Here is a 144,179-nt window from a genome sequence, read left to right as displayed (position 1 = left end):
AGTCTTGTCTCAGGACTTTCTCCCTCTATTAGAATGTGAAAACCAGAAGGGGGGTAATTTTTGTTTCTTTTATTTATTGTTATAAATCCAGGCCTATAACAATGCTCAGTAAATATTTCTTAAGGGAGGAAGTAAGTAGAACTAAAATGTTGTTCTTTTAATCTGCATTTTAAGTACAATTTATTCATTTATAAATTTTGGGAAAAACCTGTCATGTCATTCATTTCAATTTAAAAGATTTTTAAATAATTGAATCTCTTAATTTAAAACACTTTTATAAAAAGTATTTCTTTTTTGGAAAATTCTGATATACACGCTCCATCCTCACCATTTGGAATAGTCTCCCAGTCCATTTAACTTTAAGCTCAGTACTTTCTTTAGAGTTGTAAATGTAGATATTTATTGAAAAATTAGACTGTATCTTTAGTGCACTAGGTTCAGAATGTTTAGTCATGCATATTAAGAAAATTAGCAAGTTTCTATCACAACCTTGGGTGCAAAACAGTTCAGTATCTGTAGCTTAGCACTGTCAGGGCCTTGCTTAGTTCGTTTGTTTTTGTTTTTGTTTTTGTTTTTGTTTTTTTGGCTTATCAATTTTACCATGAAGTTTTTACATTGTATGTCTATGTGTGTGTTTGAGTGTGTATATGTATCACAAAATTATTTTGCTTTAAACTATTCTAAAATTTGACACTTTGTTTTTTCCTGTTCTTTTAACAAATACTATACTAAGTGAACTTCTAAAAATACTTAGGTTAAATTAGTAGTTTAATTTGAAAATATCAATATACATATTTTGTTTCACTTAACAATTTTAGTAATTTGAAAATAATTATTATAAGCTGTTCTTAAGAAAATAGCACTTGATGAGGAAGAATTGTTTCACAAATTAGGAAGGTAACTCTTTTTAGATCTTGAGAGACCAAAAAAACTTGATAGGGGGCTATATAGAATTTTAGATTTTTAAAAAACATATAATATACATTTCTAAGAAAGAAGTGAATGCTGTCACTGACTTTATGCTAGGCATACACATTTAACATGCAATATTTTTCTACTTTGATGAAAGTATTTTGAAAGTCTGGCACACTGTTTAAATCTCAACTCTGATATATTTCTCCTTTGATTGACTTGAGTTTGGGGAAAAAACCTATTTGTAAGGAATATATGTGTCAATGTGGTGGCTTATATGTGGCTTGCTTCTGATTTTTTCCAGGGGATGTTTCTGGATGCTATTCTCCACTCTCGTGATGATAATGGCATACATCCAGCAATTGGTCAGCAAACGTGTTTAAGCAAAGGAGATACTGCACAGGCAAGGAAGCTGTGCAGATGTCCAGGTATTGCACCATCCAAACTCAGAAACAGAGCTGTGCCTGACTGTGCTCTTCCAGACAAATAAGCCCCAGTTTACTCAGCTGTCTACTTGTCTCCATGCTGGTAAGGGACTGATATATTCAGTTCAAAGTAACTAATCATAAAATGAAATAAGAGAGAACTCTGGAACACTTATAGGGATAATTGAAAATAAATTGCTAGAAATCATATTTCAAGCACAAGGATAGTAAGCTTTATTTATTGTTTTGCTTTAATGAATAAAAGAGCAGAAAGCATGGTCATTTTATACTTGTTATTAAATAGTTGCATGACTTCATAGTCTAATTGTGTTTCCTTGCCAACGTAGAAAAAATATTCTTTATTTCAACTTCAGAATTGAGTCCTGAATGATTTTTCCTTGCAAGTACTGTCATTAATAGTATATAAATTTAAACTTTATTAGGTGGAATTTATAACTTTGTTGCAAAAAAATTAGTTCTAACCAGTGCTAGTGAACTATTTACTGTATGTTTGCTACCAGATAAAGTAGTGAAAAAAGATTAAAGGAAGGTCTTAATAACAATGTTCTGGGGGACACTAATGCTGTACTGGTCCAAGAAAGAAAAGCATCTGCTTCCAAATTGGAAATCCTGCATACTCTGCACACCTCCTGTATACTCAAAATGCTTTGAAATAGCTTGTATCAAAGATACGTGCTTAACTTTGCTTAACACAGCTTTTCCTCCATTTTCTTTTGTTGATGGAGTCCTCTTTTTGCCTGATACTTAATGTGTAGAATTCACTTTTGGAAATGTTGTTCCAGGTACTAAGATCACAAGTGGTAAAATAACTATAAAATTTTAATTGTCTGCTATTCTAATTCAGAGATATGATGGGTATATTAATCACTGAAGTTTTACATAGTTTTTTTATGTCTTTTTTTCACTTTTACTTTTCTTTTTAATGTTAGCAGTCATGGATAATCATTGCTCATATTCATTAACTCATCAGGGGTTGCAAGTGTTCATCTTTTTTTGTTGTTTGTTTGTTTTATGAGAGGGAATTAATTAGGTTTATTTATTTACATTTGGAGGAGGGACTGGGATTGAACCCAGGACCTCATGCATGCTGGGCATGTGCTTTACCACTTGAGCTACATTCTCCCCCCATTTTACATAGATTCTTATGTTTAAAATTTATTTCCATACATTTAATTATTGGTAAGTTATATTAAGTTTACTGGGATTATTGGTATCAGTTCAGGAAACTTTCTTTGTAGGGTACAGGAGAGGGCTAGCTAATTGATTAACAAAAATGTAATATTTGCTCATTGACATATAGTATAAAACACTTTAGTTGAGCAAATTAACACTCAAGTGCAAGCAGAAAAAAAGTGAGTTGGTTGAATAAACTCAGAAAATAACTAGGAAGTTGACAGTTCATTATGGGTGATAACATCTGATTCATCGACCTTTGGTCCAGTCATTGATGGATTACCTAGAAAGAGAGCAAGAGTTTACAAAATAAAGTCTGGTGTATCTCAGTTTTAATACAGAGAGGAGAGGGTTGTACTACTGAATATCCCTTTGGAGTCTGGCTTTTTTCTTTTGTTAGAAATTGCTGGTGAACACAACCAGTTAGAAGTGCCTGGTTACTTTTTACTCCAATATTTTTCTCCTTATTGGTTTATGCTTGAAGCTCTATTAAGATCTAATCTGTCCTTTATAAAGCTATTCCTTAGAACTTAATCTTGAAAGGAGTGCTGACTGGGTTCACACTAAAGTATACAAGGTTGTGTCTTGTCAAGTGGGACCCTGAGTCCCAAAGGGCAAGTTTCTGAAAGGCAGGTAACAAATAGGAGGCAGACTGCAAATACTGTCACTTCTCTTTTGATGATACAGGAAATGTGTGCTTATCAACTGGAAGATGAACAACAATAAAAATGTGTATGTTTTCAATTCCCTTAAAACAATATAAACTATTATCTTTGTGGGACTTTGTAGGTGATAAAGAACTTGTAACCCATTATATTTATCTAGTTATATATGCCAAATATATAGATTGGATTTGTGTGTGAGAACTCAGTTACTTCTTGTGCAGTCAGTGTACATGCATCATGAAAAAGCCCCATACAGAAATAAAAGTTTGTTTTTAAGCTCATGGAATGAGGATAAGTTTCTTTCAGTTTAGAATTGTTTGCATTGCCATTTCTTGCTCTTACTTTTAAAAGCAGGCAAGGGAAGTCTCCCTATGCATTGTGATGTGAAGAAAAGATATGATACTTTACAGCCCTGACACTCTAATGACATAAGACCCAGTCATCCATTGCCAGAACACACACACCCAAAAAGGAACAGGAAGGGAAAAGGAAGGAAGGCTGCTCAACCCTGAGATTGACTAGGTGTCCGGACACTGCTGTCCAAAGGCCAATCCCATGTCCTTCCAAAGGCTCCCATGGCTTTCTAGCATTAAAGGCATCTGAAAGGACACCTGTTAATGTCACTTGCCTTGCATTACAATTCCTTGTATCCCACATTCTGTCAGGACATGAAACATCCACATGGGGCAGAGTATGGTCTTCATCTTTCCTTTATCCCAGTAATCAGGAGTCTGCTGTTGAAAGAGATCCTCTGCAAGGTGTGTGAGTGGTGGTGCACCTTCCTCTCTTCCTGAATGATTCATGTGTTCTATTGTTCTCTCTCTTTTTGGGGACCTTTTTTCCCCCATGTTCTAAATGAATTTGCCTCTACTTTGATCTAATTTTAGGAATGCTTTCCCTTTTTATTTCTCAACTGCTAAAATTGAACTCTTCTGATAAAGTCTCTGCTGTTTATTTGCATTTTTTCTTAATATAGGTTTTCTGTAGTCCTATGACATTTTAGCTTATAACAACCTAACACTTATACCAACTTTCAACCAAAATATTCTCTCAGTAAATCTTCTATAATTGAATGTCAAGTAATATAATAAAATTAGAAAAAATGTAAAGTAAATTGGCATCCAAAAATAAAGGGGCTTCTGAGGATCAGAATTTTCCCTATTATATAAAAGTGCTTATGTGTTCATAGATGAACACACATACAATCTATGTTCATAAATTTAAAAGCATCATTAAACACACAGTACCTGTACAGAGCACCCATGTACACAGAGGCACATCTGTCTGGAGTGTGTAGGGGCAGAAGGCCAGCTTCAGTGTGCGTGGAGTTTGGATACCAGAAACCTTTTAACACTTGTTTCATTAAAGTTACTTTTTAAGACTTTTTTAGATTTTTTTTTTTTTTGATTTTTAAAATAATAAATGCATGTTCTGAGCCCGGAGCACACACTCCGCACTCTCAGCACTTGAAGTTCCTTTTTAAACTAATATAAGGTTCTTTTTAGTTACCTAAAATACTAATCTCTTACTTCCTGCAATAATTCTCTGAGACTCCAACTAGAATATCCTTGCTATATATGCTTGCATATAATTCTTGGCTAAAATATATTGCCAACCTGCACAAAAAAAGAATGTAGCCACTTTCTCCACTTATTCATGGACCTATTTATTCCTCCCATAGACCATCACTTAGTTCAGTTGCCGGTACCACGCACGGGTCATCCAGGAGCCCAAGCAGAACCGTGGAGGGCATTCTAACTTCATTCTCTCTCTGCCTCACTTCCCCCAACCAGTCAGCCTGCTACCTTCTTGGTCTTGGTATCTCACATTGTGGGAATGAATCCCTCATCCAGGGACCCTGGTCTGATGTGGGCTGCTCCAATGCCTGCTCACTAGCCTTTCTCTCCAGTCTTACATCTCTTTAGTTCTCTGGCCACAATGCTATTCAATTGACTTTTTAAATATGGAAATCTTACTCTGCTTATTTTGGGATAAAGGTTAATTTCCTTTTCAACGTCTCCTTCAAGATTCCTCACCACCCTCTCCCCATCTCTTCCCTCATCCTCTTCTCTGGGTATCCCCCTGACAGCCAGCTTCTCACCCCTACTTCATTCAGCCCCTGACCCCACTGTATACTCGCCTTCTGCCTCTTCCTCCAGCCAGAGCACTCATAACTGACTCCTGGCCTAATCCTAATATGTAACCTCTGACTTAAAAACTGTCTGGACTCCCAGGACTCCCACGGTGGTAAATGCCTTGTTCAGTTCTGGCCTTTGTGTCTGACTCCTATAATCATCACGTCATTTATCAGTTCCCACGTTAGAGTATAAGGTTCTTTAGGACTGGAGTTGGGCTTTTTCCTCATGTTTTCTGAATTGGATATAAATTAGATGCTTGAGAGGTAGTTGCTGTCTGAATGAAGTAGCTGCTTTAATGTGTGAAAGGCCCTGCACCAGGTACTGTGGCCACAGAGAAGGAAGCACAGCTCATACACACAAATAGCAGTCACCTGCGGGATCACACAGACAGTGTCACTTAGTGAGGCAGTAAGTCTCTTCAGTAAAGGACGCTGAAGCAGTCCTGAGTGGGGACCTAACGTGACCTGGACCCGGGATGAGGGAGGCTCCTTGGAGTTGGTGTTTGTGCTTCAGCATAAAGGATGATTCAGACTTGGCTAGGCAGTTACTATTGAAATATATTTTAAAATATTTCAGTAATTAATCTCACCTTTATGGCTTAGACAATTTAGGGTTCCTCTTAACATCCTTTCCTTTAAAAATCACTTTAAACCTATATTTTATTTATTACATATAAAAGTTTAAGAGAGCCATGGAAGTAAGAAAAAGTTAATTAGGTAGTGCTAAATTGATGATATATAGTTTTATTTTACCCCTACTTTAGAGTTTATTGAGGTTCTTTGGGAAGAGATTTATTTAGTAGTTTACTGTATGTTTTCTTTAGAGTTAGCAAAATTGTAAGTGTGTTTTTATAGAATATGGATAAAGGATTCTAAACCTTTGATATTTGCTGAATGTTGTAGACATTTGCTGGGGAGAATATTTGTAGGTAGAACTACAATCAGGTGTAAATTTATCCATATTATTAAAAACACAGGAATTTGAAATAATTGCTCGGCCATACACAATCCAAGTAGCATTTATACAATTCAAACACACTTTTCTATCTTGTAAGAAGAAAGATACATGAGAATTATCTGTTGCAAAAGTGAGATGAATCATATGATGAAGTATTTAGAAGTGTAACTCTTTTATTATTAATTATTTTAAAATTTTGGTGAAACACATAACATATGATCTCTCCTATTAACAAAATTTTAATCGCATAATACAATACTGTTAACTATACGTACATTTTATGCAGAAGATCTTTAAGAACTTTTTCATCTTGCGTGACTAACACTGAAACTCTGTCCCTAGTGGATGGTGGCTCCCCACTCCCCTCCTCCCAGTCCTTGGCGGCCACCATTTTACTTTCTCCTATAAATTTGACCACTTTAGAAACCTTATGTAAGTGGAGTCATGTTGTATTTGGCCTTCTGTGTGTGACTGGTGTATTTCACTTAGAATAGTGTCCTCCAGGTTCATTTGTGTTGTAGCAGTGACAGATTTCTTTCTGTTTTAAGGCTGAATGATACTCCTTGTGTGTATGTACCATGTTTTCTTTATTCACTCATCCAATAATGGACACTTAGGTTGTTTCTGTCTCTTGGCTACTCTGAATAATGCTTCAGTGAATATGCGTGTGTATGATTTCTTCAAGATTCTGTTTTCAACTCTTTTGGAACAATAGTCAGAAGTGAAATTGCTGGATCATTTGGTAGCTATATTTATAATTTCTGAGGAAATGCCACACTGTTTTCCACAGTGACTGCACATTTTACATTCCTACCAACAGTGCCAAATGGTTCTAATTTCTCCATATCCTCACCAACACCTGTTCCTTCCTGTGTTTTGGGTTGTTTGTTTGATAATGGCCATCCTAACAGGTATGAAGTGAAATCTTATTGTGGTTTTGGTTTGCATTTCCCTGATAATTAGTAATGTTGAGCATTTTTTCATTATAAATTGGCCATTTGTATATTTTCTTTGAAGAAATATCTATTCAAGTCCTTTGCCCATTTTAAAGTTTGGTTATTCGGGGTTTTTGTTTGTTTTGTTTTTTTGCTTTCGATTCCTATTGAGTTGTAGGAGTTCCTTATATATTGTGGATACTAACCCTTTATGAGATGTACGATTTGCAAATGTTTTCTTCTGTTCTGAAGATTGCTTTTCACTCTATTGATGGTTCCCTTTGCTGCACAGAAGCTTTAGCAGTCGGAGTCCCACTTGTCTATTTTTGCTCTTGTTGCCTGTGCTTTTGCTGTCATATCCAAGAAATCATTGCCGGGACTACAGTTATGAAGCTTTTCACCTATGTTTTTTCTTCTAGGGATTTTACAATTTTGGTTCTTTCTTCTAAGCCTTTAATCCACTTTGAGTTGGCTTTTGTGTATAGTGAAAGATGAGTCTAATTTTATTCTTTTGTAAGTGCATATCTAGTTTCCCCAACACCATTTGTTGAAGAGACTGTCCTTTCCCCACTGTGTAGTCTTGGCCCCCTTGTTGAAGATCCCATTTAACCATTTAGGTGTGGGTTTATTCTGGGGTCCTTATTCAGTCCCACTGGTCTGTAGGTCTATCTTATGTCAGTACCATACTCTTGATTACTGTAGGTGTGTAATATGAAGAAGTATGAGGCTTCCAGCTTTTTTCTCAAGATTGTTTTGGCTATTTAGGGTTTGTGGTTCTGTATGTATTGTAAGACTATTTCCCCCCACTTCTGCAAAAAATGCCATTGGGAATTTGATAGGGATTGCATTGAATCTGTAGATTGCTTTGGGTAGTACAGATAACATTTTAACAATACTAAGTTTTCCAATCCATGAACACATTACTTTGTGTCTTTCTTTAAATTCTTTCAGCAATGTTTTGTAGTTTTCAGTATACATGTCTTCTGCCTCCTTAGTTAAGTTTATTCCTAAATATTTTACTCTTTTTTGTGTTCTTATAAGTGGGATTGTTTTCTTAATTTCCTTTTCATATTGTTTGTTGTTTATAGATATGCAACTGATTTTTGTGTGTTGGTTTGGCATTGTAAAATTTTAGTGAATTTTTTATTACTTCTAACAGTATTTTTGTGTGTGGAATTTTTATGATTTTGTGCATATAGGATCATGCCATCTGCCTGGAGAGATAGAAGTTTAATGTCAAAATTGTTTTTTAGAGCAATTTTGATTAGTAGAGTGATGATAATACTTTGTCTTTGTATACAAAATGCCTTTTTTCTCTCAAATATGACTGAGTTTTGTAGCCCAAAGACACATTCCAACAGTTAAGACCACAGACTTTCTACCTGTGTAACGAGGTATCTGAGGATTAAAAAGGGGACTAAGGACATTACAGTACTTGACTCTCCAAAGCAACTTTATGACATACATGTTAATAAGATAGCCACTTTTCAGAGGAGAAAATTGAAGTTAAACTTTTGAGACTTGCTTGTGTGACATAATTAACAAGGGGGTGATGCCATGACTCAAACTTCAGTTTTCACATGCACATCACTTTCTGAGTAAACAGACAGACTATGCATTTATCTTGGCAGTACCATCTTTTCCTTGCTAATGAAAATTAGCAAGATTCTTTGGTTCTTTTAATAATAAAGTTTAATAATAAAGTTTTCTTTTTATATACGGGCATAAATCAACAAATGGCCAGGAACATTGATGAAAATCTTCTGTAATAAGGATCAAGTAGCCTGGAACGTTCACATGTAGTAAGGAAAATGTACAAATGATTGCCACAAAATGTACAAATGATTGCCACAAATTGATTGCTTGGTGTTTGCACTTCTTGCAGTATAAGTAGGTGCTATATGATAGGTTTATTTAATTTTTGAATTATTTTGGGGGTTTTATTTTTTCATTTTAAAGAGTCTTTTGTTTCATCCTTTTATCAGAATACTATTATTTATTTGCATTTGTGGATTAAATATATTTGATTGTTTTAATTCCACTTTAGGAAATCCAGTACCAGATATTCTATGTGACTTAGTGGAGTTTTCAATCACTATAGAATTTATTTTTAAACTGCTGTGAATTTTTTCATTGAAATGCACTCGACTCCCAAATGACTATTTAGCATCTACACTGATCCTAGTTAGAAGCACATTGTTTGCATTAATAAATCTTGACAAACTTTCATTTTTCTAAGGGTTCTTGTAAGGTCACATTTATCAAGTTCCCTTAGATGTTTCATGGAAAGTGCTGGTTGTATATTTTTTACCTTGAGCATTTTTGTTCCATTCTAATGTTGCTTTTATATGCCTATTCATCAGAATAAGCATTGCTTACTTTAAATTTATTTGTTGTGGAAACATAATATCTGTTATTCTATGTAAATATTTATATCTTATCTGATTATTTTTATAGCTGCACTTTATGTTTTCAAAGTCATCTTTGTATCTTTGTCTCTTACTTTCACTCAAGATATGGAGAACCATTTATAATTTATTGAACTGTTAAGACAAGAGTTCACCTGCTGGTAGCTATGGCTCTATAATGCAGTGCTGTATGAGTTTTTATTTCAGTCTCCTTCAGAAGGAAGGAGCTATGTTTTCAAATTGTTTTATGAAGGTTATAAAGATGGCTGGCTGCAGCAAAGGAATTATTAAATTAAGGACACTAAAACAGTCTAGGTTTATGTGACTCATACCATGTCTTGAAAAAGCAATAAGAAAATCCATTGTAGAATGCTTCTGGCTGCAAACCTTGGCTGAACCAAAGCTAATTGCCATCTGCCTTTTGACTTTGTAGAAATGGCCCTAGAAATATCAATTACATGGATATTGAGGCTGAGCAGCTGATTATTTGCCATTTAAGATGACTGGTAATTATTTCCAAGAAATTAGGCAGGCTTAGTAAGAAGAAAAAAATATAATTGCTTTTCCAGCAATTTCTCCTTATGATCAACAAAAATCAGAGAGTAAATAAATGTCTATATCTTGTTGGAAACTTTTAGTCTCCTATGTTTTTATCTTTCAATTTTTTCCAGCTTATCTTGAGAAAAAATTTCATTGTGTATGACATTTTGGCACTAATATAAGTGGTTATTAGTTATTATTTAAGATTTCCTTTTTTTCAACTTTGATATGGTATATTCATTATTAAAATTAGCCCCACTCTACATCAAATATGTTACTAGGATATAACATGTGGCCTCAGAGACACATCAGCTAGGCATCCACTGGCCTGAATCTGATTATGGGTGATTTATAAGTAGGCTACTGACTTCTTGGGAATGAATGACACAGGTTTCCAAAAGGAAGAACCTTATGAATGCCAGGTTATTTATCTCATAATCTTGTTTTATAGTTAGTGCTAGTGATCCCATTAAGTATACTGAAATTCTGGTAAGAAAGACATAGAAAGAAATTACTTAGAAAGGAAAATCTTTTATAAAATACAAATATATATTCTAACACCTTATCTATCTAATAAAACTCAAGGTTTTATTATGATACCAATGTCTTTCATAAAAATTAAAGAATAATCTTTTTCATCTGTTTAAAAAATCAAAAATGTGTGTTTTTTTCTTTCAGCATGTGGAGAAACCCTACAAGAATCCAATGGCAACCTTTTCTCCTCATTTCCAAATGGCTATCCTTCTTATACACACTGCATCTGAAGAGTTTCAGTGACCCCAGGGAGAAGGCAGTTTATCCCATCAAGAGTTCTTTTTCAGTTTCATATAAGCAAAGATTCATCATTTTTTCAAACATAATTTACTTTAAAAAAATTCTTCTTTGATTTATCAAATAACAGACTAAATAACTCAGAAAGTTTATAATGGAAGTTACTCAAACTCCAGTTTTTTAAACATGTAATTTTAAAAGAAATGTTAAATAGCCTAAAAGGATTGAAATAATACAAATTATGTTTTCAGACACAATGAAATTAAGTTAAAAATCAGTGTTAGAAAGATAACTAGAAAAATCTCACACATTTTAAAATTTAAAAATATACATCAAATATCCAATTCAGTTAAGAAGTTCTAATGAAAATGAGAAATTATTTTCAGTTCTAACAAAAATACTGAGAATACTAAGCCTATAAGATGCACCTAAAGCAGTATTTAGAAGGAAATACATAACCTTAACTGCTCACATTAGGAAATAAAAAATACCCAAAACTAATGACGTAAACATCCTCATAACAAGGCTAGAAAAAGAACAATAAAATAAATAGAAAAGTACATAGAAGAGGAAGTAATAAATAAAAGATAACATTGAAAACATGAAACATGGCACAAAATATGAAGAAAGTTGATACTTTGAAACAACTTAGAAAAATAGAGAAATGGATGAAAAGAGATCAAGAGAGATAAAAGAGAAAGCACAATTATCTAATATTTAGAATAAAAAGATTATTATAACCATAGATGCTTTAGACACCAAAATAAGAATAAAGAATATTTTGAACATTATGACAAAACTTAAAAATGTAAATGAAATGGCAAATTACTATAAAATATTACTTATTAAGTGCTTACTCAAGAAGAAATAAAAAGCCTGAATGCTTCTGAAGCATTAAAGAAATCATATTACTATTTGATTGAATTATTAGTCAGTTTTTCAACAATGACTATCCAGGCTCAGATGGCTTAATCAGTGAGTTCTATCCAACAACTAAATAAGAAATAAGTATAGTCTTATAAAATCTTTTAGGAAATTTTTAAAAGGATACACTCTTCTATTTATATAGGTAGAAAAACTTTGACAGTCATCCTGATGACAAGAACAGTAGAAGAAAGGAAAACTTTAACCCAGACTCACAATTGAATATGTATGTAAAATCCTCCACAAATTACCAAACCAAATGCAGCTATATATGCATCTATATGTATGTATGTATGTATGCATCTGTCTATAAATATATAAATAATACATAAAATATATTAGTGTACATATATTTCAAATACAGATACAGATGCATAGAAATGTGTATATATGTATTATATATTATTTATATATATATATCTGTGTGTATATGTGTGTATATATATATATGCATATATATATGCACCATTAGATGTATCTCAACTAAATCAAGAAAACAATCTATTAATGATTTAACAACAACAAACCCTGAGCAAACTAAGAATAGAAGAATATTTTCTTACTCTTATAAAGAGAATCAACAAAAATTAGTGCAAATGCCATTATTATTGGGGAAATCCTGAAATTATTTATTTGACATAGGTAAAAGGCCAAGAATGTCCACTAGTCCCCTTTTTTTTTTTTTTTTTTTTTTTTACATTTTGGTGGAAATAATAGCACGTTAAGGCAAGAAAGTGAGATTATACACATAAGGGTTAAAAAGGAAGACATAAAATTCACCTTATTATATTGTTTGTTTGATTAGTTATAGAATTTAAAATTACTAAGAAACAAATAAATTTATTAATTTCTGGATTCTGTCTTGAATGCTAACCTTAAGTCTCCCCGGACTGAGACTGTCTTGATGTTAATCTTTGTTTTTCACTAGTTGTTAAATGATTTTTTACTTTTGCAAATTCATCTGGAATGACTCAAATACACTTTGAGTTTTGGTGGGAATGCAAATGCAGCTAAAGAAGGTTTGATCTGATAACTGAGTGTTGTTATGATTACTGTGGGTATGGAGCTGTCCAGGTTGTTGCAATACTTACAATAAAAACTAAATGAAACTCTTGTTACCATAAATAGATTTTACACATAAAAATTTACAACTGACTTGTAATACATTAACACATATGTAATTCTTTATATAGTTATTTTTAATTTAAGAATTATGAGTCTATGTTGTAATATAGTTATAAGTACTGATCAATTTCTGTTTAGATTGTTTGAACCAACCCATGAAAATCATTAAAAAGGTACTGAAGAGAAAGATATAAAAGATGATAAAGCTTCAAAAAAAGTTTAAAACTATACATAACTTTTGAAAATAAAGTCTTATATAATATAGAAAGCTTTGGAACAAGATTAATCAAGTTAAATCAGCTTGTAAGAACAAGATAATATCTGAAAAATGTTTCTCTTATGTAATTGCAATACCTGTGCCATTAGCATTCAGGGCTCATTCACTTTTCTTGTACATAGGATTGCTAATAAAGTGGTATTTTCTAAAGTGTTGCAAAAAGGAAGAAATAAACAAATCCATTAAATTTTCTGTTACATTTTTAACTGTGTACAATGATGAGCAAATAAATTTTATTATTATAAGCGGCCAATGAAAAATATTAACTCATTTTTCATTCTTACATTTTTGCTATTTTCTTTAATATCTTCTCTTCTTTACTTCACTTTTATTTTATTGATGTATAGTTAATTTACAATTTTATATTAGTTTCAAGTATACAGCATAGGGATTCAGTATTTTTACAGATTATACTCCATGAAAAGTTATTGTGTGATAGTGGGTATAATTCTCATGTTGTACAATATATCTTTTTTGTTTATTTATTTTCTACATAGGAATTTTTATTTCTTAATCCCATACTCCTATTTTGCCCCTCCCCCTTCTCTTTCTCCTTTGGTAATCACAAGTTTGTTTTCTATATCTGTGAATCTCCTTCTGTTTTGTGTATACATTTGTTTGTATTATTTTTTAGATTCCACACATAAGTGATTTTATACAGCATTTGTCTTTCTCTGATTTCATTTCACTAAACATAATATCTCTAGATCCATCAATGTTGCTGCAAATGGCAGAATTTCATTCTTTTTTTTTTTTTTATGGCTGAGTAATATCCCAGTGTTTGTGTGTGTGTGTGTGTGTGTGTGTATCACATCTTCTTTATTCACTCATCTGTTGTTTGGAACTTGGGTTTCTTCTATATCCTGGCTATTGTAAATAATGCTGCTATGAACATTGGGGTGTATGTATCCTTTCAAATTAGTTTTTTCATTTTTTCCTAGATATATACCCAAGAATGGAATTATTGGATCATATGTTACTCCTGTTTTAGTTTTTTAAGGAACTTCCACACTGTCTTCCATAGTGGCTGCACCAATTTGCATTCCCACCAACAGTGTACAAGGGTTCCCCTTTCTCTACATTCTTGCCAACAATTTGTTATTGGTAGACTTTTTGATGATATCCATTCTGACAGGTGTGAAGTGATGTCTCATTGTGGTTTTGATTTGTATTTCTCTAATAATTAGAGATGTTGAGCATCTTTTCGTGTACCTGTTAGCCACCTGTATGTCTTTTTTTTGCAAAAATGTTTGTTAAAGTCTTCTGCCTATTTTTTGATTGAATTTTTTTAGTATTGAGTCATAAAAGCTGTTTATACATTTTAGATATTAACTCCTTGTCATCCATATCATTTACAAACATATTCTCCAATTCAGTAGCTTGTCTTTTTGTTTTGTCAATGATTTCCCTTCTTGTGCAAAGTCTTTTAAGTTTAATTAGGTCCATTTTGCTTGTTTTTGCTTTTATTTCTTCTGCCTTAGGAGACAGATCCCCCCCCCAAAATTGCTACTATTTATGTCAAAGAGTGTTCTGCCTATGTTCTCTTTGAAGATTTTACAGTTTCAGGTCTTTCATTTAGGCCTTTAATATATTTTGAGTTTATTTTTATACATGGTGTGAGGAACTGTTGTAATTGCATCCTTTTCCATGTAGCTGTCCAGTTTTCTCAGCACCATTTATTGAAGAGGCTATCTTTTCTCCATTGTATATTCTCACCTCCTTTGTTTTAGATTAATTGACCTTAACATCTGTGTGTGGGCTTATTTCCAGGCCCTGCATTCTGTTCCATTGTTCTACATGCCTGTTTCTGTGCCAATGCCATACTTTTGATTACTGTAGCTTTGTATTATAGTCTGAAGTCTGGAAGTATGATATCTTCAGCTTTCTTCTTTTTTTTTTTTTCAGATTTCCTTGGCAATTTGAGGTCTTTTATGGTTCTGTGTAATTTTAGGATTATTTTTTCTGGTTCTGTGGAAAATATCATGGATATTTTGATAGAGATTGCATTAAATCTGTAGCTTTAATGGGTCTTTTTTACTTTGGGTCTTTTTTACTTCTTCTTTTGCAAGTTTAACTCATTAATTTCAAGTATCTTTTACTTTCCAATACAAGCATTTAAGGCTGTATGTTAACATTTAAGGACTACTGTATCTGAATTTCATCAGCTTGACACATAGTATTTTTGTTATTTTTCAATTCTAATGATCTTCTTTATCTTTTATCATTTCTTCTAAGCCCATGTATTTTTCAGTGACAAATTTTTTATTTGCAAAAACATGTTATTTTTCTAATGTTTCCTTTTTAGTAATTTCTCCTTTAGTCACTTTTTTGGACAGAGACTATAGTCTATATGATGTCAGTGTTTGAAATAACTTGAGTCTGGCAGTGTGACCTTAGAATTGACCAGTATTCATTAAAAAACCATCTTTGCTTTGAAATGTGACTTGTGCAATGGTTGGGTTCAAAGTTTTCTATACATGCATTAGTCTTTTTAATTGTGCTGTTTATGTATTCTCTGTAGTGCTGTTTTTGACTGCTTCATCTATCAAATAGTAGGAAGATATGTTATTAACATATTAAAATATATTTTCCACTTTTTGGTAGATTAATTGCTCTTTATAGGTTTAAGATACTTTTATGCTATGTTATTATATATTGTATAAATATATGTTTATAATGTTGTATCTTCCCAATAAGTTAGACTAGTATCATTCAATAGTGTATCTCTTTATCTCTAGTCATGGTTTAGGTTGAAACAATTTTTTTTTCTGATATTAATAAGTTTAAATTTTCTTTTGATTAATATTAATATTTCTGCCTGGTATATCTTTATCTTCTTTAGACATTTAGCCATTTGAGATTTTGTGTCTCATGTGTATCCCTTTTAGACAGCAAATTATTTGGCTTTATTTTTAATTGACTCTATGATGGCTAGTTTTGTCCTTAACTAAAGGGCTTTTTGCAGTTAACATCTATTATGATTACTGATGTATTACTGCATCCTATTTACATTCTATATGTCCCACTTGGTTTCTTTTGTTCTATGTTTTGCCTTCTAAAGTATTGAATTATGTTTTATTTTCCCTCATTTCATTTTTTTCCTTCTACTGGTTTGAAAATTTTAAGTGTGTATTCTATTTTTTGGTACCCTTTTCTACTAGCTTATTCTCTACATGGAGTCATATGTAGTTAATATCTTTATCCTCCTACCAAACCATAGAAAGAGTCTAAAAAAGATTATGATTCACATCCCTTCATCTTATATGACATTGTTTTGTTTTGTTTTCAAGTTTGTTTTCTCTCTGATACAAATGAGATGCTATTATTGTTTTTTGCACTTGACATTGAACTCCATGCAGATATTCACATAACATTTTTATTGTGATAAAAACATATAAAGTTGCTATCAACCATTTTTAAATACACAATTCAGTGGTGTTAAATGCATGCACACTTTGTGAAACAGATCTGTAGAACTTTTACATCTTGCAAAACTGAAACTCTATATCCATTAAACAATTCTCCATTTTCCTCTTCCTCAGTTCCTGGTAAGCACCATTTACCTTCTGGGGTTTGTTTTGTTTTGTTTTGTTTTGTTTGTTGTTTTTTAATGAATTGACTACTTTAGATACCTTGTATAAGTAGAGTCACACAGTATTTTTTTTTTTTATAAGTGGCTTATCTGTGTATAATGGCCTAAAGGCTTTTCCGTGGTGTAACATGCATAAATTCTTAGGGATTGATGGATCATTTGGCAGTTCTACTTTTAGTTTTTTGAGGAGCTTTCATACCATTTTCTATAGTGGCTGCACTATTCTAGAATCTTTCCAGCAATGCACATGGGGTCCAGTTTCTCCACATCTTCATCAAAATGTGTTATTTTCAAGTCTTTTGATAGTCACCATTATAATGGGTGTGAAGTGATATCTCCTTATGGTTTTGATTTGCATTTCTCTGATGATTATGTTACAGACTCCAAACTCATTCTGTTTGCCAGGGTACAGGGTTAAAGCCAAAGAAATAGATCTAATATGGAGTCAGATTCATTCTTTTCTATTACAACTGTACATGAAAGCTAAGAAAAGCAGGGCTTTGAATCAGTGATTAAATGTATCTTCCCTTCAGTCTGCAGGAAAAAACTTGTTATTTATTTAGTTTAAAAGAATAGGCAAGAATTCCTACTCAAGTCAGAATTCAGGCTTCTTTTATACTAAAATGGGAAGGAGTGTGGTTGGTTGTTACAAACTTCTTGGTGTAGGAATTCTTTGTTCTTGCAGCTGTCCCTGTGTGTCAGATCACAGTGCCCCTGTAAACCTCCAACAAAAGAAATGTTGTTTTCTATTCTGCAACTTGTTATCTTTGTAGGAGTGCAAAAGTGTTAATATCCATAAAGGTCAGAGCTTTGAGAATAGGCTCTCCTGTATATTTCAGGCTACAGGCAACATTGTTTCACAAAAGGTGCAGAGCTAGCAAGACTTAGCCTAGAAACCAGGGCACAGGGTTAAAGGAAAAGGAACAGATTTAATATGGAGTCAGATTTGTTCTTTTCTATTATAATTGTACATAAAAGCTAAGGAGAGTGGGGCTTTGAATCAGTGATTAAAGATATCTTCCCTTCAGCTTGCAGGAAAAGACTTGTTACTCATTTAGTTTAAAAGATGTTTCTTAAAAATGAGCTTAAAGATATTTGGCAAAATGTTCTTTTAGTGAAAGAAATGTATGCCCAGCACGTCACGCACTAGTGACTAGTATCCTGCCTGTGGCACTAGTATTTCTAAGGCAACATTCAAGTTGCAAGAGAACCTAACTTTCTACCAAGGGAAAGGTGTATGTTTCATTCCATCTGAATATCAAAACTTACTTTCAGATTAGATTGGTAAACCTGTTTTGGACAAGCCACATGAAAGAAACTTTAGGCCCAGTGTTCTGTCCATGAAATAACATTAGGTGAAGAGACACATGGCCTGGAGTGGCTTCTTTACCCTGCTGTGGCACAGGTGTTTCCAAAGCTAAAAGGAAGCTGAATAAAGCTCGGATTCTTAACAGGAAGGAAAACGTTATCTACCGCCTGTGCCATCACAGTGTTAAACATGTTCCCACATGAGGTTCGTAACAAGCTTTCTGTCAAGCTCCAGGCAAGAAATCTTGAGCAGTCATACACATGTGAAGAAAACTAACAGACCTGTGATGATACTACCACTAGGGCACCACATCGAGGCTGCTAAAAGATGGATCTTCCTTTCTGTCTGTTTGCAATGGCTTCCTTTCAGATTAGATGTACATACATGTTTCTTACAAGCCACATGAAACACATTTGAGGCCCTCCCTTCTTTCTGTTAGGTAGAGTTATACTCAGGAGCATATGCATGTGGCGAATTGTCCAACAGACCTGTAGGACTGCTGCCTCCAAAGTGCCACTGCGACCTTGGGAAGCCTGTCCTTCTGAAAGCGATGAAACTTATCTTTTCTGCCACCTGCACCTAAAGCCTTGACCTGGCATTATACAAACAAACGTATCTGATGAGCTGCGTGACAGAAACTTTTAACACCATATTCTTACAGTGAAAGAAAGCTGCTCCCAGGGAGTCAGGTGTGTATGGGATTGTGTGAGAGAGCTTTAGCACCAGTGCTTATAAGGATACAGCAAACTGTATGTAAAATGGTTGGCTTCAAAGCCTGAATATATGATTCTTTTTTTAGCCCAAAGAAAAACTGGTTTTCAATCAGGTAAATCTGAACACCTACATGAAAAATTATTCAGGTATAGTGCAATTTTCCCTGAATGGAAGGTAAGCGTTGGGAGTGACACATGTAGGGAACAGTGTAACGTACTCATTTTTAAAGCTACATTGAAAGTGAGAAAAGCCTAGCTTTCTTTCTAGGAAAAAAATGTATCTATCTTTTCTTCTTCATCTAAAGGCTTGCTTTCAGATTTGATGTATGTATATATTCTTAAAAGTAATGTGAAAGATACTCATAGCAGAGAGTAGATTCAGTGACAGAGAGTTCCCTTAGTGATGTGTATGCAGTGAATTTGATAATAGGTCTGTAAAAATACTCCTTCTAAGGCTACACTGAGATTTCAAAAAACATAGCTGTCTTTTGAGAAAAAGATGTATTTTTCTTTCTATATGATATAAATAGCTGTTCTTGCTAGCTATAGGAAAGGAATTTTACACACATGTTCTTACAGTAAATAGTTTCTACTATGCACATTTAATTGATACAGTTGTTAACTATTTCACAGTCCTGTGACACTAGTGTTTTTAAGGCTGCCTAGAAGCTGTGCTAATTAGTTTTCTAACATCGAATATTAGTGAATGCCTTTCCATCTGCATATAAAATCTTCACATATCATATATATATATGTCTGTTATAAGCTTTATCAAAGACAATTTAGATGGTGTTCTTTCAGTTAAATTAAGTTACAGATAATGGGTGATGCATATATTTAATTGTTTAATAGACATAAAACATTAGTGTTTCTAAGGCTACCCAGAAGCTGGGCTAAGACTGTGACCTTGAACAGTAACGAATGCCCTCCGGTCTGCAGGTAAAGACTTATTCACATACAAGATGTATATATATAGATGTTAGTTACAAACAATATGAAAGAGTTTTTTGCAGTTTTCTTATAGAGAAAGTTATACACATGCACATGGTGAAGATGTCACTACTGTAACACTTGTGTTTCTAAGGCACTTAACGGCTGTGCTAAGCTTAATGATCTAACACTGAATGCACATGAGAGTCTCCATGGCTGCATGTAATTAACATCATATTAGATATATGCACATAGATGTTCATTACAAGTTTATGAAAAAAGCTTTTGGCATAGTGTTTTGTCCATGAAAGGAAGTTATATCCAGTGAGTGTTCTATGCAGTAAATTGTTTAACAGACCTGTCGCATGTCTAAGGCTGCTCATGTCCATGGAACACTCATTTTAAAGGAGGAATGCGAGAGTTTGTGCATCATTTAAATTAGCATAGGAAGAAAAAAAACACCACTAAAATGTAACTTAAATAGGTTTTATAATAATGTTCAAATTTAGCATTAAATACATACTGCTTTTCCAAATAAGTAACTGGACCTTGGGAATGAAGCATTAGAGAGATGGGGCCAGTGCACTCTGTGTGTCCCAGCTGTGTCCCTGACACAGTGGAGGTCCCACCACCACTGGACACACAGTCTCCCTTGTGCTTGATGATGGCTGTGTCTCTTGGCCTTGAGAGTTCTGCTGCCCAAAGTTGACTGGGGCACCAGCTAGCAGGGTAGGATGTAGCTACAAGAGAGGGTGGATCCAGTTTGGCTACCAGAAGCCACAATTCAGGAATCACTCATAGTGTCTGGCCAGCAGCTGGAGTCTGGATGCTCCAGTGGTCACCATGCAACAAGGTCTGGGACTGAGCAGGGAGACATGGACTCAGCTCTCTGGATGGGCCAGTGGAGAGAGTTCACCCTGACTTTCTCCTCTCTGGCCTCACTGAGCTGCTCTCTGTCCCAGAACCAGGCACCAAATTGCTCCTCTGGCTGTAGGTTGTAATTTTCTGCTGCCACCTAGAGCAACCTGATTCTGGGTCTTTGCACACATGGGAGCCCTCCTTCCCTGCAATTCTTTCCAGGCCCTACCTGTTTGCAGAGATGCAATAAATAGCCCCTCATCCAGGAATTTTTCCTTGATGCCATCCCCTTTCCTCCACCCATCAGCAGGATGGGTCTCCCACGCCTCTGTTAATCAAACTCTCCCAACAAATGTAAGCTGCAGAGCATGAAGCCAGGCAGTGTTCTGCCCGGTGTCATCTCTGATTTCCTCCTCACACCCATCCCTGTGGGGATGGCCACTGCTGCTCACCTTCTTCTTCTGGTGGTTGATCTCATTCCCCCAGAAGACAAACACACACCAGAAAGAGCCTTTGAGTCATTACCAGTTCTCTATGCCCACCCCTTCTCATGTTGCACCACCCCAAGTTTCACAGAGGGTCCCGGCACGCACAGAAAACAGCACGTGGACCAAGGCCAGGCTCTTGGCCCCAGAGACAGCGGGGTATGAGGACAGAGTCTCACAGACCTTGTAGCACAAGCCTCTCTGATGACAGCCAGGCAGGAAGGGACTGCTTGCTCGCTTATGTGTTACTGGACTTGGAGGGCCCCCCACTTCATTCTTGCCCCTCGGATACCACTTGAGGAAGAAACTCAGTTCATGCAAAACCTCATGCAGCTTTGCAGTCAGGGACCTCTGCTGCTTCACCAGCCTTGGGAACTGGAACCAGTGGAGTCTCCTTTCACTCATTACTAAAAATGGATATGAATTTCCAGCTCACAGGGATGCCGTGAGGCTCTCCTGAGAGGAGGTCTGCCTCGTGCTGACAGTTCAGGGCTCAGTACTGGGGCTCTCCCTTCCCAAGCCTCCATCCTTGTCCCCCCTGCCTGGCCCCCAGGCTCACTGTCCCACAGGTAATCCTCTACCATGGAGCCCAGCAGCATGAGTTCAGTGAGGATTATGCCAAGGAAGGTTGCCATCCGGGTGGGAGTGGGATGAGCCCCTGCTGTCAGGTGCCCCCACAAGCCCTCCTTTGAAAACTCCCCACCCTCCACTCCTGCCCAGGGGTTTCCTCTGGAGCAGCCTAGGGCCTTAATAACTTCCCATCAATTTCCCTCCCTCCACCCTCCAAGAACATTAGACTTGTAGTCACTTTCAAAGGTCTGCATCTGGCAAATCATAGGTTATTTAATCCTTGGCCCCTTCCCGCCCCCAAATCCATCCTGCAGCAGCTCTTCCAGGCCCTCCCCCTGTTCACTTTACAGGAGGATTTCAGGCCACTTGGCAAAAGGCATCAGGGCTGGAGGAACAAGCCCCTTCCTCTCTGAGCTTGGAGGTCTCCAGCTGGGAGGGGGAGACCCTTTCCCCTGACCCTGGGGCCCCTCTTCCACAGGACACTGGCCTTCCTCTGTAGCCTCTTCTGGGCTCCATGGAGGCTCATCATCAGGGTGGTGAATGTGGCAGGCTGCTCCTGCGAGTACTGGGGATGGGGTCATCGAGGCAATACTCCCCTCATCCCATTTCCCCCAATACCCCTGACCTCAGATCCTGGACATCTGACCCAAGTCAGCTGATACTCTGTCCTCCAGCAAGCTCTGATTCTAGGCTAATCCCTGGCCTCCCTGCCCCTGTTTTCTCTTCTGGAAAGTCTGTGCCACACAAGTTCTCGTGAGGACGCGGCGCCATACTGCTGTCCCGCTACCATCACTGCTTCTCCCTCAGCCCTGCAGGTGGAGCAGGGCGCAATGGCTCCCTCTTCCTTTCTTCCCTCTCACCTCATCGGAGCCTTGTGAGGCCTGTACCAGGGGATCATCATCCCTCCATTTCCCAGATGAGGAGACACAGAATCAAAGGGCAGTGAGTTGCTCAGGGCCCCACAGAGGAGAGCTGAGCTTCCTCTTGGCCAGAGGCTCTGTCACAGCTTCCCTCCTCCCATCCCAGCCCCGTCTGTCCTGTGTTCTAATCTCTCATTTGTTCAGGCCCTCATCTGGATAAAGCTGTGGATGGAGAGGGACAGGATGTCTTGGAGGCGTGGTTGAGTTCCCCGCCTGCCCCAGATACACAGGAGTCTCCGAAATCCAGGCTGGAACCAAGGCTACACTGAAACCCTCACCTCCCCAGGATCAGCGCAGGACCCTCCTCTGACCACAGTATCCTCTCATCCACTCAGTAGAGTGATCCCTGAGGGGCCACCTATGACTGACGGGGGAGAGGGTGACAGTCAATCTGCTTCTTTTTGTTAATGAAGCTTCTGAGGGCCATTCAGGAAGGATCCACTAAAAATCCATCAGTTTCCCAGATACTTCTTTTTTTTTTTTTTTTGACAACAACAGAATTTATTTTGAAATTATCCAGCTATTGTTCTTTTCCCTTACTACTGATATTTGATATTTGCACTTATATGATGTTTATAAACAGAAGCACCCTATCTTTGTGGTAAGCAGATTCATTAAATTCCTAGGAGCAATTGCTATTGGGATAAGTGTTAAATCTGGAGTGGGGCTGTGAACAGACCTATGACAGTGTAAGTTCTCTGACGGGCAAAGGGAAGTTAAAAATCTCATCTTTTCTTGTATCCTAAGATTACTTTTTTTGAAAAAAAATAACGACTTCAAAAACAGGAATCATAGCCGTTAGACCTGGAAAATTCTTAGGGAATCCTCTAGTACAAACTCCTTTACAGATGAGGATGGTGAAACTTGAAAAGGCCAGGTAACTGGTCCATGCCGCTTGTTTCTGTGGAAGGGCTGGGCTGGAACTCAGCTCTGACTCTGTCCAGTGTTCTCTCTCTTGATCTCTTTTCTCCTCACTTGAGACATTCCACTGTCATTTTAAAGAATTACTTTCTTGATCATACACTGTAATGACAGAGCTTGCCTCATTTGCTCCTTTTGTGTGTGTCGCAGTGGAAGCCAAGTCACGTGTGCACTGTCTCCCTCTTGGTTCTCCTCTCTTGACAGTCTTCCCCCCTGCCCTTTCCCCCTACCCTTTGCCTGGAACTTGCTCTCCCTTCCTCTTCAAACTCTGTTATTTTTGGAAATATGTGTGTGCATGTCCCAACCTGGCTGGGATCTGCAGCAAGGTGACTCCTGGTTGAATGGAGTCTTTTCCACAGTGCTTGAATTTGTCCAAGGGTTTGGAAGGCTGGACAACCAACAGAAAGTAAAACTGCCATCCTTTGTCCTTTCAGCAGGCTTGTGTTCCATTAACAGAGGAAGAATTAAGAATAAGGAAGAAAAAAAGAAAGAAACTCCACTTGAAGTACTCATCTGTCCCCTGGAAAAGTTCAGGGTTGTTGTTCAGTGTCTGAATGTTTCCCTTGTGATTCGCTTGTAGTCCTTAAAACATCGTCAGACATCTGATCTAGGAAGCATCAGAGGCAAATTTAAAAGTTGGGTATTTGCGTTGAAGTCAGTGTCTTGGCTCATAGAAGTTGGTGGGGGATGTGATTTTTCTCTCTGGGTCTGGGTGTTCAGAATGGGAGTCTTTTCTGGCGCAGGAAGCCTTCCTAGCCGCAGGGGCCACTGCACGGGCTGCGGCACTCTTTGTAATTTCCATTCCTCAGTAGACACTGTGAGGGGCAGGCCTGTTTTCTGCATTCTAGCACCTGCACTCAGAGCCCCCTAAGTACCCAAGAGAACCTTGTTTTTAATCAGAGGTTGAAATGGAACCTCCCCCTGGGTGCACCGGAGAGTTCCTTTGGGGCAGCGCCCCACCTTCCGGAGGGCAGCAACCTGCTGGGGGTGGGGGCCCAGCCTTGATCCCCGGGCACCTCTGTCTCTGGAGACGCCCTGCCAACCGGGTAGGTAGAGGTGAGGCGCTGTCCGCTTTCCACGGCGGCGGGTGCTGAACTTGGAGCGGGATGGTGGGTCTGGAGAGCCGCGGGGCGTAAGCCGGTCAACACGGGTGGGCGTGGCGAACTCATTCACGGGGGTCTCGGGGGAAGTTCGGGCGGGGTCCGTCGGCTCGCTGGCTTTCTTGCTCTAAAATCCATCCTGGGCAGAGCAGCCCCACTTCTCACCCAAACTCGGGGAGACGAGGGATCAGGCCGGTGCGGGGTTCAGCGAGGCAGTTGGGGAAGCGCTCAGCCCCTGCGGCGAGGCCCCTCCAGCGCTCGTCCGCGACCCAGGGCGCCGACCCAACCGCCTCGGCTGCAGCGGGTTCCGCCTGTAGGAGGCCGGTTTTACGAAGAGGGCAGCGGGGGCTCCTGGACTCCAGCCTGGGCCGGTCTCAGGTGGGCCAGTCCGCCAGCCCTCGCCCGCCCTCGCTCGCCCCGCGAGGTGGCGGCCTCTTCCGCCTTTCCGGGGTCCTCCCGACATTGCTTATAAGCCACCCAAGCCACGTGTCCTTGCTGACTAGCACTGAGGCGAGACTCCTGACTGATGGACTGGCAGCGATTGTATAGGGGCTCAGTGCGGAGTCGCAGAATGCACACATACCTGTCTCTGGTCCAACCATTTGGACTCAAGGTTGCACAGTCCATTTGGACACCTGGTCCATGGGACTCCCCTGCAGTGCCCGTCCTTGGGGAAAGAAGGGTGCCCTCCACTTGGGGGTATGGTGAAGGAAAGAAGCAGCAGGGACCTGGGTTTCCTGAGGACAAACTGGACTGGTTGGTTTAGGGAAGAAAGTTACCCCCACCCACCCCATCTATCCAACAGCCTGGAAGAAGCTAAGTGCTAGCCGGATGGACCAGCATGGAAGCCAGAGACCTGCTAATTTTTCTGTCTCAGCACCCCCTCCTGAAAAGCCCAGCCATCATCATTTTACCTCATTACCAGGACCTCCTGCCCCTCACCCTGCCCATAGACAAAACTACCCTCTTCCTGTTAATCCAGAGAAGACTGGAATTTTTCAAAATAACTTTAAGTGAGAAGCTAAAAAAAGCGCATCCTGCCCGCTCCCCTTTCCCATTCCTATCCTTCCACTCTTAACAGACCTCTAGCCTCCACTCTACCAGCTCCCTGCTCAATGAGTTGTCTTTACTACAAACCTTTTTAGATTTTCAGGAGCTCTTCCTGAGCAGAGTGGAAAGAGGGAAGGAGAGGTGAATATATATATATGACGGGCATTAAAGTCCAAATACTTTTTAATTGAGAACATAAAAAAATCAAATTGCCTGGATGAGGGTTTTTCACTGGGCTCCTCTGAACACTAAGGTCCCGCAGGACTGAAGGATGGAGTGCTCAGGTTGGTCACTAGGGGCCGCCATTCCCATTTCTATTGAGAAGCTTTTTTTTTTTTTTTAATTGCTTGAATTCTGTTGTTTTTACTTTGTTTTTTTTCCCATTTTTCAGTTTGATTAGGTAGAATTATTACAGTTCGACTGCACATACACATTATATTGCATGTAGATACATATATATATACAGTACACTGCACTTTTTTTTCGTTTATATGTATGTGCAGATCATTGTTTCTAAGAACAGATCAGAGCTTCAGCTTTTTAGCTTTGGCTTCTCACTAACTCCAAGCTCCAGAAGAGGCAGCTCAGTTCCACTAGAGGGCGTCTTCCACTCATTCTGCTCACCCCTCGGTCTGACTCCCCAGTCAGGCGCGCGTTACCTTGCTGCAGCACAGCCATAGGGTTGGCTTGTTCGTCTTGTACTTTTGTACACTTCAGGTGCCTAATAAATGCTGAGGCTGCTGAGCAGATGAGTGGGTGACCCACGGCCCTGGCCGCACGCAGCGAGCTACCCTTCCCCAAACAATAATAAAAAGCCCTACAGCTTTCTGCCTGTTAGACCTCAATGAATCTGCACAGCCATTCTGTGTGGCAAGTCCTGTCGTTACCCGTCTCAGCCAAGCTTAGGTAGACAGCAGCAGCTTGCAGCTTATGGAGCTTGCTCAGGTCACACAGCTGATAAATAGTGAATCTGGGATTTGGGCCCATTTCATAGGAGGCTGGATCAGGGAAAGGCAGGTTTGGGGCAGCTGACGGCAGAGAGAAGCCCTGCCCCAGCTCTGCCCTGTAAGCCCAGCTACTCATCGCATCTGTCAGAGTCAACTGCCCTGCCACCAGCCTTGCAGAGGAGCTCTGGCGTCAGGCTTCTCCTCACTTGGCCTGCTCTTCTAGGTCACATGCTAGAGGCAGGAGTTCCCTGGGGCTGAAGCTGGCTCTGTCTCTCTTTTTGGAGATGGAGACGGAATTCTCACTGGAGAACGCTGTCCCACTGACTCCAGCTCAGGACCTGCTGGTCAGGCGGAGCAGATGTGGCTTGCTTCACCGCTGGAGGAGCTAGTGGAGGTGACATTGGCTCCCGCACTAGAGATGGTGGTAGAAACAGAGGTGAAGCTATTTCTAGATTCAGGGTTGGCCCTTCTTCTGGCTCGGCCACTGGCATGAGCCTTGAAACTAGTGCTGGAGCAAGAAAAAGTAAGGTTCTGACTTTCTCTTGCCTTTAAAAAATTGTCAAGATTCCACTGCCTGTAAAAAGCTACCCAGCCCATGAACCTCACCCCAACCTGCAGTCCCCCTTCTCCTCTGGCTCTGTCTCAGTGGGATCTAGCAGTCCTGCATTGACCAAGAAAAGGAGATCATGCTGCTTCAGGTCTGACTCACGCCAACTGAATTGCACAGAGGCAACCTTTAGCTTGAGGCAGAGACAGTTCAGGGGCTGCCAGCTTCATTGCACATGTCAACCTGGCCAGGTGCCCCAGATGAGAGAAGGAGCACTGGGGAGAGTCACGTGTGGGGCAGAGTCAGAGGCCTGGCCTTTCATTCCACACTGGGTTCCCAGCACCCTTCTTTGGGTCTGAACCCAGATCATGATCCCAGCCCACTTCCAAACCCTGTTTACCTGTCCTGGCAATGGAAGGCTCAGCCACAGAGCAAGTCTAACCAAGATCCTGTGTGAGTCTGATTTTCCTAATGACACTTCTCCCCAAGGTCCTGGACAGAGCCTACCCCATGGTCCATGCACATGAGCGTCAGGACTGACTTTGACATTTTGGTGAGCAGGCTGCTCCCCATGCCTCCTGTTCTGGGCCCCTGTGTGGTGGTCATAAGGGATGGGTATGGAGAGGGTGAGTCAAATGACATGGGACTGTGGAGAGAATGGGTCTCTCAGGGGTCAGCTGAACCTGCCTCTCCCCTGTTGCTTCCCAGAGAGTCCAGGACCCCATGCACAACTCTCTTTGACTCATTTGCTCCTGCAGGGGAAGGTCCCAGACCTCAGCTCTTCCATGAAAATCAACAGATGTGGGAGGGCCAGGTGCCTGTTGGCTCCTCCTCAGCCCCAGACCCCATACAATCCCTCTCTATTCTGTGAAGATGGGGGCCCTCTTTGTGGGCCCAAAGACCGCTCACAGTTTTAGTAGATTCTGTGCTTCATTAACATAGTCAGAATGTGAGAGGACACATCCATACCTAGAGGAAGCCCTGAGGCATCACATCTAATGTACCATGGGTACCAATGCTTATAATGTCTAGAGTGACTGCCCAGCTGTGCGACTAGAATTTCACCCTAGGGGTTGTGACTACTTCATTCATTAAGTTATTTTACTGTGTAGAAAAATGCCTGCATGTAGCAGGGCCTTAATATATACTACTGAATGAATAAACTACAGTCAGAATCATCCAGTTATCTGAGTAGGCCTGGTGGTCCTATGCCTGCCTCCAGAGATCCCTAATCTGGTCACACCAAGACAAGGACCAGGAATAGCTAGATGGAACCTCAACATTTCTTTGCAAATAGGAAAACAGGCTGCTTTCCATCTGCCTTCTTTCCCCCTTCCACTCCCCTACCCTTACATTGCTCCTCCCCACCTTCTCCCCAGTGGTAACCACTACTTTGTTCTCTTTATCCCGAGTCTGCTGCTTTTTGTTTGATCGTTTGTTTGTCATATTCACTCGTTTGTTGTATTATTTTAGATTCCACATATAAGTGGTATCCTACAGCATTTGTCTTTGTCTGACTTGTTTCACTTAGTGTAATGCCCCTCAAGTCCATCCATGTTGTTGCAAATGGCAAAATTTCATTCTTTTTAATGGCTAATATTCCTATTCCTCTGTGTGTGTGTGTGTGTGTGTGTGTGTGTGTGTGTGTGTGTGTGTGTGTGTGTGTGTGTGTTTACATATATCACATCTTCTTTATCCATTCCTCTGTTGATGGACACTTAGGTTGCTTCCATATCTTGGCAATTCGGCAATTATAAATTATACTGGTGTGAACATTGGGGTGCATGCATCTTTTTGAATTGGTGTTTTTATTTTTCCTTTTGTTTTTGTTTTGGATATATACCCAGGACTGCAATTGCTGGGTCGTATGGTAGTTCTATTTTTAATTTTTTGAGAAACTTCCATACTGTTTTCCACAGTGGTTGCACCCATTTACATTCCCACCAACAGTGTGAGAGGGTTCCCTTTTCTTCACATCCTTGCAACATTTGTTATTTGTGTTCTTTTTGATGGTAGACATTCTGACAGGTGTGAGGTGATAATCTCATTGAGGTTTTCATTTACATTTCCTTGATAATTAGCCGTGATGAGCATCTTTTCATGTGTCTGTTGGTCATCTGCATTTCCTCTTTGGAAAAATGGCTATTCCGTTTTTCTCCCCATTTTTTAATTAAGCTGCTTTTTAAATTTTTGAATTGAATGAGCTATTTATATATGTTTGATATTAATCCCCTATGGTCATATCATTTGCAAATACTTTCTCCCATTAAGTAGGTTGTCTTTTTATTTTTGTTAATGGTTTCCTTTGCTGTGCAAAAGCTTTCAAATTTAATTAGGTCCCATTTGTTTATTTTTGCTTTCATTTATTTACTTTAGGAGATAGACCCAAAAATATTGTGGTAATTTATGTCAAAGAATGTTCTGCCTATGTTTTCTTCTAGGAGTTTTATACTATTTGGTCTTACATTTAGGTCTTTAACCTATTTTGAGTTTATTTTTGTAATGATGTTAGAGAATATTCCAATTTCTATTCTCTTACAGGCAGCTGTCCAGTTTTACCACTTATTGAAGAGACTGCCTTTTCCCCATTGTATATTCTTGCCTCCTTTGTCATAGATTAATTGCACATACATGCATGGGTTTATTTCTGGATTTTCTGTCCTGTTCCATTGATCTATGTGTCTGTTTTTGTGCCAGTGCCATACTGTTTTGATTATTGTAGCTTTGTAGTATAGCCTGAAGTCAGGGAGCCTGATTCCTTCAGCTCTGTTCTTCTTTCTGAAGGTTGTCTTGGCTACTTAATGTCTTTTCTGTATCCAAACAAGTTTTTAGATTATTTCTTCTAGTTCTGAAATGAAAAATGAAAAAAAAATGGTATTTTGATAGGGATTGAATTGAATCATTAGATTGCCTTCAGTAGTACTGTCACTTTTAACAATACTGTTTCTAGAACACAGTATGTCTTTCCATCTGTTTGTGTCATCTTTAATTTCTTTCAATAGCATTGTAGTTTCAGAGTACAGGTCTTTTGCCTCCTTCTCAATCTGTTACCAAAAATTGCAGAAGGAAGAACATTTCTGAACTCATTCTATAAGGCCAGCATCACTCTGATACCAAAACCAGACAAAAATATCACACACAAAAGAAAATTACAGGCCAATAATGCTGATGTACATAGATGCAAAAATCCTCAACAAACTACTAGCCAATCAGCTCCAATAATACATTAAAAGAATCACACATCATGATCAAGAGGGATTTATCCCAGGGATGCATAAAACTTTCAGTATTTGCATATCAATCAATGTGATATCCCACATTAATAAGTTAAAAAATAAAAACTATGTGAGCATCTCAATAAATGCAGAAAAAAGCTTTTGATAAAATTCAACATCTATTTATGATAAAAACTCCATAGAATGGGCATAGAGGGAACATACCTCAACATAACAAAGGCCATATATGACATTCCCACCATTCTCAATGTTGAAAAGCTGGTAGCATTTCCTCTAAGATCAGGAACAAGACAAGGATGCCCACTCTCACCACTTTTCTAACACAGTTTTGGAGGTCCTCCTTAAAGCAAACAGAGAAGAAAAAGAAATAAAAGGAATCCAAATCAGGAAGGAAGAAGTAAACTGTCACTGTTTACATATGACATGATATTATAAACAGAAAACCCTAAAGACACCACCAAAAAATTACTATAGCTCATCAATGAATTTGGTAAATTAGGTGCAAGATATAAAATTAATACACAGAAATTGGTTGCATTTATATACACTAACAATGAAGTATCGAAAAGAGAAATTAAAGAAACAATCCCATTTACCATCACATCCAAAAGGGTAAAATATCTGAGAATAAACCCACCTAAGGATAATTTCCATGCTCATTTCTAAATTTTGAAAGGCCACAGTCCAGTGAGGGATGAGGCAGAGAGCTTCTTCATTAGGGAGAGATGTAATAAACATGAAGCTGTCCAGCATGCCCATCAGCCTTCTCTGCAGCGCCAGGCCCCAGATAAGCATCTATCATAGCTTATCCCATGACTTTCTATAGTAGCCCTATGAAGCTTGTTCTTTTACCACCCCACATGTCAAAAGAACAAAGTGAAGCTCAGAAAGGTGCAGTGGGTTTCCAGAGACACACAGGTAAAGGTGGGGCACTCACCACCATGCCATGAATGGGGCAGATACTCACCCATTGAACTGTTGGTGCAGGACGTGTTGGGCAGTGGGGAAGCCTCATAGGAGTGCAGGAAGGTGTTGACATAGATGATGTTTCTACCCAGGGAGGCTGGTGCCAGTGAGTCTACCAGCTTCTCCATTGTGCCTTCATTCAGGGTCAACACTGTGCAAGCCTCATCCAGAAACAAGGTTATCTCCTTTTCATATGAAGTAGACAAGGATGGACATATATCCAGTGGAATCACCATGAGCCATGAGGATCAGGATGTAGAGCTCAGGCCAGAAACTCCCAGAACCTCAAGAACTTGTACCAGAGGAAGGATTGAGTGACCACCTTGAAAAAGTTTCTAGGTTTTAAAGTACAGTGTGATTTAGTGGGAAGAATATGCATTTGGTACCTTCAAGGCATTGTATTATCTCAGGAACAATACTACCACCCTATTTTAAGAGCATTATCCCAATGAGTCATCAGTAAATATTCTCTCTGTAGATATGAGAAAACAGAAGATGGAGGTTTCAAATGGCTGCTCAGGATTACACAGATCAGAACTGAGAACCCTGCAAACATAAGCTGCTTGCCACTCCCTCTAAGCTACCTGAGGCTTGCTGTGCTCCTGACATGGGGCAGAAGACTCGGGGAACCACATTCCTCAGAGGACCCCAGGGAAGTGTCATATTTGAGCCTGGGTTTTAGGCCTGCTCTGATCATCTCTAGGTCCTGGGAGTTGAGATCTTCTGTACTTGTTTTCATCTTAAACCACTGGATATTGTTGGTGGCCTGGTTCACCTGCCCCTTGTCTCTGTAAATGGAGCAGTTGAACTCATTGAACAGCTCCTTGAAGAGGTCATGGGTGGAGTTCTACAAAGACAGAACCTGGTAGCTTGGCCAGTGAGCATCAGGGACTTTCCACTCAGTGTGAAATTTGATATAATGGCAGATCTAACAAACTAAAACAGTTCATTAAGACACATGTATGGTGTTCCCTGCAGCACTGTTGAAATGGCAACAAAATTGAGTCATTGAATTTAATGCTGCTGACATGGGCAACAACACTGAAAAGCTGAATCATGGTGGCAATTGGCTGACCTCTTATATGGGATGTTTTGAAGACAAGTAAGGATGCAGCTCTTGACTTCTTGGGCTTACAATAATTTGATGTATCTGTGAGATGACATGTCGCAGAGATATAGAATAGCTTAGCCTCATGCCCCCTTTTATGTATAAATATCCATATTAAGTGAGGTGACTGGTAAGTCTTGGAGCAGGCGTACCAGGACAGTGAAGGTGATTGCCACAGTGGATACCTGTGGTGTGTATTTAAAAGAATCAAAACAGGATCAAAATGCAAGGATATTCATAAAAATAAAAACAATATTAAATATTTCTCTACGATTTCAGCAACTAGCTGACAAGTATCTTTCCCACACTACAGTGTAGTGTGTGGGAAATTGTAGAGGTCCAGATTCCCCAGGAGTGGCCTGTTGGCCACTCATGTGGAAAAGCCTTAGAAGGGCCCCAGGGGGATCTCCAGATTTGAGTCTGGGTTTGGGGCCCATTCCAGGTCTCTGTGGGTCCCGGATGTGGAGAGACCTCTACAGCTGTTCTCATGTCAGACCAGCGCTGGCCACTGTTGACAGTTCCGTGCACCTGCTCCTTGCCCAGGGAGTGGGAGCAATGAACTTGTTGAGCAGCTCCTCAAAGACCTGCTGGGTGGAGCTCTGCAAAGACAGTGTCTCATAGCTGGGCCTGGAGCCTTCAGGGGTGTGCCTGGACATCGCCACAGGGAGAGACCCCGCTATGAGCAATTCAGTTTCTCATTTTAGGCACAGAAAGCCATCTGAAAAGTCATCCAGCCACGGGGGAAACCAGATGAAACCTCGAGAGCTCAGGATTAACATACGGGTAGATGAGCTTGGTTCTCAGCACTTTCTCAGCCTGCCAGCCACGACCTGCGGTATAAACATGACAAACCAGCAGGCTTCCAGCACCTAACAACCTTCTCTTTCCAAGGAAGGGCATGCACCTCATCCTCTGACACCACCAACCTCGAAATATGCACACAGCGAGGGGCAAAGAAAACAGGGCCATCAGGGGAATCAAATGTGTGGCCCGGCCAGCATTGGGTCACCATGTTTTCCTTGAGTGCTTCCTGTCCAACGGCCAGAGGTGTAGGTGGTGAGGGAAAGTCTCTCTGGATTTTGCTCAGCCCAGAGCCTCTGAATGTTGGGACACAATGTGGCACAAGAGGAGAACATCTTGTTCTTTTCCGTCTTTCTGGTCGTGTGAGCTCTTGAGGCAGCCGTCTCTGGAGCGAGGGTGCCTGGCACTAAGTTTCACTGGGGCCTATCACCAGGGAAGTGAGACCTCTTTTCCAAGATTCCATTACCTAAGCTCTTCCATTCACTCAAATCTAGCTGTTTCTGAAACAGGGGGACACGCACAGAGGGCTCTGCATGACTCGCCCTGCTCTCGTTCCTCCTGCAAAGGTCAGTGGGCACCAGTGACACAGGAGGCCACTTTTAGTCCGGTGGCCAGTGCCAGCAGTGCGGCCCCAGACAGGAACACCACCAGACAAGCTGGCACTGTTGTTTGGGTGTCCTCAAGGCAGTGGCTCTCCTCAGTCCCCAGGGCAAAGGAGGAGACTCTATGGGCTCTGCAGGCAGTGCACGTGACCTCAGAAGCTCCCTTCCCCTATCATTCTGTCCATCACCGAGATGACCGTCTTTATCCATGAAGCATCACCTTATTCAAAACAATGATACCCCCACATATTCAAATGAAGACCCTGCGGGTCAAACAAGGAGTGGTCCTGTCCCCGGACCCCAGACTTGGTCTACAGTGCTCTGGTGCATTTTTCCTTATCCCAAGTCCCTGAGCTCCTGTCTGCTCTAAAAGACCTCTTGAGAGTGGAGAACATTTCCCAAGATTCTCAGGGCACTGTGGGTCATAGAGAGCCAAGGCTGAGGGACACTGTGTGAGCATGTAAAGCCACTGGAGTCACCTACCAAAAGCACCCCAACTTCAAAAGGATATTGAGGTTTTTCTCCTATGACCACTGTCTACTAGAGGGTGTGGGCTTATAGTTCCAGGTGCTCACACAGGTGGACTGCAAGACCCAAGTCCTATCCTACTGAGGTTGGACCAAGAATGTCCCTGGACAAGACAGAACCCCAGGAACCCCAGGACTCCTCTGCCCACTTCTGGAACTGTGACCATGTAGCTAAGAAAATGGATGCCATCACCGCCTGCTAGAGCTGCCCCCAGACTTTCTTCCTTTCCTGTTGTCACTTCCCCAGTGTCTGCTTTTTTTGACCACACACCCAGTGCGTATGTTTCTGCACACACGTGGGGATGCAGAGAGGAAAACGACTGTGCAGGAGAGGGGACATGTAGCATCCCCCCAGGACCTCTGAGCTTTAATCTCTCCATGCTGTGGGTTGAGCCCTGGCCTGAGGGAACTACAGCCCTGCTAATCTTCTGGACTGACTACCTCCTGTAGTCTGGGCCGGTACTGCCCTATGTTTTGGACCTTGGTTTTGAACTTGTACAGTGAAGGCTTAGATATAGAATTGCATAAGTATGCACTCATCCACGACTTGTCAGTCTCCATATATACTAGATAGGATGTCAAAGTGATGTATTGCTTAACTGTTCATGGGCACTAAATGCTCCCTAACACCAAGGGACATGGGGAAAACCCACCAGCCAACCAGTGTCCACGTGAAGGCCAGAAGGGAGTTCTGGCATGTAAGCCCTGCTTTCCACACACACACGGACAATATACCAAGGTTCTGCTCATGGGGCAGTTCTCAGAGCCCAACTCACCCCTTCACATGTCTTCTGTTCCCAATAGAAAAGGACATGGATGTCCGCCAAGCAAAAGCATCAGATAACAGAATTGTACAATCTGCCTCCACATTGCCCCTGTGATTTTGCATTAAGGGATATGTCCCAAAGGAGACAATCAGGAGAGAATTGTTTCTTCTTCCTATAAAAGAACCTTAGAGTCTAGCAGTCCAAACTAATCCTGGAATTCCCATGTAGACATAGTGCCTGGTATAGATCTGTCTTTCTGCTCCAGCATCTTAGTATGTGGTTTCTGTCATCAAGGATGTTCATGGTCCAGGATGGCCACTGGATCTCCTGCCTATACCAGAAACAACGTATACATTTTGGACCACAAGAAGGAGAATTAGCAGGAGGGCAAAACAAACCCTCCAAGCTCTATCAGTTCCCTTTGAGCAGCCTCCTTGAAGTCCCACGTTTAAATCATTGGCCTGAACATTGGTAATTCTTAATTGCACGAGAGGAGAGGAATTTTATTTTAGTTTAGTTTCTTATCAATAATTGATGCCTATTCTCAAGGATAAGAAAGAATAAAAACAGTGAAAACTACCTATGCTCTCTCCCTGAGTGTACCTTCAGGCTGAAGAGGAGGAGATAATGAAATTGTGAGACAAATTGGTCTTTTTTTCACCTATCACAGCCTCTCTTTTCTAAGTTTCTTAAAATTCATTCACAGAGAAAATAAAAAGTCTTACTTTCAGATTAGGAAATCTGAAGCAGATGCCTGATTTCTGTTTCTGGGAGAATGATTAGAACCACTATGTGGCTTTCATTCAGCTGTACCTGTGTCTTGTAGGTAGTTCTGAGGAAATCCTTTCTATTTCATGAAAGGAGTGGGATGGGCTTGAGATTTTTGAAGCCTGTTAGGCAACTGGCATATTTCTGAACTGCTGGGTCAAAACTGAATCTCTGTATATCGAAGATATACAAACTTTGATCCCACTATACATGCTCCATGGAGACTCTGAACCCACAAGGTGAATATTGCTAGTTAAAATCATCCACACAAAATAAAACTGAAGAAGTTGAAACTGAGGATACTTTTAAAGCCTATCGAAGGCTGAACTGAAAACATCAACATTCCATGACAGTTCCTGCAACTCTAATAATATATTTTGTTCCAACGCTAATGGGAAGAACAATAATTATCATATATTTTATGGTTTGGGCAAAAACATTAAACCTTAACTTTCTTTAAGGTAATATGTTTATATCTTTCAAATGTTGCCTAATGTCACTCTCCATTAAAAATGATATAGTTAAAGGATATGTCCATTGAACTTTGAGAAAGGAAAGTTCTTCATTCTTCCTCAATGAACAAGAAATGTGAAACAGGTGTCAGAGAAACTTACTTCTGTCATTGTTCAAGCAGTGCTGTCACTGGACCTCAGGTGACTTATCTATAAACTGGAGATACATAGGGATGCTGAGAATTTTCCAAAATCTCTTGCAGCTCTCACATTCAGTGGGTATATAATCAAACATTGTCTACTCTATGAAAAAAGTGATGCAAATAGTTTTTAATTACTTTATTAAACAAATAAACTTACAGAATTTAATAACCACAGGGATATAGCTCTAATATGAATTACTGACTTAATTTTTTAATTTTTATTTTATTGAAGTACAGTCAGTTACAATGTGTCAATTTCTGGTCTACAGCACAATGTCCCAGTCATGCATATGTATTCATTATCATATTCTTTTTCATTAAAGGTTATTACAAAATATTGAATATAGTTCTCTGTACTATACAGATAAAACTTGTTTTTTAATCTATTTTTATATATAGTGACTAACATGTAAATCTCAGACTATCAGATTTATCCCTTCCCACCTCCTTGCCCAAGTAACCATAAGATTATTTACTATTTCTATAAGTCTGTTTCTGTTTTATAGTTGAGTTCATAATGTTTTTTTTTCTTTAGATTCTACATATGAGTGATATCATATGGTATTTTTATTTCTCTTTCTGGCTCACTTCACTTAGAATGATGATCTCTAGGTCCATCCATGTTGCTGCAAATAACATTATCTCATTCTTTTTTATGGCTGTGTAGTATTCCATTGTATAAATATACCACAGCTGCTTTATCTAGTCATCTGTCAGTGGACATTTAGGTTGCTTCCATGTCTTGGCTATTGCATATAGTGCTGCTGTGAATATTGGTGTTCAAATTAGAGTTCCCTCCAGATATATGCCCAGGAGTGGGATTGCTGGATCATAGAGAAAGCCTATTTTTAGTTTTTTGAGGAATCTCCATACAGTTTTCCATAATGGCTGCACCAAACTACATTCCTACCAGCAGTGTAGGAGGGTTCCCTTTTCTCCACAGCCTCTCCAGCATTTATCATTTGTGGACTTTTGAATGATGGCCATTCTGACTGGTGTGAGGTGATACCTCATTGTAGTTTTGATTTGCATTTCTCTGATAATTAACAATATCAAGCATTTTTTCATGTACCTTTTGGCCATTTGTATGTATTCATTAGAGAAATGCTTTTTTAGGTCTTCTGCTTTTTTTAGATTGCATTTTTTTCTTATTACATTGTATGAGCTGTTTATATATTCTGGAAATTAAGCCCTTGTCAATCTCACCTTTTGCATATATTTTCTCCCATTCTGTAAGTTGTCATTTTGTTTTGCTCATGGTTTCCTTTGCTGTGCAAAAGCTTTTAAGTTTAATTAGGTCACATTTGTTTATTTTTGCTTTTATTTCTATTGCCTGGGTAGATTGCCCTAGGTGAACATTGGGAAGATTTATGTCAGAGAATGTTTTGCCTATGTTTTCTTCTAAGAGGTTTATGGTGTCTTGTCTTATATTTAAGCCTTTAAGCCATTTTGAGTTTATTTTTGTGTATGGTTTGATTGAGTAGTCTAACTTCATTGACTTACATGTTGCTGTTCACACCACTTGCTGAAGAAACTGTCTTTTCTCCATTGTATATTCTTGCCTCCTTTGTCAAAGATAATTGACCATAGGTCTGTGGGTTTATTTCTGGGCTCTCAATTCTGTTCAATTGATCCATATGTCAGTTTTTGTACAAAAAGCATGCTGTTTTGATTACTGTAGCTCTGTAGAATTGTCTGAAGTCTGGAAGGGTTATTTCTCCAGCTTTGTCCTTTTACTCAGTATTGTTTTGGCAATTCTGGGTCTTTTGTGATTCCATATAAATTTTAGGATTATTTGTTCTAGTTCTGTGAAAAATCTCCTGTGTAATTTGATAGGGATTGCATTGAATCTGTAGATTGCCTTATGCAGTCTGGTCATTTTAACAATATTGATTCTTCCAATCCAAGAAAATGGGACATCTTTCCATTTCTTTAAGTCTTCTTTAATTTCCTTAATCAATGTCTTGTAGTACTTCATGTATAAATCTTTCACCTCCTTAGTTAGATTTATTCCTAAGTGTTTTATTGTTTTGGATGCAATTTTAAAATGGATTGTTTCTTTACTTTTTTTCCCTGCTAATTCATTGTTAGTGTAAAGAAATGCAACTGATTTTTGTATATTAATCTTGGATCCTGCTACCTTGCCAAATTCTTTTATCAGCTGTAGTAAATTTCTTGTGGCGCTTTTAGGGTTTTCTATATATTGTATCATGTCATTGGCATATAGTGACAGTTTTACCTCTTCTCTTCTAATGTGGATCCTATTTATTTCTTTCTTTTGCCCAGTTGCTATGGCTAGGACTTCCAAGACTCTGTTGAATAGAAGTGATGGGAGTGGGCATCCTTGTCTTGTTCCAGATTTTAGTGGGAAAGCTTTCATTTTTTCACTGTTGAGTATTGTGCTGGCTGTAGGTTTGTCATAAATAGCTTTTTATATTGAGATATGTTCCCTGTATACCCATTTTGGTAAGAATTGTTTTCATAAATTAGTGTTGACTTTTATCAAGTACTTTTTCTGTGTCTATTCAGGTCATGTGATTTTCACCTTTCTGTTGTTGATGTGTGTATCACATTGATTGATTTGCATATGTTGAACCATCCTTTTGTCTCCGGGATGGATCCAACCTGATCATGATGTATGATATTTCTTATGTGTTGTTAGATTCTGTTTGCTAATATTTTGTTGAAGATTTTTGCATCTATGTTCATCAATGATATTGGCCTGTAATTTTCTTTTTCAGTAGTATCTTTGTCTGTATTTGGTATCAGGGTGATGGTGGCTTCATAGAATGAGCTTGGGTGTATTCCCTCCCTTTCTATCTTTTGGAAGAGTTTGAGAAGAATTGGTATGAGTTTTTCTTTCTACATTTGGTAGAATCCCCCAGCAAAGCCATCTGTTCCTGGACTTTTATTTGTAGGGAAGTTTTTTATTGCTGTTTCATTTCTAGTGATTAGGCTGTTCAAGTGGTCTATTTCTTCCAGATTCAGTCTTGTTGGACCATACATTTCCAGCAACTTGTCAATTTCTTCTAGGTTGTCCAATTTGTTTGGATATAGTTGTTCATAGTATTTGCTTTATTTTATTTTTTTGTATTTCTGTGGTATTGTTTGTAATTCCTCCATTTTCCTTTCTTATTCTGTTTATTTGTGTTCTCTTTCTTTTCTCTTAGTGAGCCTGACTAGAGGTTTGTCAATTTTGTTTACTCTTTCAAAAAACCAGTGCTTGGTTTGATTGATTTTTTCTATTTTTTATCTCTATTTTATTTATTTCCTTCCTGATCTTTATTATTTCCTTCCTTCTGCTGACTTTAAGTTTTGTTTGCTCTTCTTTTTCTAATTTTTTTTTAGGTGATAGGCTAGGTTTACCTGAGATTGTTCTTTTTTGCAGAAGGCTTATATTGCTATGCAATTCCCTCTTAGAACTGCTTTTGCTGCACCCTATGTTTTCATTGGCTATGTTTTCATTGTCATTTGCACCTATCAAAACTCATCTGATGTCACCTCCTTTGTGAAGACAGAGCTGGCACTTCTTTTGTTTGTGGTCACCACATTTTATTGGATCACTTCTCATAGGGTGTTGTAATTATTATGTCATGTCACAATTCAATGTTCCATCTCAACAGTGAGTTCTTCTTAACAGGGACTATGTCTTTATCTCTGTGCCTTTGGAGCAAGACATTGTGCCAGGGAGAAAATATGTTCTCAGTAAAGTTTGCTGAATAGTTTTTGTGGCTCCCCTAGAGAGACTGTGTCAGAGTCTGTGAGTGATCTGTGGAAGGTGCCGGCCTCTCTAGCCAGCAGTAGAGGCACCATCTTCCTCTGGTCCAGGAACTGACAATTCCCAGAACTTTACAAGACAATTGCAAGCTGGAAGGCACTCCTGGCCATCAGCCTCTTAATTAGCACCTCTCAACTCCATTCTCAGTTCTAACATTCATTATGGTGTGGTCTTTGGCATAATACTAAGGTTATATATGTACCAAAGCTAATGTGCCATTAATTTATTGCCTAAACTAGTTTTAAGCAGGGTAGTGTAGCAACTATGAAAAGTTGTCCATTATTTTATAGACGAACTTTAAAGCAATTTCAAAAGTAATCAAATCCTGTTGGGTAATACTCACACACGCTAAAGTTGATATTGCCTTTCTTGTGTTATGAAGACAATGAAGAACCTGTTGTCTCTGTCTAGATTTCAGATTGCAAATGAGATAAGATTTCCTAAACTCTTTATTTTCAACAATAAAAAGGAGTTATTCATTGGTATGTGCAACAACATAGATGAATCTCAAAATAACTGTACTGAGGGAAAGAAGTTAGACAAAAGAATAGGCATTGTATGATTCCATTCATATAAAATTCTAGAAAATGAAATCTAACCTATAGTGAAATAAATTAGTTTATTCCTTGAACTCTTAATGTAGCACAATATGTCAGTATAACAATATAAAATTTGATAAATGTCAGCATATATTATAGTTATTAAATTTCTAAAGACAGTAACTTTCATACTAAGTATTAAATTTTTTGATCAATAACATAAATAGAAGACAATATATTCTTTATACTATTAAATTTATCTGAGAGGTAACATAAAGCACCTGTGAATAATGTTCATTTGTTTCAGGGATGAGATATTCTATTTGAGATCCCCTTAGATGCTGGCCTAAAAGCAGTATGATTCTTCAACAAACACCACTGTCAGCTGAAAGCTGGATGCCTCTTGGAGGCACAGAGAATTATTGTTCCTCAAGCATTTGAGAGACAGTGGTCAAAAAATGTGATGGTTATCCCACCAACATGCACCAAGCTTGCAAAAAGGAAATCAAACTGAAATAGCTAACTGGAGAAAGAAATGATACTATAATTCAAATGGGAAAATTGTGTGAGGAATAAACATACATAATTCAGGGGGAAGTGTAATTATTCTCTTGTTGTGAGAATCAGTGATATATTGTTTCTTTACATACACAAACTTAGTTTTTCATTTCACAACTTAGGGACTTCATCAGTGTGCCTCGGATGTTTTGGTATTCCAGCAGACTTCAGAAATTAATTTTGATAAACTCTGTTACTCTGGGGTTTTGAGAATCCTTCTAGTCCACATAGTCTTGCTTGGGTTCTGTCATAATGTGTTGGGCCAGTGTAGATGTGAGCAGTAGTCTTATGAAACTATTAACAGGGGGAGGTCATAGCACAGTGGTAGAGTGTACACCTAGCATGCATAAGGTCCTAGGTTCAATCCCCGGTACCTACACCAAAGGAAATAAAAAGATAAACCTAATTACCTGCCCCACCCTCCAAAATTAAAGAAAATTAAAACTATTATATATTATTAACATGTCTGTTTGTCCCTTCCCTACTCCTGTCTCTAAACTGCATTCCCTTCTTCACACTGGGTTCCTGCCTTTAGTCTCGTATGCCATGAAAATCAAATAATACGTGACTCTTCAGCCTTAGGAAGGAATATTTAGATTCGCCAGGACCTAGATAAGCAACAATGGATGGAGTATATTTTATGGTAAGTCTCAACCTGCACAGCCACCATTCTGAGCTTAATATTTACTTATTTATTTTACTATTAGAGCATTATTACTTTGGACCCCTTCTGCAATGTGAAATCTTAATACAAATTATAATAACTGATTTTATTTTCACTTAAATTATAAATAGTCTTAAAAGTTTACTGATTGTTCAGTCTTCCATGAATTTTTTAAAATCTAAAATTCTCGCATTAGGAACTGCCCATGGAAGAGACAGAAACATGAGTGATGCAACCAGGTTTACAATAATTTCTCAGAAAATTCAAGGCTTTATTGCTTTTTTAAATTAGAAATTTATTTTTAAATAGAAATTAAACAGAGAACTTGAATTTCATCTCTGATAATTGATTTCTTCCCAAAAATTCTCAATAAAAAATTTTTTTAATGTAAGCAAGGGTAGTGCATATTTGCAAGTTTCATATGTAACTTGGTACTTGCCCTCTTTTTAAAAAGACTATGCTTCAAAAAGCAGGTTGTGGGGGAGGGTGTAGCTCAGTGATAGAGCACATCCTTAGCATGCACAAGGCCCTAGGTTCAATTCCCCGTACCTCCATTAAAAACAAATGAGTAAACCTAATTCTCCCCACAAAAATTTTTTAAAACAGATTAGAAAAATATAATAAAGCATAAATAAAATTAGTCAAATATGGCCCCCCACCCAGATAATTTTCATATACGGCCTATGCATTTTTTCTGAGATTATATGTATATGTATTTAACAAAATTCAAATTACAAATTCTAAACCTTATGTTTGACATTCTTTCATGTCCTGAGATTTCAATCTTTAAAGACTAGAGAGCTTTTCAAAATATAAAAAGAAACCAAAAAGAAAAATAGTCTTTTGTTCTTGAAGACTTGCCAGACCCGAAAATGTAAAACAAATTCAGTTCAGCAGTATATTCTGCTTGTATTATTCAGACAATAAAAAACTGTTGAGACAGCTCGCAGAGCCGCGGTCTGGGAGGCAGCGAGCGCCCCAAGCGCCCACCTTCCCCCGCCCGCCAGCCCGATGCCACCCGAGCCCAGCCCGCCACCCCAGCAGCAGCATCTTGGCTGGGGGAACACCTGCATTCACAGCCTCCTGGGATCTGTCAGGACGCAGCCATCGTGGGCTCCAAGGACTTGTCCTCCATCTGAGCCGTCGTCCCTGGAAAACCTTTGCTAACATCACGCTAGCTGAGGTTGGTGTCCTGGTTGACAAAGACCAGTCAAGTTTTCTACTGAATGGGCTAAGGCTTGGGGGCCAGAAATGTCCTGTTATGTGGGACTCACTGCTGCAGGATGGGGAATTTACCATGGATCTTGGTACCAACAACATTGGTGGAGCCCCCACCTTCAATGTCATGGTCACCATGACTGCCAAGATGCTAGTCCTGTTGATGGGCAAAGAAGGTGTCCACGGTCCTAGGATCAATAAGAAATGTTATGAAGTGGCCTCCCACCTGTGTTGTTCCCAGTACTGACCTCGTCCGTCTCTTCCCTCCACCACTCCCCACTGCGTTTACACCCCTCTCCTTCCCACACACACAGACACCATTTTTATTTTGGGGGCCATTACCCATACTCCTTATTGCTGCCCAACCACATGGGCAGGGGGCCAGGGCTGGATGGACACGTCCCCCTACTCGCACCCTTCCTGTGTGTGGTTGGAAAATTTTTTTGTTTTGGGTTTTTTTTTTTCCTAAGTTAAAAAAAGATTCTACTAAGAAAAAAAAGACTGTTGATCTGAGCCAAAAGTATATAATTCTCTTAATGTCAGATGCTACCTTTGCAGTAGCCTGCCCCTAGTTGGTTTTCACTCCATTGGCGGCTAGCCCTGCCAGCCCTGCCTCCCCACTCATGTGTTTCACCTGCCTGTGGCTCTGCTGCACATGACTGGGAGTTCTCAGACCATCCAACTTCATCCCCCAGGATGGCGGACAACTCTGGCCATTTGTCTCCCATATTCCTGGATGCTTGGGTTCAAACAAAGTATATTTGTGATGGTGGTGCTTCCAAGCTGTATACAGGGTCTACCTCCATGATTAAAATCATAGCTGGGACTCTTTTGAGAGTCCCCTTATTAAGCCCATGGCTTCTTAGATTTACACAAAAAGTATGTTTTTGTTAATATGTGACTTTACTTCTTTATTTCTTGCAGTGTCCATGTGACATATTTTTAGATAAAAGACTCAGTTTCAACTAAAATTAACTCAAATTTATCCCCTTTAAAAGAGTATCAAGAAATCAGAAACAACCTTGAAATATGGAGGCTATAATCTCATGGGTTTTATTCTCTTTTTTTAAACAAAATAAATCAATACCTCCTGTCTTCCCAGTGGGGACATGGAGTGGGGAGCATTAATCCTGCATCTTCACTTATGTATTAGAAAACAGCTTTTCAGTGTAGGTGAACAGCCTAAATGTGTTTATTTTTAAAAGAGGATGGAAATTAAACTCCTCAAGACAGTTACTTTAACTTGTTACATTAATTTATGAGAAAAATGTGGTGCAAATAGCAAAGCTTCTTCAGACTTCTCAAAGATATTGGGCAGGTACCTTATCCCAAAGGTCATCACCAAGGGCCTTCCTGATTCTAAGGACTCTGAGTAACCCTATTATGAAACAGTAAGCCATTAGTCAAGATTATTCCTTTATTCAGAATCTTTGAGAATTAAGACATAAAATGAGAGCATTTTTCCATTGATGCAGTATTTATCCAGTTAAAATGAAGCAACTCAGTCATCCATTTACTAGACCCCAGCAAGGTGGAGACAAGTGGGTTGACTCTGAGCAGCTGCTGAGCTGATGTAAAAGATGCTACAGTTCCTACATGTCTCACTGTGGTACCCCTAGACATTTGGTTTTCATGGCTATTTCTGAAGTTAGAGAAAGTCATAATGGATCATCGCCACATTTAGACTGTGACTGTAATTTCTCCTACCTAGAAATAATGTGGCTGCCCAGGCTCAGGCCAAAGGATACACTCTCTACCCAATACACAGGGGTGGGTTACTGGGAGGGGGGCAGCATTACCCCCATACATATAACATGTAACAATCATTGTAGAAATGTTTTCAGTTATAACTTAAATCATGAGATAAGAAAATGGAACAAAGAGACAATAAAGTCAATAGTTTCAACAACTGACTTGTTCAAAACATTGGTCTGATACAAAAATTAATAACACAATACCCACCCTGAAAAAAATTTATGATCTAGTAGGAGAAAGAGAAAGAGCAGGTATTCAACAATCAGTAAGCAAATAAGTAAATAAATAAAAATTGAAACATAAGTAACTTTTTTACTAGAAATAGAAGCAAAGAAGAACCGGTGTTTCCAACTTGTAGTAGCAGAAGGCCACTGAAGGCTTGGGTATATGAGCATGAAATAAAGCTGAATTGGATGTTCTTTTGTCCCTTATGCAGTTTTCCCAGAGTTAAATGGGTTGCTTTAATAAGGCAGTGGGGTTACAGAACTAACGCTGCTCTTAATATCCTTGATTATCAATGTAGATGCTGGGTTATTCTGGATTTCTCTCCCTTTGGCTTTCACCGTGAGAACCAGTTCATTGCTCATGAAAACCTCATGCAGAGGGCAGACGAGGGAGGGGAGGGAGATGAAATTCATTTCAGAACTTGTTAGAAGCATTGGTGAAAGGTTTGTTGGAATTGTGTGGCTCTTCCCAGCCATAGTGTCATGTCTGTTCATGGGCCAGTCGTCCAAATGGTGGGGTCTCTAAGGTTAAGGATGGAGTATGGTTCACATTCATGGAGCAAACTAAGCTGTCCACTTGGTTGCTGAGCATCTTCTATTCAGAGAAAGCTCTTTGGTGGGCACTAGCGTGAAACAACAGTTGGCATGCTGTATACCTGCTCCCGTTGATCCATCGCATGCCTCTTTCCCCAGATTTCCTTGTCTCTGTTTTGTTTTTTTTTTTTAATTTTTCTTTATCAAGGGCCCTGACAAAAAGTCACATGTTACTTCACAGTAGTCTATGCATATCCATAGCTCAGGCCACTTCTGCCTCCATATAATGTAATGTATGAATTGTTCTGTTCGGAGCTCTTCCCACTGGGAGGATTTCCCCTTAGGGATACATTCCTTTAGGGAGAGCTCTGAGTGCAGCTGTAGTGTGATAACAGTTCACTTATGGCTGCCATCAGCATATCACCCTGACCCACATGTGAATCAGGCCAGCGTTTTTTTCTCTTTAATCAGTTAGCACAGATATTTCTAGCTACCATCAGATCTGCTGGTTCATATGGCCTAAGCTTCCAGGAAACTGGCACAACTGCCTGGACCTCCTGTAGACCCTTTTATTTAGGGCAACATTCAAGTCCAAAAAATAGCTGGTACTGTATTCCCATAAGGCCCTTTGTGGAAGGGTAGGGAGAGTGTTTATAGTGATTTTTATGCCATTACAGAGTCCTTCCTCACGGGCACTCACCCTCCCTTTTAGCCAATGGTATCTGGGTCTGTTGAAATCAAATAATTCCAGAGATTGGGTGAAGGACCTGGATTTTCCATTGTGACAGCTGATCTTAGGAGTCTGCTTACCAGGCATCTATCGGGGGAAAAAATCCATGTAAAAATGGACCCTTACAGTTCAACCCGTTGTTCAAGGGTCAACTGTATTGACAAAAGACCACTGGAAGGATGAGAGAATGGAAGTTAGATAAGGAAGGAAGTGAAAACAAGGTTTGAATTCTGGTTCAGCCACTATGACTTTGAGCAAGTTACATCACCTCTGTGCTTCACTTCTCTTGTTTGTAAAATGGGGGGGACAACACAGGAACTTTGAGCATCTTTTCACATGGGTTTTTCTCACTGAAAGTGGCCTGTTCCTCTTCATCAACCCTTGCTGCTTCATCCTTTAGGTGGTTTAGGTTTTGATTTAGCCTTTATTTCCTCTGGGAAGCCTTCTCCATCCTCCCAGGGGTTGAGGCGACCTCTAATGTCTTTCAACCACATGGTACCTCTCCTATAGTTGTTGTCATACAGAATTGCAGCCGTCAGATCACTTGTCTATCTGCTCCCCTAGACCAAAGACTCCACTAGGGCAGGGATGATGACTGTCCTAGCCCATTTAGCACATATTAGAAATAAAAATCTAAATTCCATTGAATTCTCTTGTAGATTGTAAGGGTTAAGTGAAGTAATGCATGTGCAGCTCCTATCAACCTAAGTGTTCAGTAAATAGTAGCTTTAAAAAAATCTATTATTTTTCACATCTTTATCAAGGGCACAGTTCTTGGCATGTACACATTTGTATCACAATAAACACTTGGTGAATGAAAAGTTCAGACTGGATTGAAGAGGTCCTTAACTATGTCTGCCGGCCACAATGATTTCAACTGCTGTCGATTTTACATTCAGTGTCCTAAATGCTGTCCTCTGAAACTCCAACGTGTATTAAGTTCTTATTTTTTTTAGAGGAAGCAATAACAAAAACAAAATAAAAATCTAAGAAAGTAATTGTAAGATGCCGCTATAGAATGGGGGAAAAGCAGAGGGAGCCGGGAACCACAGAGAAGCTTGAGATGAGCAGGGCTTGGGGTGTGTCCGTTTATTTTCTTTCTTTCTTTTTTTGAATTTTCACTTAATTTTATTTTGTTTTGGAGTTCTACTGAGTTGTCTTCAGACACCTTCCTTTCATATCTTAAAATAACATGAGGGTGTTAGGAGAGAATTCAACAGCCTAGGGGGTCTCAACAAAATATAGCACATAGTTCGCATAACTTTAGGGAGTACTTTCTGAATTTAGGGATTATCCCTCTGGGTGAATGAAGGAAAATTTACACTCACTTGGGGGTCACTTTTGAATACATGGAGTTCAAACCTTCTCAGTTCCTCAGCTTTTGTTCCTCTTTTCCTGGGTTCAGAGGCCACCTGTACCGCAGGGCACAACTGCCACTCTTACTGCCCATAATCGCCATCTCCAGCCTGCAGAAGAAGGCTCCGTGGAAAGAAGAAGAGTAGGGCTCGAAGCACCAGCGGGCGGGGGCCGGGATGCTAGGGTGGTGGGGTGTGCGCGCCACCGCTGTCGTGTCACTTGCGTGCAGCACACGCCCGTGTTTACATCCCTCCTGGAGCTGTTGGCAGCAGCCAAATGGCAGCACTGTGGCGACACTGAGGCATAGAATTTAGGAGAGGAGTCTCTCCATCAGGCCGGCTCCAGGCGGTCAGGAGAAAAGGAGGAGGGGCGGGGACATCGCACACACGCGGCCTGACCACCTACCAGGCCTCACGGAACTCAAGCCTCTTGTGCAGAGCGCCACAGGCGCGGCGCGGGGCCTCGCTCCAGGGTTGGGGGAGGCCGGGGCGTGTGGCAGGCGCCGCGGCAGCGCGGGGCTTGTAAACAGATCCCGCCGCACGTGACCTTATGAGCTACCTGCTCCCTGGGCGCCTATTGTCTTTCCTGCCAGCCGAGCCACAAGGGAGCGTGACGATCTGAGCGCGGAGCAGCGGGCAAGGGAGCGGGCAGAGCTGCCAGGGCGCTAGGATGGCCGAAGGCGCCAGCGAGGCTGAGTGGTCGTGGGCCGGGCGCGGCTCAGCCAGCCGGTGAGTCCCCTGGCGGGCAGGGCCGGTGGCGCCTTCCCCGCGGCCTGGCGCCGGAGCCACCATGTCGTTGGCCCTCGAGGAGACGCTCGAGTCCGACTGGGTGGCCGTGAGGCCGCATGTGCTGGAGGAGCAGGAGAAGCACAGGTTTGCCTCCGTTGTCTCCGGGAACAAGATTGAGGCTTAGTTTGCCATAAGCTGCCACAACCAAACGGCCCAGAGGCAGAGCAGCACCCAGGATCAGGCGGGTGTGCGAGGGGGCGCCGAGCCTGGCGCACCCACCTCCGACAGGACCCGCAGGCCGGGCAGCCCAGTGGGCAGTGGTCGGCCAGAGGCCACTGCCTCGGTGACTCCGGGCAGGAGCCCTGGGCCCCGGAGGCTCCCAGCCTGGGCAGAGGGCAGCTCCCCTTGGAGCGTGTGCAGCCTTCCAGGGTGCCCGCTGCCATGGAGTTTGGCGGGAAAGAAGGCGGAGAGTCCTCTTCAGAGTCCAGTGAGGGCCAAGTCCAGCCCGGCCCGCAGTGCATCCGAAGGCAGAGGTGGGGCGGGGGCCAGCCGCGACGGCGCCCAAGGAGGCCCAGGTGTCCTCAGTGCGGGTAGTGAGCGCCTGGATGACCGTCACTGAGGAGACTGAGATGCTAGAAATGGTGAGGGAGGGCGAGGCGGACCGGGCATCCCTGGGCTTTTGGTGGCGGAGACGCTGCCGTGTGCCGCGGAGCTGGAGTCCCCAGCGAGGAGCTGGGCTGGGCGCTTCTTCCAGGATCTGCGCGCGGCGCACCAGCACCCCAGCTCCGTGCGCTCGCAGCTGGAGCCGTGCCTGCTGGTATTCCCCGAGGGGCTCTGGGGCATGTTGACAGTGCTGTTCCGGGGCGCCCCAGAGATGACTGAGCAGGAGGTCCACATCCTGTGTTACCAGCTCCAGAGCTCCCCGGGCCACGGGCTGGACACCTCCGGCTGGAAGATCCTCTCCCAGGTGCTCTTCACAGAGACCCGTGACCTGGAGGGGTATTATGAAAGCCTTAGCGAGCTGCGGCAGAAGGGCTATGAAGAAGAGCTTCAGCAGGCCAGGAAGCGCACCCAGGAGGTAAGGACCTAATCTGGGCTCCAGTCGTAGCTTGTGGTTACTCACTGCCAAAGGCTGGAGCCTCGGCCCAGGCTGCGCCCTTTTGGGACACTTGTTTTTCTAGACAAGGGAAAAGGAAGTCCTGTTTATTTTCAGTTTCTTGTCTGCTAGATGGTGTAGTTCTGTGAAAACTGTCCTGGGTAATGGGATCGCATTAAATCCGTAGATTGCCTTGGGCAGCCTGGCTGTTTGAACATAATTAATTCTTCCGATGCAAGAACATGGGATGTCTTTCCATTTCTCTAAGTCCTCTTTAATTTCCTTAGTCAGGGTTTTGTAGGTCTCCTCATAGAAACCTTTTACTTCCTGGGTCAGATTTATTCCTGAGTATTTTATTTTGGGGATGCGGATTTAAAAGCAATTAGTACTTTTGTGTAAAGAAATGCCACTGATTTCTGTACGTTGTTGTTGTATTCTGCTACCTTGCCAAATTCTTTTGTCAGCTCTAGCTGTTTTTTATGTGGAGCCTTTAGGGTTTTCTATATATAGTATCATGTCCTCCAGATATAATGACAGTTTTACCTCTTCTTTTTCCAATTTGGATCCCTTTTATTTCCTTTTCTTGTCCAGTCACTCTACTGGGACTGCCAATACTGTATTGAATAGAAGTAGTGAGAGTGGGCATCCTTGTCTTGTTCCAGATTTCAGCAGACAGGCTTTCAGCTTTTCTTGTAGAGTATGATGCTGGTTGTAGGTTTGCCATAAATAGCTTTGATGATGTTGGCGTATGTTCCCTCTATACGCACCTTGGTAAGACCGAAGACTCGGTGTGGTCAGGGGGCTGGGAGGATGGCAGTGGTAGTAGCAGCAGCGGGAGGAGGGGGGCTGCCCCTTGGGAGCCATTTATTTGCTCCGATTTCCCCCACAGCCTGATCTGGGGGTGGTCTCTGCTGCTCCAGGTTGACTGGATCCAGGTCTTTAGGTCGGTCGTCTCCCAGGAGGCTGGCACAGTGCGGTCAGGGGCGAGGGCAGTGGTGGTGGTGGGAGTGAGGCTGCCCTGTGCAAGCCCTTGCATTGATTTCCATCTCCCTGGCCGCCTGGCCTGGGGGCGGCCTCTGCTGCCCCAGTTTCGCTGGAGGCGTGTCATCAGGTCAGCCTGCTCCTGAGAGGCCGGCTTGGTGCGATCAGTGTGCTGGGGCAGGGACAGGGACAGCGACAGTGACAGTGGGAAACGGGAGCAAATCCCAACTCTAGCGTGGGGCAGTCCCAATCCACAGTTGCTGCTGCCTCCCCCACAGCCCCCTGACCACACCCCGTCTGCCTCCCAGGAGCAAGCTGACAGGGAGAAATTCTTTGCAAGAAGCTGGCGCGGCAGAAGTGCCCCCAGGCCAGGCAGCCAGGCAGCGTGGGAGATTGCAGCAAGTGCACTGGCTCTCCCAGGGCAGCCCCCCTGCTCTGCCGCCGCCACTGCCATGGCTGCTGCTGCCTGCTGTCCATCCCGGGCCGGGCTGCACCCTCCCTCCTGGCAGCGCCATCAACCACCCAGGTCCCACTGATAAACGCTGTTCAGCCCAGGACCACCCTGACCCATCAGCTCAGAGGCGGCACTGGGCATGGGGCGGTGGTTGCGGGGGAGTGGAGGTGGTGAGGGGTGGGGGTTTGAGGGGTGGGGGAGGGCACCCGGGAGGGAATTGGAACAACCTCTAGCCCTGCCTGCCCAGGCCCCGGCACCTGGGACACAGGGCTGTGTGCCCACATACTGCCTGGGATCACTGTCTGGCTGCTGTTGTCATGGTGATCGGAGCCCGGACGGCCCCGCCCCTGCGAAGTGAGGGGTGAGAGGGTCAGCTGGGTTAGGGGTGCACTCTGGGTGTGGTGGGATCCCGCGGTGAGGGAGGGGACAGGCTGAGGGGTTAAGGGTCACTGGGATTGGAAGTGATCCAGCTGTGGGGTGAGTGAGCTCGGCTCGGGATGAAGGCCGCTTGGAGTGGGGGGTCCTGGCTGAGTGGTGAGGGGGTAACTGCGCGGTGAAGGATGAAGGGACTATCTCTGGATGTTGGGGGGCCTGGGGTGAGGCATGAGGGGCAGCTTGGTTTGCGGGGGGCTGTAGCTTAGGACCTAGTGGGGCGCAGTGTGGGGGCGGGGACTTATGTGTGAGGAGAAGGAGCCTTGTCTTGGGGGTGCGATCAATCGGGGACCAGGCCTGGTAGGGGGTTGGGAGGCAGTGACTGGGTGGGGGACGGCGAGCAGGGGGTGTGGGGCTGGGGGTGTGGCCTGGCCCAGGGCCTGCGGTGGTTCTAGTTAACTGCCAGGACCCTGTGGGTGGCAGGGTGGGGACGTTGGGGTTGGGGACCCGGCCGGCCTGGTCCACGAGGTTGGCCGGCCCCACCGCCCCAGCGCCTGGCCCCAGTCGCAGAGTCCCTACTGCAGGAGCCCCACCCGTGTGTCAGCTCTGCGGGCGGGAGGAGGAGGGGGAGGGGGAGGGGCGCGCCCAGAGCGCGTGGAAGCCGGGCGGGAGCCGGGTGCTTCTGGGCCGGCTCCCGGAGGAGGAACGCGGCCTGGGGTCTGGGCCGCCGCCGCCTGCCGTCGCCTCTGCTGCCAACGCCGAGCAGGTAAGGGGGCGCTGGTGGGGGCGCGCAGGTCGGGGAGTCGGCGGGTGAGGCCTGGGCTGTGCAATTGGGGAGGCGCACAGGGAGGGGTGCGTAGGTGAGGTCCAGGCCGCGCTTCCCGTTTGGGCCCTGAGGCGGGTACCGGGCCGTTGTCCTGGTTGGGGTGCCCCCCCACCCCAGATTAGTAAATCACTGAATCCTGCGTCTTTCTCTGCTTCAGCTCATATGCATGTTTGGGAAAGTGGCTGAATTATTATGGCTGAATAATATTCCTGTGTGTGTGTGTGTGTGTGTGTGTGTGTGTGTGTGTGTGTGTGTGTGTGTGTGTGTGTGTGTGTGTGTGTGTGTGTGTGAATCACATTTGTTATCCGTTCATCCACTGTTGGACACTTAGGTTGTTTTCATATCTTGGCTCAATAATGCTGCAGTGAACGTGGGGTGCAGTTATCTGTTCATAGCGTTTTTATGTGGAGTTGCTGGATTCCAGTACCAGAATTCTGTGTGACTTAGTGGAGTTTCAGTCATTTCAGAATTTATTTTTAAACTGCTGTGAATTGCAGCTTTTTTTAATTGAAACACACTCAACTCCCAAATGACTATTTAGCGTCTAAATTGATCCTAGTTAGAAGCACATTGTTTGCACTTTCATTTTTCTAAGGGTTCTTGTAAGGTCACATTTATCAAGTTCCCTTATGAAACTTGATAAATTCATGGAAACTGCTGATTATATATTTTTTACCTTGAGCATTTTTCTTTCATTCTAAAGTTGCTTTTGTCTGCCTATTCATCAGAATAACATTGCTTACTTTAAATTTATTTGTTGTGAAAACATAATATCTTTTATTCTAAGTAAATATTCATATCTTGTCAGACTTTTTATATTTATGTTTTCATAGTCACCTTTGTATCTTTGTTTCTTCATTTAACTCAAGATACACAGAACCATTTATACCTTATTGATTTGATGAGACAAGAGTTCACTTGCTGGTAGCTATGGCTCTGTAATATGGTGCCATGTGAGTTTTATTTCAGTCTCCTTCAGAGAGAAGGAGCTGTTGATCAAGGTTATAAAGACAGCTGGCTGCAGCAGAGGAATTATTCTTGAATTAAGGACACTAAAACAGCCTAGATTTATGTGTCTCATACCATGTCTTGCAGAAGCAACAGGAAAATCCACAGTAGAATGCTTTTGACTACAAGCCTTGGCTGAACCAATGAGCTAATTACCCTCTGCTTTGGACTTTGTAGACATGGCCCTACAGATAACCAATCACACAGATCTTGAGGCTGAGCAGCTGATTATTTGTTATTTCAGATGACTGGTAATTATTTCCAAGAAATTAGACAGACTTAGTAAGAGGAAAAAACATAATTGCTTTTCCAGCAATTTCTCCTCATGATCAACAAAAAACAGAGTAAATAAATGTCTATATCTTGTTGGAAACTTTTAGTCTCCCATGATGTTTTTATCTTTCAATTTTTTTCTAGCTTATCTTTAGAAAAATTTTCATTGTATATGACATTTTGGTACCAATATAAGTAGTTATTAGTTATTATTTAAGATTTCTTCTTTTTCAACTTTGATACAGTATTCATTATTAAAATTAGCCTCATTCTACATCAAAGTGTTAATGGAATATATCATGTGGCCTCAGAGGCATATCAACTAGGTATCCACTGGCCTGAATTGATTGTGGGTGATTTATAATTAGGCTACTGACTTCTTGGGAATGAATGACAAAGAACCTTATGAATGCCAGGTTATTTATCTCATAATCTTCTTTATAGTTAGCTCTGGTGATCCCATTAAGTATACTGAAATTCTGGTAAGACATAGAAATTACTTAGAAAGGAAAGTCTTTTATAAAATACAAATATATATTTTAACACCTTATCTGTCTAATAAAACTCAAGGTTTTATTTATGATGCCAATGTCTTTCATAAAAATTAAAGAATAATCTTTTTCATTTTTTCAAAAAATAAAAAATGTGTATTTTTTTCTTTCAGCATGTGGAGAAACTCTAGAAGAATCCAATGGCAACCTTTCCTCTGCAGGATTTCCCAGTGGCTACTCTTCTTATACACACTGCATCTGGAGAGTATCTGTGACCCCAGGGGAGAAGGTAGTTTATCCCATCAAGAGTTCTCTTTAGTTTTGTATAAGCAAAGGTTCATCATTTTTTCAAATATAACTTACTTAAAAAAATTCTTCTTTGGTTCATCAAATAACAGACTAAGTAACTCAGAAAACTTAAATAAATGGAAATTACTCAAACTCCAAGAATTTTTTGTAATTTTAAAAGAAATGTTAAATAGCCTAAAGGGTTGAAATAATACAAATTATGTTTTCAGACACAATGAAATTAAGTTAGAAATCAGTGTCAGAAAGGTAACTAGAAAAATCTCGCATATTTTAACATTTAAAAATATACATCAGATATCCAATTTAGTCAAGAAGAAGTTATAATGAAAATTAGAAGTTATTTTCAGTTCTAACAAAAATACTGAGAATACCAAGCCTGGAAGATACACGTAAAGCAGTATTTAGAAGGAAATTCATAAGCTTAACTGCTCAGATTAGGAAATAAGAAATACCCTAAACTAAACAAGTAAACATCCTCATAAAGAGGCTAGAAAAAGAGCAATAAAATAAATAGAAAAGTACATAAAGGAAGAAGTAATAAATAAAAATTAAAAACATGAAACATGGCACAAAATATGAAGAAAGTTGGTACTTTGAAACAACTTAGATAAAAAAAGAAATGGATGAAAAGAGATTACGAAAGAAAAAAGAAAAGCACAATTACCTAATATTTAGAATAAAAAGATTATTATAACCATAGATGCTTTAAAAATATAAACGAAATGGCAAATTACTACAAAATATTACTAAGTTCTTACTCAAGAACAAATAAAAAGCCTGAATGCTTCTGTAAGCACTAAAGAAATCAAGTTACTATTTGGTTGAATTATTAGTCAGTTTTTTCAACAATGAATATTCAGGCTCAGATGGCTTAATCAGTGAGTTCTATCCAACAATCAAATAAGAAATAAGTACAATCTTACATAAAATCTTACAGGAAAATTTTTAAAAAGGATACACTCGCTTATTTATATACGTAGCAAAACTTTGATAGTCATCCTGATGACAAGGACAGTATAAGAAAGGAAAATTTTAACCCAGTCTAACCACTGAATATATGTGTAAAATCCTTCCCAAATTACCAAACCAAATGCAGGTATATATATGCATCTGTCTATAAATATGTAAATAATACATAAAATGTATGATGTATATTTCAAGTACAGATATAAATGCATCGAAATGTGTATATATGTATTATATATTATTTATGTGTTTGTGTGTATATGTATGTATGTGTATATATATATGCACCATTAGATGTATCTCAACTAAATCAAGAAAACAATCTATTAATGATTTAACAACAACAAATCCTGAGCAAACTAGGAATAGAAGAATACTTTCTTAATCATATAAAAAGAATCAAAAATTAGTACAAATACCATTATTGGGGAAATTCTTAAATTATTTATTTGACATAGGTAAAAAACCAAGTATAATTGCCACTCTCCTTCCTTTTTTTTTAATAATGTTTTGGTGGAAATAATAGCACCTTAAGGCAAGAAAATGAGATTATACACATAGGGATTAAAAAGGAAGACATAAAATTCCCTCTATTGTATTGTTTGATTGGTTATAGAATTTAAAATTACTAAGAAACAAATTTATCAATTTCTGGATTCTGTCTTGAATGCTAACCTTAAAAGTCTCCCCTGACTGAGATTGTCTTGATGTTAATCTTTGGTTTTTAACTAATTGTTAAATGATTTTTTACCTTTGGCAAATTCATCTGGAATGACTCAAATACACTTTGAGTTTTGGTGGGAATGCAAATGCAGCTAAAGAAGGTTTGATCTCTCGATAATTGAGTGTTGTTGTTATTACTGTGGGTATGGAGCTATCCAGGATGTTGCAATAGTTACAATGAAAACTAAATGAAACTACTGTGTAGCATCAATAGATTTTACACATAAAAATTTACAACTGGCTTATAATACATTAATGCATATGTAATTCTTTATATAGTTATTTTTAGTTTAAGAATTATGAGTCTACATTGTAATAGTTATAGGTGCTGATCAATTTCCATTTAGATTCTTTGAACAAACCCCTGAAAATATAACATGAGAATCATTAAAAAAAAAAAAAAAGTACTGAAGAGAAAGATATAAAGGATGATAAAGCTTCAGAGAAAGTTTAAAACTATACATAATTTTGGAAAATAAAGCCTTATAGAATATAGAAAGCTTTGGAACATGATTAATCAAGTTAAATCAGCTTGTAAGAGCAAGATAATATATGAAAAAGTTTCTGTTACCTAATTGCAGTACCCGTGCCATTAGCATTCAAAGTTCAACACTTTTCTTGTACGTAGGATTACTAATAAAATGGTATTTTCTAAAGTGTTGCAAAAGTGAAGAAATAAACAAATCCCTTAACTTTCTATCATATTTCTTAACTGTGTACAATTAGGGGCAAATAAATTGTATTATTGTAAGTGGCCAATCAACAATATTAACTGATTTTTCATTCTTATATTTTCCTTATTTTCTTTCTTTAATATCTTCTCTTTTTTAGTTCATTGACATATACTTGATTTACAATTTTATATTAGTTTCAGGTATACAGCATAGGGATTCAGTATTTTTACAGATTATACTCCATTAAAAACTATTGCAAGATAATAAGTGTAATTCTCAGTGCTGTACAATCTTATCTTTTTACTTATTTCTTTTCTACATAGGAGTTTGTATTTCTTAATCCCATATCATATTTTGCCCCTTCTCCCTTCTCTTTCTCCTTTGGTAACCACAAGTTTGTTTTCTTTATCTGTGAATCTCCTTCTGTTTTGTGTATACATTTGTATTTTTTTTTAGATTCCAAACGTAAGTGATTTTATACAGTATTTGTCTTTCTCTGTCTGATTTTGTTTCAATAAACATAATATTTTCTAGGTCCATCCATGTTGCTGCAAATGATGGAATTTCATTCTTTTTTTATGTCTGAGTAATACCCGTGTGTGTGTATCACATCTTTATCCACTCATCTGTTGATTGGAACTTGGGTTGCTTCCGTATCTTGGCTATTGCAAGTAATGCTGCTATGAACATTGGGGTGTATGTGTCCTTTCAAATTAGTTTTTTTTTTTCATTTCTTCCCAGATATATACCCAAGAATGAAGTTATTGGATCACATGTTAGTCCTGTTTTTAGTGTTTTAAGGAACTTCCATACTGTCTTCCATAGTGGCTGCACCAATTTGCATTCCCACCAACAGTGTACAAGGGTTCCCTTTTCTCCACATTCTCGCCAACGTTTGCTATTTGTAGACTTTTTGGTGATAGCCATTCTGACAGGTGTGAGGTGATATCTCATGTTTTTGATTTGTATTTCTCTAATAATTAGTGATGTTGAGCATCTTTTCATGCGCCTGTTAGCCATCTGTATGTCTTTTTTTGGAAAAATGTTAAAAGTCTTCTGCCCATTTTTCAATTGAATGTTTTTAGTATTGAGTTGTAAGAGCTGTTTACACATTTTAGATATTAACTCCTTGTCATCCATGTCACGTGCAAACATATTCTCCAATTCAGTAGCTTGTCTTTTTGTTTTGTCAGTGGTTTCCTTTCCTGTGCAAAGTCTTTTAAGTTTAATTAGGTCCCTTTTGTTTATTTTTGCTTTTATTTCTTTTGCCTTAGGAGACAGATCTAAAAAAAGATTGCTACTATTTATGTCAAAGAGTGCTCTGCCTATGTTCTCTTTGAGGAGTTTTATAGTTTCAGGTCTTTCATTTATGTCTTTAATATATTTTGAGTTTATTTTTGTACATGGTGTGAGGAACTGTTGTAATTGCATCCTTTTCCATGTAGCTGTCTAGTTTTCTCAGCACCATTTATTGAAAAGGCTATCTTTTCTCCATTGTATATTCTTACCTCCTTTGTTTTAGATTAATCGTCCAAAACGTAAGTGGTGTGTTTATTTCCGGGCCCTCCATTCTGTTCCGTTGTTCTACACGTCTGTTTCTGTGCCAATACCACTTCGCATTATTGTAGCTTTGTGGTATAGTCTAAAGTCTGGAAGTGTGATATCTTCAGCTTTCTTCTTTTTTTCTCAGATTTCTTTGGCAATTTGAGGTCTTTTCTGGTTCTATGTAATTTTAGGACTTTTTTTCCTGGTTCTGTGAAAAATATCATGGATATTTTGATACAGATTGCCTTAAATCTGTAGATTTAATAGGTCTTTTTTACTTCTTCTTTTGCAAGCTTAACTCATTAATTTCAAGTATCTTTTCTTTTCCAATACAAACACTTAAGGCTGTAAGTCTTCTTCTAAGGACTACTCTATCTGAATTTCACCAGCTTGACACATGGTGTTTTTGTTATTTTTAAATTCTAATTATCTTCTTCATCTTTTATTATTTCTTCTAAGCCTACATATTTTTCAGTGACATAATTTTTATTTGCAAAAAATATGTTGTTTTCCCAATCTTTCTTTTTTATTAATTTCTCCTTTAGTCACTTTTTTGGACAGAGACTATAGTCTGTATGATGTCAGTCTTTGAAATAACTTGAGGCTGGCAGTATGACCTTAGAATTGACCAGTATTCATTAAAAAAAATCCTTGCTTTTAAATGTGTCTTGTGCAATGGCTGGGTGCAAAGTTTTCTATATATGCATTAGTCTTTTTAATTGTGCTGTTTATATATTCTCTATAGTGCTGTTTTTGACTGCTTCATCTATCAAATAGTAGAAAGATATGTTATTAACATTAAAATATTATTTGCCACTGTTTGGTAGATTAATTGCTCTTCATAGTTTTAAAATAGTTTTACACTGTATTATTATATATTGTATACATATTTGTTTATAATATTACATTTTCCCAATAAATTAGACTATTATCATTCTATAGTGTATCTCTATCTCTAGTCATGGTTTAGGTTAAAACTTTTTTCTGATATTAATAGATTATACTTTTTTTGATCAATATTTCTGCCTGTATATCTTTATCTTCTTTAAACATTTAACCATTTGAGATTTTGTGTCTCATGTGTGTCCTTTTTAGATACCAAATACTTGGCTTTTATTTTTTATTGAATTCATGATGGCTAGTTTTGTCTTTAACTAAATTGCTTCTTGGAGTTACATCTGATTACTGATGTATTACTGCATCTTATTTACATTCTATATGTCCCGCTTGGTTTCTTTTGTTCTGTGCTTTGCCTTCTAATGTATTGAATTATGTTTTCTTTTCCCTCATTTCATTTTTTTTCCCTCTACTGGTTTGAAAATTTTAAGTGTGTATTCTATTTTTTGGTACCTCTTTCTACTAGCTTACTCTCTGCATGAAGCCATATATAATTAACATCTTTACACTCCTACCAAACCATAAAAAGATTCTAAAAAAAGATGCTGATTCAAATGCCTTCATCTTATATGATATTGTTTTGTTTTGTTTTCAAGCTTGTTTTCTCTCTGAGACAAATGAAATGCTATTATTGTTTTTTGCACTTAACTATGCAGATATTTATGTAACATTTTTATTGTGATAAAAACATACAAAATTGCTATCTTAACCATTGTTAAATACACAATTCAGTCATGTTAAATACATGCACACTTTGTGAAACAGATCTCTAGAACTTTTTCATCTTGCAAAACTGAAACTCCATTCATTAAACAACTCTCCATTTTCCCCTTCCTTGGTTCCTGGTAAGCACCATTTTCTTTCTGCTTTTTATGAATTGGCTACTTTAGAAACCTTATATAAGTGGGGTCACACAGTGTTTGTCTTTTTGTAAGTGGCTTATCTTCTGTGTATAATGGCCTAAAGGCTTATCCGTGGTGTAGCGTGCATAAATTCTTGGGGATTGTTGGATCATTTGGCAGTTCTATTTTTAGTTTTTGAGGAACATTCATACTGTTTTCTGTAGTGGCTGCACAATTCTAGAATCTTTCCAGCAATGCACATGGGGTCCAGTTTCTCCACATCTTTTATAGTCACCATTGTAGTGGGTGTGAAGTGATACCTCCTTGTGGCTTTAATCTGCATTTCTCTAATGATTAGTGATATTGATCATTTAAAAAATATGATTGTTGGCTATTTGTACGCCATCTTTGGAGAAATGTTTATTCAAGTTTTTTGCTTATTTTTAATTGGATTATTTTATTTTTTTCTTTTTGTGTTATGGGAGTTCTTTATATATTCTGGCTATTAACGCCCTATGAGACATAAAATTGGCAGATATTATCTCCTCTGTAGTTACCTTTTGACAGCACTGATTGTTTCCTTTGTTTCACAAAAGTTCTTTACTTTGATGTAGTACTAATGATCTAGTGATTTTTCACTTTTTTTAATTTTGCTTTTCAGGGAGTATCCAAGAAATCATTGCCATATCCAATGAAGCTTCTCCCCTATGTTTTCTTCTAGGCATTTTAGAGTTTTAAGTCTTAAGCTTAGGTCTTTAATCTATTGTCAAGTTAATTTTTGTGTACGGCTTCATTCTCTTGCATGTAGAGATATTTTTCCCAACAACATTTGTTGAAGATATACCAAATGTTTTTATTTAGTATTCCTTCTTGTATCTCAGACTTCCATCAAAGCTCATTTTGTCCTGACTATAGTCTATATTTTAGATTAGTTTTTTCACTTAGCTTGTTTTGGTGGTATTTTTCCTGTTTGAAATGTGGATTTTTTTTTTATTAAAGTATAGTTGATTTACAATATTGTATTAGTTTCAGGTGTACAACATAGTGATTTAATATTTGTATATGTTGTACTTCATTTAAAGTTTTTTTTTACCTGAATTCATGATAATATGGTTTCATTGGCTATATATTCAACTTGTAAAACATCAAAACCTGCAGAAATAGTTCTTTTTGAAGTATTTCTTAATGCAGAATCCTGGAAATTCAAGCTACCAAAACTGACTTAATAAGCATGAGAAGTTTCATAAGTTAATAACAGTATGAAGTAAGTTGACAAAAAGTTATTTGAAGTCATGCTGCTTGCAGGTGATTTCTCAAGGAATCTTTTTCAAACTGTAAAAATTCAGATACTTCCCACATAATAAAAATGTATTTCAAGTGAATTTTAGGTTTTATTTATTTTATTTTACTTCTTTTTGAGGGAGAGGTAATTAGGTTTATTTATTTATTTGTTTGTTTATTTATTTATTTATTTATTTATTTATTTAATTTATTTATTTATTTACTTCAGTGGCGGTACCAGGAATTGAACCCAGGATGTTGTGTATGCCAAGCCCACATTCTACCACTGAGCTATACCCCCCTCTCAAGTGCATTTTAAAACAATGTGTAGCCCCTTTGTTTACTTTATAAAACTGGTAAAATTCTGATAGGCATACTGCATACAACTCATGTGAAAAAAATATGAAATGCTTCTCATACAAATATAAACACACAGATGTTATGTATATATAATCAAATCAAATCATGTTCTGTAATTTATAAATTTGCAAGTGTTTTGATTTGGTAATTTGAGAGTAGTTCAGTGTTATAAAATCTGTTAATTTGAAAAATAATAATATCACAATAAAAAAAACCTTAAAATTGTCTATAAATGCTGTTAATGCTGGAATTCAGTATGTATGTTTAATGATAATTTGATGAATTAAGTCTAGAAGATGAATTAGGACTAGATAACCTGATGAATTAGGACTAGATTTAGACAATAAATAGAAGAAACTAATCTTTATTGAGTTTTTTACACTATACCAGATGCTGTACTAAATTTCTCTAATCTATTCACCCCCAGCTGAGTTTAATATTACAATTACCTACATTTTACAGATGAAGAAAATTGAATTTAAGAAAGAATTGAGTAATTTGCCTAACATCACACAGATTTCATTTGGCAGAGCTAATGATCACATTTGTTTAGTTATGAAGAATATGTTATTTCCTCCTCAAAAATTTAAAAGAAGCAATTAGAAAACAGAACTAGAGGTGATCAAATAAAAACAAATATATTTAAATGTAGTAGATTTTAGAGAACTGAAGACTTTGGAACTAAAACAGATCAATTGACTGTATTGTAGGACTTGTAATAAATTGTCAATTTTTCCAAAATTAATGTACAGTTTTAATTAATTCCAAATAAATTTCCAATAGATTTTTCTTCTGTACCCAGACCAAATATTTCTAGAGTTTATTTCTAAAATAAAAGGATTGGAAATAACCAAGGCAAGTTTGAAAGTAATTAATAAAAGAGAGTGAATTGCTTGGTAAGATAGTAGAAAAACATTATGAAGTTTCACTAATTCAAATTCTATGATAATGTCAAAATAGACTTCTCGATTAGTAGAACAATCTAAAAAGGAGAGAATTATGCCCAAGGGAATGGAAGACTTTAATCATATAAGAAATCATCTACAGACGTGATTTTTCAAATAAATTGTGAAAATAATTTTTCAACAAATAGTAATGAAATCATTTAAAATATTTTTGAAAAAGCTTCTACTTCATACTGCATATTTTTTCTAAAGAAAATATAAGTGATTTGTGTCTTGGGTACATAAGCTGAGAATAAAATGTTAAAATAATTTTTCAGAATTACATAAAATCTCATAAAATGCAAATACACATGTAAAAAGTCAACATGAGTAATATAGCACAAATGAATGAGAAAACTTTGGTGTTAATCATGTATAAATAGCTGCTGTAAATTAATAAAGATTGACATATAAAAATGACTAAGGAAGCAGAATATTTATTGAAGTATCAGTGCAAATAGATATTTAATCAATATATGAACTTGTTTACTCTCATTCTTTATCAAAGCAATGCTATTTGAACCAACAACAGTGTGTTGTAGTTCACCTATCAAATTAGCAAAGAAGGAATAGAATGATAATACCAAATGATTGTGAGGGTGCACAGCTTCTGGAAGTAAACACTGAAATATCTTTTCTGAAGAACTTTGTTGATCTGTGTCACATTTTGCAAAACATGCCTGCACTTTATCCTAGAAACTTATCCTACAGCGGTTATGTGGGTATGTGCAAAGATAGTTATTTACAATAATGAAAAATTGAAAATAAAATAAATTTTGAGAGCCAAAAGAAAATGTTGATTTTTTTAAGGATTAAAATATTCTATTTTACAAAAACATACATAATGGCCAGTGTAAAAGTAAAATGTTTATTTGATAATTTCCTTATCAAATTATGTTTATCAAGAAGGAATAAAATATGGTATAAAATAGGATTGTTGCTAAATTTATCTCTCTGAAGATAATCACATGAGTTATTATCAAAACATATCATGGTTCCTTTGTTACAAACTTTTTTTTTTTTAAAGATTATTTCCTGTAACTAGAGGACTGTTTTCAAACTATTGGTCAATTTAATAAACAGGTTAAAAATCACAGGCATGAAAAGATCTAATTTTTAAATTACATATGTTAGAGGCAAAATTATGAAAAGACATATACCAACACAATGGTTATTTCTCCCTGGTGGATTTACAAATAGGTTTTTATTTCTTCTTCCTTTTATTTTCTACAATAAACATATACTATGTTATCCAGGAAAAATATTTTTTAAGTAGAAGTGTTGTTGCACAACAGTGTAAATTTATTTAATGCTATAGAACTGTGTGCTTAAGATGGTTAAAATGTTAAATTGTATGTTCTAACTACAGTTAAAAAAATAAGACTGTCAATGTACAGACATGTCTTCTTATGACTGAGCCTCAAAAGATAAAGACAGAGTCCTGTCCAGTCTCAGACTGTCTTGGATGCTGCACAGCACATGCTGGGAACAGTCTAGAATGTGCCTCTGAGAATGTAGTCGTGTTGAGCTTATGAAAGCACACAATATCGATTTTTCCACTCCTTAGAACTGACTGCCTTTTAACAAGGGCATATTGCTTATGTTGTGAATAGAGTTAGCTCTTTTTTTTCCTACATAGCCCCAGTGAAAAGCTATCATTTGACCACTTTCGTGCTGTGAAAACTTTCTTTTCACAGAATCTGATGATTTACACATATGGGGTCAATTCACAACAGAATATTTATATTGCCAAAGGCCCTGCTTAACTTTAACAGTTACTTTGTAGAAAAATCTTTTATTTCTTTAAAATATATGCATCTTTCTGGTGTGTGAAAGAAATCTTTGCCATCAAGAATCTTAAAAACATATAGCAAGGGCAAGGCCTAGTAATATAGTAGGCAAACTGAAAATTAACTGAAGAAAACAAGATATATCTTGTCATGGACTTGCAGAGATAAGAGGGCTCAGATCTTACTGGGTGATCCAAGCATGACTGAAGACAGGGTAGCATTTAATTCAGACCTTGAGAGATGTGAAGAGTTTCCAAAAACAGAGAAGGGGAAAGTGGAATCTCGGGTAGAATGATGTGGACCCTGAAGAGAGGAATCCTGAGACTGGAGCCTTTGTCAGGACACGACAGCAGGCGTCGGGATGAGTGCGATGAAGACTCCGACACAGTGAAAGTGAGGCAGCAAAGGGAGTCCCAACCTAGAACCCGATGCACAGGCTCAGAAATTGATACTGAGTTGGACTTAAAGCCACCGACATCATAATGGGACCCCAACTTTAGTGGGATTAAAATGATCATAGAGTGGAGGATGAATTGGAGAAGGGCACGACTGAAAACCTAAGCACAGCTTGTGAATCTGCTGCATTCTTCAAAGAAGCACGGAGGACACGGCCAGTGAGAAAGACGGCATCTCGGGGGCACTGCAGAGTACATGTGGAAACTGGCAACTGGTTAGAGATGGGGGCAGAGTGGGGATTAAAGAAAGGCAGGTAGAAAAAATGTTCCTATAAATAGTTGGCAATGACAAATCAAAATTTCAAAATCCAGATATTAATATATAAGTTTAAGCTGAAAAATTATTTTCATAACCTAATCCAGCTTCCGGTTTTCACCTGTCAAATAATGAATCTCTGATGGAATTAAGATCTACCTGAGTCATACAACTAGTCTATTATAAAGCAATGGCTCAACTTGAGGCCCAAATTTGCGTGTCCATCCTTCTTTACATTTTAAATTAAGAATACCTTACTTTAATATGTTGATTTTTCTTTGAAACTTTAAAATTAATGTTTTTATGTTTCCCAGCATAGTTGGATTAAGTAAATTGGATTAATATTTTTATTCATTTTATAACTGTTCAGGATAATAATATATGAGAATCTTAACAATGTATTTAGGTTACCTTAGTGTTTTTCTACACATTATCCAATTACATTTTTCTGATTTAACCCTGCCCAGATCAGCCTGAAATAATCATCTCCATTTTATAGCAAGAAAATTCACTCAAACTCAGAAAGTTTAAGTAAACTAGCAAACTGAGAAGCTAGAACTTGAACCCAGGCTTTCTGACTCCCAGTCACAAACAGCTTCTAGTTGTAGAAAAAGATGTAGATTTTCCCTTTAGTATGATACAATTCAGTGCTGAACAAAACCTTCATTATCAATTATTCCAGGAGTTGTAAATCTTTCTGGAGAGGGCATACAGGAAATATTTTGGCTTTGCCACCTATACAGTTTGTTCAGATACTCAATTCTCCTGTTGTATCACAAAAGCAGTCACAGACAGTATGTAAAGGAATGTGTCTAACAAAACGTTCTTTACAAAAACTGGCTGCAGGCTGGATTTCACCCATGGGGTAGAGTTTACTGATCCCTGATCTCGCCTGTACTCTGACTTCTGAGAAGAAAACTGTTGACTCCCTAGAGAGTTTATTAGACTTGTCCAAACTATGTCTGGCTGGAGCCCAGAAATCTATTTTATTTTACTGCTTTTGATTCTAATGTCTTTTTCTAAAGAGCTATTTAATAATATCAGCCTAATTGACAAGATTTGTATCTTCCCCATTCTCAGCACTATAATGTATAAATATTATTCTAATTGGTCTTTTGATGGTGTTCATGGAATTAGTTTAGGTAGTCAGTGATGACTTAATTATGCTAACAAAGTTCACTGACTACATCTTTCTCTGGAGGCTTCCAGACATCTGGTCCCTTGACTGTTGATCTGCCTTTCTTCAAGATTCTTCACTCCGCAGGATTGTAAAACAAAGTCTTTAATAAGCAGAATCCACAGCAATTGTATCAATTTAACTTTGCAGAACAGCAACCAAGACTCCTAACAGAGCAGAGGAAATCTTAGAATTCTTTGTAACTCCCTCAATCCCATGTTCCGAGGGAACTATGATTAATTTTCAGTTGATAAATGGTAAATTGACACTTACCATAAGACATAAAACATTTATAAAATTGTGCTAGGTAGTTTTTATTTCATCATTTTTTTTTTGAAAAAAGATGCAGCATAAAATAGTATAATAGAAAACCAGATATTTTCCAAGTGCTTTTGATTTGTAATTCAAGTATGGATTCTGCTAGTAACCTTAGTCAAAGGCCAACATTTTTCTTCTCCCTAAGATTTGACTTTAGGAAACCTATCTTTATTACATTTTCTACTTCTAAAGGACTGTTTTATATTAAAGTAAGCCAGTTTTGGTCTTTTGCAGTGCTTGGAGTTTAAAATAGAAGATTAAAAACAAGATAGGAAACTGTGCTGTTTAGATTTACACCCCTCTTCCAACTGTGTGTGTGTGTGTTTTGGTGTGTTCCAAGCTTCAAGTATTAACTATTTGTTAGCAATGCAACCACATTGTTTCGATTTTGAATAAATTTTGATGATACACTTCCCTCCAGTTTAGCTGTTTTTTTTCCCCTCATTCAGAAGGAAGTTGAATCTCTTTGCATACTATTATTTTAAAAAAACCTTAAATCTCAGAGGGAAGCCACAAATGAGCCTTGAGGTCTACTGTTTGTGTCTATGTTCTAGTTTTGCCATCTCTGTTATAATAAATGAGTTCCCACATGATCATGCGGAGTTGAAACCCTAGTGGTCACTATAGGGAGACTACAAATGCAGACTGAAACTTAATACCAGACAGTGGTCATATTCCTTATTTGGTAGCAGTCTTAAACCAAGTACAAAGTTAAGGGGGAAACCAGAAATTATTTCCCAGTTACATCCGAAGAATAACTTGATGTTGCATTGGTACTCAGAGATGGAGGAGCAAACATATTGAGAACATCAGGAAAATAGAAGCCATGTGTTTTCATAATCAAGTACTGAGGATTATTGGAAAATACAAAAAAAAAAGAAAGATGAGTCTTTTGCCCTTTGATATTTTGGAAATTTTGTAACACTTAGAATATTTGAAATGATAAAATCAGGTGAAGGAAAAGAAAAATGAAGGAAAAAGAAAAATGTAAATAATCCAGACAGATAAATGAAAAGTTTTATTAAACCAAACCAAATTATGCCATACCTACTGTATTGCATTTAAAAAAGCATGTCTCTATTCTCAACATTTTTAATAGACTTCACCCTTTTGTAATCAAGAAAGTACATGTTTAAAGAAACTGATAAATGTTGAATTTAATGGTGAACGGCTAACACCATCATAAAGTACAAGTGAATCTCATTATAGCTAGACAAATTCTTATTTTTATTGGGAATTAAAACCAATGTTGGTATACAATTTCATCAATGATAATTGTGGTACTGAGATATAAGATGCCATGAGAAATATTGTTATGCTGTATTTTCATTTCAGGAAAAAGTAAGCTAATTAAGGATTGATTTGCCTTTCTGTTACTACTTACATTTCTGTTAAATACTGTGCTCAAGAAATGGGAGAAGTATATGTTTTCTAACACCAAAATGGTAGTTATTTTTAGGAAACATGGGTTCAAGATTGATTACGTATGTATTTTTTTGCTTTTTTTCATTCCTCAAGAATCCTCTAAAATTCAGATTTTTATATGGTCACAAAGGAATTCTTTAAATAGTGTTACAAACTGTAGTTTTATATTAGAAGTATTTCAAATTATCATAAATTGTTGCTTTTGGCCAAAGTCCATTTCTGTTTCTAGAGTAAAGAACAGGTTCACTATATACCTTAAGCATCTTGGATATTTTAAGCAGAATAGAGTTAGAATAATTTTTTGAATACAAAAATGTTTTCCGAATGAATTTTACCTCATTAGATACATGCATTTCTTAGTTTGGCTCTACTTTTGGTGTAATTAAGAAAAAAAGTTAATTACTTGAAAAGTTGAGTCTTTTTGTAAAGCAGTAAGAAAATTGCCTTTTCTAACATTCTTGAATTATTTTAAAAAGCATTATTTCAAAAGTACAGAATAAAGGCTTATGTACAAGATCTTTTAACTTGAAAGGTCTTTAAATATATATTCTTGGATCTAGAAAAACATAGTGACATCTGTTTTTGATGACAGTTACAGGGACAAATTTGAATTCTAGAGCTCTATTTAAAACATTTCAACATATGCAATAACGATCTTCAAAGATGGCACATAGTGGTTATTTTTAGTATGATTAAACATGTCTGAAATAAATTATTGAAAAGTAGAAAGTCATGGCAAAATCAGAAGTTTTCATGGTTTAATATTTAAGAAAATTCAAAACAAGCCATTTGAATAAAGATTTCTGTTTGTTTCATAATTATGCAAATAAATTAACTTTACAGAAACTTTGGTTTCATTGCTAAAATAATTTAGTTTGCTTATTGACATTGTGCTTCTATTTTGTTAAACATTCATGTGAATGACAAAATGGGATTTTTGAGGTGTTTTTTAAGAAGAAATTATAGAGAGATAATAATACAGAAAGAAAATAATAAGAATTTGCTGTGAATCCCATTTTCACAGTAGTCCCAGGTTCCTAGCCTCTAGGAATCAAATCACCCATGTGCAGTTACAGTCATTTTTAATCTGTGTGTTTTTTTGCTCCATTTTGCAGATCGTTTTAAATTTTACTACAGTGGCCCTATACAAAAGTAGCTTGTGCTGGTGTGACTACACTGAAGTCAGAGATGGGTGCTGGAGAAAACCCCCTCTCCTTGCTAAGAGATGATTCACCCCTTCTGTGGCTGTGCATATGGTCTGTCCTGTCTGAAGACAGTTCTTTCAAGAGTCACCTCAGAGTTTAAAATGTATGAGACTAACATTTTCATTTGTATTATACCTTTTTCCAACCACAGCAAAAATACAGATGGATAAATAGATGATTGATTTAAAGTAGCTTAAATTATGAGATGGTGCTTCTATCTGAACATACTGGTTTAGAATAGCTTTCGCATGCATTAAGCTTTTAGTGACTACTCATCACATGTCTCTGTGTTTTTAATTTAAAAATCAGAGTTTTAATGAGAAAACCAGATAAATTGTGTGTGTGTGTGTGTGTGTGTTTTGTTTGCTAAGACAGTAGAGCATGAGCTATTAGGAACACATTTGGTCACTGGCTTCCTAAACCAAAGGTGTTGGCTCTTACTGAAGATGTCATGGTGTTGCAGGTTTTTTGTGACTGAGAAACTAGTTTGTGTCATAAGTTATAGCTCAGATTTGGTGCTTACAAAAGTCTGCTGCCAACATGTAACCACAGACCACACCATTAGCTTGCGTGAGGCACTTTACTGTTGCCCTCAGTTTTACTTAAAGGTGAGAACTGCCACTGTGAGTGTCTGAGCATCTACTCTATTGATTTTTTTTTTGAGGTTGTATCTTTTCCTTTATTTTTGAAGTAGCTTTGCTCAATTATGTCTATGTGCTGTACAGATCTTTTTTTCTTAACATCTAAGACCTGCTGAATGGACACTGTTGTATTAAAGGTGACAGTGGTCTTAGTAAGTCCAAGAGATCTCTAGAAATGCTTAAAAATAAGGAAAAATAAGGATCTCATCTAATTGATAAGTCAGGTCCAGGAAAATACTGCCTTGAACATTGCTTCTTAGCCTAGCTGAAGCCATTTGTAATATATGTATATATGTTCCAAAGAAAACATTTCATAAACTCTTTTGGTCATGTCAGGGTGATGTGTTTTGGTAATGGTCATGGCTCTAGTACTGGGGGTAGAGATAGGAACCAAATCAGGGTTTATGTTTAATTTGTAGCTAAGTGGAAAGCAGTTAGAATATAGATTCACATTTAGGAGGCTCTCTTTATTCTTTTATTTCTTTTAGGTAGATTCTGTGGGGACAGATTGCCTGAAGCTCTTACCTCTGCAGACAGCAGAATGTGGGCTGAGCTTCGCAGCAGCAGTAACTGGGTGGGACAGGGGTTTGCAGTTGCCTGCAAAGGCAGGTCACACTGAGTTTTACAGGTGACTTCCCCTTAGATCTCTTAACAGAAGTGTCCTTTCTCTCAGTTTCATTAGAATGATCTTATTTTAATTATGAAGTTTTCTAAACCTGTATTATAATGTTTATCAGGATGATTTTCATAAAAATCCCTGGTAAATTTAAATCCCAAGAACAGCCTGTTTTCTGGTACCAGTAATGTAGTAACATAAATGTACTCCTCCAGGAAGTGTGGGGGAAAACTCATCAGGGATGTGTGAGAAACGGCAACAAATGGTACAAGAGTTCTTAGACTTCAGCTGTGTTTTCATGGTAGTATTAAAATATGAAGAAATAGCCACTTCCCTTTACTGAGCTGGTGTGTGTTTGACGCCTGTACTACTGAAGTACCTGTACTACTAGAAACTGCATGGTTCTGGGGCTTTCTTTGTCTAACTGAGAGCATAGGCATTCAAGAAGAATTTCCTAGATGGTTCACTCTATACGTCTTTTAAACAATAAACTGGCATCGTGCTTCCTGGCTTTAAAAACAGCTCCCTTCTTGCCAGGTCATGGGTGGAGAAGACCCTTCTTGCTCCTGCCTCTGCCCGGATAATCTATCTTATCTAAATTAAGATAATTTAAAAGACAGATTTCTTCTTCCCTTAGACTTTTAAGAGAACAGAGGCATTTGTTTTTGAGATTAACTAGGTGGCAGTGAAGAGGCTGGTTTGGATGGAGCCATGGATGTTGAGCACAAGGCCTGCTCAGGGCCAGAGGCCCAGGGAGTTCTGTGCAGCAACTTCATCTGAGGTTGAAAGACCAAAAGAAGCAGTTCAGGGAGTCACAGAACAAACTCACACAGAAGAAATTTACAAAATCTCCAAAAGTTTTTTAAAAGTAAACCAAAAAATGCTTGTTTTTGTAAAGAGGTGAATTAACAGTGGTTACCCCTCTGCTGACTATTACCTATTGTTTATAGTTGAGTGGTTAGGCTGTTTTGTTTGTTTGTTTGTTTGTTTGTTTGGGGGTTTTTTTTTTTGCCAACTAAATATTTACAACCAGCCAACCTTGATGTTTCTAACCTGGTCTGTAGGTACTCATCTACAGGCATGGAACTAAAATGTTACCTTAGAAGAAAATGAAAATGCATGTCTGGGTTTATTTACTTGTTTCTTTTGGCTTTCCTCAGCTATCTGTGGAGGTGAGATACATAAAAATGAAGGACAGATTCATTCTTCTAACTAGCCTGATGACTACAGGCCCAAGAAAGAACGTGTATGGAAAACAGCAGTGACAGAAGGTTGCTACGTCAGGCCGACCTTTCAGGCCTTTGAGGTCAAGTCCCTCGGGCAGCCTTCCCAGGGCACATCCTCCATAAATGACTGTACATTTAAGGGGATCCTCATTAAAGAAGCAAATACCTAGAGAAGCAGCTTTTTAATCAGCGAAGACGCAACGGATTGCCTATAAAATGTAACATCAAGAGCGAGGAGGGGTTTTTTTTCTTCTTTCCTCTTACTGCAGACATTTTCAAGAAGATTAAAGTGAATTTACATTATCTGTGCTTGTTGAATTAGAATGTTTGAAGCCCTGACAACAGTTTCTTTTAACAAATGCCCAGGCTTGTTTCACAAAGGATACTTGAAGGGTCCATTAAATAAAAAAACTTTTATTTCTCTTCTAAACTAAGAGGTTAAAAGGTAGATTGTCCTTTGTTGTTGTTGTTGGGGGAAAGCCATTTTTCATTTTTTATCATTATGCAGAAAATTGTTTATATCAGAAATAGAGATTTAAATATTCTTAGGAGCTTTTGACTTCATCAAAAATATTTATTGAGAAAGAGCTCAGCACCAACATTGCATTATTAGGTGAGGGCAGAATAAACCAAAGGCCAGTCAGAGGCCTGTGTCCAGTCCTCTTCCAGGTTCCAGGTGGAAGCCCCAGCTCCAGCCCCCAGTCCCAGCCTGACCCCGCCAGCTCCAGCCTTGGGTTCAGGGTCTCACAGACACTACGTTGCTCTCAGCTGTCTCCAAGGGGCTGCTGTGGTCTCCTCCAAGGCTCCAGCTCCCTTTCTGTCCCAGTGGACTTCCCCACGGGACAAGGGGCTTCCCAGGGGAGGGTGCTTCTCCTCCTTTGCTGCTCCCTCCCCCAGGGGACAGGTCCCACCCCAATTTCCTTTTTTTCTACCTGGTTTTGTGAGGATTATCTTTGTATTTCTGATTGTAAGATATTCTGCCAAAGTTCAGTATGTATTCTGTGAGGGTTCCTTATTCAGATGTAGTTTTAATGTACTCACGAGAGAGCGTGAGCTATGAGTCCTACTCTGCCATCTTGGCCATCTTCCCCCCAAATTTTTATCTTGGTACCATTGACCCTTTGAACAACACAGGTTCAACAGAGATCCACTTTTATGTGGATTTTTTAAAAAGCATAGTAACTGTTATTTTCATTTTCTTTAAGTGTGGGGAAGAGTTTTTGTTTGATTAGAGATCACAATATACAGAATCAAAAGAACTAGGGTTTAAGTGGTGAATCTCTCCAGACCGTTTCAGCCTCCTTCCCTTGGATAAGTCATTTATTAATTTGTTTGTTTTTCAACTGCACCAGCTTGGCACGCCTAACTCCAACATTGTTGAAGGGTCAAATGTACATTTTGAATTACCTGATTAAAAGTTATCCTTTAATTTCGTTAAGTGTTTTATATTAGTTAAAGTTAAGTAGACTAGTCTTTGTGAATGAACTAGGAATCCAGAACAAGGAGATCTTAATTAGTTAAAATTTTTATGCTTTCCCTGTCCTATTTTTGGATATTTGGCTAAGAATATATATTGGTTGATGACAATAAAAAAGAAGTATCTCTTCAGAATTACAGTTTAGGTTACCGTTCTACTCTGAAAGATTAGATCAAATAAACTTGACTAAGCTTGCATAATTATTGGTAGCACTGTGATTGAAACCAGTTTCATGGCCTGGCACTCCTGCACCCAGGTCTTGGTCACAAAGTGAGGCATCTGTATTCTCTCATGGCATTAAATTTATTCCCTTCATAAGTATTGTCATTTGTACGTTTGTATTGTTTGATCACTGAATGTCAATCAGGGACATGTCTGTTTATTCATCACTGTTCATACACTATCAAGTATATATTAACCGGCAATAGATTTTCAGTAAATATTTATTAAATTTATGAGTGACTTAAAAATAATTGTGTCATGAAGGAAAAAAAAATCAAATGGCAACATTGAAAAACCAGAATCATATGAAAATAGACCTAACCCGGACTCGTGGCTTTGATTTTCACATGATTGTGCATATTTGTTTTTTCTCCTCTATTTCTGAGCTGTAGTTACATATGTATCAATATTTGTTAAAGATTAAAAAGAAATAATAAAAAATTAAATATTATACTGGTATATCTGAAAATGATCATCTATTCAACTTTTTTCCTTCTTTTAAAAATTCCTTTTAACAATAGCATTATTACTTTGACTTTACTGTATTTTCCTATATTAAAATTGATTTATTTTTAATAATAAATGCTAATCTAGATTGTTTTTGTTAGTCATACTTTTCTTTAATGTTTTCCCCCAAAGCAAAAAATAATGATTTAAAAATTATTCCAAGTGTATACAATTTTAAGTTACATTATCTATAAAAGTTTAATCATTTTTGTAGTTGGTAGCATTCATTATATTTTGAAATTACATTCCAGCAGTCATAGAAGAGGGTATTTTTATTATGGTAAAAATAGACATGACAGAAAATTTACCGTCTTAACTATTTTTTAAGTGTACGACACAGTAGTGTTAAGTACACTCACACTGTTGTGCAATCAACCTCAAGAAGTCTTTTCATCTGCAAAGCTGAAACTCCTTACCCAGCAAGCAACAATTCCCCATTCCCTCTTCCCCCCAGCCCCTGATGATCACACTTCTGCTTTATTTCTCTATGAAGTTGACTACTCTTGGGTACCTCATGTAAGTGGAATCACAATACTTAACTTTTTTGGTGACTTTTTAAAATTGCACTTAGTGTAATATCCTCAAGGCTCTTGCATGCTGTAGCACATGAAAGGATTGCCTTCCTTTTTAAGGCTAATACTCCTTTATGTATATACCATATTTTGCTTATCCACTCATCCACTGATGGACATTGGGTTGCTTCCACCTCTTGGCTATTATGAATAATGCTGGTACAAATGTGGATATACAAATCTCTCTCCAAGACCCTGCTTTCAATTTTTAAAATATATACCCAGAAGTGGAATTGCTGAACCATATGGTAATTTTATTTTCAATTTTTCAGAGAGTATGAGAGAGCTTTTACTGAAACTATTACCTACAAGTTTTGGAGTTTTCAGAGGTTTTTACAAACATCTAGGTATCACAGTAGATGATTTTGCAATGTTACAGTTGGAAATTTGATTATAAAATAAAGGCAAAGTGTGTGAATGGGTCCTAAACCTGGGCCTGGTCTCTTGCTCCAAGGCGGGCTTTCCTGCAGTGTCAGGGCTCACCCTCACGCACTGGCCACAAAGCTCTGCACTGCTTGGCAGTGTTAGAATGAAAGGCTGACTACTTCAGGTTACATTTAATTGATTTTAGTTCTTGCTAAATAAAATCACTCAGCTTTTCCATGCTTCCTCTCTAACCTGCCAGTAAAAGGCCTGAGCCCCCACTTAGTAATGAAATGTAGTATTAATTCCTTCTGGCTAAACTTTGTACTTGTCCTTCCTTCTTTGTGTATTTGGATCTACTTCCATTGTCATTTATAAATCAGTTTCCAAAAAGATCTTCACAGCTTACTATCCCTTTCACTGTTTTCTCTATATACATATGAGTTCTGTTTATATTATGATAAACTTGCCACACTGCTATATGTTTTATGCTCTGATTACCTTAAAGTCTATAATAAACCAGCATCATCAGTATCAAAATATTTATTACGTGTATAATTGTGTGTGACATTGAGTTCAGGTCCCAGATCTATGAACTGTGTCCATGCTTTAAATCAAGACGAAACTGCTTTTCTTTCTTTGTTTTTGTGAACCATTGACTTTGGTGTTTTTTCTCATAGTTCTTAAGGTTACTAGCATAACATTAATGGACTTACCCACTTTTTAGCTTCAACCATATTTATTTCTATCTATTCTGTATACTAATTGATAAAGTAATTGATACAGCTGTAGAAAATATTATACAAATAAATAGAATAACTCAAGCTCTCATTTGTGCTCACCATCATTACTGTTGTGTAAATATAATTGAAGAGGTATAATTTTAACACCAATAGAGCAGATTTATTGTGCTGACTTTGCAGTTAGGATTACTGCAATTACACTGGAAAAAATATGTAAACAAAGATCATTGAGGTCATTGATATCTTATGTCAACAACAATGACATTTACTTATGGGAATATAGTGTGTATTTCTATTGTGTTACCCCTAATACCAGGTGCATAATACTTAATATGTAACTAATAGGTAATTCATAAATAGATACTGATGGAATTAATCCTAAAATTGGTCATTTTTTATGCACTTACCCATGAGATATTTATACTTTGTATGTCATATAAAATATTTGAACCTCTAAATTTTACCAAGTAAGCAGTGAAGATGTTATAAATTAAAATTTAAAAAGATCTACTGTGTAACTATTAAAGGGACAGAGTGAGTTTTATATATGGGGAAATATCCATTATCCTATTTCTCTTTAATCATTGAAGAAATGTAATTTTTTCAATAATTTGTATCCTGTTCTCTTTGTACTGTAATTTTTTAAGCAGTGATTTCTTCAAAATAGTCATTTAAAATCTTTTTAAATTAACCTCCTTATTTTTTTGCCTGGTATGGCTCCTAATATGAAGCACTGTGATTTTATTTTACTAATTGACCTTATGTGGCAAGCATCTTTTCTTCATTGTGTGTTCTCACTTTCTTTCCTCTTTGAACTTAGCCTCTCCTGCCTCTTCCAGTGTGATTCATGAGTTGGGAGCAGTTCATTCTGTGCTGCTCAAGCAGCTGAAGAAACGTTGGCTGACTGAGACCTTTGGTTATTTTCCCTACACTTTCATCACTAGTTCAGTTCTCTTTATGCTTTTACCAGGCTCTATACCGTAAGAGTTTTAGATGTTATTTTATGTGTCCCCTTGACCAGAGAATAGCCTTTGGTCATCTGAAAGTGTTCTCATATTTATAGAGACCTCTGATTTTGAAGGGAGTATATTAAGGACTGAGAGAAGAAGGTCTGTCTATAGCTGGTCAGATGGCCCTTGCCTTCCCTGGTCATTACTAGTGGGACTGCTAGCTCGCTCTCATCTCCCTGTTTAAATATGCTTTTAAAATGAGATATTTTTAATGTTAAATATTTTCCAATTCTTTCTCATAATTCCACACATACAGAATACATTTTTTAGGAAAAAAATCTATATTTATGAGTCACAGTGACTTCCTACTGATACTATAATTTAAAATTGCAACCTTAACTCCCTGCATCTGCTTCTCATATTTCCTATCTTGTTTCATGTTGTATTTTTCCATAGAATGTATTGCTTTCTTGTATTTTATGATTATTATTTACCCTGTTTATTGTTTCTTTGTTTTTTTCCCACCAGGATAAGCTCCAGGAGGGTGAGGTTCTTTGTTATTTGGCAGGACAACACATACTACATTAGGAGGGGTGCCCAGCAGAGAACAGGCACTGAATATTTGATGAAGGAATGAATGAATCCTGATTTGTGATTGGGAAAAGGGCAGCAGCAAAGGCAGTACTTAGTTTTAATCAAATCTGCTTCAGAATCTGTTTTTGTCTGTTTGTTCTTCTGCTGCCTAATTTGAAGACTGTAATTGTTAACATATTCACAAATCAGGAAATGGATCTTCACCCAACTGTACCAGCAGTTTCAGGCATACAGGTTTTAGTTCATCGAATGAACGTGTTTCTTGACATTCTTTTTGTACTAGGAGAATCCCATAATTTAGTGAATTGTATGTTGAATGATGGTTGACGAGATGTAATATTGTTCATGGTTTATTAATTACAGATGTCAGTGCTTTCTGGCTTCAAATACCTAATAAGTAGTTGACTCTGTTAAGACTTCAGGGTTAGTGCCCATTTTCTATGAAAAAATAAAAAGCAAGAATTTATTTTGAAATGGTCTTGTGATCTGTAAAACAATGTATAAATTTTGATTTGTTTGTAGAAGTTCAGGGCTAAAACACAGGTCCATGAACATGCACTTCTTTATAAAGTTTTATAGACCAATAGTCTGAGCTAATATTTGCATTTTAATTGTTTAAGAAGGAGACTGAGTTCCAAGTTGCACAGGTTGAGTGGGATGTGTTAAGGTAAAAGGGCTCATCTAAATAAGCCCCGTTACCCTGAGGCGGGGTCCAGTGCTGGTTCTGCAGTGGACAAGTCTTCTCACACACAGCTATGCTAACTACAGATAAAGAATTCCATAGACTAGAAAAATATGTAATCCCATGTTATCAAATTTGTCTTCAAAAGAGATACATAACCTAAAACTACAATATTTTGAATTCAGCTTCTCTATTAATAAAATTCTGGCTTTGTTGCTGAACTATGATGAAATAGCATATCTAGCCCAGATATCTAATGATAATTTTAAGTCTGAATTTTCTTGAATTGTGTTTTCCAAAGAATTATTTCTTGTATTTTTATTTTATTTTAAAAGGTGGTTAGCTTCTGTTGATCCTAAAGCATGTGGATGCACTTTTTCATAGATTTTTTTCCACTGTGTCTACCAGATTAATACAACCTTTATTCACAGATAGTGTAGGTATTACCAGGCACCCTCATCAGAGACACTCTCATTTGGTATACGTCATTTGTTCCCCGGCCAGGTCAGTATTATGGCACTGAGAACGCATAATGTTCTTACCATAGAAATTGTTTTATCTATTAATGAGATAGATCTTCACATATTTTTACTGTTGCAGATTGAAAGGCATGATAATTGTGCCTATGACTACCTAGAAGTTCAAGATGGAACCAGTGAAAATAGCCCTTTGATAGGGTGTTTTGGTCGTTATAATAAACCTAAAGATATCAGATCTACCTCCAATACCTTATGGATGAAGTTTGTTTCTGATGGAACAAGGCAGGGTTTGCTGCCAATTTTTTTAAAATGTATTTTGAAATAATGTAAAGTGTAAGCTTTTCTATCTCTAGAATAAATGTGATATTTAGCTTTGAATTAGGCGAGAACTAGAGTAAAGTAATTTTGAAGGTTGAAGTATGTTCATAAGGATATTTCTATGGTTTTTGATGGAAAAGCTTATTGGTAAAATACTGAAATTTGGAGCTTTATCGCACAGTGTAGGAACTCCATTAGGATAATCTGCCATCTGTTTTTTATGAAATAGCCAGAAGAGCAAATCCCAGAAAGGGATATACATGCAGGATGGAAATACTTGCAATGTAATCAACAAAGGGTTCATAGCCTGAAGGGGGTTACTGACATACAGTTCATCAATTTATTTCCAGGGGCGAGCATTTCTAAACCATCCCTTAGAGAAGAGCATTCCACCACATTAGAAATAATTTACGCTCCTTAGTGGAAAGTTCTGATACCTAAAATGTTTTTTTGACAAATAATTATTAGCAATCAGCTTTAATTTTGAATTGCATAACCAAATTTTAGTTTATTTTTGTGTCCCATGTTTGGTGTGTATTTCTGAGTTAAAAAAAAATCTGTGTTAGTGAAAATAATACCAGATTTGCATTTAGAAAATTCCTAGGCACTTAGGAAGTTTGTTATTGTAGAATAAGGTTATTTTATGGGAAGAGAAAATAAATTTTCTCTCCACTGATTTTTACAGAATAGATGATGGATTCAGTTGTGTATGTCAGATTTTAGTGTGACTAATATCTAGATATTTTTATTATTCAAAGAGCAACAATATAATAGATTTCCCCTGAGCATTACTTAGGTATTCATTATATGAATTGAAAGGTGGAGAACTTGGCACTTTTATGGTATATATTCAAAGTATTCATTAAAATGTTCATTTACATGCTTTGAATCTTCTTTATGTGTTACACTTTACAGTAGAAGAAACATGCTATGTCTCTCATGAGATGTTTATATATTGGGTTATCACAATGCTTAGTGTTTTGGTAATGCTAAATTTCTCCAGAGAATATTGTTTGCTGTTTTCCTAGCTCACAATAGGTTATTCCTAAAGAGTGAGATTATGGAGTACTTTGTTATATATGTTTTTTTAGATAGTATATATTTTTCATGTGTCTATTTCATATGTATGTTTCATGTTTTCATATACATGTGTTTATAAAAAATGATTATTGTATCTTCCGGATCAGTATGTCTATATGAAAAAAGTACTGCATGCTTTAAATTTTTCTTTTTAAAGTTTTCTTTCTTTTTAATTTTTAGTCACCATTATCTGTTTCTTAATAATGATATTTCTTTAAAAGCACTTTTTAGACTACCTAGCAAACTATACTATGAAATGAACAGGTGAATCTTTTTTTCTGTAAGTTTTTTATTTCATTCTAAATTTTAATAATCCTCTTTGACATTAAGTTCAGGAAAAAACACATTCTGTGTCTGAGATAAGGTGATCTTCCATTGGCCCAGTCCTTCCGGTTCTTAAACAATTCTTAGATTGTAATGACATGGATTCTTGTATTTCATCCATCAAGGGCTTGCAAATTGTTCTGGCTCCTTTGTTGAAAAAAATCAATTGTCTCAGTTTCATTCAAAGCTATTAAACATCATATTTTCAAAAAATTATGCATTAGTCTATAAAAATGAAATGCTCTAGCTGTTGTCTGATTGTTGCCACATTTGTAGGGGAAGATAAGTGTGCCAAGCCTGACCGTGGAGGCTGCCAGCAGCATTGTCTGAACACACTGGGCAGTCACTAGTGCTCATGTGAGCCTGGTTACAAGCTGGGACCTGACAAAAGGACCTGTGAAGGTAGCGCTGGATTTGCACGTGGCCTTCCCTGCCTGAAACCCCTGCCCGTTTCTTTCTTCCATTCTCATTCTTTATCTCTTTCTGCCTCCCTCTTCTACTGGAATAAAATGCACACAGTTATGAAGAAAATGTGATACCTTTAAAACAGAAGACATTGTATATCAGATAATAATAATGTAGCTGTTATTTCTGTGGGACTCCTAAAAATAAATATTTTGCATTATAAAAATTTACCCAAAACATAAAAGTACAGAGTTTTTAAAGTATATTCATAAATATATCAATATTTATATTAGTTCACATACATACACACATTTACATACATATACATATATCCAAAAAAGCAATTAAAGAGACCAGTTATTTAGCTAAGTCTTGACTCCCCAGGAATTAATTAGGAACTGTGTACAATATGTGTTCTTTTCATCTGACTTGCTTTTGAATACCCTAATTTTGCTAATTTCACTATCAATAAAAAGGAGTGGTAAAATAAATAGTACCTTTTTTTAAAAATTTAAGTATAGTCAATAGCACCTCTTTTATGCATATTTACTATTTATCTTGCCTTCTAGCTCAACTCTCTCCAAGAGTTGCTTGTCTTGGAAAAAAGCGTTTGAGGAACTAAACAACTGATGTTTACCATCAGACTATATTGTGCTTTACATAAATCTTTTTACTAATTTTCACAACCACCATATGGAGTATATATTATTACACACATTTAAAAGAGAAGAAAACTGACCCCCAGTTTTCTTTATATTGCTCTACCACTTTACGGTGATCTAAAATGTCGTAGTCCAGCTACCATCTGTTTGGCTCCAAAGCTACAAAATAACCCCTTATAAATGGGATCAGATGATTAAAACAGTTGTCCTGAAGACTGAGGACAGAGACTGCAACTTTCTAGATTTCAAAAATTCCAGAAGACAGTTGAAATTTAATGCTGAGATGTTTGATTATCAGTTGAAAGTTGCTTTGAAGGGGATGACTTTATTTGGAGAAACCTTTTCCTCTTCTTTCTTTCTAGTGGCTTGTGACAGACTTCTTACAAAACTGAATGGCACCATAGCCACTCCAGGCTTGCGTGTGGCAAATGGCTGCACTGACACAGTACAGAGCTTCTATGAAGTCTGAATTTTTTTAATTGGAGGGCAATGAAGTAAGTGAATAATAAATATAAATTTTTATATTATGTTTTGGAAATCCCTAAAGGCAATCTGGTAAACTAAAAGAGAGAGGGAGAGAGAGAGAGAAGGAAGGAAGGAAGACACATTGCAGGAGTATGGTAGTATAGATGCTCTAGTCTTTGCTCTATTTCTCATTTCTGCAACTGCTTAGAATTCCTCTTGGCACTGGATGATATTTTAGACTGTTTCTGGGAGACTAAAAATTCCTCAGAGGGAGTGTTTACTTAGTTGTATGAACATACAGCATTTTCCTCATGTATTAAAGTACTATGAAAATATTAGGGTCATGTCATATAGACTTTTCTAGAAAAAATAAACCAAAATTCACTTAAGTCATTACAAAAATACCTATTCAGGAGAACCTGGTATATTTCACTTTTGAAAATGAGTATATTTTTCATTATATAAATAGTTTTTCATTATGAATTTGCTCATGGTTTACGAGTAAAGATGAATTTTTTAACCTCACTAACAGATGCATTTAGTTGACACTATCTTTCTTTTACAAAATATAGCTTGCTCTAATAAAGATCTAGTTTTCTGTCTTGTATGTGTCTTGTATGATTGGTCAATGTTGGTTTAAGCCCAGAGAAAATGTAGCAAATGTTTGTTTTGTTTGAGCTTTCCCACTTGCTGTCTTTTTCTCTTTCTCCCACATTCTTTCTCCCAACAACGTTCTGTGTTTATTTTAAAATAAACAAGATTTGAAACTTCTATGTGTGATAAAGTTCACTCTGAAAAATGATTTTGTCTTTGATATATATCTGTTGAACACTTGCAAAGAAGTGAGAGAACAGAAATATAATGTATCAGTGTCTGGGCAATAATATTGGTAATATTCGTGGGATTTTATACCATAATTTTATTTTGTGTATGTATCTGTGCTTGTTTTTTTCCCCTCCTACTTTTTCTTCTTTCTTTTTAATTATTTTTTAAAAAAGTTCTGCTTCTAGAAGTCAAGGCACTTTTGTGCATTTTTTAGTCTTTTATCAATGGCTTTGAGGTAAAAAGAAGCTGCAGACTTTCGTGTTTCCTTAAAGGAAATTAAAGTCTGAAATGTGATGAACTCATATTTCAAAGAACTGTAGAAGTTTAGAGCTCAGCAGACCTTTTGCTATCTTTACATCATGTGTAAATTTTATGATGGAAAAAACTGTAACATATTTCTAATGTAAGTTATCCACATGAAACATCATTTTTCTTTAATAATTACCTGGAATTTGGGGAAATATTAAAATGAAGAATATATATTCATAGTAATCTTAGAAAAGCATTCATATGAGCAACACTTTTGGAAAATAGGGATCTTCCTGCCAGTTCTGTCATATATGAGCTTAGTATTAAATGGATTTTATTTTCTCAGTTTCCCTAAAGCTATTAGTTGTAGCAGAAATGACTTTAAAAAAAAATCAACTGTACTTTAATTAAAAAGCAAACAACCAACTTATTTAAAATATGGGCAGAAGAACTGAACAGACATTTTTCCAAAAGAGGAGACGCAGATGGCTCACAGGAACATGAAAAGTTGCTCAACATCACTAGTATCAGGGAAATGCAAATCAAAACCACCATGCAATATCATCTCACACCTGAATGGCCATCATCAAGAACACAAATAACAAATGTCAGCAAGGATGTGGAGAAAGGGGAACCCTTGTACACTGTTGGTGGGAATGTAAGTTGGTGCAGCCACTATGGGAAACAATATGGAGGTTTCTCAAAAATCTAAAAATAGAACCACCATATGGCCCAGCAATTCCAATCCTGGGCATATATCTGAGAAAAACAAAAACATTAATTCAAAAAGATATATAAACTCCGCTACTAAAAGCAATATTATGTATAATTGCCAAGATATAGAAGCCTCCGAAATGCACATCAATAGATGAATGGATAAAGAAGATGTAACATATATATGTAATAGAATGCAATTCACCCATAAAGAAGGATATTTTGCCATTTGCAGCCTTTCATTCACTTTTTTCTTCACTTCAAAAACTACCATTTTATAATTGGCATAAACATTTCCATTGCATCAAAAACAACAAAATACATAGAAATAAACTTAACGAAGGAGGTTACCTATACCTTGAAAACTGTAAAACACTGATGAAGGAAATTGAAAATGATACAAAGAAATGGAAAAAATATTCTGTGCTCCTGGATTGGAGGAATCAACACTATCAAAATGGCCACACCACCGAAAGCAATCCACAGATCCAATCCCTGCTAAAATACTCATAACATTTTTCACAGAACTAAAACAAACAATTCCAAAATTTATATGGAACCATAAAAGACGTCAAACTGCCAAAGCAATCTTCTGTAGGTTCCTAAAAGATACTTGTTTATAAAATCTCCTGTAAGATAGTGTTGACTCTCTCCAATGAGTACTAAATTGTATTAAAACAGTATCAGAAGAGCCCATGTACTTTTTTCTAAAAGTTCACCCGTTCTATCACTTAGATACCAAGTTTTCTGAATGTATCCAACATTGGCTACTCCATCTGCTGTTCTCAAGTCTCCTTGAGAATCTCTGGACAGAATTATGTTACTATTGTCTTTTAGCAGATTGAAATGTTCACTTTTTGTTAAATATGTGTATTTGCTCCCCCTTACGTCCTTTAAAAGCCCCATTTTCATAAAAATCCATTATTTGGACCCTAATTTGACATTTGGATGATAACACTAGCTTGACAGAAAACCTCTCGTGGTGTATCACCTATGCAGTGTAAAAATATATACACAGGGATTTTGTGCTTTTGGAGCTTATCAGATAAATTCTCATATCCTTCCTTGAACATGTCATCAGGTTCTTTCATAATGTCTTTAAGTTTAGCTTTTGATTAAGGTAGTTCAACAAGCAGATTATGTGACTTAGTATACTATTCTACCATGTAAAAGAACTTGTCATCTCTGGTAAGAACAAGATCAACTTTAAAAGAATAATATCTTTCCTTGGGTTAAATATCTTTTTTTGACATTGATCTGTAGTTTACAATTGTTTATGATATAATGACATGTTGAGCATCTTTTTCCTTTGTATTTACTTAATGTCATATCAAACTATATTATTATCTGAAGTATGACAGCTCCTCCTTTGACAAGACCATAGATAATTTCTTCTAACCTTGTAGGATTCTTGACATGAACCGAATGTTTCTGCAATTTTAGCATCATTTTTATAAAGACAGTGGACTCGATTAGTCATTTCTTAGCTATCCAATATTCATCTCAAAGATCTTGATCTTCCTCTTTGGGTCGTCCTCTTCAAGGTGAATATGTATTGGGCCAGCACAACCAGTGCCATCAGAGCACAAAGTCTGGCCCCCCTTTCTGAGTTCATTCTACTCATAGCCACCTGGTTCAGGCCTCTCATTTGCCTCCCAGCCAGGAAAAGAAGAGGCCAGTGACAGTGGCCAGCAAGCCATGCACAATGCCCCATGGTGAACCCTGTGAATACTCCCTCAATCATCTTTTCATATGTTTCTGTTATTCGTATTTCCTTTTCTATGGAATACTTGTCCATGTCAGTTCTATGAAAAACGTGTCCAGTACATGTGAGTGTGCCTTTTCCTTAATGTTTTGTAGGAATTCTTTATGTATACGTATGTATTTTCCAAACACCAACCCCCTTACTGGTTATGTATATTTCAAATATCTTCTCCTCTATTTTTTGTATTTCATTCTTAATGGTGAACTCAAGTTCTTAATTTTAATGCAATTTAATGTAGTGATCTTCTCATTAAACTTTGCATTATTTGCTTCTTGCTTAAGAAATAAGAGCTTAAGAAAATTTTATAATTTGGTGTTTCATAGGAAGTTTTAATCTAATGCAATTCATTTTTGTGTTGGAAGAAGGATGCAACTTAATTTTTTTTTTCTATTTGGATAAACAGTTGCCCTAGTGTCATTTATTGAATAGTTCGTTTTTCTCTCATGATCTATAATGTCTGCTTTGTCATAAATCCATTTTCCATATTGGCATGGGTTTGTTACTAGACTCTCTATTCTTCCTTTGGTCTGTTAGTCTGTGCCTGCACCAGTACCACACCGACTTCATTTCCATAGCTTATAGTAGTCCAGATAACTAGTAGCGAGTATCTCACACTAGCATCCCACATTTTGTTCTTAAGAACTTCTTGGCTTTTGTTGGCCCTTAATCTTTCATGTAAATTTTATAATTAGCTTGTTGAGTTTCACATGCATGTGCACACTCTGATAGGATTTGTATTTGAATTGTACAGATGTTTTAGATCAGTTTGGAGAGAATTATGGTATGCTTTATGATAGTCAGTCTTCCCACCCAATAATATGACAGATCTCCCTATTTATTAGGTCTTCTTTAATGTTTCTTTAATAAAGTTTATTAGCTTTCTCTTCAGAAGACTTACACATTTTTTATTTTATCATAAGTATTTAAAATGTTTATCACTGTTTTAAATTACATCTTTAAAGAAATTTATATTTTTAGTCAATTGTTGTGGGTATCTAGAAATGCAGTTTACTTTGCATATTAATTTTGAATCTAATATCTTTTTTATTAATTTAAATTTTTACTTTTTAAAAATCCTTCTCCCACATGACATAGATACCTAAAAGTAAATTTTAAGGGAAAGGAAATTAATATTTACTAAGTTGCTACTAGGTGCCAAGTAGTCAACATAGATTATTTTACTTAATCCTCACAACTATTTTGTTGCTTATTTTTCTCAGCAAACATTTATTAACCCCTATGTTAACCTTTTCTTTTTTTTGAAATTTTTGATATAAGCAATCATATCATCTATAAAATAATCAAGGTTTTTGTTTCTTTTTTCCAGTCCTTTACCTTTTACTTCTTTCTCTTGATTTACTATGCAAGGACCTCCAGAACAATGTAGTATAAGGCTGATGAAAACAGGCATCCTTATATTGAAGCTGCTCTTACAGAAGATGCTGTTAAAAGTTTCATTGTTAGATATGAGGTTTCTGTGGGTTTTTTGAAATGTCCTTTATTGAGCTAAGAATGTGTCTTCTGTTCCCAGTTTGCTAAGGAGGTTGTTGCTACTATTTCCTTTCATCACAGATAGATGTGAAATTTTATCCAATTTTTTCTGCCTCTATTAAGATACAGTTATTTTCACCTTAACATGGTAATATGATGATTTCCTTTAATTGATCTTCTCATGATAAGCCAATCTAGGATTCCTAGGAAACACCAACTTGGTCATATCCACTTACCTTTTTATACACTATCTGATTTATTTTATAAAAATATTTATTTTTAGTTTTTGCATCTACATTCATTCATAAGTGAGATCGGCCTGTGTTTTTTATTTTTTAAAATAGTATCTTTATCTGGTTTTGAAATATCACAAATGATTTTTTTTCCCATTATGTGGAATAGTTTGCATAAGATTAGAATTTCCCAATGCTCACATGTTTGGTAGAATTGCCTAGAAATCTATCTGGATCCAGAGTGTGTGTTTGTGTGTGTGTGTCTTTAATGGGATTATTTTAAATGACTGATTTAATTTCTTTAAAGCTTAGAGGACTTTTTATGTTCTCTATTTTTAAAAAAGACTTGGGTTTGTTAAGCTGTATATATCTGTATATTTCATCTAAGTTTTCAAGTTGAGGCACAGACTTGTTCATAGCATTTTGTCTGTTTAATCTGTGTAGCAACTATAGCTTTGCCCCCTTTTTATTCTTGATTTTAAAAAATGTAATGCATTTCTCTTTTTTCTCTTAATTATTCTCTCCAGAGATTGGTATCTTTTATTATTTTTCTGACCTCTCTCGATCCTCTTCTTATATGTTCACTTTCTCTTTCATTAACTTCTGCTTTTATTTTTATTATTTTCTCTCATTTTCTTGAGTTTATTTTGTTGTGCTTTTTTCCTAATTCCTTATGGTTGGATGATCACTTCATTAAGTTGAGCTTTTCTTTTTTCATGTAAGCATTTAAGACTAAATCTTTTGGAACTTAACTGTTCTGCCATTTTGGCACATAATATTTATGGTATTTTTGGTATTTTTGTTAATATTTTTTTCTAACTATTTTCTAAAGGGTTCATAATCTACACTTCTTTTATGATTGATAGGTTGTTCCAAAATATATTTAAAATTTTTAAGTATTTTTCCCTTTAGTTACATTTTTTAATAACTGAAGTGTATTTGGGTTAAATGATACATTCTTCATGATACCATTATTATTTCACATAGTGATTTCAAATTGGCTAGCTTTATGACCTAGCTTTAGTCAATTTTCATATACATTTAGTGTCAACCTGACAGTTATAATAAAGTGTCCTGTTGTTGGGGATAGTGTATAGCCAGATGTATCAGATGCACTTGGATATGAGCTTGTTGGTGGGTGGGTTATGGTGGGGGAGATAATACCTACTGCTGCCATAAGATAATTTTTCTTTTTAAGTAAGACAAAGGGACTAGGACACACTACTGAGTTTTAAAGTTGGAGTTTCCATAGATATTGGAAGTCTCTTACTACCTGTCTACAGGAGCATGTGGAAATCTTATGAATCTGAGGAGCAGGGCTTATTGTGATTTCTGCTTCCTTTGTCCCCCTATGCAGATCCTAAACCTGGGAAGAACTGTAGTTGGTTAAATTGATTGCTCATTTTATTGAAACATCTCAGAGGTGAATTGAGGTTTAAGGAATGGTTCCTTACCCTGTTGCTTCTATGAAAGTGAGTGCTAGCTGAGGTGTCCAATCTTTCTAATCCAGTAGAACCCAGACCTGAAAAACATGATGAATGATATAGTTGACTGGCTCTGCTAAGGGCTTTATCTAGTTCGTAAAAAGGAAATATCTGGAACAAGGCAGCAGGCAGAAGACCAGTTCCAGGAAGGGCTAACCAAACCTATCTAAGGTGGAATAACTTAGACAAGGCTGCCAAAAGTCAGGGTGACTTAGTTCTCTAGTGTGTCTGTCTAGAAGGCTTCTACTTACAAACATTTCTTAGAAAGTATCCTGGGGCTTTATCTGGGAAAATGCACCCTGGGTGCTGAGTCCATACCTGTATCTCTCAAGACTATTTATGAATGATTCCTGCTGATGGAAACAATCCTCAGGTAGAAACAAACCACATTTTGACACCTTCAGTTTGATTTATCATTCTTCCTCTCAAATTTGGGAGCTGGAGTTGCCTGGCCTGCCGCCTGTTATTTTGTGGAACACGTGGCCATGTGACTTCTGGAGGGAGTCCACGTGTTCTCAGCACAGCTGCTTATTTGCACCAAGCTAGGGTGAGCACCAGTGAAATAGAAAGCCTGGCCCAGGAATGGGAAAGAAAGGCGCCAGGGATATAGTGGCTTACAGGGTGGGCAGGGAATGTGTATGGAAACCATCTAGCTCCAGGGAGCCACCTGCAAGGTTGGTGGAAACTGGGGACATGCTGCTTCCAAGTCCTCTTTGCAATGGATGTTGCTGCCTCTTTTCCAACCTGGGTTTTCAGTGGCTGAACATACTCTGGTGGCTGGAAGATTTGTTCTTATCATTTCCACATCTACCGGTTTAATAGTTTGTTGAGAACTTTGTTTTAGAAACCAATATGGGGCTACTAGTTTTTGGTTTCTGGTATTCATCCTTTTGGAAGATCAGGCATTTTCCATCATTATACTGTATATGCTACGCCACATAAGATGTTGTGATGTTTACCAGTTACATGTGGAGAGGGTCAGCGTCTGAGAAAGTTGAACGATCCATCCATTTCACACATCAGAACATTGCCCAACTATAGTATCCTGGCAATCTTTTTGTTCTTAGTGCTCTGTGACTTTTCAGAGAATATCAAATTCATCTGGCATTCTGTGTAGCAATTCAATTGGACTTAATTTTTATGGTAAAGTGTTTTATAGCCAGGATGACTATGGCTTTAAAAAGTAACAGGGCCTTTTAGACTGCTGTTATATCCTGCTAAAAATATACAGTGCAATGCTGTCTGTTTTTCACATATTTATATTGTGAAGATTGACCCACCTCCATCTTGACAGTTGTCATATGGGCTATCTTGCCTATATATTTTACTGGCAATTGAATAGTGTAATGACTTCTATCTTTTTGGAGGGCACTTTTGAAACTATAGTGTTGTCCTGAATGGTAATCCCATCACCTTGGGGTTACTATGCTAATTAGTGCTATTTTTTATACTTCTTTTCCTTGTGTCCCTTTCTCATGTCATAATAAAATTATTTTTTGTCAAAGTATAGTTGATTTACAGTGTTGATTTTAGTTTCATCTGTAAAGCCTAGTGATTTACTTATACATACATTCTTTTTCAATATAAGTTATTACAAGATACTGAATATAGTTCCCTATGCTATGCAGTAGGACCTCATTGTTTATTTTGTGTATAGTGGTTTATATCTGCTAATGCCAAACTCCTAATTTATCCCTCCCTGACTTTCTTCTTTGGTAGCCATAAGTTTGTTTTCAATGCCTATGAGTCTGTTTCTGTTTTGTAAATTAGTTCATTTGTGTCATTTTTTTAGATTCCATATGTAAGTGATATTATATGATATTTATCTTTCTTTGTGTGAGTTACTTCACTTTGTATGATAATCTCTAGGCCCATCCATGTTGCAGCAAGTGGCATTATTTTATTCTTTTTATGGCTGAGTAGTATTCCATTGTGTCAATATACCACAACCTCCTTATCCAGTCATCTGTCAGTGGACATTTAGGTTGTTTCCGTGCTTCGGCCATTGTAAATAGTCCTGCTATGAACATTCAGGTGCATGTATCTTTTCAAATTGGGCTTTCTCTGGATATATGTCCAGGAGTGGGACTGCTGGATCATATGGTAACTTTAGTTTTAGTTTTTAAAGGAATCTCCATACTGTTTTCCATAGTGGTTGCACCAAATTACACTGCCACCAACAGTGTAGGAGGGTTTCCTTTTCTCCACAGCCTCTCCAGCAATGTGTGTAATAATAGCCTATAGCATGTTTTTAGGGATAGTGTGGCTAGACCATATCATAATCCATTTCCTATTGAATACTTAGGTATTTTTCAATTTTTCCTTAAGAATTCCTATAAGTTAAATTACTGTATTGAAAAGTATGAAAATTTAAAAAGTTTTTGTTACTTATTGCCACATTGACCTCCATATATATTGCACAAATTTGCATTCTCACCAGCAATGTATAAAAGTAGACTTTTCACAAAAACTTTCAGTAAACCTAGGTATCTTGATGTCTTAAATTTTTAATCTTTGCTAATTTTGTAGAAAAACTATAACTGCTGTTGTAACATGACAGGTTTCACATATTCATGTGAAATATGAGAATTTTTCCCATTAAAATTTTTTCATTTGTAAATTTCTGCTTCCTACACATTGCTCATTTTTTTTCATTTATTTGTAAGAATTCTGTGTGTTTAGGATTTAACACTTTATCAGCCATATGTGTTTAAAAATATTTTTACAATTTGATTTTACTTTTAGTTCTTTTTATGTTATTTTTGAGGCACTAAAATTTTAAATGTTTATTAGTCAAATTTATCAGTCTTTACGCTCTCTTCTTTTGGTATCATGGGTTGAAAGGCTTTCCCCTCATGAGATCAGACAAATGTTCAATTATATTTCTTCCATTCTTTTATTATTTTATTTTTGACATTTAACTTTTTAAATCATGAAAATATTTTAATATAATTTTCAAGTAAATCAATGTTGATTTAGTTTATAGTTCATCATGTAATTATTCATTCATCTACTGAGAACTTTTGACCATTTGTACTTCTGATAAAACTCTTAACTAAAAAGAACAAATGAAAGAAATGGAACTCATCTTACTTATATTGGCTGCTTTAGTTAAGGGTTTGGTGAAAAAGAAGCCCAACATTTGAACATAAGGCCGTTGACTTTTCTGAGTGCAAATCTAGGATATACTTGATAAAATGTGGGATATCTGCATTTTCATATTATTGACTTGTAAATAATATTCAGACTTTTTCTTGTAGTATTTCATGTTAAAATAAGAAATGTGTCTTGGCAGGGTTTGAGTAATCTGCTGTCCTACTTTGCAGTTCATCAAGGGATGAGTGTATTTATCTCCTTGTTCTCCTTGAAATTAATTTTGTTATATAATGTGAGAAAAGAATCTTACTTTTCCCAAATACGTAACTAATTGAATCATCCATTATTTTCTGACTGATTTGAAATGATACTCTTATGATTAACTAAATACATTTATGCATACACATATGTGCATATGTATATACACACATATATTTGGCTTTCTAATCTCTTTCCTCAATTTTTCTAGTTTTAGAACCAATATCTTACTGTTTTAATTATTGTAGCTTTAAGGTATATTTTAACATCAGGTAGTCATGTATTTTTATCATCATGTTCTCACAAGAAAGAATGATTTAAAATATTTTTGAACATATTTTAAAATGTTTTTGAATCTTTAGAACTTTTTGAAGCAAACTTTAAAATTACTTTAACGCTTAACATTTGTCAAACAGAAACAATAACTTCTACGTATTAACAATAAAATATAAATAAAATATGTATTAAAATATGACATACACTGTGATATTAGAAATTACTGTGTTTGCCATAGATGTGGGAAAGTCAGGACCTGATCAAGACAGCTGTTTACAAATCAGTTACATTCTGGGTCCACTTTTCGGTTTGTCTCAACTGGCTACAGTGGGAAGGGTACAATAGGCTTTCTGTTGGAAGAGATCCTTGTTGGTTTTTTTTTTAAACTCAGCTTTTATTTAATTTTCCTTCCAGTTTTATTGAGATATAATTGACATCTAGCACTGTGTAAGTTTAAGGTGTACAGGATAATGGTTTGACATAGATACATCGTAAAATGATTACTGCAATAAGTTTAGTAGACACCCATCATCTCAGAGAGCTACAAAACTAAGGAAATAAAAAACATTTTTCTCCTTGTGATAAGAACTCTTAGGATTTACTCTCTTAACAAGTTTCATATATAACATACTGCAGTGTTCATTATATTATGTTGTATATTACATCCCTACTACTTTATAACTGGAAGTTTGTACCTTTTGATTACCTTCATTCAGTTTTCCCTTCCCCCCCACCCCTCCCCACCTCTGGTAACCACAAATCTGATCTCTTTTCCTATGATCCTTGTTAGATTTTAACAAATGGATAAGACCAAATCTCTGGTGTGTCACTGTTAACCTGTAATCCTGATCCCAGTCCTGGCTTTTCATGCATCACTGTTTTGACCTTGGTTTTCCCTGTATTTCCTGGTTCCTGACTGTTTGGTGTCTGAACCACCACTCCATGTTGAGCATCCCTTGTCCATATTCACAGACTTCTTGGCCTGCTTGGTTCCACCTGTAGCCTCACCTCCCTGTTTCACCAGAGTTCTTAGATGGCTCCACCATGACAAGAAGAAAGGTGCTTCTGGCTGACTGACTCTTCCCATAGCTCTCTCTTCATATACTGATCTTTGGCTCAGACATTTTAATTATATACAATGAATCTTATAGAGCACAGAGTTGATTTTAACTCCGCATACAATTTATCTGCATATTTACAATATATCTGTAACAGAGATCTGTGCTATCAAAGAAGTTTAAGAATTCATCATTTTCTTTTGTACCACCTCACCTGCAACTTTGGTTTCAACTGTACTGTGCTTCTTCCATTTTCATGTGTCTAATGTCTTGAGATATATTTGTATTTGTCATAGGAAAGATAAATAATAGTCATGATGACAACAATAAGACAGGACCAAAAAATGTCAACTGAGAAAGGGAGAACAAAGAAATGAGATCAGCAAACCAAGTTTATTTTAGCAATACCACTAAAGGACAGTAACTTGGAGATAACAATGACCAATAACAAAGTAACTTGGTCATAATGATGACTGTTTCTAATAATTTTATGGTGTCTGTTAACCACCTATTCAGTTTGAAAGACTTCAAGTGTGTCCAGTAAACATTTACCAAGTAGAGCTGACCTGTACGTATTTCTAAACCACTCCACCACCTATCACACCGTTCAGGTCCATAAAAGAATGATGCTTCAGAAACAGTATTTTGTAGCATTTAAAACCCTGCACATTTTTTTGGTGAAATCATTCAGAGAGACAAGATTTTTGTTTGCTGAAGAGTGATGACATTCTGTGAATATATATTAAGAACAATGATAATTTTGCATTTTTCCCCAGAAGTATCAAATTAGGAGGCCCAAAGCATTAGCTATCTGGTTACCATATGCCATGTTTTTGTTTTTATGCAATATGACTTGAAACCTTCCATCAATTTGGAACAATTAGTTACTTACTTCTTTGTATGGAGAAATGAAGAATAGTACATTTCAAATCATTAAAGACTAACCAAAATTTTTGAAAGCTTGACCTTCCAAGCAGTTTTTGGAAAATAAGTGGTGTTTATGATAAGTCATAAATGTAAGGATATGTTTCTATGAATTGGAATTAAATGAGTGTTACTAATTGATGTACCAATAAAAGTAATTTTCTTTTAAGCTTCAGACAGTTTGGCAATCTATTGGTTTGAGTTTCAATGGCTTATTCATTTTATATTTTATATTTCCATTAGCTTCTCTACATTGCAACTCCATAAGGCACTTGGAGGAGAATGTATATGAAATGTGGGACTGAACTTGGTCTTCTAACCTTTCTTTGTGGGGCCAGGTGACGGGTTCAGATAGTAGGGTTCTGGGTAAGGTATGCAGGTCCAGTGCGTTAAGCCTACGAAGAAAGTGGATGGGAAACAACAAATCAAAACAAAACCAAAGCTAACAAAGAAACTTGTCCTGAAAGCTCTAAAGCAGTGGTTTACAGTCTGTTCTGCGGAAGCCCTGAAGGCCTTGAATTTATTACGGTCCCTCTAATTCAGTGATTCTTAACCCTGATCAACAGTCAGAAGTCAAATCTCCTGGTCAACCCCTCCTCCCACCAGTTATGGTTTAACTGATTAGTGTGGGGCTAAGGCATCAGAAGTTGCCTAAAGCTCCAAGTGATTCCAGTGTTAGGCAGGGTTGCCCACCACTGCTCTATTCTATGAATACCTGAGTGTCTGTAGACTGAAGAATTACCATATATCCACACATATCTTGTATTGCTTTTTCTCTATAATTTATGGACACAATAACTCAGATACAAATTCATTAAACATTTCATGGAGTTAATAGGAGCTTGTTGCATTTACATATTTTCTCATCCATATGTTCTAAAAATGTAATTACCATCATGTGAACGTCCTCAGATTTGAAGCGTTTGATCAAGGGTTCAAGGCAGAGTTGAGATTGTGGTTAAAGCAATCACCCATATAGGTTACATTGTGGTCAAGAAGAGTTCCTGGCTTAATCAAGAGCACTGGAAAATTTACAACAAGGAGTAGAGGAGAGAAGCCTTAAACACAGCGGGGATAAAAGACATCTTATGTGGCCCTCCTTGCCGTGAGTCTGAGATCTGAACAAGATTCATAGCTCGGGCTCCTCCTTGGGGAGCCTTGAGTGGCTTCTCTGAGAAAGTGAAAGAAGAGGGTAGATTCCCTTTGGCTTTGAGGCTTCTTAATGTGCCTCCAAAATATGCCTCCCTGAGGCTGCCTGGGCTTCTCGAGTGCAGTGAGCATAGCTCTTTTTTCAAGAACCTGAAAGCTTAGGTTGCAGTTCATTGTTTCTTCAACTTTAGTGGACCTTGCTGGTGGGTCCCGTTTTCTGGCTGTGTTCTGTGGCATCATAGTCAATGCAGAAGCTTGCAGACAGGGCTGCAAGTGCAAGGTCCTGGGGTCACAAATGTATCCAACTACTGTTCTTTGTGTAGCAGGCACTGGTCAGTTCCATTGCTAAGAAGTAAAAATTGCTTTTGACCTTATGAATTAATTTTTTTAAATATTAAAAATCAAGGCTGAGTGTCACATGCAAAGAATAGGTTGGTGCAAAAGGCACTGAGAAGATCCCTGCACTTCTGAAGAGCTTAAAATATCTGTGATAGGAACAATATTATGACATAAAAATCCTCGAAGCAAGAAAAGTCTACCACAATCATAAGAAACTCATTCCAGATTTTAACTACTTTATTAAAGAAGCCTTTTATTAGAAATCTCTCCTGTTGTAGATAGCTTGTTCTTTTGTCCTAATGGAGATGAATAAAAATTGGACACCATTCTCCATGTGATATTTCATTATAGACCTGGAGGTATTTGTTAGTTTCCTATTCAAGTTTCCATTTTCAGCAATAAATTTTTCTGCCCTCTTCTTGGTCCTGTCTCCTCCTTACCTGGCCTTTTATGAAGCTGTGCTGGTGAGTGTGATGAACTCCTGAAGACTTCAGGTAAAGTTATTGAGCAGGGTTCCTCATCCTTATCTAAACAGTCTCTTATTTGAATTCCAAGTCCTTTTCCTGAATTATAACACATCTATCTATCTACCCACCTACCTACCTATATCTCAAACTACTTTGTGGGCAATATCACCATGTGGGTGGCTCATAGTTAACTAAATTTCCAGACATCCACAGGGGAACTCATTATCCCCCCTCAGAATCTGCCCCCTCCCTGTGTTCCTCACTTAGTGAATCCACCACTCACCCAGGACTCGTGCCAGTTCTATGGAGCTTCTTTTTCCCTCTAACATTAGCAAGCTTACATGAAATGAATCAGCAAGTCCTATTGATTCTACCTCCTAAATATCTTTCAACTCAGTCCTTTCCCATCACCCCTACCATCACTAACCCCCATCCCACTGCAGACGAGATTGGGCGCGTTCAGGGTGGTATGACTGTAGACCCACCCTACTCCAGAGATGACTTCTCTCTCACCTGGACTTCTTGCGTCCAACTCATTCTTTACATGTAAGCAATAGTGCTCTTCCTAAAATGAAGAATCAGTCACATTACTCCCACCCACCTTCTTAAAACCCTTTAGTGACCCCTTTCCTTTGTGGTAAAGTCACAATTCTAAACCTGGTCCCCAGACCCCCCCTCATCAGCACGCAGCTGGTCTTTCTTGTTCCATCTCTGATGCTTCCCTTGAGAGACATGTTCAATTTCTTTCAATTCCTCTAATTCTATTTCTGTTGCCTCTGGGTTTTGTATACTATTCCTTCTTCCTGGGACACTGATCCTTCGGCTGTCAGCTTAAACATTTCACTATCCTTGGGAGATTTTTCTCTAACCCTAGACTAGATGTGCTTCCTCCCCCACTGCCCCAGCCTGTGTCTTGCTCTGCCCTGCTCCCGGCGTTGAGCTCTTCATGTGGGGTTGAGGGGTGTAACACCGGGTCAAGCGCAGGGCCTCCGTCATCAACGGGGACCAGCTGCAAGCCCAGGCCCTGGGGACGTGTGGCCCTGGGAGCTAGACCAGGGGCGGGGTGGGCAGGGGAAGAGGGGAGGGGAGGGCTCCAGAGAATGGATCTGAGGGGAAGGTTAACAGAGATATCAGAGGATTGCAAGCTGGAGCAGAAGCCAGACAGAGAGCCCCAGCACTCGTGCTCTGAGGCAGGCAGGCCGGGCTTTCCCAGGCAGCCAGACACATTTGGGGAGGAAATGATCCCCAAGCTTGGGAGGCCGGTGAAAGGAGAGCCCTGGGGGAAATGTGATGACCTTCACCCTTTCTTCTCCAGATCAATTCTGAACTGCAATTTCCTCCCACTCAGCTGTTCTGGGCCCCCACAAAATAAAGGGCCCTTGAGAGGCTGTGTTTTAGGGCTGACACTGGTGTGGGCGCTGGTGCCGGAGGTGGCCTCCCCCAGGCAGTGGCCTGGGCCCACTCCCTGGCTTTCCCAGAGCTGGCTTCTTAGGGCCTGTCACAGCAAGGTGACAACAGAAGTCACCTGTGTCCTGCAGTCATGACTCAAGTCTTTGTAAAGTTGTGTCTGAATCTCTCTAAAGAGGTCAGGTCCAGTGAGGCATGGGCCCCAGCCCTGCCTGTGTGTCATGAGGGGACTTTGCCCCCAGTCCCAGAGTGTGCTGTGAAAACAGGTACATGGCTGCGGGACCAGGCCAGTGGCACAGACTCCCTGCTGACTTTGGGGAGCAGTTGGCGTCTGTGGGTGGCAGCTGGCGCTTTTCGGCCATTTTAGAGTCTATGCCTTCAGACTGTCCCTGGGCCTGCAGGACCCTTTTGGTAAACTTGTGGCCCTGGGTCCACTCTGCTGTGCACCCTGGGGTGTGGTTTAAGGGTCCGCTCGTGGGCAGCCTGCACAGGCAGCCCTGTACCTTAGACCCACCTTGAACCCTGGGCCACAAAGTCCCCCACAGGGTTAGGGGCCCATCCTGTGCTGAGTTTGCCTTCCAGCCCTGTGACCCCACACCAATCCCCCCATTTGACCAATGGCAGATTTGCCAGCTCAGCGTTTGATTTCTTTCATTAAGAGAAAAATCACCACTCAAGAAAGGAAAAACAGCCCAGAGAAACCCAGCTCATGCAGGCAGGGGGCAGCACTTCGAGTACAAACCCCCAGCTGCACCTGGAAGGCTGGAGGGGCAGGCCCTTCAGGGAGAGGAGGGCATGGCGGAGGTGACCTGCGGGGGGGGGGGGGGGATATGGGGGAGGGGCATGGGGTTCACGCTACCCGCTTCTGGGCAAGGCCTGCAGCCTTAGGCTGGGCTGAGGAAGTTCTGGGAAGTAAGGAAAACCCCCAAACTGGGCTGGGCCTGGGCTTGAGCCCCCAGGGCTGAGAAGCCCAGGAAGAGGCCACCCCGTGGGATTAGTACAAAGGGCCTGGCCCGCTTCTGCAGAACCCACACTGCTGGCGTCGGCTGTCCTTGCAAGATTCTGTCTGGGGACAGGAGGGTGATGCTTCTTGTTTGTTCATTTGTTTTAAAGCCCTGGGCACTGGCCCCTGCAGGATTCTCGGTTAATTTCATTAAAGCTTCAGTGCTGACTGAAAGGCCAGGGGGAGGGTGTGGGGCAGCCTCCTTAGGGGCTCTGCAAGATGGGGCAGGCCCCCGCCCCTCCCCACATGCCCCACCCTGCAGGCAGGGACAGGGGCTGGGACTGGGCCAGCAGCAGGCTCAGGGTGATGAGGACAGGCAGGGAGGGGGCATCACCGGCCCAGCCAGCATGACGAAGGCCCCGAGATCCGAGGCCTCCACGCCAGAGGAGGGGCGAACATGCTGAACCAGGATGGGGTGCCGCAGGGAGGCCACGGGGCCTTCCAGCCCCCGAAAGCTTCTTGACCAGGTAACCAGGGAGGCTGCAGAGGAAGGTTGGCAGGAGCAGCCCCAGCAAAGCCTGCGTGAACGTGACGATGAGCCCCTGGCAGCGCGTGCAGATGAGGTACCTGATAGACTTGAGGGGGTTGAGGAACCAGACGATGGCCATCATTGGCCGGCCGGGGGAGGGGGAGCCTTGGTCAGATGGAGGCACCTCGAAGACCCCTCGTCCCCTCAGCCCTTCCAGACCCCAAGAGGGGCCCCTTCCTGGCCACAGTGCTAGTGCTGCTGCGAGGATCCGGCCCCTCTCTAAGCACCAGGTTTGCGACCTACATTCCCTGTCCTCTCTGCGGGGCCCTCCAGCGCCCCACCTCCTCCCAAGGCCTAGATGGCATGTCTGGCAGCTGGGCAGCCGCCACTCCCCCTGCACACGCACAGCCACAGTCTGCTTCTTAGGACGCTCCCCTATCGGGCAGTTCACTATGCGGTCCCGTGGTGCCCCACGTTCACAGTGAGATGGCTGTTTCTCAGCCTCTCCCCCTTTCTGCTTCAGTCCACATTAGGCCCTGCCAGGGATCTGGGGGCCCCGGGTGGGTGCACGCCCCCTGAGCCCCGACCTGCCCACCAGCACCGCTGCTCTGCCTTCTGAGGGGCCTCCGAGCCAAGACGTGCCCGTGGACCTTACATTCTGTTGATTGTGTTACAAAACCAATAGGTTCTATAAAATGTCAAGATGGACAATCAAAGCACTGAATATTTCTTCAAACTCCTGCCCCACCAACTCCTCCAGGGCTGCTCAGCGTGGGGGGGGGGGGGGCTGCAGAGCAGGGTGGGGGGCATTGGCACAGGGCAGCTGGCTTCCAGTCCCAGCTCTGACGGGCAAGTTAGGCACCCCTTCGAGCCTCAGTTTCCTCACTTGTACCACAGGGTTAACAGTAGACCCCACCTCCAGGGTTGGTGAAAGGGTGAAGTGAGAAAGCCCACGTGAAGCTCTCAGCCTGGCCTGGAACTCAGTGATGCAATGCACATGCTGGTTCATGAGCTGTTTGAAAGGGATGGAGCCACTCACTGTCCTGCAGGGTGGAAAAGGGCTCTGGGCTGGGAGGAGGATGCTGGTAGAAACTCCTCAGGACTTGCTGGCTAATCCTAGCCAAAGCCTTTCCCCTTTCCTGTCCATAGCTCAACTTTTTCCTGCCAGTGGAATTGGGTTCGAATCTGCCTGAATCTTGCTGGGAGAGGAGTTAGCACAGTGTGAAGGACACTGGATTGGCAATTTGGAAACCTTGGCTGAGTCGTAGCCAGGTGATTTGCCAGGTGGCCTTGGGCCAGTTACATCTCCTCTCTGGCCTACTCTGGAATCATGCAAGACAGTCATTTGCAGGTCTGCATGTATGATACCATTTGAAATCTTGAAAGTTGCTGTGTGTGGACTTATGTGTGCACTTGCGTGTGTGCGTGTTCCACCTGCTGCCCAGCGCACGAGCCCTACGTCCAGGAGGAAGGGAGTACCAGACCCAGGAGGATGCCAGACTCTGGCCCCAAGGATCTTCCTGACCAGGTGGCCAGGCTCAGAGTAGAGGAAAGGGCGAGGGGGAGGAGTGGCAGCATGAGCAGCGGCACTTGGAGGCACAGCCAGCGACACGTGTGCCACCAGAAGTAGCGGCAGACTTGAGGGGCTTCAAGAGCCAGATGAAGCTGGTGTTGGGCCGGCTGGAGCAGCAGGAGGAACAGAGGGAGCACGGAGAAAGGACCCAGAGGATGAGGGCTGGGGCGCGGCCAAGCTGCGGGCTGACCCTCACAGGAGGACAGAATTCCTGGCCCCTCCCCAGCCATCAAGGCTGCCTGGGGCCCCAGGTCCACCACGGCAGCTGCTTGCCTTTGGCAAGAACTAGGGAAGGCATTGAACTCAGTTGAGTGGGGCCCTCCCAGTGGGAGGTGCTGCTTCCCTGCACTGGTGGCCCCTGGTCTAGTTCAGAGGGAGGTGGTGGATTCGGGGGTGGCAGGTGGAGGAGAGGAGGGAGGAGGCTCCCCTGCAATGAGGCCGTGGCCTAGGAAGGGATGGAGAGGGCAGAGATGCCTCCAGAGTAGGGGCAAGAAAACCAGAGGGTTCTGGCCCATCCTTCCTTTTCCAGTGCCCCAGGGAGTGGCATGGTAGGGGCCCAGCAGGCAGGGCACTCCCTTGGGTTTCTCTAGGGGGGCAGGTTCATTGCGGGCCAGGCCTACCGGATTCTTCTCTGCCTCTTCAGCAGGGAGTAGATGAACCGCGCCTCCACCTAGCCCTGCAGAGATGCACAGATGGGTCCCCGTGCCCAGGACAGGTGCCAGGCCCCCAGCGCCCCAACCTGGCCCAGCCCTACCCAAGCTGAGCAGTGGTGGTGCCCACCGTGAGCTCAAACTCATCATTCTCATGGTGGGCCAGGAGAGGCTACCAGCCTTTGACACGTTTCTCCTTGAAGATGGAGACCAGGGGCATGTCCACCTCCCCGGTGGCTATCTCCGTGGTGCATGGCCTGGCCGTCTTCATGCCCCCCGGGAACTGGTTCAAGTCCAGCTTGATGGCCCCTGTGGCAACTTCAGAGTCAGCTCTGACATCCTGTCTGATCTCCCCACCTGGGGTGGGCTCACCCTATCTCTGCCCCCCCATCCCTTGCCCCCTCCCCTCCAGTCCCAGTCCCCTAGCCCCACACCTAGGAAGTCATCCACAGAGAAGTGGTCAGCACCCCAGATTTGCAGGGTGAGCTGCACGGGGATCTTGTATTCGGTCTCATCCCAGGACAGCATGGACTACATCTTGGAGATGACAGTCTTTTCTTCGGCAGCCAGGTAGTCAAAGGGGAACAGGCAGTGCCAGCTGAGCCTGCCCTTGCCAGTGAGGGGGTGGTGGTGGACATCCGTGTCTTGCTGGACCTCCTGGTGACCCCTTGGCCACCTGTGGGGCATCACCTGCTCCAGACCTGTGGCCACAGCCGGTAGGGCCTCTCTCAGCCCACAGCTCCCCTGTCTGGCCCCTCCTCTCCTGCTTCCCAGGAAGGTGGGCTCACCCAGCTCAGCCCTTCCCAGTCAGGGGCCTCTCACCCACCCCTACACAAAAACGTCACTGGACTTCTCCCCAGTGAAGAAGTGACCATCCTCCAGGACCACCTCATCTGTGCTCCACACGGTGACCCGTAGCTCATACCTGGGTGGGGAGAGAGGCTGATTAACAGTCTAGGGGGAGGGTTACCCCAGGGTCTTGGGGCTGGAAAGCAGATGGCCGGGACGAGTCCTAGGGACTGGGGGTGGGCCTGAGGCCTGGGTCAGGCTGGAGCTGAGAGAGCAGGTGTGGAGAAGCTGGGGGGATGGGGACATATGAGGACTCGTGGGTAAAAGAAAGAGGGTCATCCAGCCAGCCTGGCTGCTGTGAGGAGAGCCCCAGGTAGGGGGCAGTCTGTTTGGCTGGAACACCAGGACCCAGCCCACACTCCTGGACTGGGAGACTGACTTAGGTCTCTGGGAGGCTGCCTCGGGAGGCGAGGGGCTGGCTGCTGGGGGGTGGCTGAAGCGGGGCTTGGAGAGTTGGGAGCAAGATCCCCCATCACCAGAGGCCAGAAGCTCTGCTCCAGCTCGCAGTGGACCACCATGGAATCTGGTCCGCTTTATGTTGTTGTCACCCAGAGGGATTTTCCCCAGAGGTGTAATTGTCATAATCAGTGAGGTAGTTACATTTCAACCCTTAGGAGTGAGGTGGAGTAAACCACTAAACATTGACTGGAGTGTGACTGTCCGCAGAGTTATGCCCTGGACTGCAAGTCCTGGTGACATGGCGGGTTGGGGTGCCCCCTCATGGCAAGCCCTGGAACAGCCCACCTGGAGGCTATTCCAGGCAGAATCAGCTGTTATCACTTGCAGGGCCCAGTGTAAAATGGAAATCTTGGGCCTTAGGTTAGAGTACATGAAGAATTTTAAGACTGCCATCTTGAAATAAGTGTGGGGTCCTGAGCAACTTCATGGGTCTGCGCAGTTGGCCCTGATTCCAGGTACCCAGGCCAGTGCTGGCAGCGACTTGGTCCTGCCACTTGACAGATGGGAAAACTGAGGACCAGGGAGGCACACTGACCTGGCCAGTGTCAACCAGGAAAGACAGGTGGCTCGGCTCCTGACCCAGAGCTGTTTCTGCTCTCCGACCCACCCCGCTCCTTTGGGCACTCATCCTGCACATCTCATCAGCAGGTGCTTTCAATAAAACTTGGCAGAGCTGCACAACAGCCCGGAGTGGGGATGGTCAGGGAGCAGAGTGGGCTCTCAGGACTTCTGCGTCTTGTGGGTGTGTGCGCGTGCGTGTGCGCTGGGAGGGGTGGGTCTGTGAGGGTGAAAGTCCTCATCGCCCTCACTGACTGCACAGTGCGGGTGTGGCTCCTGTCCCAGCAAAGGGGAGTCACCTTGGCTGGGCCCCATAGCCTTCTTGATGAGTTGCTCTGCTCCCTCCTACAAGGCCACATGGGACTGACTCGGTGACCTGGGCCTGCAGCCTCCTGCAGAAGGGACACCAGGTGGAGCAGGGAGGAAGGGGTGCTGGGTCCGAGCAGCTCACTCCTCAGGCTTCCATGGGGAGATGTCCGGAGGTGTCCCAGGAGCCGGCACATCTGTGGTAAACATGTCCCCCCCCAACTCCAGGTGGCCCTGAGGAAGGAGGTCGTGGCAGGTCTTCTCACAGACTCCTCCCTCTGCCCGGCAAGGCCAGGTCTCCTCTCCCTCCCAACCTTGGTCCCATCAGAATCCGTTACACCAGTTTTCGTCCTTGGATGCCAGCCATTCCTATGACATCCCCAATAGCCATTGCAACCCCAGGTGTTCACCATAGCTGACAGAATTCTCACTCAGACCTAAGACATGAGCCGGGAAGTGCCGTGGTATGCGTGTGCAGGGTGCCCGCCAGCTTTGGGGAATGCAGTGAACAGCATGAGGACCTGTTCTTATGGACCCAGGTTGGGACTCCCTGATCCCAAATGCTGGAGAACCTCAGCGCTTGGCCAGGCCAGTCACCTGCTCGATGCCCTGGTTGTTAGGGTTGAGCCAGGGTTGCGTCTCCACATGTTCAGGCACCACGTGGCAGCCCACACAGGGGATGTCTTCCCAGTGCCTCAGGGCCAACAGTGCCACGTTCTCCTCCATGGGCTTCCTCTGACCTGTGGGTGCCGGTGGGTCAGCTGTACACAGAGGCTCAGCAGAACAAGACACCTGTGCTGGGCCAGGGATGCAGGGGCAAAAAAGGCCCCACCTCCAGGTGATTGTGGGGGAAACTGAGGCACAGAGGGAGACATGGCTGGTCCAAGCTGGTCCAGCTGCCACACAGGCCCAGAGAGGACTGTGTCCTTGGTTTCCTCTGCCTGGGGAACTTGACCAGAGAATCCTTCTGAGTTCTGAGGTCAGAGGGGGAAGACCCCACATCCTGTCCCAGCACCTTGAAGGTGGTGGTTTCCCGGCAGAGTCACCTGCTGGTTTTCTGGGAAGTGCTATGTGGGTGCAGGGATAGGGAAAGCCAGAGCAACCCAGGCCCACACCCTCACGCTGCCTCCGAAGAGCTGTGTGACCTTGGGCAAGTCTTGAAACCCTTTGGGTCTTGGTTTTCTCACCTGCAGAATGGGGAGAACCTCCCAACCCCACAGGGATGCTGAGAGGGAGAGAAAAGGCAACAAGTGGGCAAGGCTGGGTGGGGTGGAAGGGCAGTGGCTGGGGGGACAGAAGGGGGATGCTAGGGTGATGATCAGGGGGGCTGTCCCACCACAGGGAACTGTGGGCCCCTCCTCAGCCTCTGACATCCCCTCGGCTGCGTCTGGCATCCTGTTACCGTTGTCGTCCTCGATCTCGGAGGGTCCCATGAAGACATGGTTGGACACCTTCACTCTCCCAGGGGGGCTGAAGTGGGGGCCGTCCACTTTGCCCTCCTTGCAGAGACGGGTCAGGATCTGGCTGGGCTTCATGGGGTCCCGCTAGATATTGCAGCCATGTCTGTGGGAGGAGACACACGGGCTTGCTGGGGGAAATGTTCCCGGCCAGTTCTCTTGGGCTGGCTGTTGCTGCGTGTCAGTGAGTCCTGCCCTGTGTTCCAGGATCGGCTGAGACACTAGGGCTTCCTGCCCGGGGCTCTGACCCCACGTGCTCAGTGTCCCAAGGATGAGCATCCAGTCTCCCCCAGTGTGGCCTGCACCATTCCCCTACTGTGTCCACTCCTCCAGTGTCAGACTCCCTGAGGAAACTGATCATCACAGTGTTTAAGGGGCTTGACCAGGGTCACACAGCCCACAGGCCAGACTGATCCCCTGTGGACGCTCCCTAGCACACAGTGCTGCCCCTCTTCTCAGCCCCCTTTTCTCTCCTCATCTTGCCTCCTCTGTCCTGGAATCCCCTGGCTCTCTCTTTGTCTTGGAATCTGCTGTCCTGGCCCCTGAAGGCTGAGCCCAGAGCCTGTAGGGGTGGAGGCCTGGCTGGGACAGGAATCATAATAGGTCTCCCTTCCCAAACCACATGGTCTGAATCTTGTTTTTATTGTTATTGTTATTGTTACTATTACTATTGTTTTTTTATTTATTTATTTATTTTTGAGGTTTTTGTTTTTGTTTTTGTTTTTTAATATGAACTGGGAAAACCACTGTAAAGGCGAAAACTAACATAACAAGAACTCTAGGGATGTAGTAGAAAGCCTGAACTCATGTTTTACAAAAGGATCCACATAAATTGTAATATTAATAGTAGACAGTTGCCACTCATAGTTTAGACCTATGTATTGACCTAAGGAGATGTTGAAGGTATAGATTTCCTCATGACCACTAATGCTCATAGGCTTGTGGTCCTTTCTGATCACTGCCTCGTTTTCTTCCTGTGGACAGGCTACAGAAGCCCTGAGATGGGTGCACCACTCTATTTGCAGATGCCAGTAGAGGAACTCAATGAAAAGAAGTAATCTTACATTTTTAAATGTCAGTGAATTTTTGCATTGTGTTCATTTGCAGCTTAGAAACTGGAACTTTCTGAGTCCTGTAGTTCATTTGAATTTGACTATTTCAGTCTCTTTTGTTAGTAAAAAAAAAAAAAAAAAAGCTTGCAAAACACAGATATTCTTTAATATTCTCATATGAGATTTTTGGTTTGTGGATTTTCACGGCTCGTTGAGGTTGCTGCTGGAAGGAGCTTGGATGCGTCCAACAAAATCAAAGCATCTGCTGCTGCAGTTCAGCACATGAGTTAAGATTCCTCATCAGTGTCCTGTGTTCGTTCACTCCCATGCGGAAGTGAAACTGTCAGTGTGCCTGGCTTCACTTTGATTCTTAGGCTTCATTTAGATTCATCTTGCCATTACTTTCTAAATTCGTAGTTGAACACTTTTATCATTAAATATAGCTAAGATTATTATAAATTGTCACTTGAAATCATCTGTAGTCATTTGCTCTTATAGGTAGAACCATGGAGATGGCAACGCCTGTGAGTAGGGGGTTAAAGGACAGGTAAAATGTTCAACTGACGTGAAGTCCCTGTTATGACACAAAATGAGGTATAAATGTCCCACTGACCTTAGCATAGAGTTGGCACATGTTTTGAACTGCAACTGAAACAACATAGGCAAACTGCTGCTTCTGGCTAGCAACCCTCATGTTTGCTATCAGAGCCCAAACGTAACCATCTTCAGCCTCCGGTAGGTTATTAACATACTACTCAAATTTTATAAATCATATTAGTAAGAATTGAATCTTAAAAGTAATATCTGTTATTCCATTAACATAACAGTCCGCATGTGGGACTGCTGGACAGTGTATAGCAACTTAACACAGAAGGTACTGACAGAATCAAACTCTGCAAGTGTGTAGCCTCTACTAAGAAGTCACTATGTTTTATGTTTTCTATTTCCTTCTCAGAATGCCGTATCTATGCATGAAATATCACTTTTTGTACAAGACTGTAATGCTCACTTTGAAAAAAATGAACTGTTCTTGAAGGCTCATTTTTTAAAATGTGAGTGTTCAAGTCCTATACAAAAAGTGGTAACTCATACGTAGATTTACATGACCAAGTAACACAAGTCATCTATAAATTATGCAAATAAGAATGTGAATTAGAAAAATTTAATAAAACATGAATTTCAAATATTAAAGGAAAACTAATTCTTAGGATTCAAAAACCCTTAAAAAGATTAAAAAATTTCATGTAAAAAAGTCAGAAAATAAAAGTTAAATCAGCCAGATATTATGAGTAACCTTGCAATTTACTATAAAAGTCAAGTATTAGAAATGCTAATGCATTTTTAACTTACAGGAATTCCCTGAGGATTTCATTACTACATATCAAACCCCTTCACTGTGTTCCAATATGAACTATTTTTTTGAAGTTCTGTCATTAAAGCTTAAAACATTTTAAATTGCTATACCATAAACTTCAACCTAGGAATACTTCTTTTTATAAAAAGAAGGGAAAATCTATTTTAAATACAGATACATAAAACAAAACAGCACCTATCATTTAGATTTTGGAAAGAAATGCAGCTTCTTAGTTAGCAGTGAGGCAAAGCAGGGGACCTGCTTCTTTCCAATTGCATTTGGGTCTTTACAAAATTCTACTCGGCGCTGAGAAACTTTCCTATTCACCACTGTGAGGAGTTCTGTGAACTCTAAGGAGGAGTCAGATTTTCCCAGCATCTTACAGAAATCTTGAATGTACCATGAGCCGTTCACCGTTTCCCGATGAGAATAACAACCTTCTGCCATCGAGTAGCACATGAGGAAGTCCGCTCTGGCACGCAGTGCACACACTAAGGCAGCGTCCACCTGGGTTACGTTGGCATCCGGCACATCTGTCTGATGATCCACGACATCCAAAGGAATGACGGGCACATCGTGCTGGTTTCCCCGACATGCCTGAATGATAAATGTCTTGGGTTTTCCAACCAGGCTCTGACACCTGTCTCCTTTGATCAAGCCAGTCAATGTCTGAATTTCAATTTTGGCATCATATGCGTAAATGGGTTTGCCTTCACCGTGACTCAGGAAAACACACAAAAAGCAATTGGCATCTACATGGCTAGAGGTTGATGCCTCATGAATTTTGAGCAGTAGTTCTTCTGCTTTAAGATCATTAAAGCATTTCACTTCAAATCCTAGATCTGAAAACCTGCGCTGAAGATTGTCTCTGTCTGCGCTGGTTCCCTGCCGGTCCGGCAGCGTCAGGTGCCAGAAGGACCTCTCATGATTGAAGATTAAAGCAACTCCTCTCCTCTTGTGGTCCATTATGTACTTTTCTGCTGGATCAAACATTTCTCTCCTAGGGAAGGCATCTGTTTCTGTCACGTTGTGTTCTTCACCTGCACAGCCAGTCCCTCGGAACTCCAGCGCCGAACTCATGTCGGGCAAGGGCGCAGCACTGACTCCCAGACCGGCCTCAGCTTCTGGCAGCCCCTGCCCCTTCCTCCTCCCACTCCGCCCAGCGCCCCTGCTCCCTGCTCGCCTGCTGCCCGCCACCCGCTGCCCCCGTGGGCTGGGGGTTTGGGCGTGGATGCGCCCCGGGCAGGTGTCTGCAGCCGAGTGAAGGCCCCTGTCCCTCACTTGGGGCTAGCGGGGTCAGGGCCTCCAGGAAGGCAGGGGAAGCGGATGACCGCTTGGCGCCCGGAGAGGTGCCTGTTCCTATCCCGAGAACAAACGGCCTGAATCTCATTTATAGAGTTCAGGTGCAGCAGGTGTCGTCGGCGCGGTGCTCGCTGTAGAAGCCTTTCTCCAGGTCAGTCTTGGTTTCCCCGATGCGGTCGTCAGTGCCTGCAGATCCCAGTCATCCATGGCCACCGTCAGCATGGATTCCATGGGGAAGGAGGCCTCAATGTCAAAGATCCTGGTGGTAGGGGGTTGGGAGAAGGGCTGAGGGTCGGGGTTGGGTAGGAGGTAGTCTGGGCTGAGGAGGTCAGGCTGGGGTGGCGGTAGGGCACCAAGAGGCCTTACTTCCCAAAGACAGGCTTGAGCTGCTTGGAGATGGAGTTCTCCTTCTCACGGGCGTCAGTCTTGCCCAGCTGGATGGCGATGTAGGGGTCGGCTTTGCCACTGATGTCTGCAGGGTGCAGGTCTCTGGCCTGGGATGGAGGGGTGGTCCTGAGTAGGCTCCCCACACCCTCCTCATCTCCCAGTGCCCCTGCCCTCTCCTTGATGGCCCCGTGATGGTGAATGGCAGGAAAACAGGACCGGAGGCTTGTGTGACCCTAGGCAAGATGCCGACCCTCTCTGGGCCTTGGTTTCCTCCCCTATAAATGATGGGAACCAGACTAGCTGACCTCTCTGGTGCCTCCCAGTTGGAGGATATCAGTTTGCAGCTGCTTCAGCCCCTCCTGGGTGGGACGACTGGGGCTGGAGGGAGGGGATGAGAGGGGACTCTCACCCAAGCCACACAGACTCGGAGCAGTGGAGCAGCATGTTGATGGGGTCATTGCTGGGGATGCCCTGTAACATGCCATAGGTAGGGTTGTAGCCGGCTTCCCAAGACATGTCCTCTGGGAAGGGCACGTTGTTCATGCAGAGGGAGCCCTGGGGTGACGCAAGTGTGGGTCAGGGTGCAGGTTCCCATGGGAAAAGGCAAGGGTGGCACTCAAAACAGCCAAGAGCACTGAGGGTCTGCACCCTGCTGTGGTGGGGCCTTAACCCTTTAGTTGCTGGATCACAGGGAGTCAGGTTTTCTGGAAGGAGTGGCCAGGGAGGCAACTCTATGAGAGGAGGGGTGGGGAGCTGGGTTCAGGGCAGATGCTCTTCGTCAATCAGCATGGAAGCATTTTCATATTTTATCAAGCAGGACAGCTGATGGTTCCACCTGGCTGTCAGCCCTGGGCCTGGGGTGGGGAGAAGAGCTAGGGGGCTCAGGACTCAGGGCCTGGGGCTCAGGGACTGGGACCACACTCCCTGCCTATTCTTGAACTGGCCCACGATGTGCTCCTCCTCCGTCAGGTCATCTCCATCATCCCCTGTCTTGCCACGCAGCAGGTTGAAAGTGTGCAGCCAGTCCTCGAAGTTGTCCAAATCTGACTCCAGCTCCTTGGGGAACACCTGAGCCGGGCCTGGCTGTCAGGGGGCAAGGCCAGTCCATGGGCCTCCGTCTTGCCCCATCTGCCACCTGGTGCCCGAGGTGTGACCCCCACACTCTGACAGCATTTGTTTCCAGACCCTCACCTTGAGCTCATCAATCTTGGGTCTCTTCTTCTCGGGGGCCTCAGACGCCTGACCGGCGCCCAGGCTCTGGCTTCTCTTCTTTTCCTCCTTTGCAGCCCTCTCCTTCTCCTTGCCCTTCATTGGCCTCTTCAGGCCTGGCTGGAAACAGACAAGGAGGTGGAGATGATCTGAGCAGGAAGGCCCATGTTGGAGACCCAGATCCGGCACTTTGTTAGGTTAACTTCGCAGGTCTCTGTGTGCTCATCTGGAACATGCAGACAATGCTGCCTAGCATGCCTGCCTCCCACGGGGCCGGGACCCAGGATGCGGGGAATGTGCAAAGACTGCTGTGTGCTCTTTGACAGAGAGGGGCATGGAAGAAGCTTGGCTCTGGTGCCTGCTTGCTCTCGCCTCTGGCCTCAGTCTACCTGTCTTTAACATTAAGAGGATTGTTCTATACTAGTGTTTTCTAAACAGCATTAAGTCGAACACCAGGCGTAGGAGTTCTTGGAATGCTTTAGAACAATTCTCACTCACACACACACACATACACACACACACACAGAAAGTAAGTTGGTGAAATAATTTATTCTGTGTCTTCTAGAGGTTTAGAATAGCATTTGTATACTAAAGGCACTGAGAAGTTCTGTACCCAAGGACCTGTTAAACCCATTTGACCCAAGAACTCCCTTCAGAATACCCATTCATAGTGTTCCATGGAAAATGTCTCGAAATACTGAATGGAATGAGCTCTGAGGTCTCTTCCAGCTCTGATGCTCTGTGGCTCTAAGTGTCTGTCCATCACTCTGCTGAATTGATCAGAGTAAAAGCCACTGTAGATAAGGGCCTCAGGCTGCTTCCTGGTGGCCAAGGATGTCTGATATCTGCTATTGGCTGCTGCAGCTTTAGGGGCCCATGAGAAGGGGAAAGAGAAACAACCGGGGTGTGACAGGCAGGGGGGCTACCCACCCCGCAGGGCTCCAGGGCTCCAGGGCTCACCCTCAGTGTTGCCCATCTCCTCCTTCTCCTCCAAGTCAAATCCTCAGGCCATCTACCTGGGCGATAAAAATACAAGCAAAAATAAACAAATGGAACCGGATCACATTTATAAGATTTGCAGAACAAAGGAAACCATAAACAAAACAAAAAGACAACCTACGGGATGGGAGAAAATATTTGCAAAAGATGGGACTGACAAGAGCTTAGTTTCCAGAATATATACACAATTCATACAACTTAATAAGAAGAAAACAAACAATGCAATCCAAAACTGGGCAGAAGACCTAAACAAGCAATTCTCCAATGAAGACGTACAAAGGCCAATAGGTGCATATAAAATGCTCAATATTGCTAATTATCAGAGAAATGCAAATCCAAACTACAATGAGGTATCACCGCACACCTGGTGTCAGAATGGCCATCCTTAAAAAGTCAACAAACGATAAATGCTGGAGAAGGTGTGGCGAAAAGGGAATCTTCCTACACTGTTGACGGGAAAGTAGTTTGGTGCAGCCACTGTGGAAAACAGCATGGAGATTCCTCAAAGAACTACAAACAGATTTACCATATGATCCAGCAATCCCCCTCCTGGGCAGAGATCTGGAGAGAACTCTAATTCAAAAAGATATGCGCACCCCAACGTTCACAGCAGCACTATTTACAATAGCCAAGACATGGAAGCAGCCTTAATGTCCATTAACAGATGACTGAATGAAAAAGTTGTGGTATATTTATACAATGGAATACTACTCAGCCATAAATAATAATACAATAATGCCATTTGAAGCAACATGGTTGGATCTGGAGATTGCCATTCTGTGTGAAGCCAGAAACAGAAAGAAAAATACCACATGATGTCACTTACATGTGGAATCTAAAAAAAGACAAATGAACTCACTTACAAAACAGAAACAGACTCACTGAAATAGAAAACAAACTGATGGGTACCAAGAGGGGAGGAGCTGGGAAGGGATAAATTGGGAGTTCAAGATTTGCAGATACCAACTACTATATATAAAATAGATATAACAAGTTTATTCTGTATAGCAGAAGAAACTATATTCAGCATCTTCTAGTAACCTATAATGAAAAAGAATATGAAAACGAATATGTGTATACATATGTATGCCTGAACTATTACGTTGTATATTAGAAATTGTACATTTAAACTGACTATTCTTCAATTAAAAAAAAAAGAAAAAGAAAATGTGCTTCAGTCAGTACACACTGGACACTAAATCACCAGGTTTCAACCAAGGTGCCACCGCCACCTAGTGGTAGCCTGTGCAAATGACAGGAATAGACACAAGGCCGCCTCTTGGATGGATGGAGCTCCTGCCTGGCCAACTTGAATCCAGGAGGTGATGGGGGGAGAAGATACTACTAGGTGTCCCCAATTATCAGCTCTCCTGCCCTTCAAACATGTTTCTGGACACACATCAGCGAAGCTAAGATGACATCTCCCAGCCTCCCTCGCAGCCAAGTGTGACTATGGGGCTAGATTCCAGCCAACATGAGTGAAAAGTGGTATTTGCAGCTTCTCGGTTGGGCATTTAAAGGGAAGGGAGAAGCCTCCTCTTGTCTTAACAATTCCTGTGCACTGGTGTTGGGATGTGATGGCAAGCCATCTCTAGCCACACAGATGCCAGTAACAAGATGCCAGGGTATTGCTCCCTGACACTATGGAATCACCACACCACCTTCTCCTTGCTTACACCAATCTAACTTACTACAGCAGCTTAGCCTGTGCTCTGACGAACGTGGATGGTAAGCAGTACACCCAACTTGGGACCCAGAAAGGGCCTGGGGGGAGAGTGTGGCTGGATCAGCTCGGCTGAGGAAACACCACCACAGGCACACGTCCCTCCTGGTCAGCCAGTCAGTCAGGGGGTGCCTTGAGCTCGGTCAGCAGTGTGGAGGAAAGACAAATGAGGAAGAGGAGAAATGCTCTTTCTGGAAACTGCCATCTGGCTCAGCAGACAGAACCCACGTGCACACGATAGGGAAGAACGTTTCACAGCAACGGTGTAGTAGGAAGGTCTGGTCCTCTAAACACACCAGCAGGTGCATAGCCGTGTGGGCCCAGAGCCCTGCCTTAGGTGACTGACACAGTAAGTAGCTGGGGTGACAGCCCATGTAACATGCACCAACTGTTCCAAACAACATGTGGTCCAGCATGCAGGCACAGTTCAGTCCCCAGCATCTGTGTCATCACCTCCCGAGAAAACAAATTCAGCTGAAATGCTTCGGCTGAAGAGTTCATTTATGGGATTCCTATAATCAAGGCATGTTTGAGTTTCCATCCATATTTTTATTGTTGTTGTTTTTGCATTGATTTTAAAATTAATTTTTAATAAAATTTTATTTATTTTTAACTATAGTTGGTTTACAATAGTGTTAATTTCTGGTGTACAGCATAGTTATTCAGTTACACGTACATATATTCCTTTTTCAGATTCTTTTTCATCATAGGCTATTATAAGCTGTTGAATATACTTACCTGTGCTGTACAGTAGGACCTTGTTGTTTATCTATTCTGTATATAGTAATGTGATTCTGCCAATCCCAAACTCCCAATTAATCCCTTCCCCCATATTTTAATTTACTGCATATTTATAGTTTTCTCCAAGTTTCATCATCATCATTTCTCAGGATTTTCATATCCTTTACTGGACTCCCAGTTTACCATTTATCCAACATAAGGACGGTATTCTATTAGGACTACATTTCATGTTTGTTTGAGAGTCACAGTACGAAAAATCATGGTGTCATCAGAGAAAATTAAAAATAAAAAAGTCACAACAACAAAAATAAAAATACACCCTGTCTAAGAACTATTTCCGGGGAGGAAACCATTAATTCTGCTTTTCATGGGTTACATTCTAGTCACCAGCAGGACCTCAAAGCTGAGTTGAGGAACATAGGTCACTTTTGTTAATCACGCCTCAACTGGGGTGTAATCTACCTTAAGGCAGTGACCTTCATTATTGTAAGGTATCTGCCACTGTTGATGTCTCAGTGGTTCTGGCATCTTCTGGTGCTTTCCACCTTTTTTTGGAGTGGGGAGGAGGGTAGTTAGGTTCATTTATTTACTTATTTCTTTACTAGTGGAAGCAAGGATTGAAACCGGGACCTCATGCATGCTAAGCAAGGGCTCTACCGCTGAGCTATACCTCCCCTGGCCCCAGTTAGACTTTCAAATAATTGGTATAAATGCATTCCTAAGTCAGATTTTCACTCCTCCACTAAGCCAGGATGCTGTGAAACTTTCATGATGATCTTCCTCGCATTCTAATGAATGTGTCATCTAAAGGATGTTTGAATGCAAAAAGATATTTTCTGTTTTATTGAAGTATAGTCAGTTTACAATTTTGTGTCAACTTCTGGTCCACAGCATGGATCAAACTTTTGGTTACCAGACGGGTGGGAAGGGATATTGGGAGTTCAAAATTTGCAGATACTAACCACTATATATAAAATAAACGTAACAACAAATTAATACTGTATAGCACAGGGAACAATATTCAATATCTCGTAGCAACCTGTAATGAAAGACTTTTCTTAACAGTCGGTCACATGGCTTTGTTTTAGGATGCATACTATGTCTGTAAATCCTAATATAGTGAGTGACACCTATTATCAGATACTAATAGCTACAGGAACAGGGCACGTGGCTTAAATATTGTTTATCTTCTCATGTAACAAGAAACCTAGAGTTTGGGCAGGTTCAGGCTTTCTTAATTCCAGGGCTCAGTGGTATCACTGCTAGGCTCTTTGACCCTTTTTCCCCCATCATCCTCAGCCTGGAAACTTTAGACCTTATAAAAGAAATCCTTCAACAAAGACTCAAGAAAAAATCAGCAAAGTTTGAGGAAAGAACTGTCCCTCCAAGTCAAGCATTTCCTGATAAGTCACAGGTCTGGCTGCCAGAAATGCACTCTGCTGGCCCTAGGAGCAGCCGACACTCAAAACAAAATTTGCCACTTTTGTATCTCAAAAATTAATTTAGCTAAAGAGTAAAGAGGTGATAATCCATGACAAACGACGTGTCTTTCGTGGACTCGTTAATATAAAGCAAGAGTGCCATGGATCTTGGCTAAGTGCTTTCGCCATTTCTCCAGAAGAAAAGCTAACTGTTGATGGCCAGGTGACATGTAAGATCCCAGAAAGGAAAAGGTGGGAGAGAGAGGAGTTCAAGGCAGTTCAGGGTCAGAACAAGCTCAGGCCTCCTGTCCTTAGCAAATGCTCACCAAGCAGAAGGCAAAATACTACGTACCGGAAAAGGAGTGGGGGAGAAGGGGAAAACCACAGGAGAGTCAATGTGGCACAGAGAGGGTGATGGGAGGGAGCGAATCTGGAGCTACCCAGCTGAGCTGGGGAGCAAAACCATCAAGCACAAAAACGCTAAGAAAAGTAACTGCGACGGAAATGACAATACTTGGCAGCTCCCACGTCTCCCCCTCCCCATAAGTTCTTTGGGTTTCCCACATTCCCTCCACCTCTGCTCTGGACCAACACTCAGGGGTGTGACCCGCCAGCGGGAGACGGCGCTCATCTTCGCCTCGGCGGCTCCCCATGCGAGGGCGCCCCCTCCTCCCGCCCCCGACCCGCGCACACCCCCCGGCGTCTCCGAGGGGCTGGCAGCGCGACGGCCGCCGCCGCCTCGCCCACCTCCCGCGGCCCCGCGGCCCCGCGGCCCCTCAGTGCCCTCCCGGCTGCGCCGCCCGCTCCCGCAGCTCCACCCCCGCCGAGGGGACCTCCGTGTCTCGGGGGACTTCCTGCCTCTTCCGCTCCTCCGCCTCGCGGGGAGACCGGCCTCCCCCGGAGACCAAAGCCGCAGCAGGCACCCGAGGGGTCCCCCAGCAAAGGAACCTAGGGTCCGACACCCACACCCCACCCCCCGAAATGCCTGGGCGACCGGGGTCCGCGCAGGGCCCCAGGGGCGACAGGCACAAGCGAGCCCCCGCCGACGCGCCGCCCTCCCGGTGGGCCTGAGCCTCCCGCGCCCCCGCCAACCGCCCCGGCCCCCGCCCAGCACCCTGCGGCTCCTCTCAGCCCCCGGTCGGCGGGGCAGCGCGGAAAGCCCCGCGCGCCCTCGGCCGCTAACTCACCCGAGACGAGACGAGGCGCAGAGGGAAAGCGGCTCCGCCGACGCCCGCGGCGACCGGACGCGGGTCCGGGTTGCAGCGGCGCGCAGACCCAGGTCGCCTGAGACGCGCGGGCCGCCGCCGCCGCCGCCGCCTTCCAGCCCACGCGGAGAGTCCGAGCCTCCGGGAGGGGCCGCGGTTTCCTCACGCGTTGCCAAGCCCCCTGGACAACAGGGCTCCCGGGCCGCCCTCGGAGGAGCCGGGGCTGGAGCGAGGCGGGCGAGGAGGCGCAAACGCCCAACTGAGGAGGCGCGGCGGGACGCGGATTTCTTCCCGCGAACCCTGAGGAGCCGAGACTGCGGGGCCGGCTCTCGCTCACTGCGCATGCGGCTCTCGCTCACTGCGCATGCGGCTCTCGCTCACTGCGCATGCGTCGCTTTCTCGAGGCTGCGGATGGTCGCCCCGCCCGTTCCCTGGTGGAGAGCGAGAGGGGGGTCGTCTTTCTACTTAGGATAAGCTCGGTAAATAATGGCAGCTGTGACTGCTGCGTTACAGTGGCCCAGGTGTGGCCCGAGTCGGCACGCTGTTATTTTTGACCTGCAGTGGGAAATTAGAGGCTTAGTGATCTCCTATTGTGTGTGGTTTTGCTTAAGAGGTTTATTTTTGTAACCTTAAGTTAGAGTTTTTGTTATTCATTCTTTAGTTTTATTCCTTTAAAATGTGCCATTCAATGATTGAGAACAAAAAATAGTGTAGATTTATTAGAAAAACTATTTGAGAGCTAGTCTTCAGAGTTCTACAACAGGCAGGAGCCCAAAGTTAAAATTCTGAAATCAAGACGTCCTTGGTGACACCTTTATATTTCTGTGTACAACACGTGATTAAGATTCCGTTGTTTATTTACAATAATACTGAAGTGTTACAGACTAGCCTATAGCTTTAAAAAACTTTTTTTATTTAAGCTTGTACCTAAAGTACTTAAGCGGTATATATATAAATATATATATTTTAATTGAAGTGTATTTGGTTTGTAATGTGGACCATTGATGGGTGGCAGGTTGGCCTTCCCTGCTGGTCCAATCTGGGAAATGGGGGACATAGTGTCCTAGCCTGGGGAGCCTGGGGAGAGCTCCCTCTCCTCATGAGTTATTTGCCACGTGACCTGGGGAGACAGGGAAAGCTGAACAGCCGGGGTTCCCAAGAACCACATCCTCAGCTTCCATCACAACGGGCCTCACAGCAGGATGGGGAGGAGACTGGCCCCCACCCAGTCCCTCTTCCCTGCAGCCCCACCTGCCAGAGCTCCAAGGTAGCCAGCAGGTCCCCCACGGTGGAGCTGCCCCGGTAGATCTGGTAGGACTCGAGCTGGGGCGGGAAGCAGGGTGGGCAGTATGCCTCGCTGGCCAGCTTCACCACGGGCTTGGCAAAGTTCCGGCCCATGTAGTCGGCTTTGCCCTGACACGACAAAGAGCCAAGGTAGCCTCTCAGTGCTTGAATTTACCAAGCACGTTCACATCCCAGATCACATTCAGTCCCCCACAGCCCCATGGAGTTGCATTTTACAGATGGGGAGCAACCCATTTTATAGATGGGGAAACCAAGTCTCAGGCTAGCTCAGGCCAGGTTGGTAGTGAACGGCAGATGCGGTACTCAGACTACAAATAGGTGCGCCTGCCTCTAGTCCAGAACTCGCTCGTGGCACCCCAATCCTCCACTCCCCCACTCCAGCGCTCCCGTGGAAAGCTGGGCAGCTGACTGTGGTAGGTGTGGGCAGGGGCCGGGGAGTCCCTGAGGTGGAGGAGGCCGGGGACAGCAAGCCTTGCTGACACATCTCTTGAAGATTCTGGGTCTGAGTTTGGTCTGTCTGTGCTGGGAGGCGGGATGCCCTGGCCCATCTCCTCCCTGAGGCCCCAGAGTCCCCGACCATCAAAAAGGAGTCAGACTGCAGTGACAGGCCAGGGGACACCTGGGGTGTCCTGGAGGGGCTGCCCAACCCTCCAGCTTCCTAGCAAGCACGCTGGCCGAGCGGCCCGGGGGGAGAGCGGGGGAAGGTGCCACCAGTGCCCGTGGAGTGAGGGGACGTTGGAGTGGTCCCTGGTGCTGAAGCCCACCCACACCATGGTGTCCTGGTCGTAGATTTCAATGACAATGATGGGGGGGTCCTGCAACTCATGAGCTTCCCCATAGCACTCAAGGGTGTCGAACACCAGCACCTGGTCCCAGGTGGTGCACAGGGTCTCATTCAGCACCTGCAGCACAGGGCCAAGGGGGGACAGGTAATCAGTGGTGGTGGGTGGGCAGATACCCAAGCAGGAGTCACCCCCAGTCACTGTGGTTTCCAAGGGGCTCGGGGGCAGGAGGGACATATTCTCTGACTCTTCTGGGAATCTTAAAATGAAGGTTGGTGTGAGGTCTGCTCCTGACCCTCTTCACCGGACCTCCGCCAGGTCTTCCCTGTCCTCCATGCAGAATGTAAGCACATTAAAGCCTCCACCATGCAGCCTGGGACCACAGGTATCTGCCAGGCTGCCGTCTGAGGGTCTGGGGTTCTGGCTGATCTGTCTCCCCAGGCCCCAGAAGCTCACAGGCCTCCCCCAGTGCCCACAAAGCCAGTGCCACTCCCTCTTCCCCCAGCCCTTGCCTCTGTGCTCTGACTTGAAGTGATAAAGAAGACTCGGGTGAGGGGCTGAGAGGCCACTGCTGTCAGCAGCACAGAGGCTCCAAGCCTGGTACCTGCGGGCAAGGGGCTGGAAAGCCTGCTTCTCTGTGGGGAGAGCAGGCTGGGGGGCTGGGAACACGCAACCCCAGCGCTCTCCCAGGGTGAGGGTTGGGAGCCAGGGGCTTCCTTGGGCATGGCTGCAACCTGCCTAGCTCACTGGTGCAGACCAGGCTGCTGGGCAGGAGGGAGTGCAGGCCCAAACCTGGGGCCCCTGGGCCCCCTCAAAGCTGCAGGGCAGGCCCCACTGGAAGTCCCCGCGCTGCCTGCTGTGGCCCAGCCACAGGCAGGGCTCCAGCCTGGCTTGCACTGTCCAGCCCGCTGTGCCAAAGACCCACTTCCCCGGCCGCTGGGGGTGGGCACGGGATCAGCTTCCGGAGCCCGTGGGGTGAGGAAGGGGCAGGGGGCTACAGGAGGCCGTGGTCAGAGGGCCTCTGTCCCTCTGCAGCCATCCCACTGGGCTGTGGGGTTGGGAACAGAGCTCCAAGGAGGATGGATGGGATGGGGCCCCCTGCCATTCCTGCTCTCTCCACCTCTTCTCTAAGCACCCCATCAGCTCAGGCCAGCCAGACCCGGGGTGGGCACGCTGCTCCCTCCAAGGGAGGCTGACCCCCTTGAACGAAGCACGGACCCCTCCACCCCCTAATCTGACTTCCCTTCCGGCACCTTGAGGAAGAGCACCTTGATCTGGTGTGGTCCTCACCCAGCTCCTCCCCCACGATGGAGAAGAGCAGGTCCTGGGGGGGGCACCGGGATGAGGCCATGTGCTTGTCGTCGCTTATCATCCAGATGAAGACGTTGGGGATGCTGTGTGGGCCTGCGGTGGGCAGGTGAGGGCCCATAAGGGAGAGGTCCTGCCCCTTGGCCAGCCCTGGACCCATGGAGGGAAGGACCCCTGATGCTGGGATTTCCTTCTCCTCCCACGGATCCAGCGGGAAGAACACCCGACAGGGTGAAAGGCTTGGTCACCCCCGTCCCCCAATGGCTGTCAGAGCAGGAGGGGCCTCCTGGGTGATCTGGCTCAGTGCCTCCTGTGCAGCCCCACTTCTGCCTTGGGTCACTGGGGTTTGGGGCTGGCATCCCCTCTGTGCATGCCTTCGGGGGGCACACCTCGTCTGCCAGGAAGTGCAGCTTCTGCAGGAAGTTCTGGCTTAGCCTCAGCTTGTCCCACACTGTGTGCCACTTCACCTGTGCCCACAGGGTCTTTGCCTGTTGCCCCAGTCTCTCCTGCAGGGTTGAGGGTGTATGTGGGGCTCAGTCCACGACTTGTGATGGAGGCTGGCCTTGGGGGCTGTGACTTCAGAGCAGATGTCCCCCCACCTTGGGTTGCCTTTCCACCTCCAGATCCTCCCCTATCCCCCATGTGGTCCAGCGGCATCCTCACCTGTTCCCGCACACAAAACTTGAGGCACTCTCCTCCTAGCCTGGTGCGGGACGAGGGGCCCTGGTGCTTGTCAGCCAGTGAGAGGAAGCAGCTGGGACAGAAAGCGGGGAACAGGGCTTAGCAGAGCCCACCTGCCAGCAGGAGGCCTGCAAATGCCTCCTTGTCTGCCAGCCCCCTCTTCTGCATGCCGCGCCACCCCCGCCCCGTTCAGCAGCCCTGCCGCTCACCAGCAGCCACAGCTCGGCTCCTCCAGGACGCCCTGCAGTCATCGCTCAGGGTAGGACTTGTCCATTTTGATCATCTCCTGCACATCATCCAGGCCCTCTTACTCTGAACCAGGAGTGAGAGCCCCAGCCTCCATCAGCTCACGAGGGGCTAGTGCCCTAGGACCTCTCATGAGCACTGTCCCTGGAGTGTCCCCCCATCAAAAAAAAGGCCCCCCTGTTACACAGCTTCCACTCGTACCTTTATGAGCCCGACTGGCGGTTCATGGAGAGCAAGGAGAAGGACTGACAAGTGCTGGTGGACATTCCCACGATCTCCCTGCAGTTCAGAAATCTGGCTGATAAATATCAGGTGGTGATTGTTGACATTTGCTGGAAGATGGGATTTGGGATGACGAAGTGTTTGGATAAGCAAGTGACATCTGCACAGGAGCGGGACAAGTACTCTCACTATGTGGCTGGGCTGGTGGGGATTGGCCTTTCCTGTCTATTCTCAGCCTCAGAGTTTGAAGACCCCTTAGTTGGTGAAGACACAGAGCGTGCCAACTCCACGGGCCTGTTCCTGCAGAAAAGAAACATCATTCGTGATTATCTGGAAGACCAGTGAGAAGGAAGAGAGTTTTGGCCTCAAGAGGTTTGGGGCAAGTACGTGAAGAAGCTGGGCGACGTTGCTAAGCCAGAGCACGCTGACGTGGCTCTGCAGTGCCTGAACGAGCTGATAGCCAACACACTGCACCACATCCCCGATGTCATCACCTACCTTTCACGGCTGAGAAACCAGAGTGTGTTTAACTTCTGCGCTATTCCGCAGGTCATGGCCATTGCTACTTTGGCCGCCTGTTATAATAATCAGCACGTGTTCAGAGGGGTGGTGAAGATTCGGAAAGGGCAAGCAGTCACCCTGATGATGGATGCCACCAATATACCAGCCATCAAAGCTATAATACACCAGTACATGGAGGAGACTTATCACAGAATTCCTGGCTCCGACCCATGTTCTGGTAAAACAAGGCAGATCATCTCCACGATCAGGACACAGAATCTTCCCAATTGCCAGCTCATCTCCCGGAGCCACTAATCCCCCATCTACCTGTCATTTATCATGCTCCTGGTGGCCCTGAGCTGGCAGTACCTGAGCGCCCTGTCCCAGGTCACAGAGGACTACGTTCAGACCAGAGAGCGCTGAGGCGGGGTTGGTCTGGAGACCGAATCCGCCGAGAAGTGGGCCGACCTCTTCAGGGATGGACGATGGCTTTCCCCGCTTCGATACTGATGGTCATGTCATCTTCCAGAGTGTCCAGAGCTCGGAGAACCAAATAAAATATGCACACTGCATGGCGCATGTCCCCATCCAGCGCCTCGGTAACAGCTGCAAAACTGTGACTGGTCTGATTCAGATACTTGTAGCAAGTTTTCAAGCAGCTGCTGAGCGAGTCCTGGGGGCAGTGGAGACACACTGCGGTGGCAGGCGCGGAGGAGCTGGCGTGGGGCTGGGGCAGGCCCGCTGCGGGGCTCCGCAGCCGGCCGCAGACGCCCTCTCCCCGCGGCCGGTCCCTGCAGGGCCAGGCGGCAGGGGGCGAGGGGCAGCCGCGCGCGGGGGGGGGGGGGGGGGTTCCTGCGCCCCTGGGCGCTGCGGCGGGGCTCCGCCCCAAGGTCCGCTTGACTAGGGACATGGCCTTGGTGCCGCAGGCGGCTGCGGCCATGGGAATCGTGGGGCCAGCGCAGTTTTTCCTCCATAGACCCCAGCGGCGTGGAGGAGCCCACTTTCCTTTCGTAAGGAAACCACCAGTTTCTCTGTTTTCAGAGCCTGGAGGCCTTCACGTTCATGGGTTTTCAGTTCCTGAAGGAGGAAGCCACTTGTGGCCTGAGCCTGTGGTCTGGTGGACTCACAGGGGCTGGGAGGGACTCAGGGCTAGATGTGAAGGGTGGAAGCGGTGCAGGCCAGAGACAGAGGGGTTGGCCCGCGGCATCCAGGGAAACCCAGGACTGGATGGGCTAGGATTCCAACACGACACTCTGGGTGGCCCTCAGACCTTCTTCTACTCTTGGGACTTGGGTGGGGACAGGAACTCCTGCTGGGGCCATTCCTGCAGTACTTCACCCACCCGACGGCAAGCGGCTGGGCAGACAGGCCTCATGTGTTGTGAGGGAAGCTTCCAGGCTGAGGGAGGTCATCCGAAGCATCCCCCCCCCCACCAGATTTCACCTCCCTCCCCGGCCTGGCCCTGAGCAGCTTGTCTGCGATGTGTCCATAATGCTGGCACTGCAGAGGCGGCAGCGTTGGTCTGGCCACCAGCTCTTGATGCAAATGCAGGGCTTGCACTCCAGGTATGGCAGATGGAAGTAGTTCCTAGGGGGTGGGGAGCAGGTGGGAGGTTGAGGACTTGGGTGCCCAGGGAGGTGGCAGCGGGAGTGGGCCATGAGAGGATGGGGGCAGCAGGCAGCACCTCCCAGCACCCTCTGTCCCGCTGGCTCACCAGTCGGTGATCTGGTGCCGCATGGGTGGGGTGGAGGAGACTGAGGCTAAGTCCCCAGCCTTGTCAGTCTTGTCATCACTGTTGTTCTGGCTCAGATCGACCTCCTCGTCCCCTGGATCCTTCCGAGGCCAAGGCCGCTGAGGGCATGACAGCCGTCAGCTTCATTCCCATAGTTGCCTGGAGGCAGAGAAGGGCTTGCCAGTACCTAGGGTCCCCACCCTGCCCTCCAGTCCCAAGCTTTGTGGAAGGGAAGAGGGAAAGTCAGGGAAAGAGGCAGGTGCTGGGGTCGGAACCAGCGCAGACAGGACAGAGCACTAGCCAGAGAAAGAGACCTCCCTGGGGCCCCGATGACCGCTGAGCTCAAGATCCCGCCCGGGAAGTGCCCCGGACTCCCACCCTCTCCTCGCCCACCCAGCAAGGCCTTGCTCCCTTCTGCAGGGGGCTTCTTTCCTGCCCGTGGCCCTCACACAGCCTAGCCCTAGGCGGAGATAAGGTGCGCCAGGTGGGGCATGTGTGCACTCAGGGACGGACGCTGTGTGCTGTGTGGGCCCCTGAGGACACGCGAAGGAAGTGGTCAAAGTTCCCCTCCCCCCAGGACTGTGGCACGGGGCCTGGCAGTGACCACCCAGCACCCCCAACCCAGGCCTGAAGACCCCTTTGTGAGCCCAGCTCTCACCTGTGAGGTGATGGGCTTGTGTCCATTTTCCCAGTCGATCATTGAGGCCTCCAGAAAGGTTCCAAATAGAAAGAATTCTCCCACCTTCCGCATGCAGCTCTGTGGAGAAGGTGGTTCAGAGCATCCTGAGAACTTAGCTGGGATGTTGGGCCTGGGGCCAGGCCTCCTCCTACCATCTCACAGACAGGCCCTGGGGGCTAATGGTGGGGGACATGCTACCCAGCTGTGGAGCTGGGAGCCCGGACACTGAAGGTCCAATTCCTTTTGCCCCGCAGCCTGGATGTCCCTGGGGGAAAGGCTGCTCTGTTCAACACGAGGACAGCCACCGCCAGGAACAGGGCAGAGGCAGGGCTCCACATCAGGACCTCCGGGCACAGCAGTCACAGGCAGTAGAAGGGGACACTGCTTCCTGGGCAGGGAGGTCTCATCCTGAGGTCCGGTCCCCGAGGCAGGCAGGGTGGCCACAGGCTGAGCCCGGGCCCAGGCTGCCGGGGAGGGAAGGGGACTGAGTATGGGCTCTGCAGGACAGCACAGCGCACCCCCCACCAGCAGGTGCCTCACCTCCGAGATGGGCATGGCCTGCTCCCCCTGAACCTCCAAGGGGCCGGTGAGCTCAGGGTTGGAGGTGTCCAGGATTTCCACCCCCAGGCCCCGCATGAGGTGGGCGAGAAAGGACACGGCCTCCCCCAGGCCCTCGTTCCAGTCCTGGTGCTTGTCGGGCAGCGTGTGGTTGCGTGTGGAGCCGCACACACTCACCCAGGAGGGTCCAGCGTGGGCAGCACGCCTGCGGGCGGGGTCAGGGGGTGGAGGGGCTCGCTCGGGGTGGGGGGAATCTCTTTGGGGGGCTCCCAGCCTGCACCTCCTGGTTGCTGAGCTGAGGACCTCATGCCTGGCTCGGGGAGTCACCCGAGACCAGAGAGGGCCTGGGGGGCGGCTTGAGGCTCTCAAGGGCCACAGGGAGGGCTCGTGTCTGCTGTGCGCAGTGATGGGGTGGCCTTCTCACACGCATGGGGCACTGTCATGTGTCCCCTTATTCCCTGCGGGACCTGAGCCAGCGGTGGCGCCCACGTACACCTACATCCACGTCTGTGCCGCGAAGTCGTGCTGCCCGCTGCCCGGTGCCTGCTCCCAGGCCACCGACAAGCCACTTGAAGGATAGCTGCATGCCACCACGGTCTCCCCTGCTTCCGCAGACCCCTCCCCTCCTCTCCAAAGGTCCTTCCTCTCTGCCTCTGCCTGTTAAACGCTCTTCCCCCACGAAGCCCTCCCGTTTCCTAGTCCCGACTATTTTTTTCCCGTTGGGATTTGTCATGGCTCATGCGAAACATGGATCCAATTCTGCCTTATGTCTTTTGTTTGGTTTTTGTTTGGCCTAGTTTATAAAAAACATTACAGCATTTTAAAATTTGAGGTATCCTTCATGTAAGATAAAATTCACCATTTTAAGTATGCATTTCAGTGGTTTTTTAGCGTATTCACTGGGTTGTGCAACCATCCAGGACATTTCTATCCCCCTCAAAACAAACCCCGTAGCTTTCAGCAGGTAATCCCCCTCCCCTCCCCCCCACCCCTGGGAAACCACGTGTCGACTTGCTGTCTCTATGAATTTGCTTATTCTGGATATTTCATGTAAACAGAATAGTACAATCTGTGTGGTCTTTTGTGCCTCGTGCCTCAGGTTTTGCACATTTAGTAGCACATCCGTCTCCCTCATCCCCAGTGAGCACCGTGAGGACAGGATGGATTCCTCCCTTGCTCTGTATCCCTTACCCAGTTCAGTGCCCAGGTCCTAGGCGGGGTGAGTCCTTCCAAGTCCCCACAAGTCTGCAGATAGGTACTAGGGGGCAGTACGCATGTGTATGTGATGTGCATATACATATGCATGCATAGATGATTGTCATTATTTCATCATTTCACAGATGCGAAAACAGATACAAAGCTCACACAGCTTCTGTCAGAGCAGCTGGGCTTCGAATCTGGGCAGCCTGGCTCAGACAGGCCCAGGCAGCTCTGTGCAGAGCTGAGTCATGAGTTTCCACCCTTCCCCTGAGGCAGAGGCTGCTGGCAAATCCCTGAGCAAGCCCACTGCCGCTCCAGCCGAGGTGTGGGATGGTGGGGGCATGTGTGGGAATTTCACTCACTCCGCCCCTTAAGCCCCACCCCCACACCCAGCCTCCTGCTACTCAGCTTTGTCTCCATCATTGGAAACCTTGAGCAGGTCAGTGAAGTGGGCACCTATGGGCACGTCGTTGACCTTGTCTGAGTCCTGGGTCTGTACTTTCATGCACTTGCAGAGTTCGGGGACAGGTCTGTAAAGACCACCCGCTCATTCCACAGCGGCTCATAGCTGCTCTTCTGCACTGAGGTCCTGCCCTGGTGGGAGGGAGTGAGAGTTTGCGTGTGTGAGAGCACGTGTGTCTGCGGGTGAGTGGGTATATATGTGTTATGTGTGGCTCGTAGCAGCTGTGCACGTGTGTGTGTGTGTGTGCACGCTCCTCTCCTCACTCTTCCCCCCTACCAGCCTCTGAGACCCTCCTCCCTCACAGTGTCCCCCCCTTCAGCTCTTGGTCTCTGTGACCTGGGGGCAGGGAGGAATCCCTAAGGCCCAGACTGGCCTGGCCCCCAGCCCCTCTGGGCTGGAGCTCCGCTCATATCTCTTCACTTCCAGAGGTGAACGCACCAAGGTGATCAAAGTCCAGTCTGGTGGCTTCTGATTCTGCCTCATGTCTGTCTCCAGGACCCCTTGACCATCCCTCTGCACCCTGGTGCCTGTCACCCCACGCCCCAGCCTCCTGCTGCCTGTGCCCCAATCCCTTCTGGCCAGCAAAGATGACTTGCACATAGGGGTCAACCAGGTCCTTGTTCTCACCAGTGAAAGCTTTCTTCACGTCGGCCATGGGGCCTGTGTTCGTGTGGGGCAGCCCCTTTGCTCGGTAAATTTTCACGTAGAACCGGGCCCACTGGCGTTCAGGGGGCACCCCCTCAGGGAGCAGCAAGTTCCTGCCTGCGCATACAGTTAGGACTGTGGTGGCCAGACCGGGCGCCCAGACTCCTGCCCCAGCATCTGCACACCCCTGGGGCCCAGGACAGCATGTGAAGGACGGCTGAGAAGGACCACACCAGGACTGAAGATGCTCAAGTTGATGGTTCCTGGTCTCTCATGGGATCCTAGGCAAATCTCCCCAACTCTCTGAGCCTCAGCTTCCTCACCTGGAAGACAGGAATAACAGCCGCCTCCCAGGAGTAGGATAAGGCTCCCTTCCAGGAGTGTGATAAACAGGTTAAAACACATGAGCACTTTGTAAACCGCAGAGGGGGAGATCCATCCTGGTAACACTGTCCCCTTTCCTAGCTGGGTGTCACATCTTTTGTCTCCCACACAGAAACCTCACCCGTGGCCACCACGCTCCCTCCCCGGCCCACCGAAGTCATGACTCACTGGATCCCAGCACTTTCTCCCTCTGTGTTCAGACAAGGTCCCAGAATACTTCTCAACAGCCACTGTCAGCTGCTTAAAATTGGCACAGAAAACAAAATGGCTTTGCTCTCCTGGGTGTAGACTCAAGATCCAGCAGTTTTCCAAGTTTCTCACAGACAGAAGTCCAGATGTCAAACGACTGTCATTCCTGACTGTCCTCTGTGAACCCTGCCCGCCTGGCCTCAGGCCTTTCTGTCCCATGTGGAGAGTCCGTGGACACTGGGGCTAGCTCCTTCCAGGGACAGCTGGGCGTTCTGAGTGTGTGGCTGAGGGAGACAGAGGGAGGGCACGGTCTCTGGGCCAGGTCCACCCCGGGCACCCCCTTGTGCCCCTGGAAGGGCCAGGCCAGGTCGCCAGGGGCCGGGGGAGACAGGTGCCTCACCCCTCGATGCCATCCTCGTCCATCTGGCTGGCCTCATGGGGCGGCTTGGCGTCGGCCCCCTTGCCCACCACGGCGACGTCACACCTCCCGTGTCCCCTCGGCCCCGCGGGGACGTGCGCAGGGGCCGGCAGGACGGCCCGCCCGCGGGGCAGCCGGGGCTCTGCGGCGGTGAGTGGGGCCCCGAGCCCGGGCCGCTCCCGCCCTCGGGGCCGCCGCGCAGCCTGAGGGGAGCGCCGTGCTGGCGCCTGGAGTCCGGGCTGTCGGGCCCAGCGGCCCTGGGGCCACAGCTCCGCCTGCCTCTGGGCCAGAGGACACACGTTCCCCGAGCCCCGGCCCAGTCATGCCTCCGGGGGTGTGGTGTGGCGGAACTAGCGCCTCAGGAGCAGGGGGCCGGGGCCTAGGCTGCCCCAGAGCGTCAGGGTCTTGCTGGAACAGATGATTGCAGGACGGACACAGGAACAGGTAGCCAGACGGCTGGGTGGGGAGACGGATACAGGGTGGGTGGGGGGCTGCCAGGCCAGCTGAAAATGTAGACGGATGGATGGGTGGATGGTAGATGGATAAATGGATAGAGGATGGATTAGTATGTGGACAGGCGGGTGGGTGGATGAGTGGATTCACAGGCAGGTGGACAGGTGTGCGCATGGCTGGCTGAACTGGGCGACATTTAGCAAGGAAGGAGAATGAGACTCAGGAAGGACATAAAATCTGCCTTCAAAGTTAAAGGCCATTTGAAGAGGCAGTGGGTTTATTTCTGTCCTTTCATAGAGAGATCGGACTAGGTGTTTTTAAGGTCTCTTGAAGTTTCCGTGTTCTATGGTTTTGTGATTTTTATGTGTATAATCTTGGGTTTTGAACTTCAGTTTCCTGGCCTGAATGATAGTTACAATGTGCACCAGCCAAGTGTCTGCTAGGGTGAACCACAAGGAATCGCCAATTTGTTCAACCTAGTAGTTATTGGCACCTCCGAGACACAACTTCTCTTGGCCTCATTTATCTCTTCTGTAGAATGGGGAGGAACGCTGATGCCTCCGTCACTGTTTGGTGAGGGTCAGATGTGACAGTCACACATTGTAGTGTCACTGTCAAAGGGCTAATGAGGTCCTTACTGTACCCCCAGTGACAAGTCCACTTGCGGGGCTTGGGTGGAGCCCAATGCCAGCTTGTGTGCCTGTGGTTCCCGGGCTGGCCGTGTGCTTAGCTGTTGTCTGTCAGGCCAAGGGCACTTTCTCTGCCTGGCCCAGCCATCATCACCAGCCCTCTGGGCCACCCCTCGGAGTTCCTTCACCGACCCCATGGAGGTTTGGGCCCCGGGATCCCATAGATACAGCCCCACATGGCTGGTCTTAGGTGGCCTGGGTCCCTTGATGGATGGTCAGTGGAAGTGTTTGAGGGCCCAGCGTCACTGCATCTGGTGCTGAGAACCATGGGGCTTTGTCGGGACTCACAAAGCCTAACTTCACCGCCGACCAACTGGGTGACTGGGGAAGCCCGGGTGCTGCTCTGAGGTCCAGGCTCCCCAACTGTAAAAGGGGGCGATGCTGCCCACCCCGTGGGGCTGCTGTGAACCCCTCAGACTTGGTGCAGGTAGTCATTGTGTTTGTGTGCAGACAGGGCACCCCATTGCCCTGCACACCCCATGGCTGTGTGTACTTGTGGCCCCACCCGAGTTCACGGTCCTGGCCAGGCTGAGACCAGGGGCTGGCAGGGTGGGAAGGACAGCGTGCCCCGCGCTCGCAGAGCCATGTGCACTGACGCTGACCAGGCCATGCGACTACACACCAGGCTGGCAGCACATGGTTCCCACATCCATCTTGACGGACCCCACGAGGGTGCCACTGTGCAGCAGGTTCTTGGAGTGAGTCACCTTCCAGGCAGATCCACCAACTGCCAGTCAGGAGGGATGGGGCTGAGGCTTTCCACGGGGCAAAGGGTTGACTCCTAGTGGTGCCACCTCACTCTTTCTTGGGACCTGAGCTTCACGGTGAAGCAGGAGGGCATCCAGCAGGGCAGGGGCGGATCTCTGGGGCTTAGCGTCAGGCTGTCCTGCCTTCTGTGATTTGCAGGCTCCCAGGTACAGGTGAGCAGGTTGTACACTCTCCAGAAGCAACTGGCTGATGGAGTGAGAGGGGCCCAAATCCAACAGTGCTCGGCTTGCTCAGATGTGTGTCTGGGTGCAGGTCTGCTTTTCTGTGGCTGGCCCGCCCAGAGGGGGCGCCCTTTGCAATTCTGCACAAAGGTGCAGTTGGAGCTAAGAGCGCCGCCTGACAGGGAGTGTGCCCCCCTCACCGAGGTCTTGAAGATCCTGTCGAACATGCCATCAGGGGAGACTTGGAAGTCAGAGATGAAGTGCTGGAGGGCGAAGGTCCCAGACCTGGTGTCTCTGGGCCGGCAGAGGCTGAGTGCCGGTCCCCTCCCTCCTGGCAGCGCCTGTCTGCACCCGGGCCATGTCCCCTGAGCCCCAAAATGTGGATGAGCAGGAGCAAGAACCACTGGACCCTGCTGACCCTGATGCAGCTGAGAGCTGTGTGGCCCTGAGCAACACACCTTCTGAACCGCGGCTTCATGAGCTGTCAAGTGGGGGCAATGACCCATCTTAGAGTCTTGTTACCGGGCTTGATGAGGCACACGAGATGCTGGAAGGTGCACTGTGGCTATCGGGGTCCCACAGACATTGCCATTAAAGTACAATGCTGCCTGCACGCTGCGCCCCAACTTGAGAGGTGTTAACTTTTACAGTAAGCTGAGCCTTAGAACTGAGAACGGATTAACTTACTCATCTGTCCGTGTAAATGGCATGGCTGTGACCCATCCTCCCAGCTGGGAGCTGCCACGCACAGGTGCAGCTCCCCCCGACTTCTCCTGACCTCAGCGTGCCAGCCCTGGGAATGAGGGTGTGGGCAGTGAGCAGATGGCCCACTGCTTTGGTGAACTTGTGGGCAGGATGTGGAAGAAATGTGGCCCAAGTGCTTGGAATAAATGAGGAGGATTTGCTCCCAGCTGCTGGAGGCTCACGCTAGAGCATTGTGGGTAAAAGTGCCAACGTTACAGCCAAAAAGCCTGAGTTTTGGAGCCAATCACTTCTTTCCTGGGCCTCAGTTTACCCCTCTGTGACATGGGGATTAATGATCCAGAGCCACCCAGGGGAACTGCTCCGGGGCACCATACACGAGGTTGCTGGGAGGCGTGGTTATAAATCTAAATGGGATGACCCCAGTCAAGCACTCAGCCCAGGTCATGTCAGGGCACAGTGCATGCCAAGTGCTGTGCGTAGCAGCTCTCTGCCCAGGTGGTGCTGTCCACGGGGCCTGAAGCTCTGGAGAGGCGGGTGGTCCATGCATTAGACACACAGATGGTACCTGACACCTCTGGGAGACACCCCAGGAGAGTAGGTAAGAAATTAGGAAAGAAGGTGGCCCAGGACAGGGCTCCAAGCAGCAGCAGCACTTGAGCAGTGGGCAGAGGGAGAAAGGCGGTGAGGACAGGAGCTGGCGAGACAGGGGAAAGCGTGAGAGGGCAGGAGAGTTCCCCGGGGTGGGGGCAGCGAGAGGATGGAAGGACCTGGGCAGTCAAGGGAGAGGGGACGATGGTGGACCCTGAACTTAGGAACAGCCAAGTCTGTGGTGACCGGAGGAGGGCATTTCTGGAAAGCTGGGGATGGGGCAGACGTGACTGCAGGGAGTAAAGTGAGGGAGGGGTGGTCACTAGGAGGTACGGGGGACTGAGGAAAGGCACAGCTGGATGGACAGACAGGTGGGCAGGTAGATGGACAGACAGATGACAGGCTTCTAGCTCCTGTCCTCGAGCAGCACAGTTCTCCTCGCTGCGCTTAGACTCTGGAGTGAAAGGCCTTGCAGGCCAAGGAGGAGCCAGAAGCAGAGAAAAGGCAGAGCCGGTGAAGCTGAGGGGAGGGTGTCCTGTTAGATCCTCTGGGATGTAGGGAGAGAGTGATTCTGGACAAAGGGGAGGGGGGTTCTAGGTAGAAGGAAGATGCCTGTGGGCAGGACTGGATGCACCCATAGAGAAGGGGTCTTGCTCTGGCCTGTGGACTGCCAGGTTGCTCGGGAAGAGTGATGGTTGTGAGCCTCCCTTCTCGAAAGACAGGCAGGAGGATCAAGTCCAGACCGGGTGCCCCAGAGCTGTGCCGGCCCTGGTGGAGGGAGGGGCTCAGCTAGCACTCTGAGCCATCTGCGCTCATAGTTCTTGTATCTCCGGAGCTGACTTCCCCTTTGTCATTAGCTACGTGACGTTGATTACTTTCACCTCCCTCTATCGTGTTTAGTGGAGCCACAGGCAGATTTCTATCAACTCAGAGAATTAGAAGGAAGCAGTCCACCCCTGGGACCAGGGGGATATTATAACAGGAAGAGGAATTTACCCCAGGAAGAGAAGAAAAGGGAAAGAAAATTCCAGCTTTGGGGCTGGAAGGAATCATGGGAAGATAGTTTACAACTCTGGTTCTCAGCTGGGGGCAATTTCAACCCCTAGGGTGCATCTGACAACCTCTGGACACTTCTTGGTTGCTACCCCTGAGTGGAGGATTGCTATTGGTGTCCAGTGGGTAGAACCAGGGACGCTGCTCAGCATCCTTAGATGCACAGGGCTGAGTGAGAGGAGCTCAGGGTGAGAGGAAAGAGAAATTGAATAAATCTGTTACTTGGGTTTGTGAAAAGGAACAAAAATGTGATCCGGTATAAATTGAAGATGATCCAAAGATGAGCAAAATAAATAGTCTTAGTGGATATAAATTTAGAGTTTGGAAAACAGATTCGAGGCTAGAACTAGGAGGTATCCTGTTTGCAGCCCCCGCGTAGCCAGGCATGAGCCTGGTACACAGCAGGTGCCCCGTGGATGTCTGTTTCTTCATTTGGGTAAGTATCCATTTGTCAACGAGTCACCAAAGCCCTCCAGGTGCATGCCAGTCCCTGGGCTGGGCTACAGCAATGCAGGAGACCAGGAGCCTCCCAGTTAAAGACATGAAGGATCAACTGCAACTCAGCAATGTTACTGTCAGAGAGACAGGAATGCCCTGATCTCTGACCTAGAGAGTGCATGGAAGGCTGCTCAGTGCAAGGACATTTGAGCTGGGCCCTGCAGGGTGAGTAGGAGTTTGCTGGGGAGCCACAGAGTGGGGAGAACAGCTCTGTGTCCTTGGAAAGGAGGAAGGCATTTGAATGAAACATAAGCTGTGTGGGTCCAGTGCAAGGTGAGCCCTCCAGTCACCCCAACATGGCCTCGCCACTATCAGATAACCACAGAAGGCCGTGGGCGCCCATCTCCATAGCTGTTAAGGAGAATTAGACCTTATCGGGGCTGGAGGCTTTTCCAGTCAGGGATACGTCCTGACATGAGGTCAGAGACAGGAGCCTGAGGTTCCTGGCTCCTGGGAAGGTTGCCACATGGGGCTGAGGGATGTCCTGAACAGTGAGGTCCCAGCCCTGTGGGAAACCAGCTGTAGGAACAGGGCCCACCTGTGGTCACTTAGGGCACTTCGGCCAGGCCCTGGCCATAGCCCGGGTCCCCATGAAGGGCGGCTGCATGCTTTCTTCCTGAAGGGGCACAGCTGGGGGCCCCCACAGCTGCCTAAGGGACGTCCTCTCACATGTGGCAGATGGTGCCTTCCGCCCTCACCATTCCTCAGGAGACGCTGAGGCATGGGACAAAGATGCCTCACGTGGGCCGGCCTGGCTCCCCTCACTGCCTGGAGCTGCCAGGAGAAGCAGGCGGGAAGCCCCTCCAGAAAAGGGAGGGCCAGGGCCCCCCTGCCAGTGACCTCTGGCTTAGTCCGACGTGTGTCAGGCATCTGCGGGGCTTCCCTCCCTAGAGCTGACTACGATGGGTCCCTCCCTGGAGCCGAGGCACAGTGCAGTCTGGGGTGGCCGTCCAGGGTGGCAGGCAGAGAGCTGGGCAGAGACTGGACAGTTCGGGCCCTCCTCTGTCTATAATGCTCTGCAATCGTGGCCCTTCCCAGATGGATGCCTCAGTCTCCGCGCCGCAGAGAGAGGTTCAGGCACGCATGACGGCAGCGGGCAGGGAGCACGTGCACACAGAACCAACTCTGTCGTTTAGCACCTGGGCCAGGTCCTTCTCCAGGAACCTCAATGTCCCTTGTGTAAAATGGGCTTGATGGTGACAACTTCTGACAGTTGCGAGAATCACAAGACATGACGCCCTTAGAAGAGTTTAGGAGATGGCACAGCACATCTCAGGTGCTCGCTATGGTTCCGGGGCCACCACGGGCCGGGGCCTGGGCCTGGGAAGCAGCTGGGAGCAGGGCTCACGGGAGCAGGGCTCCTCACAGGCACTGCTGGGAGCGGCACAGGAGGGCCGGGGGCAGTGTTCCTTTCCCAGGGTGGCTCCTGGTCAGACCAGTGTCAGGCTGGGATCCAGACCAGGGGTTCAGAGGACAGGGCACTGCGCATCAGTGTGCTGGGGGTTGGACCACGGCGGGTCGGGGTCACCCCAGCTGGTAGCCCTTTGTGCCCCGTGACTCCCAGCTTCTCCTGTTGGGCACAATGAGCCGGTGCTCAGCCCCGGTCACCCTTTAGAGGCCCCTTCCCCGAGGGCAAGGGCACTGACCTCATTGTAGGAGGGGCAGTTAGCACATTCCTTCATGGATGTGCACTTCTCGTCGTCCCCACCGCCCCGCACACTACGGGGTCCACGTTCAAGCCCACCAGCTGCCGGGCCCCGATCACGGTGACATCGACCTGCGCAGGTGAGGGTGGGGGGTGAGAGGGAAAGCCGGTGAGGTTTGGAGCTGGTCCTGTTGGAGTCGGGGGCTGGGGCAGAGGGCCAGAGGGGGCGGGAAGCTAGCACTGGGCTTGGGTGCCAGTCTGAGCACTGCCTCAAGCCTGCTGTGATCCTGGGCTCTTTCCCCGCTGAGCTCAGTGTCCTCATTTATAAAGCAGGGGTGTGGGCTGATCACCTCCCAGTCGGCGAATTACCAAGGGGGAGGGCGCGGCAGTGCTTGAAGACCCCGAGGCCCCGACCACATTCCAGACCAACCTGATCCAATCTTGGGGGAGGGGGTAGGAGGCGTGGGGCCCAGCATCAATATTTGTAAAGCGCCCAGCAGATTCCAAGTGCTCTGAGTTCTCCCCCGGCATCGACGACCCGGCCTCACAGAGGACTGCAAACTTATGTCTCAGGTCTCACGCGTTCAGGAATCAAGCTTTCTCCATTTACATGAATTTCATTTTCTGCTCCAGCATTTCTCATCTCTGTGTGTGTGTGTGGTGGTGGGGGGGGAGGAGGTAATTAGGTTTATTTGTTTATTCTTAGAGGAAGTACTGGCGATTGAACCCAGAACCTCCTGCTTGCTAAGTATGCACACAACCACTTGAGCTACAGCCTCCCCTCCAGCATTTCTCGCCTTAACCCTGCTGGCTTCTTTTCTGTTCCTGGAATTTGGCCCCCTTTCCACATTCTTAGTTTCCCCTCTTTTGGAGAGTTGGTATTTTATAGTTAAAACTGCTAAATATGATTTTACTCCTGAGAATATCTTTCCCTTTTACATAAAAAAGAATAACCATGAAAATCATCATCTGCTGTGTCCATCAAAGTCTCATAAATATTCTGAAGGCCAAGGAAAACCCACACATCAAAATGAATGATGCTTAAAAAAGAAAAAGAAACATCTATGTCTATAAGAACTTTGTCAAGCAAGTGTATAGAACTGGAAACTGACCATGTACTAATTGAAGTAATCCTTGAGCTGTGAAAGCGAGTGTTTCTGTGTGGAACTTGGCATCCCAAAGGGCATGGAGCTGACCCGGCGCGGTCATCACTGCTCCGTCAGGGAGCTCAGAAGGAGACAGAGCCAGCTGGGAGGAGTTTATTGCGAAGAAAGTAAACAGACACTAGAAGTCCTTCCAGAATATGCTTAGCATAGTACGTGATAGAGTTTTAACCTCTATGAAACTTCTTATACCAAAGGTTTTTAAAAATCTTATTTTTCCCACAATGAACTCATCCACTCCTCTCCCTTAAAAAAAATAAAAACCAAACAAACAAAAAACTATTTGTAACTCAACACTGGGAGGCAGACAGACACAGTTGGGCATTATAAGGTGCTAAAAGTGTTCCATCAGGAGACTGACCTTCCCAATGTGAGTAAGGTGGGCTGGTTTGTATGTTTTTCATCCGGAGGCCTGGCCATAATGATAGCCTTTTTGCCCCCCAGTCCTTTTCAGGACCCAGAGTTTCCACCTTTCTCCACTGAGCAGAGCCAACAATGGTGGACAACCCAGGCTGGAAGCCCTGAGAGCCAAAGGGTAGGAGGTAGGGAGGGGAGAAGGCAGAGGGTTGAAAGGAGAAAAGGGTGGGGTGGGGTGAAGATGCTCCAGCGGGTGATCTTGGCTGGCGGAGAGGTGGCCCTGAGGGGACCCCTGAGGGTGCACACTGGAGGTTGCTGCATGGTATTGGTGGGGGAGGGGAATGCCATTCCTGCTGCCCCTCCCCCACCCGGGGCGCTATGGAGGGGAAACGTATCACATAGACTAGAAAGTTTTAAAAAATTCTGAGTAAGGGGATTAGCCACCCTTTCCTTCTTCAGTCATCAGCAGAGGACTCGATCTCTCTAGGATGGAACATGAGGCGGCAAAGAGAGACACACAAAGGGACCAAATGACCCGTTAACCCAAGAAACTCTCTTGGTAATTGGCGATTCCATCCTCTCCTTCCAAGACATAAGGGACATAATCTCCAGGTGGCTTCACGAATGTCATCACAGGGAACAATGAGTATAAATCTATGCCTCTGCCCTGGGAGAACCCAAGTCGTGGTGCTCTGTGGCCAGCCTCTGAGGGAGCTGATCATGCTGCAGGGACATCTCTGGGAGCTGGAGATGAGGGATGGTGGACCAGATAGTACGGCTCTTTTGAAACATCCTTTACCTTCCCCCATCTCCAGGTGACAGGGATAAGACATGCCCAGATTTTCATTTTGAAAAGGCCACTCCAGTGGTGGCATAGAGGATGACACAGAGGCAGCAGTATGAGGGCAGAGACCAGATAGGAAGTGGGTGCCATATTGCAGTTGAGCTGGGGTCTAGGGTCAGTAGTGGCAAGATGACATGGAAGTGAAAACTGGAGAGATGTTTGAAGGAAAAAAGCAAATATGGTCTTGGTGCCAGGAAGAGAGGGTAGTGACTGGATTCAAGACTTCATGACCCATCAAGAGCATCTCTGCCAAACGCCACGCTTTGCCCATCTGATGCGGAAACTGCATATTCACAGGAGGAAGCTGTGGCTTCTCTCTTTTAAGACGCCAATAATCAGGAAAGCGTTTCCATATTACATGCATCCTAAACAGATGAAACAAAGGGTACAGGTACCCCATGGTCTTTTCACTTCAGGACCTCTTTTCAGTGCCACCCAACCTGTAGGATGGTTCTGAGCCCCGAGGATCCTTCCCGGATCTGGGTGTAGCTAAGCTCTCCTCCTTTCATGGGCTGAGGTCTTTCTAACTCAGCAAAGCCAAGTTCTCCAAGACAGTGAAGTTCGTCTGATAGCTCTTCTTGCTTTATGCATTGTACTCGTTGAAAGCAAGAATAATTCCACATTTGCATCTGCATCACTCTCTCTCCAAGTATGTTAACACTCGCACTTGAGATATCTACCAACCTGTCAGGGAATACTGTGTTACCAGGTTAAATACAACCGTTTGGTTCAATTCAGAATGTTTACAAAGTCTTTGGAGGGAGACCATTCCAGTTCACTTAATAAAATTGAGGGTGTGGCCCTGCAAAGCTGAGGATCAGGTCCCAAGCTGGGGAGGCTGCACTGGGTCCTGTTGCCCTGGGTGGCCCTCTCCCAGCAGCAGCCAGCTGTGCTGGTGCCCGGTCCTGCCTGCACAGTGGCCACACTAACAATCTGACAGTTACAAGTCTCTCCTTTTCTCAGCCATTTGGTCTCCAGTTTTAGAAACACACAAATAAAAAAATTAAGTGTTAATTTTAGAAAATACAGTGGAACAAAAAGAAGGGAAAACAAAGCATCCACATTCTCACCATCTATAAGTAGCCAGGACTGACATTACTTCCAACATTAAAGTAATACAAAATGACAATTTAAAAAACACACTAAAAATCTTCTTTTCATAGGTACTTGTATTCTAACTGCTGGAACGTTTGTGTGCGTGTTCGTTGGCCTCTTTATAGATCCCCAGCTCCCTCTCACTGACGCCGCCCGTTGCTGGACGCAGCACCGTCAGGGGGCCTGTTCTCAGGCTCCTGGCTGGGGTTGTGCTTCTCTAGTTACAACACTGCTGTGGGGCCTCCCAGGAGCAAGCTCACCGTGAGAACTTGCATTCAGCGTGTGGTTTTCTGTGACGCCCAGATCCACGCCTCAACATCTAGCCGTAACCCCCCACTAGAGCAGAGCTGCAAAGGCACAAGGCATCCAGTTGCCCCACCTAGCTGGTAATCCTTGGGCTGCCCAGCACTTGGCTCCATCTCAATGTCTGGCTTGGATCTAAGGAGGAGAATGTCCTGTCAGGCTGGGTGTAAGGGGACTGCTTGCAGGGGAGGAGGAGGGCACTGGCAGTGGTTAGACCTTGGAGAAGGACAGGACAGAATCATGGTCATCAAATCCTCCAGGACTGCCAAACACAGTGGAGATTAGTTGCTCTCAGAGGTTCCAACGAGTGGCAGAAGTGACAGGGAGACAGACATTATGTCAACAGGTTCCAGTGTGGGGCTGGGCAGCTCTGTGATTTCCCTTTGCCTGGAGGTGTTCAATGATCTGGGAACAGGCCCCGGCATTTGTAGGAAGAGAGATGAGAAAGACTTCCAGGAAAAGAAGAAAGGGGCAGAGTTAGGCAGGAGCTGTCCACGGTGTCTGATTCTACCCCACCCAAACTCCAGAAAGGGCAAGCTGGGTCCTGCCTGACTGGATGAAGGCAACTGTGGCTGGGGGGGCTCCTGCCCTTTCGCCGCTGTTGGAAACGTTGTTGGTGAGCGCTGTGACGGCAGCTAGAGACACAGTCAGGATCTGGCCCATCCCCAAGACGCATGGCCAGGCAGTCAAGGTCCTCCCTCTCCAGCACTGCTGGTTCATCTAGGGAAAAAGAAAGGAGGGTTAGGTAGGCTGGATGATGCAATAGTGACGGTCTCTCCCCATTGGCTTTGGCATCCAGAAAGCTGAGAGTCAAATTCCAGGTTTAGTTGGCAGCATCTGCATAGAATGTCATGATCGTTATACCTGCAGTGTTTCTGACCTAATCTTGATCTTGGATTTTAATTGATATTTAATCTGGTCTTCTTTCTTTGTTTTAATTGAATGTATCCTTTGTGGAAGAAGGTAGAGAATAAAGAACCCATACTTACATACCTCTCATTTCATTTACTGAGAGGCTACTTTGTGCCAAGCACAATACCAGGGACATTTTGCACATATCTCTAGTCCTCACAGTCACATCCTGCCAAAACAGCACTATTCTCATGTCACAGGTGAAGAAACTGAGGCTGAGGAAGGAACTCATCCATGTGAAATAGCTGATGGGATTCAGAACCTAACCCTGGACTGATGTATATTAATCCAGTGAGATAAAGAAATAATGATTCTGAGATGGTGGGTTTGGGACTAAGCCAACAGCTCAACCTTCTCCAATGGAGGAAGGAGACGGGCACAGTTGGAATTGGCATGGGGGTCAAGAGAGAGGGAGAGAGATTCTGGGACCAGTGGGACACCCAGGGGATGCTGAGGAGGGAAGCCGGGAGCCCTGAGGATGGGCGCATGGGCCCAGACTTGGGTCAGAAAGCTACACACGGCTGCCTTTTACACTCCGTTTCTTCCCTATCTTCCATCTGTCCTCCTTGGCTGGTCTTCAACTGCTGTCTTGCCCACTCCCGCACCTCCCGTTCCAGTGTCACCAGTGCCACAGGCCACTCCATCCTTCCAGGACCCAACCTGCCTCTCTTGCCAGGGCCGTCCGTCCCTGGAGCTCGATGAGAGGGCACGATGGGGAAGAAGCAGGACCGTATGTCCAGACAGTGAGCAGGCCGACTCTGGTTTTCCCCCAGAAGTAAGGAATCGGCCAAACAACTTTCGTTCTTTGTTATTCCCTCCTCTGCTTAAAAACCTCTAGCTTTCTGTGTGGAGAAGAAAAGTGGGAGCCAAGAGGGCAGGAGGAGCCCACCGGAGAGAAGGTTCTGCCCAGTTCGAGACCAGAGGAAATGCTGTTCCCACCTTCAGCCCTCGGAGCGCTCCCTTCTGGAGGACCACGGTCAGAACCTGGCTCCTCAGCCAGCCAATGGGAGGCCAGGCCCCGCCCAGGCGGCCCCGCTGGCCAATCGCAGGAGATCCTGTTGGGGCGCTGCCCACGGAGTGGGGGCCTTTAGTCCCATTGAAGCGCAGAGAGAGGGCAGGAGGGCCTGGGCCCTGCTGGGGTCAGGGATGCACCTCGATACCTTGTCTTTGGGGTTCTTCCCTGTGAGGCCGGTTCTTGCTGAGCTTCATGGCGGAGATCACGCTCCTCCCGACTCTGTGAAGGGGCCGCAAGAATGAGGTGGAGGATGGACGACAGGAGGAAGACACACAAACACAGAAGAGCAAAACCTGAGAAAACACGTAACAGGGAGGGAGAGCCCAGCTTGAGCCCCTCACCTAAGGGTCGCAGAATATACTGGGGGCCAAACTTCCCACATTGGGAGACATGAGTGGGACATAGCGCAGAGGAAACCCCACCACTTCCTCCGTCCCCATGCACTTCACCAGTGAGGAGCAGGTCCGGGCCGGGGACCAGAGAAGGTGGCCTGCAGAACCGTTTTTACTGGGCTGATCCCAGCCCCTCAGTCCAGTCTTGGAACTCAGAGCTCTGCCAGTGCCACCAAGCTCATCTTCCCTGTCCGTGCACCCCACCTCAGCTGGGTGGAAAGAAAGCCAGATGATCAGACACAAGCATGAGAACAAAAGGGCAGGAGCAGCACTCAGAGGGCCAGAGGCTGATGAGGAGGTGAGACGTGTGGTTGAAACTAGCTGCTTAGTTCTCTGATGGCTCTGCTGCTCAGAGCCTGCCTTGTCTTTCCCAACCTCTCCTTGCCCTGGGATTCTCCTTGGCCCCCAGTGAAAAGGAGGCGATGGGTCCTTTCCCATCTATCTTTGTTCCTGGCTTTGCTCTCTCTGCCTGTCTCTACAGAAACTCCCTTTCTGCCAACTCCTAGGAACATACGGCAGGTTCCATAGATCCTACCTCTTCTTCTGGTTTGATGTGGCCTTGTGCCCCCAGGGGAAGGGCCTTGCAGTCAGGGGGGCTGAGGTAAGGGGGCAGGGGGTCCTCACTGTCCCTTCAGTGATGTCCTGTAGCCAAGCTTGCAGTCCCTGGTCCAGGAGGGACCAGGAGTAGGATCAGCAGGGGGTGAAGTGCGGTATTCCATTACCCCATCAACATTGCGTGAGCTGGACACCGGATTCTCTCCATTTCCCAATCTCCATCCTCCCAGCTGCGGCCTGTCATCCTGCAGGCCAAGGTGGGGCCGGGGGTGGACTCTAACCCTAAGCTCACCTACAGTAGAACCCACCCATGTCTGGGGTCAGGCAACTCCCATGCACAGGCTTCGATATGGTTCCCCAAGGAACCCTGTTCTTTATGCTGGGTCATATGAGATTGGGGAAACTCTTTTTGCCCCTGTAGAGATGTCCTAGAAAACTTAGGCCTCTCTACTCAGGGCTAGGGAGCCAGTCTCATCCCCCAAACCTGGCCCCATCCTAGCTCTAGGCCTTTCGTTTATTCTTCATATGCCAGATAAGACACAGAGGGGTGTGTGTGTCTGTGTCCTGGTGAGAGGTCGACCAAGAACCACCTCTTTCATGCAGCATCAGCTCACAGTTTAGGGGACCCTGGCATCTTCATGATTTCCAAAACAGTCCCAAGGCAGGTGAAAGAAGGCTGAGGTAGCACTGACCTGTCTACATTATCCAGCTTTGTGTTATCTGGGACAGACCAGTGGGAGGAAGAGGGAGAGAAAAGCACTCTAGAAACGGGAAACGGTTGCCTTTGGAATTACCTTGTTTCTCCCCAAGATGAGACTATATAATCTTTCTCGAGCAACTAATCATAACCAAAGGCTTTGTCAGATATTTGCACATTTCATCTTCCTAGCAGTTCTGGGAGGGCCACAGGCTTCTCATTCAACCCATGAAACACCTGGGGCTCTGAGATTTGGGATCGAAGCACACAGCTCCCACCTCCCAGGCTGACAACACTCCCACTGCGCCCTCAGTGCTGTGGGATTGCACTTCTCTGCGAATGTGATTCCCATCCTGACCACTTGGAACTTTGGCAAAAAGTCTACTCTTTCCAGCACCTATTGCAGATGGGGACGTTGTCTGTGAAGAGTCCCATGGACCATGCCTATGTTTACAGAGAGGGACCTCATTTCAAAATAAAGCATCAATACATTTTGGAAGAAACTTACAAATATTAAATTACTGATGAACTAAAATGGAACAGATCAATGAGCCCATTAGAAACAGCCATGTCGGGGGGAGGGTAGAGCTCAATGGTAGTGTATGTGATTAGCATGCACGGGGTCGTGGGTTCCAACACCAGGACCTCTCCAGGACTTCTGTTTAAAAAAGTAATAAAGAAATGAATAAATAAACCTTATTACCACCACCAACCCCAACAAAAAAGGAAAGAAAGAGTCCTGTGGTGATGAGAAAGGAACCATCCTCTGACATTTCTCCCTGCCTGGTGGCCTGAAGGGGACAGGTGTCAGCTGTGCTCTGACACTTGCAGCAGGTAGTGGGCCTGTTGTGGGCCTGCTCTCCAATTCCCATCTCACTAGCAAGACAAATAAAATAATTATAAATTCAGATGGCTACTATAAGAAAAGAGAGCCCCATGATCAAGTAACAGGGCTTGGTCTAGACTGGGCCCAGGGAATATCCCCCAGGGAAGAGATGGTCACACTGGGAATGAAGGATGAGCAGGAAGCGTTAAGCCCAGGAGGAAGCAGGCCACCTAGAGCGCGTGCCTGAGGCCTCCTGCAGGCGGCTTCCAGCCAAGACGGAGGAACAGGCACGGACGGGCCTGCCTCCTTGAAACAAGCAAAATGAAAACACACAAAATACATGAAAAAACAATCTTCAACACAAAGGACTTCAGGCAATGAAGGACAGTGATCCCTAAAAACACATGAAGTTCTCCCCAGTGCACAGCCTTGGGAGAATATCCAGGCTGTGACACAGGGACAGGGAACAGAGGTAGGAGGGCCCACCAGATGCCCTCAGTCGAGGTGACAAAGCAGAGAGTCGGGTGAAACCAACGCAGATAGAGATCAGAGGAGAGAGGGCTGGAGAGGAGGGAGTGGAATAGAAAAAGGCCCCTGGAGATCTGCAGTGGGGCTCCCTTGAGAATTCAACTGAGTAAAAAACAGTGCATAACAGGTGAGAAAACACTTGACAATAGAGGGTGGGTAGATACATTTCAAAACAGGAAACAGTGCATATTTCTCACGCACTTCGAGGAATAGAATCCATTCTTCTGATCAGGGGTGGCCCTGAATAGAGCACCACTGAATCAACTGTTCGTATAAGAAAGGGACATACTTCGTATTACTTACCATACTGTATTTCTTCTAAAATGTCCATGCAGCTCTAACTGAAAATATAAAATTTTGAAGGAAACAGGGACAGGTTTTAAAAGTTAGAGATGAAAATAGAAAAAATAACAACAAAAAACCATATTCCTTTTAATCAAATGTTTTTGACTGAATTACTGTAAAATTTAACACATAAATTATAAAAAAAGAAAAACATGGAAACAGAATGACAACTACTTCAGAAATTAGAGAAAACAAAGGTGAAGAACCCAAACGGAATCTACACAAATACAAATGACACGTTTTTGAGCTATACAGACGGGTTTAATTAAACGAGGGGGAAAAAATTAACAAAAGGATACAACACAGAATATGACATTTAATCCCGCCACATGGCATCAAGGACAGCTTTATATAACAATACAAGTAGTAAATAAATTCCACATACACATAAGATAAGCATACAAATTCCATCATCAAAAGTCTTTTTGTTCTGAAGACTTTTTCCTTTTGCAGAACCTCCAAGGGCTTTGGTATCATATTCAGGAATTACATATTCTGGCTCACTGAAAACTTCCTGTAAAAACAAAAAAAAGGAACCCCAAAACCAACCTTGAGAAACCACCCTAATCATGCACTTGGCCATTCAGTTTGTCAGTCAGTGAGGCAGGAAATATTCACTGTGTCTATCAAATCATAGGCATCATCCTGGCAACAGCTGGGAAGACACACAAAAGACACATTCTGCTCTGTGTTGTTACCAGAGGCAGGGACACGTGAACACCCATCAGCACAGAAAAGGACAATACAGCAGCTCTACAGCCGGAGTGAACGGACAGGCAGGGCACAGAAGAGAGAAGAGTCTGGGGCAGGTGTTGGCTCGGGGAACGCTGGGAAGACCGCACCGTGTCTTCAAAGGCAGGCTGAGCGCAGAGGCGGCAGGGTGAGGGATTCGAGGAAGGGCAGCATGAGCCAGAGGACAAGGTGGGAAACGGCACGGGAAGTCCCATGGAAAACCGGAACACACTGAGAGGGAACGGAATGGGAAGACCCCACTGGCAGGACTCAGTAAACTGAGGCACCAGTCCACTCATCGAAACCGAGGAGTGCCAAAACTACAAGACCAAACGGAAGACATTTGAAACCTCACCGAACTTGCACGGG

The 144,179-nt window shown here is 43.2% G+C and overlaps 1 protein-coding gene, 3 long non-coding RNA genes and 3 pseudogenes across 4 annotated transcripts; 2 read left to right on the top strand and 5 right to left on the bottom strand.

Moving 5' to 3' along the window:
* Positions 1 to 23,116: 23,116 nt before the first annotated feature.
* On the bottom strand, positions 23,117 to 30,872 carry LOC135321508 (uncharacterized). Its single transcript, XR_010381335.1, has 2 exons — positions 30,654 to 30,872; positions 23,117 to 30,061 (listed from the first exon to the last, which is right to left on the bottom strand). It is a non-coding gene; the product is annotated as an uncharacterized LOC135321508 (long non-coding RNA).
* Positions 30,873 to 52,292: 21,420 nt separating this feature from the next.
* LOC116154500 (uncharacterized) lies at positions 52,293 to 74,086 on the top strand. The gene is made up of 4 exons (XR_010381336.1): positions 52,293 to 52,396; positions 54,402 to 54,517; positions 69,306 to 69,498; positions 71,813 to 74,086. It is a non-coding gene; the product is annotated as an uncharacterized LOC116154500 (long non-coding RNA).
* A 4,098-nt stretch (positions 74,087 to 78,184) lies between these two features.
* LOC135321510 (uncharacterized) lies at positions 78,185 to 98,259 on the bottom strand. The gene is made up of 3 exons (XR_010381338.1): positions 94,987 to 98,259; positions 94,415 to 94,489; positions 78,185 to 80,336 (listed from the first exon to the last, which is right to left on the bottom strand). It is a non-coding gene; the product is annotated as an uncharacterized LOC135321510 (long non-coding RNA).
* On the bottom strand, positions 82,976 to 85,000 carry LOC116154292 (cytosolic 5'-nucleotidase 3A-like; annotated as a pseudogene).
* Positions 98,260 to 98,283: 24 nt separating the features above from the next.
* LOC105103872 (otoferlin-like) lies at positions 98,284 to 140,860 on the bottom strand (annotated as a pseudogene).
* LOC105103869 (caspase-6-like) lies at positions 107,083 to 108,602 on the bottom strand. The gene has a single exon (XM_064487017.1). The coding sequence runs from the start codon at positions 108,264 to 108,266 to the stop codon at positions 107,385 to 107,387; it is 882 nt and encodes a 293-aa protein (XP_064343087.1). The 5' UTR covers positions 108,267 to 108,602; the 3' UTR covers positions 107,083 to 107,384.
* On the top strand, positions 120,706 to 121,641 carry LOC105103870 (squalene synthase-like; annotated as a pseudogene).
* Positions 140,861 to 144,179: the final 3,319 nt, after the last annotated feature.

Source organism: Camelus dromedarius, chromosome 6, assembly GCF_036321535.1.
Source record: "Camelus dromedarius isolate mCamDro1 chromosome 6, mCamDro1.pat, whole genome shotgun sequence".
In the NCBI taxonomy this organism is placed as follows: Eukaryota; Metazoa; Chordata; class Mammalia; order Artiodactyla; family Camelidae; genus Camelus; species Camelus dromedarius.
This window is presented reverse-complemented; position numbering and strand designations above follow the sequence as displayed.

Excerpts from the sequence above, each read along its gene's own strand:
- LOC105103869 (XM_064487017.1), bottom strand. The coding sequence starts at position 108,266 with ATGAGTTCGGCGCTGGAGTTCCGAGGGACTGGCTGTGCAGGTGAAGAA.